This window comes from Podarcis filfolensis, assembly GCF_964270895.1.
Source record: "Podarcis filfolensis genome assembly, chromosome: 11".
NCBI classification, from domain to species: Eukaryota; Metazoa; Chordata; class Lepidosauria; order Squamata; family Lacertidae; genus Podarcis; species Podarcis filfolensis.
The window spans coordinates 54,442,352-54,586,530 of NC_139613.1; the positions used below are offsets into that span (position 1 = coordinate 54,442,352).

At 43.5% G+C, this 144,179-nt stretch overlaps 1 protein-coding gene across 8 annotated transcripts; it reads right to left on the reverse strand.

Moving 5' to 3' along the window:
- Positions 1-13,674: 13,674 nt before the first annotated feature.
- Positions 13,675-72,916, reverse strand: ERCC6L2 (ERCC excision repair 6 like 2). Of its 8 annotated transcripts, none has more exons than XM_083576489.1 (21): positions 72,844-72,916; positions 65,363-65,423; positions 64,739-65,163; positions 61,877-61,996; positions 60,578-60,771; positions 58,608-58,769; positions 58,015-58,222; positions 55,964-56,104; positions 50,136-50,249; positions 49,705-49,824; positions 45,631-45,702; positions 43,615-43,760; positions 41,596-41,691; positions 41,396-41,495; positions 37,656-37,808; positions 35,839-35,919; positions 32,768-33,938; positions 30,094-30,248; positions 17,369-17,556; positions 14,249-16,664; positions 13,675-13,948 (listed from the first exon to the last, which is right to left on the reverse strand). In XM_083576489.1, the coding sequence occupies exons 2-20, from the start codon at positions 65,379-65,381 to the stop codon at positions 15,746-15,748; spliced, it is 4,584 nt and encodes a 1,527-aa protein (XP_083432615.1). In that variant the 5' UTR covers positions 65,382-65,423; positions 72,844-72,916; the 3' UTR covers positions 13,675-13,948; positions 14,249-15,745. The 8 variants fall into 8 exon arrangements, with proteins under 8 accessions (XP_083432615.1, XP_083432614.1, XP_083432610.1 ...); XM_083576488.1 differs by having other exon boundaries at positions 72,672-72,913; XM_083576484.1 differs by having other exon boundaries at positions 13,675-14,127; positions 14,215-16,664; positions 72,672-72,913.
- Between the last annotated feature and the right edge of the window lie 71,263 nt (positions 72,917-144,179).

The following is a 144,179-nucleotide window of genomic DNA, read 5'->3' on the forward strand; positions in this document are numbered from 1 at the left end:
ACCTGGGGTGGGGTCCAACAGCCTTTTATGTTTGTTGGGGTAGCGGCTGGTCCTGATCCCCCAGTGACTCACCTCCCTGTCTCGCCCAAAGGCGAGCACTCCTCCTGCGAGTACTCAGGTCTTTCCTTCTCTCATACCTTAGTCTCTGGAGCTCAGGAGATGTTGGTGGGTTACTAGACCCAGGGGGCCGCCTCAGCCTCCCCTGACCAAGGAGCAGGTGTAAGTGATTGCCCAGTTGAAGGCAATGAGGTAATCCTCGCATCTGGAGCCAGGGCAGGCTCAGGCCCCTGACTCGGCCCAGCTGGTGCTTGTTGTAGGGGAATCTGTGCAGACTGGGACTCTTCAGGATCAGGCCCCAGACTTGGTTCAGATGATGCCTGAGGCAAAGGATCCGGTGCAGACTGAGACTCCTCTGGTTCCGAGTCCGAGCCCAATCCCAGACCGTCACAGCTCCCACACAAACCAGACATAAAGGTATTAATGGTGTAGCGCATCTCATCATGAAGAAGTGGGGGGGGACCCAGTTTGCTTCCTTCTTCTGTTGAGAAACATGTTTCAGTTGCTGTTCTGTCCATTTGGGACAGATTTGAAAGTTTTGGATTTCCCCCCATGGGATATATTTTATATGGATTCTTAACTAAGTAAATGACTTTTATGGGAGATGAAGAAGAATATGACTGAGTAATGTTATCAAGACTCTTTCTTGTGCAATGTTGTTGTTGTTGTTTGCGGCTGTGAGAGAGAAATAATCTGCATGACAGCTAACCTTTCTTTCTTTCTTTCTTTCTTTCTTTCTTTCTTTCTTTCGCGACATTAATAGCTCCAGATGCAATTTTATCTCTTTGGTTTTACCATAGGGCTGAAGACCCAGTGTGGGGAGCGGGGATGATTGAAAAGCAGAATTTTCCACACTTTTTGTAAGAAGGAGGCATTTTTCAAAGCCCTTCTCGTCATGTGGGTGGGCAAATGGATGGATAGATAGAGAGACGGAAAAGGGAGTTTCCTTCATGGGTTTCCAATAATTGGTATGTGGTTTACATTCCATTCATCTGAAGGGCTGGGATATTAATCAGAACCAGGCATGGGCTACTAAAACTACCTCTAGCATTCGAAAACATGCGCCAGTGTGTTTTTTCACATGTGTCTTTGCCTCGACACCCACAGTCCCTTGAGAGAGCTTGTGGTCATTTACTAGCCTAAGCTCAGCTGCAGGTACTATAATAGGAACAGCCTTGGAGATCTTTTTCCAGGGAGAGGTTTTGATGATTGCTAGCTTCAGAAGTGAATTCGTTTTATAGCCGGAGAGGCCATTCTCTCTCTCTCTCTGTCTTCCTGTCAATTGGCTTAACTCAGACGCAGGAGAAATGAAGGTGGGGGCAATGCAGCTTTTGAGGGGGGGGCGGAGAGCTCATCTGGACGGAGTCATGGAGGTCTGGCAGTTTTGTCTGGCACCTGGGAGCCGGACATTAAAGCGGCCAGGCAGTGAATAAAGCCCTGCTGCTGGCAGTGGGGTTTACTGTGTGGTTAGGAAGCGTACAAAGAATCCGTCTGGAAGTACCTCGTGGTCATACAAACTTACTTTTCAGCTCTCTCCCAGAGGAGGGCAAGGAATGTGGCATTTGACCACTCACACAGGGAACTGGCTAATGAGAAAAGGATGGGCAAGGACGGCTGGGATCGTGGCCTGCGATTTTTGGCTAGAGTCACTGCAGATTGCATACCAGAGATGCGAGTTCAAATCCGGGCACCACCATGGACTTACTAGGTGGTCTTTCGTTAGGTGCTCTTTCCACTGGCAAAAAAAATGAGGGGGCATAATTATAAATGCCCCTTGCTGCCATCACAGCCGCCCTGTGTGGAAGACACTTTAAGGCTATGTATACAATGCACATTTAAACACACACACCCCTCCGAATCCTGTGAACTGTAGTTCGGGAAGGGTTAACTACAGGATATATAAAAACATAACAAAACAGTAAACTTTTTTTTAAAAAACAAACCCTCCCTATACTGAGCTGCCTTCAGATGGCTCGGGGGTTTAATAACTCCATACCCTCCAACATTCCTCTGATGAAAATAGGGACACCCTAAGGAAAAGAGCTGGGACACGGGTGGCGCTGTGGGTTAAACCACAGAGCCTAGGACTTGCTGATCAGAAGGTTGGCAGTTTGAATCCCCGCGACGGGATGAGCTCCCGTTGCTCAGTCCCTGCTCCTGCCAACCTAGCAGTTCGAAAGCACATCAAAGTGCAAGTACCCCTCCGGCAGGAAGGTAAACGGCGTTTCCATACACTGCTCTGGTTTGCCAGAAGCGGCTTAGTCATGCTGGCCACATGACCCGGAAGCTGTACGCTAGCTCCCTCAGCCAATAAAGCGAGATGAGCGCTGCAACCCCAGAGTCGGTCACGACTGGACCTAATGGTCAGGGGTCCCTTCACCCTTTACCTTTAAGGAACAGTGGGACATTCCAGGATCAAATCAGAAACTGGAAAACCTGCAACACTTGGAGGTTCTGCTGGATTTTGTTAGGGGGTAGAAATGTGCTTTAAACATATGGTGTATAAGCAGCCTAACTCTCAACTAATGGGGGTCTGTCATGGGCAGTTCATTGAGAGTACCAGACAAATTTTCTCCACATGCCACAAGGAACTCAAGAGGAGTCTGCCCAGTGCTTGTAGAATTGCTGCACACAAATGGCTGACCCCACAGAGATAGCTGCCAGGTGATGTGAATTAAAGTGCCGTCCAGAAGATAGGATAGACAAGAAGGTCGCTCATCCCAGAATGAATTGTGGCCCCTTGAGCAGCCTGGACAAAACTTCAAAACCCTCCAAGGGTAAGTCTGAAAGGGCCCAGTTCTCCCACTCCTACCAACCAACCCATCCTGTTCCCAAAGTAATCCTGTATAAATGTAGTGCTGCTCTAGGCCTTCAGAGCTGAAGGGCAGCACACTCCGGCTCCTGCCATTGGCCAGGAGATTTTAAGAACATGGGAAGCTGCCTTACCCCAAGTCAGGTCCCTCTAGCTTTTCTGAGTACCAGGTTACATGTGGCCATCGTGGAGTCACGACACAGATAAAGCAAAGGTCTAATACTAACACTAGCTGACTTGGAGAAGAAGGAGATTGCAGATTGTGTTTAGTCTTGAAAGACCTACACTGGCTCCCAGTACGTTTCCGAGCACAATTCAAAGTGTTGGTGCTGACGTTTAAAGCCCTAAACGGCCTCGGCCCAGAATACCTGAAGGAGCGTCTCCACCCCCATCGTTCTGCCCAGACACTGAGGTTCAGCGCCGAGGGCCTTCTGGTGGTTCCCTCGCTGCAAGAAGCCAAGTTACAGGGAACCAGGCAGAGGGACTTCTCGGTAGTGGCACCCGCCCTGCGGAACGTCCTCCCACCAGATGTCAAAGAGAAAAATAACTACCAAACTTTTAGAAGACATCTAAAGGCAGCCCTGTTTAGGGAAGCTTTTAATGTTTAATAGATTATTGTGTTTTAGTGTTTTGTTGGAAGCCGCCCAGAGTGGCTGGGGAAACCCAGCCAGATGGGCAGGGTATAAATAATGAATTATTATTAATTATTATTATTATTATTGTTGTTGCAAGTGAGTGCCAAACTACATGTCACATTACCTGTGTGATTAAATAGCACTGTTAGGACAGGGCACCAGGGTGAGCCCACTGCATTCTGGGAAAATAAAAATGGCAACTGCCAGGCTCCAATGCCAGTTTAAAAATAAAGTAAAATAAGGATAGTAAAGTTAAAGTACCGTATTTTTCGCCCCATAGGATGCACTTTTTCCCCTCCAAAAATGAAGGGGAAAGGTGTGTGCGTCCTATGGGGCGAATGCAGGGTTTTGCTGAAGCCCGCGCTGGGCTCCCGCGGCTTGCGGAGAGTTGCCTGCATGCCGAAGGCTGGGCGCCTTGAGCTCAGCGCGCCCAGGCTTCGCACAGCTCTCCGCAAGGCGCTGGAGCCCGGCGCCAGGCTCCCATGGCTTGCGGAGAGTTGCCTGTTCTGTGGGGTGGGATCGGGGGAAGCTCGGGCTTCCCCCACCCCAGCCCCGCGCATGGGCGGGAAATAAATTTTTTTTCCTTTATTTCCCCCCCAAAAAACTAGGTGCACCTTATGGGACGGTGCGTCCTATAGGGCGAAAAATACGGTATATAAAACCATTGCCTGAGATTTATTTCCTTTCAGTAAGTGCACTTATGTTGGGAGGAACTGTAATTGGTATGTAGGTTGAAAGGTAAATGCCTGAGGAAAACTGCACACATACCATCCATTTAAAGCACATTTCCTCTCAAAAGAACATTGGGAATTATAGTTCCTCAGGGGTGCTGGGAACTGTAGCTATGTGCAGGGCAAACTACAGTTCCCAGAATTCTTTTGAGGGGCAAAATGTGTTTTAAATGTATGGTACTTGCACAACCAAAGTTACAGCCTGAGCAGTCATTTAATCATTTCCCCAAGCCTTACCCACATTTCCCTTTCTGACCATGATTTTATAGCTCCTTGTGCACATCAAGACCCTGTAATCTGGCTTTCAAACTAAAGCAGCCCCACCCTAATAAGCATTCAGGTTTGTATTCTCTTTTTCCATGGCCATATGTTGCTTTAAAGTTGTTATGTTTAAGCTTCGGGGAAGGGGACACCTGAGTTAAATAAGTTCGCTTATTCACTTTTGCTGATAGTTGCAATCCGCCCACAGAGCCCTTTCAAATCTTTTTTTTTTCCCCTCCCAGTGTTTTGGAAAGTGGATAAGGGGCTCATTCAGTGACGCACAAGGTTTGCTTGAGCCCAGAATGAAGCATGCATTTCATAAAACGAGAAAATAACCTCAGACCACACACACAGTGCAATTTCTGAACTCCGGCTCACTCCTCCTTTTCCTCCCCCCCACCGATCCTGCCACCCCCCCCCCTCTCCTGCAAAACAAGATGATGACTGACATTCTTAAATCCTTTAAGCATCCATCTACAACTAACGGCAAAAGGAGGTTTTCAGAGCTTAGGTGGCTGATTGTTAGCAATAAGCTGATGAAAAAATGGATTACTACAGTATATGCCTGCCATGCTGAAGGGGAAATCACAGAAATCCTTTCCCCCCAACCCTTCTGCTTTTATAGGCAGGTTTTGAAGGGAAAAGGCAGCTGATATCCTTGCAGTTTTAGACACTGCCTATTAAAGGGGAGGCTGGACACAGCAAGAGGCACAACTTTAAAGCTAGACTTCTTGCTGCTTGCAGAGACCATCTCTACATACAAGATGTGAAGGTTTGACAATGCTTTCCTTGAGCAATCAGTGCCTTTTTGTGCAGTAAAATGTGTTGCTTCTTTTGATTGGTGTAACAGGCCATTCTCTCAAGGTATTTCTACTGTTTGTGGGGTTTTACATTTTGCAGGCACTGCTATATTTTCTACCCGGAAAGCTGTGATACACACAGAGCATGGAGTCAGATACTAAATACAGTCATACCTCGGGTTACAGACGCTTCAGGTTGCGTTTTTTTGGGTTACGGATGCTCCAAAACCCAGAAGTACCTGAATGGCTTACTTCCAGGTTTCGGCAATCACACATAAGTGCTAAATCGTGCTTTGCGCATGCACAGAAGTGCCGAATGGCAACCCGCGCGTGCGCAGACGTGGCATTGCGGGTTACGAACGTGCCTCCCGGACAGATCACGTTCGCAACACGAGCGTCCACTGTATTAAATGGGTATACCTAGCAGTTGGAAAGCACGCCAAAAAGTGCAAGTAGATAAACAGGTACTGCTCCGGCGGGAAGGTAAACGGCGTTTCCGTGCACTACTCTGGTTTCGGTGTTCCATTGCGCCAGAAATGGCTTAGTCGTGCTGGCCACATGACCCAGAAAAACTGTCTGCGGACAAACGCCAGCTCCCTTGGCCTGTAAAGTGAAATGAGCACCATAACCCCAGAGTAGACCAGGGATGAGGAACCTGTGGGTCAAATTTAGCGCGGCACCAGTCCCAATTTGGTCCACTTTCCTCAAACCAGTTATTGAGCTTTTGTTTTTGTTTTCAGTTTCATCCAAAGTTGTTGACCTAAATCTTAAAAAAGATAGGTGGAGATGCAGCTAGGTCGATTGTATGACCAAGCTCGTCATGCAACAGAAACCAAGATTTGAAGCCATACTTTTTGCACACCACCCTGGAACCTTTAGATAAAATGTGACCCCTGGGCTCTCACTTGTGGGGTGCCTCAGGGTTCTGTCCTCTCGCCCATACTTTTTAACATCTATATGAAGCTGCTGGGAGAGATCATCAGGGGGTTTGGGCTGGGTGTTCATCAGTATGCAGATGATACCCAGCTCTACCTCTCTTTTAAATCAGAACCAGTGAAGGCGGTGAAGGTCCTGTGTGTCTGGAGGTGGTTGGAGGATGAAAGGTGGCTAACAGATTGAGGCTGAATCCTGACAAGACAGAAGTACTGTTTTTGGTGGATGGGGCAGGCAGGTGTGGAGGATTCCCTGGTCCTGAACAGGGTAACTGTGCCCCTGAAGGACCAGGTGCACAGCCTGGGAGTCATTTTGGACTCACAGCTGTCCATGGAGGCGCAGGTCAATTCTGTGTCCAGGGCAGTTGTCTACCAGCTCCATCTGGTACGCAGGTTGAGACCCTATCTGTCTCACGAGAGTGGTGCATGCTCTAGTTATCTCCCGCTTAGCCTACTGTAATGCGCTCTATGTGGGGCTACCTTTGAAGGTGACCCAGAAACTACAACTAATCCAGAATGCGGCACCTACACTGGTGACTGGGGGTGGCCACCAAAACCATGTAACACTGGTCCTGAAAAACTCCCAGTATGTTTCCAAGCGCAATTCATAGTGTATACCTGAAGGAGGGTCTCCACCCCCATCGTTCTGCCTGGACACTGAGGTCCAGCTCCGAGGACCTTCTGACGGTTCCCTCACTGCGAGAAGCGAGGTTACAGGGAACCAGGCAGAGGGCCTTCTCGGTAGTGGCGCCTGCCCTGTGGAACGCCCTCCCACCAGATGTCTAAGAAATAAACAACTATCTGACTTTTAGAAGGCAGCCCTGTTTAGGGAAGTTTTTAATGTTTGATGTTTCATCGTGTTTTTAATATTCTGTTGGGAGCCGCCCAGAGTGGCTGGAAAAACCCAGGCAGATTGGTGGGGTATGAATAAATTATTATTATTATTATTATTATTATTATTATTATTATTATTATCATCGTTAAGAAATGAAATGAAATTGTGAATATTGTTCAAGGAGAAGCAGTGGAATTGGTAAAGAATTGTCTTCTGCGCTTTATACTTTTACCCAGATATGCCAGTTTATCTCATTAAATGTTCACTTGACTAATCTTTTATAATGTGGATGTGTTTTTGCTTTCAAAAGAAGCTTATTTACATTTGTTTTATTTTTTTGCGGTAGTGATGGAATACTCCTCACCCCTCATAGGCACATGATAAACAGCAACCAACATTTGTGTGAAGTGTAGAAAAACAGAACGCTGCCCTAGTATAGCTTGTATCAACTCTCAAAAGCACTTATAAAAGGTAGGATCTTTACCATATGGGGCATGTGCAGAACACATGCTAGATTCTGTGAGAGGTTTTACCCACACTTATATTGGATAGATCATCATAACTTCCTTCTCGTTTCACCACTTGTGAGTTATGTGGCTATCTGAATACAAAAAGGTAGGGGGGAGTCTGCTATCAGACTACATAGTCATTTATTTAGTCCCTTTTTAAAAAACCACAGCTTTTACCCTTAGGGCAAGATACAATCAATATCTGTTGAGGAGAAAACAGAAGCAAGCAATCTTCCCTTCTGGTGGTCCCTGTTATCAGATGTAAGGGCAAACAGGTCGTCCCCACAGTAAATCTTCTCTACCTGAAAGCTGTAATTTATGTGTCTGGTGGTGTGGGTGGGGGCATATTAACATGTTACAGACCATCCTCTGCAACAGAGTAGATTGACTGAAGGAGCTTGGTAATAGCACAGTGGAAGGTTTTGCATGAAACTCTAAGTCAGGCATCCCCAAACTTGGCCCTCCAGATGTTTTGGGACTACAATTCCCATCATCCCTGATCACTGTTAGCTAGGGATGATGGGAGTTGTAGTCCAACAACATCTGGAGGGCCGCGTTTGGAGATGCCTGATCTAAGCCATAGAGGAGGTCATAGCCACGCTACTCCTCCCCCAGTGGCCCTACACAACCATGTGCTAAGCCATGGCTTGGCTTAGTGCATCATCCAAACCTGGGTTTGTGGATTATCTCACTCCGCACAAACTGCAAGCTGTAACCAAGCTTGTTCTTGGGTTTACAGCTCATGGTTTGTCTGGAGGTGAGAAACCATTAGCCCAGGTTTAGCTGGTGGGAACGTGGAAGCAGCAGGACCAGGGGAGAAGAAGGGCAGTCACAATCTCCTCTCTGGGAACTCCCCTGTTCAGGCATGGCCATGGTTTATATAGAGGAGCAGGAGGCAGAATTAGGTTCTCAAAAGTTCTACGCGGCTCAGTGAAAGAAACACACATAAAAAAAGATTCTCAAAGACCAAAAGAAGGTATGGAGGAAGGACAACAGTCAGTGTGAGTGGATTTTTTTATTAGTGTCCTGTATTTTGAGACTGAATCCAAACAATGGGGAGTTTTTTTTGGGGGGGGGGCTTCCATGCAGAAACCTTAATCCAATTTATTTTCTTTCTCATCCCTCTTTTATCAGGATGTGGGATACCACAGTGGCATTCAAACTTGCCAAATTTTATGTGTGGAGAGGGAGTTTGCTGGGGAGATGGGAGACCAGTCTTTTGGACATGAGCAAAATTATAGCAACTGCACATGCTATGCTCTTTCAGATACCTGATGAAAACTTTTATATTTCAGCAAGCTTACATATTTTAAGAGTGTTGATGATTTTATGTTTTCATTGTTTTTTTAAAAAATGTATACAGTGGTACCTCGGGTTAAGAACTTAATTCATTCTGGAGGTCCTTTCTTAACCTGAAACTGTTCTTAACCTGAGGTACCACTTTAGCTAATGGGGCCTCCCGCTACTGCTGTGCCGCCGCTGCACAATTTCTGTTCTCATCCTGTAACAAAGTTCTTAACCTGAGGTACTATTTCTGGGTTAGCGGAGTCTGTAACCTGAAGCGTCTGTAACTCGAGGTACCACTGTACTTGTTTAGGAGTTTTGTGGGTTTTAGTAGGGCTTTATCAATGATGGAGATGGAGTTGGGTCCCTGTGTCTACCTAACCCAAGAACATAAGAGCCTACTGGATCAGGCCAATGGCCCACCTAGCCAGGATCCTGCTCCCACAGCAGCCAACCAGAAGCCTGGGGATCCTGCAAACCGGACCCGGGTGCAAGAGCACTCTCCCCTCCTGAGGTTTGTAGCAACTGGCATTTTGAAGCATTACTGCCACACACCACGGAGGTATGGTATAGCCCATCATGTCTAGTAGTCATTTATAGTCTTAAAGGTAAAGGTAAAGGGACCCCTGACCATTAGGTCCAGTCATGGCCGACTCTGGGGTTGTGGCGCTCATCTTGCTTTATTGGCCGAGGGAGCGGGCGTACAGCTTCCGGGTCATGTGGCCAGCATGACTAAGCCGCTTCTGGCGAACCAGAGCAGCGCACGCAAAAGCCGTTTACCTTCCCGCCAGAGTGGTACCTATTTATCTACTTGCACTTTGACGTGCTTTCGAACTGCTAGGTTGGCAGGAGCAGGGACTGAGCAACGGGAGCTCACCCCGTCGCAGGGATTCGAACCGCCAACCTTCTGATCGGCAAGCCCTAGGCTCAGTGGTTTAACCCACAGCGCCACCCGCGTCCCTTATTCATAGTCTTACCCTCCATGAATTTGCCTAATCCCTTTTTAACCTCTTAGGGGTACCATATAAAAACTCCTGCTTGAGAAGCCACTTCCAAAGAGGAAATGACTTGAATCCCACAGGAATCTGGTTATGTGCAGCCAGGGCAAATGCATCTGCTCTGCCACTTTGTATATTGCAGAGAATTTGTTGCATGCCCTCCTTTTTGGCACGTGAACACACGGTGGGGGAGCACAAATATATATCTTAGCATTAAGCTAGAAGAGAAATAGTAGTTTTCTAAAAGGCATTTTAAACTTAAGGCAGAACACATGAGACCCCACAGCTAATTCTCCCCTGGCCTTCTCACTGGCCCAAGTAGGACCAATTCAGCCAGCTAGCCCTGGGGATTATCTAATGCTCATTTCCCCTAAATTGATTTTTGATTTTTGAATTTTATTGTTATTCATGTTTTTATACTGTATTTTATGCTGCTTTTATAATTAAGTGTTTTAAATTTGTTGTTAGCTGCTCTGAGCCCGGTTTTTGAACCGGGAAGGGCGGGGTATAAATAAAAATGTATTATTATTATTATTATTATTATTATTATTATTATTATTAACATATCCTGGCTGTACTTGCTTGTGTAATCAGGTAGGTTTTCAGCATATTGCTAGAAGCACAAAACTGTTGTGGCATGAGTATTTTTGAGGTTGTTTGGTGCAAACTACCTTGAACTTCGATATTTAGCAAACTAAAATGCATTATGTCTACTGCGAGGACAGAGTGAAGTTTATAGCATCTTCCCATGACCTAAAGGAGAATCTACTACAGATGAAATGTAAGTTTATTTTCAACTGGGCAGTCCTCCAGACCACAAAACCTACCACAGTTCAGAGATTGCTGTGTTCAGTTTTCGGGGCCCAGTGTTCAGAACAATTTCCCGTTGCATAAAACAGCTTATACAGGCAAGGACACCCACAAATCCTTTTATTAATGTAGTGTTAAATCTGAAATTTCAAAACTTTCAGGAGTCACACAAATCAAAATTGCTTTCCCACCCCCTCCAGAAACTACGCATCAGAAAAATCCCTCCCATAACCTGATCCATTAATCCTTAGGCTATGCAACATAGTTTGCAGCAAACAAGACACTATGCTGCTTTTAGTACTGTACAGGCAACTCCCCATTTATGCAGGAGTTACGTTCCGAGGCACCACATGTTTAAGTGAAATCGCATATATTTGAAATACCTTTGAAAAAGCCTGCAAACATCATATTCCTCCCCCACGCCTTTTTGTGATGTTTTTGGGCCACTTCCAGGTTTGGTCTGATGTGTGTATGTGTAGTTGCACAAAGATTGAACATCCATAAATGTGGGGTTGCCCGTATAGTAATTTTGTAATCAACAAAGGACCAGTTTCTTACTAAGTGATTGCACTGCACACAGCAATGCCGTTGGAACAAGACATTAGCAGGAGGACTTGAACATATACATTCGTACCTTGGAAGTCAAACGGAATCTGTTCCGGAAGTCCGTTCGACTTCCAAAACGTTCGAAAACCAAATTGCAGCTTTTGATTGGCTGCAGGAAGCTCCTGCAGCCAAACAGAAGCCGCGGAAGCCCTGTCGGACGTTCAGGTTCCAAAAGCACGTTCACAAACTGGAACAATCATGTCCGAGTTTGCAACGTTTTGGAGCCAAAACGTCCGAGTTCCAGGGCGTTTGGAATCCAAGGTATTTTCATACAATTGAACAAACTGAGGTTGTATCTTACCTGAAAGTCTATGGAAAGGACAGTCGAGGCTTTGCCAACCTAGTGCCTTCTATATGTTCTAGACCAGGGGTCAGCAAGGTTTATCTTGCCTGGGCCGGATCAGTTCTGCTGAGATCCGTGGACCGGATTGTGCATGCACATGACCTGCGATTTTTGGCATCTGCACATGCACAGACGCGATTTCCGGCGCTGCGGAAGTGAGTCCCTGCACCGCGCTGGTTTACCGCAGCATGCGAGTGGGCAGCTCAGTTCAGGGGCAGCTCGTGGGCTAGTCAAACGACCTCAGCGGGCCGCTTTTGGCCCATGGGCCTTAGGTTGCTGACCCCTGTTCTAGACTACAGTTCCTTTTGCCTGTAGCCAGCATAGCTTATATCTGAAGAAAATCAGGTTGGCATAGGATGTGACTGATCACCTGTTTGCAAGCTTTCACAAAAAGCTTTTTATACATCACCTTGTCTTCTGCAGACTATTCTGTGGCATGGCCTAGGCTATTCTCTTCTGCACTGTCTCCTGACTAGCTGATAGAGGCCGCAGGGAATTCTTACTCTTTTTAATGGGGAAGCTGGGTGGCCTGGAGTGCAACAGGGTCATAGTTCTTTGGCAATAAACCTAAGATTTTCATTGTCTTAAATAACTTACGTGGGATGTAATGATAATCTATCCACAGTGCAGGCCATTCATAAAACTGAAAAGTGCCTCTCAGTACAAGAAATTAGCTTTCCTCAACAAATGTTTGTTTTAGTAGAACTCTATAGAGATGTTTTTCATTGAAGGGATTGTCAACAAAGGGTATTAAAAAGTTTTAAAGAAACTTAATTATGAGGTGCTCTACTCCATCTAGTTAAAGCAAACACTACTCCATTATGCTTAATTATAAGCTTGCAAGCATTTTAGATTTTTATTTATTTATTGTATTTTCAATTATTTAATTCTAACTCGCCCTATTCACCGCTATTGAAAGGGTGAATACAAGCTTTAATAAGTAAATATAGTAACACAGAAGATTAAAATCTAAAAGGCTGAGAATAGTTTTGCAGGCAAAACACTGATAATGGAAGAAGCTTCCAAATTTCCAAGGTTCTTCTCTTGATTTTGGAAAAAAAAAATCCAAATCTAGCTATTTTTAAAAATTGTTTTTATTAAAGATTTTCTTGGGTTGCAAAAGTACATACAGTGTATCTGCTTTCAGTTCATAGAGTCCTTTTTACAGATCAGTTACATTCAATGCGAGACAGAAATGTTATAGACCATGGGTAGGCAACCTAAGGCCCGGGGGTGGCCCAATCACCTTCTCAATCAGCATGTTTTACATGAGTAGAAAGTGTCCTTTTATTTAAAATGAATCTCTGGGTTATTTGTGGGGCATAGGAATTCATTCATTATTATTTTTCAAAATACAGTCCGGCCCCCGACAAGGTCTGAGGGACTGGCCCCCAGCTGAAACTGACCCCTGTCTTACATAGTGCATGGGCAAGGTTACTGTTTCAGCACCACACGGGTAGGTTCTTTAAAGGTAAAGGTAAAGGGACCCCTGACCATTAGGTCCAGTCATGGCCGACTCTGGGGTTGCGCGCTCATCTCGCTTTATTGGCCAAGGGAGCCGGCGTACAGCTTTCCGGGACATGTGGCCAGCATGACTAAGCCGCTTCTGGCGAACCAGAGCAGCGCACAGAAACGCCATTTACCTTCCCGCCGGAGCGGTACCTATTTATCTATTTGCACTTTGCCATGCCTTCGAACCACTAGGTGGGCAGGAGCAGGGACCGAGCAACGGGAGCTCACCCCGTCGCGGGGATTCGAACCGCCAACCTTCTGATCAGCAAATCCTAGGCTCTGTGGTTTAACCCACAGCGCGACCTGTGTCCCTATGGGTAGGTTCTTTATTTATTTATTAGCTTTCGTTGGCAATGAGAGAGATTGGGGAGCCGAGGACTTGCTTATTTGCCTTAGTTTTTACTACCATCTTAATTTCATCAAAAGGGACAGTACAAATCAGTCCCCAAACGGAGCATATTCTACAAATCTACTTTGAAGGAAGTGAAGCACAGAAGTATCAATGATACATTGCTGATTTTATAAATGCTCACAGCTGCACACGTGAGGTATCGTATGTAAAAGGATTTTATTTTCAGACAAAATGCTTGCAATAAATTCATCCAAGCTGAAATTTCATCATTTTTCTGGCAAAACCACTTGGCAATTCAATTTAGTGATGCGGACTTAGCCAATTACTTATGCACTTAGCCAATTGTAATTAATTCAAGAAAGTGGCACGGTGAAGTGAAACAGCAAGCAAAGGCTGCTATGCAGTTTTCATTCATTTAAATGAGGCTTGTGCATAAGTTTCACAAGACACATTACAGCAGTGATGGTCAAACTTGGCCCTCTAGCTATTTTGGGACTACAATTCCCATTATCCCTGACCACTGGTCCTGTTAGCTAGGGATGATGGGAGTTGTAGTCCCAAAACAGCTGGAGGGCCAAGTTTGGCCATCACTGCATTACAGTGTCTGGCAACCAGTGTCCAGCAATGCTAAATGCAGTTAACGGATGTACCTACTGAGTATTCCAATTAGGATACCTGCAAAATAATACAAATATTGAAGAACCATTTGAACTCTCCAGTTAAGAAGGATAAGAAGCTAAAGAACTGTTTAAACTCTCCTGTTATGATGGCCAAGAAGCTGATTAATAATAGAGATTTGCGATTTAAGTTGATTGGAAACAAATCAAACACTATCAACCACACAGACATCACATGGGTGGAAACACATCCCATTGTGGCAAGCAGTGGCAGGTCGGATCACAAATCACCTTTATAAAATGTGCATTTATTTTAAAATTAGGATGAAAATATATGTACAGTAAGGATGTGTTTTTTTAAGTCCTCAGTTTAAAACACTAGCATTAAAAGTTTATATCCCCCAATAAAATCTGACAGGTTTCTGGTTACCATACTGCTTTTTTCATACACTGATACCTTCAAGTTTTAGTTTCCAGCAGGTGTGAAACGAGACAACAATACATGCCTGCAAGGCTTGCATTGCTAAAGTTACACACCTTGCTGTATAAACGATCCCAGTGGAACTGCCCTATCTTTCAGAATCGTTTCAGATATCACAAAGTAGCAGAGTACAGCTACCTCTTCTTGCTCAATACCCCCTCCAGGCTAACGTTGTGATCTCTGATGATACATACTACTTGATAGATTCGCAGGAGCCTCTTAACGCTATCAGCTCAGCAGCTGCCAAACTAGTTCATCATCAAACAAGCACTTTTCAAGATGTCACAACGTTTGGGACAGAGCAATCCTGATTAATCCCAAAGTGTTTGCAGCGATTAACTTCGCTTGTGGGTGTTTTTTAGATGTCTGAAAGTGTCCTAGTGTTAATCTGGTAGCTCAGCGGAGTACCTATCAGGTATCTGGTTAAATCCCACACTTTTGCCACTGCTTTGCTGACAGAAAACATGACAAAAATGTTGGAGTGTACAGAGGCCAACAAATTACAATGAAACATAAAAAGGATGTGGCCATTCACCCCATGATGTTGCAAGTCCTGTGCACAGAGGGATCTTTATATTTTCTCCTCCTTCCCAGGCCCATCCAATGTGTGTGTGGACACAAGTAACTTGACTAAATGGAAGGGATGATCTAGGTGGGAATATGGAAGCAGGCAGAGTTTTCATGTGTGCAGACAAGCAGGGAAAATAGGACTCTAATGGGACTCTAACGGGACTCTGATATGGGTGCTGCGCTGTCTTATGGGGAAGGCTTACGGCTTTGGAGCATTTTTTCCCAAGTTTAACTGTTTAAAACTGAATTAGGAGCCAGAAGCAAGAGCACTCACAAGTCAACAGCCAAACAGGAGGAAAATCTCCACAGGCGCTGTAAGAGCAACACGCTCTTATTCTCAATATTAATGCAATGTGTTTTGTATTTCTTCAGGATATTTTCCTTTCACGATTCCTTCAAAACACAGAGGTTTCCTTCTTTCGAGAGAGAAAAGAAAACAACCTTTCTTTTGAAGGAGTTGTGAAAGGAGGGGGAAGGAAACTGGCGGGAAGAGCACTTAAGAAGCTTGCAAATTCATTGGGCCAGTTCCAGGGGGGTAGGAATGATCTTTTTTGTTAACACCTGTGGATGTTTTCCTTTCATTTTCTTCGAAATTAGACATCACGTGCCAGACAAAGATTTGTCATCTGTGTCAGTTGCATATCTTTTCCATAAAAAATTGTCATTTTTCTTCCAAAGAGACTTCTCGTCATCCTCTTTCTTCTGGGATGAAGTGACTGTAGAAGCTCTTTCGCACAGTTTCTCTATGGCTGCCACGTCTGTGAGTTTTTCGAGGCTCTCATCATTCGGTTCATTCAGCATGTCCCAGAAGTCTTTTGGCCGAGTTCGTGCTTTTACTGCAGGACCGGTGAGAGTCTTCCTAGGTGCCTCTGTTGGTCTATTTTCATGGCTCTTGAAGAGGTCGTTTAAAATAGAGATGTCTCCTAGCATGTCTGCGAAAGAGCTTTTCTTGCACATTTGAGCATGTCTGCTTTCTGGTGGAGACAGAAAGGGTTCTCTTGGTGACTCCATCCCCTTCAAGTTTGGCTGTCCTTTTGCAGACAGCCCCTCAATTATTCCTGATTTACTGCTTAATGAGTCAGATGCCATAAAGTCCTTGAATGCCTGGCTGTTTCTGCTACTAACGCTATCTTGGGTAATGACAGTGGGCAATTGTTTATCTTCCACATTATGACACACAGCAGCCTGTATGAAGGGATGAAATTGAAACTGCTCTGCTTCTGCGTCATGTCTTTTTTGGCTGCAGAGATCTGTTGAAGACTCAGACTTTGATTTTCCACGTTTAGAAATTGCCTTTCTTTTTCTAAACGGGGTTCTGTGCACATCTCCTTCCTCACTTCCTTCTGAAACAGATACTGGAACATCAACTTTTAATAGGTCCTTTAACTCTGGATATTTAGCACTGTAAAATTCTTTCAGCATTTTCTGCCTTTCTTCTGATGTAGTTTCGATAATATGCTTGGCGAGTTCTTCCACTGAAGCCTTCTGAAAATGAGATGCCATTTCTTCAAACTGTTTCCTACAGCCATCAGTGAAAGAAAGCATAACTAATTATCCCAATAATGTAAAAAAACAAAACAAAAAAATGGATTGATATCTTACAGCATGAATCAGTAACACTAATTTCCAGGTGTCCAGAAAAAAGAGAATTCGGAATTATTGCCAAGCCATGGTTTACAAAACCTTAGTTTACAAAAAGCTGATATAACATGGTTTGCAAAAACATGAGGTAAGATTCACCCGATGAGTCCCAGCAGCAGAAGTCCTGTAGGACTTTTCCTCCTTTCCTCACCCCATTTATTGGCTAGCCAATAAAAGTTCTTCCAAAAATTGCAATTCCAACCATTAAAAGGAGGACACAATTCCAGCAACACTAAACTACTGTGGAAAAATTTCAGGATATATCAATATTATGTTTTAGACATGATGACTCTAATAGAAAACTAGAAGAATCAACATGCTCTAACTTCTCAGGAAAGCTGAGCAAACCTGACTGAAGGTATTTGCAATGCACCATCAGAACTGCTCGTTTTGCTGTCTTTCCACAATATTTCCTGTTGTTTATTCCCAAAAGGTTACACTTAAAATCACAAAGGTTTCAAAACAATACTGCTTTTATTTAAACATAACATTATTAATAATCCCCACTGAAAGCTAAAGTTTATATAAAGCAAACTGAGAAAAAACAGAAATGGAAGTCATTTTTGCAAATGGTATTCTTACCTGCGGATTCTTTGGGGTGTTTTTCCAACCAGAAAGGCAATGGCGCCAACTCGGTGAACCTCCTTCTTCTTTTGACAGACAGGATGTCTAATGTAAAGTACTGAAGGCTTGCTGGTTTCATTTACCGAATTATCCTTTTTGATGTTCTTCTTCCTTGAGAAAGCTTCCCACGGACTCTTCCTGCTTTTCTAAGCCAAATGTGAAATATAACATGTTAGTCGTTTTTACCTAACTTTTCTCCTATGCTCCTAGCTGAGGTTTGGTTTTGGTTTTGTTTTTTGTTTTTTGTTTTTTTACAGGGGACAGATGTGGCCTTTTTGAGTTGTTAATGTCAAGGTCCCTCAACAGCTGTTTGATATTTCTATTAGGAAATTGGACTGCTATGTTTTAATAAGTGATAACTTGTCCCTGGAGCCCAAACATGTCAAAAAATGCTCTGTGAAAAACCATCACTTTCAACTGTCTCTGTATTCAGTATACAGTTAGTTTGCTGACACCAAAAAAGGGTGCCTTCTAAAATGGGAGAGGGAGAGGGAAAGCTAGTCATTGAGAAACTGGTCATGTACACTTCATTATTATGGTCTCATTTATGCCCCACTTTTCCACAACAGGCTGCATTCAAGCAATGTACAAAAACTATTATTATTATTATTACTATTAGTAGCACATTTATTTAAATATTAATAAGTTGTACATTCATAAAAATACACTATGCACAATTAAAGTAAGAATAAGAATAAAAAGTTAATAAATGTTGGCTGGTAAAATATAATTCAGATTGCAGAGTAACATCATTTTAGGAGATGTTTCAAATGAGGCAGGACCGATTTCTTGCTATTTTTGCACCCAGGTTTCTCAAAACAACCTGCACAATGAAAATGGAAATAATGAAGACAACAACAGCAACAACAGTCATCTAAAATAAAATAAAGATAAGTATGTAAAATTTCAAATACAATAAAATTAACTGTAAGAAGTCCTAACACTGCAAACTAAGCAACATCATAGAATTAAAACAAAAACAAGCAGAATGGTAAGCATTGAAAGCCAGTCTGACAGGAGTAGTCCAGAGTCTGTTGAGGCTTTCCCTGGTGCTTGTTGTTGTTTAGTCGTTTAGTCGTGTCCGACTCTTCGTGACTCCCTGGACCAGAGCATGCCAGGCACTCCTGTCTTCCACTGCCTCCCACAGTTTGGTCAGACTCATGTTAGTAGCTCCAAGAACACTGTCCAACTATCTCATCCTCTGTGTCCCCTTCTCCTTGTGCCCTCCATCTTTCCCAGCATCAGGGTCTTTTCCAGGGAGTCTTCTCTTCTCATGAGGTGGCCAAGGTATTGGAGCCTCAGCTTCAGGATCTGTCCTTCCAGTGAGCACTCAGGGCTGATTTCCTTCAGAATGGAGAGGTTTGATCTTCTTGCAGTCCATGGGACTCTCAAGAGTCTCCTCCAGCACTATAATTCAAAAGCATCAATTCTTCGGCAATCAGCCTTCTTTATGGTCCAGCTCTCACTTCCATACATCACTACTGGGAAAACCATAGCTTTTACTATATGGACCTTTGTTGGCAAGGTGATGTCTCTGCTTTTTAAGATGCTGTCTAGGTTTGTCATCGCTTTTCTCCCAAGAAGCAGGCGTCTTTTAATTTCATGACTGCTGTCACCATCTGCAGTGATCATGGAGCCCAAGAAAGTGAAATCTCTCACTGCCTCCATTTCTTCCCCTTCCATTTGTCCCTGGTGCTTACATATTTCAATAGTAATATAACATAACTCACTGAATAGCAATTGCAGTTTCTGAGCAGCCTTCAAAGATCTCCCTGCATATCACACATTTCAAAATATTATTTATTAAGTTGTGTACCAACATCACCAACAGTTTCAACTTCTCCCTTTTCAGTTGATCCAGAAGGTCCACACAATAGGCTGCAACCCACAGTCTCCTTGATCAACAAACACATACCCCAAATTTCACTTAGCTACACCACCGCCTAAATTTTCTGCCGTGCCACCGAAAACTTCGCTCTTTGATTCCCTGGTTCTATTTTCACCCAGCCACCTGCCCTGGTATCCCTGTTAACCCATAGAAGGGTGCAGCCCCTACAGTGTCAATTCACAGGGGATACAGACATTTAGCAAAGAATGGAGCTTATGGTATGGCAGCTGTAGCCTCACAGATGGGCTGCTGTCTATAGCCTATGGCTGTGGTGAGCTATGCATTATCATGAGGGGTCCTGGTAATGCTTGTCTCACCAATGTAACTCTTCAAAGGAATACAGTGGTACCTCGGGTTAAGAACTTAATTCGTTCCAGAGGTCCATTCTTAACCTGAAACTGTTCTTAACCTGAGACACCACTTTAGTTAATGGGGCCTCCCACTGCCGCCACCACAACACGATTTCTGTTCTCATCCTGAAGCAAAGTTCTTAACCCGAGGTACTATTTCTGGGTTAGCAGAGTCTGTAACCTGAAGCGTCTGTAACCTGAGGTACCACTGTAATGGCACCAACTGCAGAGTGACCCAGCAAGGCGTAATCAGAAGATATATGCAATACAGTTCAGAACTTTTTACGTCTACCTTGGTTAGGAGTCTTTCTTTTTCACTAGAGATTTTCAGAGCCAAACCAATACAACTAGCTTTATGGGAAGGACATTTAGAGGAGGGGGTGGGAGGAGTTGTTTATATTGTTGTTGTTGTTGTTGTTGTTGTTGTTGTTGTTGTTGTTGTTGTTAGTGGTACCACCGGTTGCGGATGGGATCCGTTCCAGAGCTCTGGTCGGATCCCGAGGTTTTCGCAACCGGAGGGACCACTTCTGCACATGCACGCATGGCGGTAGAGCGCTTTTGCGCATGCGCGTGCGGCAAAACCCGGAAAAATACTTCTGGGTTTGCCGTGTTCGCATCCTGAAGGATACACAACCGGAGGTGTGTGTATCCAGAGGTACCACCGTATTATTACTTATTATTATTTATCTGGCTGGGTTTCCCCAGTCACTCTGGGAGGCTCCCAACAGAATATTAAAAATGTGATAAAACATCAAACATTAAAAACTTCCCTAAACAGGGAGTTGGCTGGAGCACCATCTATCCCGCAAGTTGGGCTTCCAAAAAATCTCCTCACCATAGTTACCACTTCCCTCACATACTTGCTTTCCCCCTAGGTTAGCAATCTCAGGCTGGATTTCAACCTGGGGACTCCAGTTCCCGATCCACATAGTTTTATATCAGCCACTCTAGAATCAAAGGTGTATTAACATTTAATAATGGTATTAATGGAAAACAAACCAGCATATCACCTTTCAAAGATTTTTAAACATCACAATGTTCATCTCATTCATTAAACAGTAGCAAATGCTTTGACCAACACATATGTTTAAAGGCAAAATGTTGTCTTTTTTTAAAGTCTATTTGGAAAATAGCCAAATTTTGTGTTTGTAATGGAACAAAATTACTGGTAAAACTAATACTGTTCACTGTAAATAAATACCCAGATGGCACCCATAGTTGGAAAAGGACAAAAACAATTCTAAATGTGTCTAAAATGGTTTTGTGTTCTTCCCCCTACCTCAAGAAACTTTTCACAAAATCAAATGTTAGAAAATTTCTGCCTGGAGGGTAACAAAAAAAAAAGATGCTGTAAATACAGTATCTTGCAAGTTAAAAGCAGAGCAAGCTTCAAGCAATCATGAATTGCCCTTGAAGTATCTTTACTCAACCTTCTAGATAAAATTCACCTGACTAAACAGACCCACCAGCAATGTCTGTTGATGCAGGATTTCTGGGTCAAAAAAAAAAAAATGTTTTTAAACTTTTAAAATGCAACACATCCACCCAAACTAACATCCAGAACATTTTCACAAGTGACAATCAAGTACAATGGTACCTCAGCTAACAAACCCAGAAGTAGTACCTCGGGTTAAGAACTTTACCTCAGGATGAGAACAGAAATCGCACGATGGCGGCATGGCAGCAGCGAGAGACCCCATTAGCAAAAGTGGTACCTCAGATTAAGAACGGTTTCAGGTTAAGAATGGACCTCTGGAACGAATTAAGTTCGTAACCAGAGGTACCACTGTATTGAGAATTGCCAAAATTTCAAGCTGGAATGTGTGCAGAGGAGGGCAACCAAGATGATCGAGTGTCTGGAAACCAAGCCTTATGAGGAACGGTTGAAGGAGCTGGGTATGATTAGCTTGGAAAATAGGAGACTGAAAGGAGATATGATAGCCATCTTAAAATATCTAAAAGATGAAGCAAGCTTGTTTGCTCCTGCTTCAGAGGCTAGGGCCTGAACCAATGGATTCAAATTACAAGAAAGAAGATTTTGATAGCTCAAGCGTACAGCATGAAACCCCTAATTTCAGGGTTGTAGATTTGAGCCCCACACTGGGTGAAAGATTCCCAGAATCCAGGGGTTTGGACTAGATGACCTTTGTGGTCCCTTCCAACTCTACAAGTTTATGACTAAACATCAGGAAGAACTTTCTGGCAGTAAGAACTGTTAAACAGTGGAACGGACTCCCTTGACAGGATGTGGACACTCCTTCCTTGGAGGTTTTTAAGCAGAGGTTGGATGGCCTTCTGTCATGGATGCTTTAGTTGAGATTTTTGCATTGCAGAGGGTTGGACTAGTTGAACCTTGGGGTCCTTTCCAACTCTACAAGCGCCAAACTCTCATATCAACTCAAACTATACTCAACTATGGACAGAGAGCCAGTGTGGTGTAGTGGTTCAGAGCGATGGACTCGTAATCTGGTGAACCAGGTTCGATTCCCTGCTCCTCCACATGCAGCTGCTGGGTGACTTTGGGCCAGTCACACTTCTCTGAAGTCTCTCAGCCCCACTCACCTCATAGAGTGTTTGTTGTGGGGGAGGAAGGGAAAAGGAGAATGTCAGCTGCTTTGAGACTCCTTAAAGGTAAAGGGACCCCTGACCATTATTAGGTCCAGTCGTGGCCGACTCTGGGGTTGTGGCGCTCATCTCGCTTTATTGGCTGAGGGAGCCGGCGTACAGCTTCCGGGTCATGTGGCCAGCATGACTAAGCCGCTTCTGGCGAACCAGAGCAGCGCACGGAAACGCCGTTTACCTTCCCGCCAGAGCGGTACCTATTTATCTACTTGCACTTTGACATGCTTTTGAACTGCTAGGTGGGCAGGAGCAGGGACTGAGCAACGGGAGCTCACCCCGTTGCGGGGATTCAAACCGCCGACCTTATGATCGGCTATTCCTAGGCTCTGTGGTTTAACCCACAGCGCCACTCACGTCTAAGACCCTTAGGGTAGTGATAAAGCGGGATATCAAATCCAAACTCTTTTCTTCTAAATGAAATTCTGATCCTCTGCATAGTACAGATTCAGGGCTGCACTTGTAACAAGGCAACAGGTCAATCAAAGGCAAATCTTCCTCTATTGTGTACCACATGGGTAGGCAAACTAAGGCCTTCTAAATCCAGCCTACGGAAGGGTCCAGGAATCACCATGTTTTTACATGAGTAGAATGTGTGCTTTTATTTAAAATGCATCTCTGGGTTATTTGTGGGGCATAGGAATTCGTTCATTATTATTTTTCAAAATATAGTCTGGCCCCGAACAAGTTCTGAGGGACAGTGGACCGGCCCCCTACTGAAAAAGTTTGCTGACTCCTGGTACCAGCTTCTGCTTCCCAGTAACCACCTTGCATTGAGCTAGTTACAGATAGGTAGCCGTGTTGGTCTGCCATAGTCAAAACCAAAAATTTTTTTTTCTTCCAGTAGCACCTTAAAGACCAACTAAGTTAGTTCTTGGTATGAGCTTTCGTGTGGTATCTGAAGAAGTGTGCATGCACACAAAAGCTCATACCAAGAACTAACTTAGTTGGTCTTTAAGGTGCTACTGGAAGAAAAAAATTTTTTTTGTTTTGCATTGAGCTAGATTATCAGAGACATGATAATCTGTTTGGTTGCCCATCTCAGACCCAAGAACAGAGTTGTACTTATTTATGCAACACTTGTCTGCACCACGGTCCCGACCATCTCTGAAGTTCAGAAAAGGCTTCATCTCCAAATTCTAATCCTTTTAGAAATAGTTCAAACGTTAAAAGCCAAAGCACGTATCATCAGATTAAACGCCAGCACAACAGCCCCTCTAGCAAACATGAGTGGCTTCACCATACCAACCATTTAAAAAAAACCACAGTATCACTTAAAAGACATTTAAAACTACTATTTGTTGTGCAGTGAAACTGGGATGTTCAATAATACGGAAACACGTTTGTGGGGATTTTGTGCTGTGTTTTATTTTTGTTTCTTGTTTGACTCACTGTCATGGGCCAAAAAGACCATTGGAAAACCTATGGGCTGTGCATCCTCTTTCAGCTTTTTTGACCGAACCTAAGATCTGCACAGATGCTCTGCGCTCAAATCTACTGCAGCTGAAAGAAATCCTTTTGTTTACATAACCTATGAAAAATACCTATGTAATACAAAATACAAGTGGCACAAAGGGTTCTTAATAACGCTACTTTTGTATTTACAGTACTCCACAGAGCCCTTAAACCTGCACTGGGCATAGAAAGGGCACGTCGTTGAACCCCGGGCTGACAGAATGCTTACTTCCCTCATTTACACCACACTGCAATAACATAAAGAGGGGTTTACCATTAATCCAGGTTTTACTACAAAGCATCCTGCTATTTCTCTGTCAAAACACTGTCAAGAGTGCCAAGTGTCTGTCATCCAATTCAGGGGATTAAGTCTTCTTTTATAGTGCGATACTTGTACCAATTTATAAAAATACAGATATAGTTTCTTAGGGCTGGTCATAGTCTGTATTTTGGACTGGATTCACTCCGCAAAGGTTGAGTATGACAGCTGGCAGGAAGCTGAGGGGAGCATACATCCTCCCCCTTTTCAGTCACCACATTTCAGTTGCCATAGTGATTAATCCTCCATTCAATGGCTGTCTTTGTATATTCCTTTTCAGTAAAACTTTAAGCAAACTTAAGTTGAAAACAAGCAATTGATTGGGGGGGGGGGGGGGGAGAGAGCCTCCGCATAAAACCAAGGTACAGTATTTTAAAAAGCAAATTAATTCTAATGCGGAATATTATTTCTTCAAACCTTTGAAATGTATCCTGTTTCTTTTCATATAATTATTTTTCCTCCTTTTTGCTACCAAGGATAGGGATGGGTGGGCATCACTTAAAGAGGATCTCTTACACGTAGTGTTCAAAGGAGCCAAACAAGGGCCATTCCAGAAACCAGTAATTTCGAATTCTTATTTAGGCTTTTTCACAGAAGCTGTTTTTGCCAATTAACACATAAATTAATTAAGGAATCAAATAAGGAACCCAGACATCCAATTCAAAATAGATTGGAAACAGTAGAAGAGGATGTTTTCCCTGACTCCAGAAGGCTCGAGTTGCTTTTATGTTGTTGGAGTTTTTTATTTTTCAAAAAAGGATGCAGGCAACCTTTAAAACAAAATAAATTAAAGGAAATAAACCTGGAACACCCAATATTCAGACCAGTCAGAATGCGATGGCTTTCCTCCCAACATAGCTGTAATGTAAGCAAAGTAGAAATAAAAGCTTAAGAAATATTTAGTGGACATTTTAGTTGGCACACTTCAATTAGAAAGGATATATCCAGTTTTATTTAACTCTACCCCATAAGGGTATTCTTCCATTTTGCTCCCATCTATTCAATTTTGAATGGAAACAGCTATTATTATTATTATTATTATTATTATTATTATTATTATTACTACCTTGAAATGTTTTCAAATTAGATTTACCTCCTCAAACAATGACGAAACATACATACATAACAATATACAGTAGTACCTCAGGTTACATACACTTCAGGTTACATACGCTTCAGGTTACAGACTCCGCTAACCCAGAAATAGTGCTTCAGGTTAAGAACTTTGCTTCAGGATGAGAACAGAAATCGTGCTCCAGTGGTGCGGCGGCAGCAGGAGGCCCCATTAGCTAAAGTGGTGCTTCAGGTTAAGAACGGACCTCCGAAACGAATTAAGTACTTAACCCGAGGTACCACTGTATTCGTATTTGCAGAAGGAGTAGTAGCAGCGCTGAAAGAAACTGAAGCAAGATAATCTGTAATTGATCTGATATCCACCAGAGAGGCACCAACTCTATAGACCTGAGGTGTTTTCAGCTCGGTTGGGATGGGGCTGAGGCGCCCACAATCTGAACGGGGCAGAGGGGGTGAAGCAAAGCCCCTCTGCCCAGCACCTTTCTCACAATGGGGCGGCCAGGACCGTCCGGAGTGTCCCAGGGGTGTTGCACCAGAAGGGTGGGGGCCCTGCAAGGCTGCTTGGAGTGGCGGCAAAAGGACAGTTCCCCTCTCTGGGCGGCTGATAAGGGACAGAGTGACGTTTATAGCATCTTCCTATGAACTAAAGGAGAATCTGCTACAGACGAAAATTAAGTTTATTTTCAACTGGGCAATCCTCCAGACCACAAAACCCACCACAGTTCAGAGATTGCTGTGTTCAGTTTTCGGGGCCCAGTGTTCAGAGCAATTTCCCGTTGCGTAAAACAGCTTATACAGGCAAGGACACCCACAAATCCTTTTATTAATGTAGTGTTAAATCTGAAATTTCAAAACTTTCAGGAGTCACCCAAATCAAAATTGCTTCACACACACACACACACACCCCCGGAAACTATGCATCAGAAAAATCCCTCCCATAACCTGGTCCATTAGTCCTTAGGCTATGCAACATGGTTTGCAGCAAACAAGACACTATGCTGCTTTTAGTACTGTACAGGCAACTCCCCATTTATGCAGGAGTTATGCTCCGAGGCACCACACGTTTAAGTGAAATTGCATATACTGTAGATTCCGGCGTATAAGACGACCCCGGAAAAGAGGTTAAAAAGTCGGGGGTCGTCTTATACGCCGGGTACGGGCGGCGGGCTCTGCGCTGGGAGAAAGCCAGGCGGTGGGCTTATAACACAAGCCAAGATTTTTTTAAAAAAAAAACATGAATTGTATGTAAAAGCAGATTGTATATAAAAGCAGACGGCTTAAGCTGTCCACCCACTTCATTCAGTGGAACTGAAAGAAGACTAACTTCCTCTTAGACTGTGCCCATTAAGAATAAGTGAATAGCCAGTAGAAAAAGATAAGAGACCAGAGCAGCCATGATTTCCTATTTCAGGAAACGTTCTTTGAGTTTAATACAGGGGCTGAGCTAGAGGAAAGAAGAGGAAAGCAGAGAGAAAGTGTAGTCTTTTTTTAAAAAAAAAATTATATGAATCATCAGCAATTAAACAGCGCACATGAAAATTAGCCGTACACTGAGGACATAGCAGTCAAAGACTGCAGAAAGATTAATGGCTTTGTCAAAGTATGTGGTAAAGGCAGTAAATGAAATCACTAGGCATTTCACCACCACCACCAACAGCCCTGAGGTTCCATTTCCTGTTCAAACTTTTCCCCAAGTAAGTATCTAATGCACATCAAGAATCTGGCATCTCCATCTCCACAGAAGGGGTGCTGCATGTGATGCCAATCCATGTCCTGGCAAGGTATGATTCTTAACAACCATTACGTTGTTGTCTCCTGCTTCTATCCCTGCATTTAACACTTTCTGGGACAAGTAAGGTTAACATATATTGCAGCCTCGCAATGTAAGTGGCTTGCAAAGGCACTGTTTGAGAAATGATGCACCGTAGTTTTAAAGGTTTTCTTGCACTGGTGTATTTATGCACTGGTGAAGTAAGTGGGCAGGATCATGAACAGAGATAGCAAAATAGGGGAGCAAGATCCGATGGTCCTAATGAGGACTGTGTGATCAGATAGGAGTGGGTCACAAAGGAAAAACTGGAGTCAGGGTCAGAGATTGCAGGGACAGCAAATCTTCAAAAAAGATTCTCATTTCTTCTCTTCTGTGAGCTTTTGCAAACCTGCAGGAGTCTTCAGGGATCTGTGTGTGACTATAGAGCTGATATATCTGTATACTTATACTACTTTGAGCATTAATATTTTTTATAATTTAGAAAAACTACTAACTAACCAACATACATTACTAACAGCAATGAAAGCATATCACGGGCTTATAAATCGTTTGGAGACTATTTTGTAGTGAACAGCTAACAAGTCAAATAAATAAATATCATACAGTATAATTAATCTTATACTGCACATATAAATCTTAAAAATCTTATACTGCGCGCGCGCACACACACACACACACATATATATATATATACACACACACACACACTGCATATATAAATCTCTGGGAGGATAGAGGTACAAAATAGTTGTTTAAAAAGCAGATCCACAGCACATACCTAAAGCGTTTCAGCAAACACTTTAAAGCATACGACTTCCCCCAAAGAATGCTGGGAACTGTAATTTCAACCTCACAGAACTACAATTCCAAACATCCTTAAACTACAGGCGCAATGTTTCACTGGGCAAAGCTGTGGGCTTCACATGAGTGATAGATGTGCTTAAAATGCATTGTGTGGATCTGCTCTTAGTATTGGCCCATGAGGAGGAAATAGATGAATTGCCTCACTGGATGTGTCACTATCAGTCCCACACGCCAGTCCTGTCAGCAAAAACTCTCTCCCTGCAAAATGAAACAGATGCAGCTCTCCCCAATGCTGAATCCCTAATCTGGGAAAGCTACAGATTTTCCAGTCATAGCCTTCCCTGAAGCTTTTGAAGATGCAGAAACCATTCCACAGGCAACCCTACACACAGCTCAAGCACACAAAGAATGTGTAAATGGGAAAAGTACGACTGCCAACTTCTTTCTAGATGTGTTTCCATGCCATTGACAGTAGCTGACAAAGAAATTAAGTAGGTCAGATTTTCCTCATCACTCTATCTCTCTGCTAGGAAACGCTTTCTTAATTTCTTCATAAAAGCTACTGCTAAAGGGGCAGATACTTTGGTTCTTTAATCTATATGATATGGCACTTGTGACAGTTAAGACTCTGAAACCAATTTGGGGAGAGTAACAATAGGTTGTATCTAACAAAGTTGTGCCACTAGCACAAGACCTTCCACCTACACAAACAGAATTCCTCTTCTTGACCAGTGCAGCACCACCCAATCTATTACTGGCTTTCTCCAAACCTTCTCCAGCAGATCTGAACAGGGTGCAAGAGGAGAGGAGGGATGGATGTCCCGTTGCGCAGGTGCAACTCTTTGCACCTAATGGGAAAACTCCATTGGGTACAACCTGATATTTGCATCAACACGTGAACTGCTCTGGGAACAAGAAAAGTTTTACAATGCAGTTTTTGTGAAAGATGGTAGCTGTCAGTTTGGCTGGGATTAAAAGCTTCTCTGACTTGAAAGCTGACCTCGGGGATGTCTCAGAAGAAAGGGTACCAAAGGAGAAGAGAATCTAGGGGGCAGGGGAAAGAGGGTTTGAGAGAAAGGACTTCAGGCTCCAGGTTAGGGAGTCAAGTAGCATATGACTGCCATGTCAGACACCGAGAGCTCTCCTGTGTCTGCAAAAGCAGCGCAGAAGGAAGATGCTTGTCCGGTGCAGTTTCTACCATCACTGTAATGTTGTGGCCTATAAATCCTAAACTGGAAATAGAAGCCAAGAGACAAAGGAGGATGTGTGCTTAAATATATACAGTGGTACCTCTGGATGCGAACAGGATCCGTTCCTGAGCCCCATTCGCATCCAGAAGCAAACGCAACCCGCGTCTGCGTGCCGTGATTCGCTGCTTCTGCACATGCGCATGACGTCATTTTGACCGTCTGCTCATGCGCGAGTGGTGAAACCCGGAAGTAACGCGCTCCGTTACTTCCGAGTCACCACAGCGCGCAACCTGAAAATACTTATCCCAAAGCTACCGTATTTTTCGCTCTATAAGATGCACCAGACCACAAGACGCACCTAGTTTTTGGAGGAGGAAAACAAGAAAAAAAATATTCTGAATCTCAGAAGCCAGAACAGCAAGAGGGATTGCTGCGCAGTGAAAGCTTCTGAAAGTTCTGGCTTCTGGGATAGCTGTGCAACCTGCATTCGCTCCATAAGATGCACACACATTTCCCCTTACTTTTTAGGAGAGAAAAAGTGAGTCTTATAGAGCAAAAAATACGGTACTTCAACCCGAGGTATGACTGTACATTATTGAAATTAAGCAACACATGCATAGGAGACAGGCTTCTAGGTCTGCATGTATTATCAAACAAAAATAGGGAAATGGTATGCTTTTTTGACAATATTGTTGTTGACATCCGTCTGCCTCAAGAGACAATGGCGTGTGCCTCTGGGGGTGAAGTCAAACCGCTGTATTAGGAGCACCAAAGTGGCCTCCTCAGGGCGCAAGCCTGGGCAGGGTGCATGGAGATACTGGCTGCCCAGATGACAAGACCTTGGGCCCTGCTGATGTGGTCCAAAGGAATGCAGAGCATGCGCTTTACAATATTAGTTTTTTAAAAAAAAAATTACTGCAAACAAAGGTACACAACATATCATCCTTGGGATGTCCGTTAAGCATTTCCCAGTGAAAATATATTTTATCTTTCGTAACGTATTATCCACCGAACTCCTAGCTCCCTTGATACAAAAATAGCAGCAAGAGCTTTGTTTGGACTCTGTTGGAGGTACCTTGTCCAAGGAACTAGGTCTTTGATCACTCACGGTTGCTAATATTGAAAAAGGCAGGTTTAAAAAGCAAGGGAAATACTGAGGTCGAAAACCAACAACAACAGAAAGAGAAAACATTCCACAAATCCTTCTCTTTACCTTGGCAGGGCGTACAGCTACATTTGCAGGGAGCTGCGAAAACTGCTGCAGTTCAAACACGTCTTGCACCGCCCACCGACTCATCTGATTTTCCGCCTTGCTTGAACCAACCACATTTTGATTTGAGTGAACATACGACACTTCTGCAACATCACCTATCAGTTGAAAAAGAAACACAAGAGTTCATTCATCTAAGGATACAACACGATTGGCAGGTAGGCATTCAATGAAACAAAAGGAAACTTTGCACCAGCAGGCATTGTTAGGGGAAGATTGAGCCCTGAATCTCCTGCCCTTTCCCTCTTTTCTTTAAGTCCTTTTTTAAAAAAAACCACAACACTATTTGTATACAAAAGAGTTTTCTTTCTGAACTTTGGTCTGTGTTTGCATCTACACTTAAGCAAATTTTAAGCTTCGTGAGCCTGTTCTTGAGCCTCTAAGGATCCTAGCAACTCTTAATTCACCCAAATGTGCCTGGTTAGCAGAACGCACACTTCAAACCTACAACCTTGAACTTTTAACCTTTTAAGGAAGATTACCCTCTCTTAAGGTGAAACCCAAACCCCCTTTTGTGCTGTGCTGTGCTTGGCAGGGGGCTGAATTGGGCAAAAGCTGTCCCTCCAGCGGTGGGTGCGAGCCACCCCGGGTGTCAGCACTGAGGGGGGTGACAAAATAATAAAAATAATGGGTGGCGCTGAGGATTAAACCACAGAGCCTAGGACTTGCTGATCGGAAGGTCGGCAGTTCGAATCCCCGTGACAGGGTGAGCTCCCGTTGCTCGGTCCCTGATCCTGCCAACCTAGCAGTTCGAAAGCACGTCAAAGTGCAAGTAGATAAATAGGTACCACTCTGGCAGGAAGGTAAACGGCGTTTCCGTGCCCTGCTCTGGTTTCTCCAGAAATGGCTTAGTCATGCTGGCCACATGACCCGGAAGCTATACGCCGGCTCCCTCGGCCAATAAAGCGAGATGAGCGCCGCAACCCCAGAGTCGGTCACGACTGGACCTAATGGTCAGGGGTCCCTTTACCTTTACTTTATTATTTATACCCTGCCCATCTGGCTGGGTTTCCCCAGCCACTCTGGGCGGCTTCCAACAGAATATTAAAATACAATAACCTATTAAACATTAAAAGGTTCCTTAAACAGGGCTGCCTTCAGATGTCTTCTAAAAGTCTGGTAGTTGTTTTTCTCTTTGACATCTGATGGGAGGGCGTTCCACAGGGCGGGCGCCACTACCGAGAAGCCCCTCTGCCTGGTTCCCTGTAGTTTTGCTTCTCGCAGCGAGGGAACCGCCAGAAGGCCCTCAGCGCTGGTCCTCAGTGTCTGGGCAGAACAATGGGAGTGGAGACGCTCCTTCAGGTATACAGGACCGAGGCCGTTTAGGGCTTTAAAGGTCAGCACCAACACTTTGAATTGTGCTCGGAAGCGTACTGGGAGCCAATGTAGGTCTTTCAAGACTGGTGTTATGTGGTCTCAGTTGGATGGCACTCACTGCGGGGCCTGCAGTGCACCTGAGCCACAAGTCTCTCGTGCCCAAACTGTCTGCCCATTGCCTCTCCCCCAGCTGTAGGGCAACTGAGTGGGAGGAGGCAGCCAGACTCCGGAGGCCCCCCGGCTTGCCCTGCGGGCGCGTCGCCCCAGACGCCCGAGCAGCTTCTTCTGCCGCTGCTGATGCCCACAGCAGCCAGTGGGAAGTTTCAAAATGGGGCACTCTGGAGGCAGGAAGAGATATAGGCAGGGCCAGTCCGAGATCCATTAGATCCCAAATCAGCCCCACTGCTGTCATGTGACGGCGTCAGCCCAAATCCAGGCCTGATTGCTCTTTGCCTGCCCTGCTGACAGATGCTTCCGAGCTGTGGATCTTTCACTCCGTTAATCCTCACTGGGCAGTAGCCCAGGGTTTGGACTGCACTCCTAAATAGGAACATGAAATCTCTGTTGAAAGCAGCAAAAATTCGGAAGCAATTTTTGAATATCTTGAGATGCTATCAACACAAATGGTTCTTATTGTCTATAAGTACATACAATACAAACAGTGTTTGGTTAAAGTAAACACTCCACTATTTAGAGTCCAAACAGAGAGCATGAGAGCAACAGTGAATCTACCATATTTACTCAAATCTAATGCTCACCTTTTTTTGGCCAAATTACGTTGCAAAAATTGAGGTGCATGTTAGATTCGATGGCACATTTACATTTTCCAGCAGATACTTTTTTGGGTTTCAAGCTTCTGAAAATGGAGGTGCACATTAGATTCGATGGCGCATTAGACTCCAGTAAATACAGTAGTATGACCAATAAAACAAAGGAAAGTTTTAACTTGAAATAAAGCTTAGTTCAGACTGTAATGCAGACTGGCAGTAAACCTGTCTCAAAAGCTCCCTTTATTCTAAGTGCTAATGGCAATTTCAAAGAAAGCTTTAATTGTTGATATAGGATTATGAGACAGTTAAGGCTTTGTCTTCGCCAATATTTGTTTTTGTTTTAGAAACAGGTCTTTACAATTATTTGACAAAATAATCCTCCAGGTTTGTAAAGAAATTCTTTCCAACCCTGTCCTGCTGTAAATACAGTCATTTGAGGAATTAGAGAAAACTCAAAGTGCCTTTGCTTTAAAGCATCATTCTCGGAACCCTATTGGTTATTCTGCAATGTATGATATATTTGTAATTACCAAGAAGTCTATCCAGGGATCCCACATTTTCCCCTTGGCTTTCAAATGTTTGCTCGCTGAAAGAAGTCTTGTGCTTATCGGAATGGTGTCGTTTTCTCAGAGTCAAAGAGGGACTCTTAGGATACACTGGCGATTTGGGTTTAATTTGAATTCTACACCTCTCACTATTTAGCCTTTCTCTTCGTATATTAATTGGGAAACCGTCTTCTGGTGATGAGAACTCATCTATGTGAGAATCAGCATCGCTTTCCCCAACATTGCTCTTGTGCAACGCAGTTCTTGTGGAGGAGACATCAAGCCCCCTGTTACAGAACCGTTTTTCTTTCAGAATGCCGGTGAATTTCTGCTTTCCTGATCCAGACATCTCAATATCATCAGACTCATCACTGATATCACTTGCGTCTTTCATTGATGTGATCTTTCGGATGTTTTCAAATGGTGTCATTTTGCTGTAAGGTGAAACACTCCTGCTGCTGTGCTCGGAAGTCAAATGCTTTTGCAGAGATGTATGCGTGGAGCCTTTTACTGTTCCTAAACATTCACAATTTGTTGCTGCACCTTTATTGCTTTTAACAGATTTCTGGTCAGTGGGAAATTGAGAAGGAAATATGATATCATCACTGTCACTTGAACTGCATTCTGTCTCCATAACGACCCCAACTTGATTTAAAATATGCATGTCTTTGTATTTATTTCCAGGGTCCTTTTCTTCTTCAGGCTGTAGTGAAACAGGATAATCACAGTCTGTAGTTTCTCTATGCAACTCTTGTTTCGCAGCTTTGATTGGTGACAATAAGTCTCTCTCAGGTCCTGCAGTACTGCAGTGGTCCTCAGTTTTCAGGGAACATTCATTTCGGGAGCTTTCTTTAGATATTTGCCACACTGATTTACCGCCAACACTTTCACCACTGGAGACAGCAATGCAACTATCCTCCTCAGTAATTTCAGTGCCCTTTTCTAGTAGTTTAGGAAACCCACACTGCAGCAAAGTAAGCTGTCCCTGCAGAACTTTGCTGTTTTTTGCATTGCAAGATCGGCTTTGTTCTGCTTTCACTTTGGAATTTCTCACAGGCTCCTCGTCACTGAAGTCACTGCCACAATCAAACTCTTCCCTTTTCGACAGTTTCCTGGGGCTGGCAGTGTCTTGATCTTCACAGCCACCCTCTGCGTGCTGAAATCATGCGAGAAACAGGAAAATATGAAACAAAACTGCAATTTAAAACGTGTCTTCAAACTATCAGTGCTTACTTTCAATCTTCAAATGACATGCCATAGTCATAATTATTAAAACAGAGGGTGGGAGGAGCCTCCTGAAAACCTCTTCTAGTGCACTGTGGGATCTACGTAGGAACTGGAACAGGGGCTCCCTCCCTCTTTCTACAGATTGCTGGATCAGAATTCCTGCCACGGAGAGAAGGAGCCCTTCTATTTGAAAAGGATGTTCATGGATCCAGCTCATAAAATACAATTATCAGACATTTAAAAACGTAGGAAAACTGCATTATATATATATATATATTTCTTTTTAAAAAACCACAACTAAAGTTTGTAAGTCCTTCTAGATTATCTGCTTATTGACTCTTATTATCTGCTTATTGACAAACCATTCCCTCTGGGTTGTTACCTACTATTTGGTTATGGAAAAGCAACTTTCCTCATTTTCTTACCATATCTTCCAATGTCTCGTTTTTGTGCAGCTTTTAAAGATGCATTATTATTTGACCCGACAGCAATCAAAGCTAAAAAGCTCAACTTATAGGCTGATGCTTACAGGGCAACTGGGAAATAAGTCCAAGTCCATTCAGTAGGGCTTACATTTCAATACACTTACAATTACAGGCTTAATTGAATTGTTTGTAAGAGGGCACACTGCAGAAGTAGCTAATCTTTAATGACAGAAACAAAAAACGTCTTGATAAAAAAAGACATTTTACTTATTCTTACAGGACTTGCTTGGATGTTTAATGGAGTCTCTGTTTTATTGTGTGACATTTTGATGATACCGCTTACAGTACATTTATGGTATAGTAGCTATGTGAGCTACATTGGACTTCTTTTAGAAAGGTTAAAAAAAATACACCTACACAAATAGCAAAACTAATTATAGATAAGCCAAGGTTCCCAATTATAAGAACACTAGAATTTAAAAGCAGAAAACAGGCCTTTCTAAAATGATGTAGAGCTATACCCATTTGTGCCCACCCCTCTTCTGATGGAAAGCTCTTTGATCCAGTGGAGGGAAGAAGCTGGTCCAGTCAAATGCGACTATGGGGTTGCGGCACTCATCTCGCTTTCAGGCCGAGGGAGCTGGCATTTGTCCACAAACAGTTTTCTGGGTCATGTGGCCAGCAAGACCTAACCGCTACTGGCGCATGGAGGACCATGACTAATGCCAGAGCGCATGGAAACGGGACACCGGGACAGAAACCAGAGCGCATGGAAACGCCGTTTACCTTCCCGCCATAGTGGTACCTATTTATCTACTTGCACTGGTGTGCTTTCGAACTGCTAGGTTGGCAGGAGCTGGGACAGAGCAACGAGAGCTCACTCCGTCATGGGGATGCGAACCGCCGACCTTCTGATCGGCAAGCCCAAGAGGCTCAGTGGTTTAGACCACAGCGCCACCCACCTGCTGGAAGGAAAAAAGCTTCCATCAGCCAAGGAGACACCATTAAACTCAACCTCTAATGGCCACATTTTCTTTCTTTCTTTCACAAGTGTATGTTTTAAAAATACCAATAATGTGTTGTTAAATTCCTTGTTCCTCTCCATTTATTATTTGGTACGATACGCTGTTCTGCCAAAAAAATCACTTGGCAGATTCAAAATGAAAAAAGCCACATAAGTTCATAAGCCAGAAAAGTAACTTTATACAATGTGCACAGAAATGTTTTGAAGTACAGAGAAGTTTCGGACACTTCTTTTCCTGCCGTCCTAGGTTTTTTCCCTCCAGTTTCCTCCGGGTCTACTCCAACTGACAGTTCAAGACTTTATCACAGTTAGCAGATCCAAAATCTTAAAGCAGTACATTTCATAACATGTGAAAACAGAAAGGCAAGTTGATAATTTACCGTTTCTGCTGCGTCTCCCTGGGGTTCCTCTTTTAACCATGTAGTAGCTGTCATGACACCAGCTTCCACTTGGCCCTCTCTCTAAAAAATGAAGCAATTTACTCATGGTTAAGTTTACATCATGTAGACTCACTGGTCTGATCAGTCACTTTTCTGCACATCGGTGCATGCCTGTTCTAGATACTAATAATGGAGACATTCTCTGAGGGCTGATCCTTGTGTAAACAAAATGGCAACACAGACACACACAGAGAGATATGACGGGGGATCAGCAGGCCTGGGGGAATTGCTTTATTTGCATTCAAGGACAGAGTTAGCAGACCTTAATTCCTGATATTTTCCTGGTTGGGTATTATTAAAATATATATATATATTTACAGTCGTACCTCGGAAGTCGAATGCCTTGCCTATTGAACATTTTGGCTCCCGAACGCCGCAAACCCAGAAGTGAGTGTTCTGGTTTGCGAACGTTCTTTGGAACCCCAAACGTCCGACGTGGTTTCCACAGCTTCCGATTGGCTGCAGGAGCTTCCTGCAGCCAATCGGAAGCCGTGCCTTGGTTTCCAAACATTTTGGAAGTCGAACGGACTTCCGGAACGGATTCTGTTTGACTTCCGAGGTACGATGTATGTGAATAACTAAAATATCCACGATGTGGCAACAAACGAGAAGGTTTTTCTCAGTAATGACGCTCTGCTCAGGGAATGCCGCCTCCTCTCACATTCGACTGGCACTATGATGGGTTTTCGGCACTAGGTGTTTTTTGTGTGTGTTTTTTTCAATCATTCACCTTGATTGGTGCTGATGGGCATCTCTGCCCTTGACGGACTTGCTTAAGTTGTTTCTTGTTTGCTCTTTGGAACTATACTGGCTTTAACTGTATTTTATTTTGAATTACTACGATGTACCCTGAACTGGGAGCATATTCAATGAAAAGCAGGTTAGGAGTTTCTCAAACAAATAAATATTAAAATATCAAGTTAATGTGGTGGTGAGGAAGCTCAAGCCTTCAGAACTCTTCCCAGCTTATACCTTTTCTCTGTCTGGGGATATTCTGTGCCCTTCTCAAATACTTTTGCCTGGCTGGAATGTTTCTTTGAACTGTGAACATGCTGGTTGCTTGCTTGCGTGTAAAGAGGGCCTTGGTCCAGTATACCTGAAGGAGCGTCTCCACCCCCATCGTTCTGCCCGGATGCTGAGGTTCCCTCAATGCGAGAAGCAAAGCTACAGGGAACCAGGCAGAGGGCCTTCTTGGTAGTGGCACCCACCCTGTGGAATGCCCTCCCATCAGATGTCAAAGCGACAAACAACTACCTAACATTTAGAAGACATCTGAAGGCAGCCCTGTTCAGGGAAGGTGTTAATGTGTGACATTCTAATGTATTTTTAATCTTTGTTGGAAGCCGCCCAGAGTGGCTGGGGAGACCCAGCCAGATGGGCGGGGTACAAATAATAAATTCTTATTCTTATTCTTATTATTCTGACTGGAAGGTAGCCTACTGTACAAAGGGTTACGCCAACTGCTTGGCCTACTTTTTTGCCTCTGGCCCTAGCCACCATTGGCATGTCCCCCCCAAATGGATGCCCATTAGGGAATGCTGCCCTTGAGACAAAAAAGTTTCCCCAGCCCCAAGTTAAGGAAAAGTTACACTAGCAACTAGACTGGATCTCTCTTCTGTGGTGAGAAAAGCAACATTACTAACTTTACTGTTGTGAAAATCCTCCCACATTTCAAAACATGTGTTTCTTCACAGGCCTGGTAAGATATAGAGAAAAGATGCACAAATATTCAAAAGGACCAAGGTAAAACACCACACCTCCAGAATCTCTTTTGTCAGACAGGATCCATGGTCCTGAAGCTTGAAAAGGTTATGAATACCAAAAAGTTCTCCTTGGTGTTGCTTTGATCCTTGCACAGCCTCAAAATACCGCTTGGCATTTTCACTTCCCACTACAGCACAATGCAGTTGCTAAAACAGAGCAGAACATAAAAAATAATAATAATACAGGAGCATGTTCCTGCAACATGTCAGAATTTCCTGGCATTTACAGTTTATGTGCAGATTTAGCCAGAGCAGGCAGAAATTCCTAAAAGAGTAAAATATTGTGTTTTATTTTCCCTGGCAGATGCCACCATTGTGGAGTAATATTAACCTGAATAATGTTATTGGAAAATAAAGAAAATGTGCTCTGAAGTTTCCTGCGTACCCTGTATAACATAGGAAACCAAATAACTGTGCTAATGTACTCCAGCAGATACACCGTTTTGCAACACACCCAGCTACATACTGCAAATAAAGAAACAAGCTAGGCAGCAGATTATCTCCAAGTGTAGGCCACAGCCCCACTGCCACCATCCTCAACAATCAAATGAGAATTTAGTTAACATGAGCTAGGGGAAAGCAATATATGATCCACAGGCTACATCTGCACCACCAAGGCTTTCATATTACATGAGAAACAGCCTACTTGTCCCTTCCTCATAGTCAACGGGCAAAATCCAATGTGGGACCACAACTGGTGAAAAAAGGTTTCCCACTACTCTCACTTTCCACCACCTTGCTGTAGAGCAATAAAATGCTCAGATCTGAGGCTGGTGGCACAGTATATAGCACAATAGGGGAAGACATTGGAGATAGGAGGAAAATAAAGACATCCTTTGCCGCTCATCCTTCCTGAAAAATCTACATGCCTGAAAAGCAATATGAAGCTCCTGTTCAAGGCTGCCTAGAGCCCAACACTGGAGAAATCCTTTTACAGATCTGCAATATTTTTTGCAGGCTTCGCTTGATACTTACTATGTTGTACCATGTTGTGGGGCTTGTTGTCCCCTAAATTGCCAAATGCTAGAAAAAATCTCCTGACCTCTCTGTTAAGCATAATCAGTTTAATTGACACAGAAATGGAAAATGCATGTGTATCAATGAGTTGATAATTAACTAACTGTCGTTTTCTGCTAGCTAACATGTGAGTGTTGTAACTTGAGATCAGATGACAAAAGTATTGAGTTGCAAATTCGCCATCTTGAAAGGATGGTGGCTGTTAGCCTTTCTCTGATATAGAAGAAAAGGAGAGGATAGTGGCTCTCTAAAAAGAGCTGCATAGCCTTAGGCAGGCTAGAATAGGGGAGAGAGGCACCGTTTTAATTCTTGGAGCTACCTTTTATTTCTAAGATGCTGAGCCTGTGCTGGATGGCACATGGATATTTTAGATGTATCTTTGATGCTTATGTTCTATTTTTGAAGAGTTCTGCACGTAAAAGTTTGAATCATATTTTTATGGGTCTGGACAATGATTTCTTCCAACAGGAGTCAGGTCTTACGCTTCTAGTTGCTTCAAACTGCACAATATTAATATCTGCAATACTCTCTTCCTAATCTAACAAAAAGGGGTAATCACTTGCTGGTCAAAATCCTGGCACTAGCACAATTTAAAGTATAATTCGTTTGCAAAACGGCATTGTGATTTATTTATTTTTAAAGGTTTTACACAGATACATGGAATGATACCATCTGAAAATACTATTGGGAAACTTCACATGAATTTACAAGGCAATGATTTCAATCAAGTTTCTCAAACATACATTAATGCTGCCTGTAAGCTAATTAACAAAATGTATAGCGGGCAGGATTTTTAAGAATGTTTAAAGTCTTGTCAAAGGTAGTTGGCCTAAAAACTTATCTGTTTTGACAGTGTTTTTCTGTAAAAGACCTGAACTTCAGGACCTCTACAATTATTTATTCTGAACTGATCACATTACCAGCAATATTACTTTCCTCCTCCCCAAACAAACAGTGAGACCAGCACTAGTAACATTCATTATTTCAAATTATTTCAAGAGGAATATTAGCTGCAACTTGTGTAGAGAACAATTCATTTCCACATAGAATGTTTAAATTAAGTCGTACTCAGAATAGATCCACTAAAATTCATGAATTTAAGCCCATAAATGTCAATGGATCTGCTGCTCTGAGTAGGACTTAGTTGGATATAACCCAGTATTGTTAAAACCATTAAATGTTGGTTCTTGGGTGATTCTTACTTTAATTTTAATATTTTAACAGCCAGGTGTCAAGAGAAGGAGTTCAACGTTGAAGGAGTTTAATGTACATAACCCATTACTGAAAACACACAATAATAAGGTTCCCTGCTGAGGAGATTGCAGCTGCTGCACTCCTCCTCTGATCCTCTCGCCATAAGCTAGGTCATGCTTTAGTGATGTGGTTCTCCAGGCAAACCATGAGCTGTAAAATCAAGGATAAACCTTGGCTACCACTTGTGATACATCTGGAGAGAGATCAATGAAGAGCCCAGGTTCAGAGAACACACTAAGTCAAACCGTGAGAAAATAAGTTTTAGAAGACCAGTGAACAATGTCAGAAAATTCTAATGTTTATCAGGGCACTTATTTATAAAGCACCACCAGTGTATATGGCGTTCTACAATGTGATAAATAATAATAATATTAACTTATTATTTATACCCCAACCATCTGTCTGGGTTTCCCCACCCCCTCTGGGCGGCTTCCAAGAGAATATTAAAATACAATAATCTATTAAACATTAAAAGCTTCCCGAAACAGGGCTGCCTTCCGATGTCTTCTAAAAGTCAGGTAGTTGTTTTTCTCTTTGACATCTGGTGGGAGGGCATTCCACAGGGCGGGTGCCACTACCGAGAAGGCCCTCTGCCTGGTTCCCTGTAACTTGGCTTCTCGCAGCGAGGGAACCGCCAGAAGGCCCTCGGCACTGGACCTCAGTGTCCGGGCAGAACGATGGGGGTGGAGACGCTCCTTCAGGTATACTGGACTGAGGCCGTTTAGGGCTTTAAAGGTCAGCACCAACACTTTGAATTGTGTTCGGAAATGTACTGGGAGCCAGTGTAGGTCTTTCAAGACCGGTGTTATGTGGTCTTGGCGGCCACTCCCTGTCACCAGTCCAGCTGCCGCATTCTGGATTAGTTTCCGGGTCACCTTCAAAGGTAGCCCCACATAGAGCGCATTGCAGTAGTCCAAGCAACTAAATTTGGACAGTCGAGAGACTACAAAGGAAGTGAAGCATGGAGCAAAGAAAAGAGAGAAGAGGAATGAGAAAAGAAAAGTATATAAAAAAGATTAATGTGACCCAAAGCAATTATATATGTACTTATGCTTCAAAAACAAAAAGCATGGGCACAAACGATGTAAATGAAAGTGAAACTTGATAATTCACTGTAAGAACTAGATGCTTCTTAAGAAATAAAGGGGAGTGTCAAAAGTGTTTAGGTGTTTTATTATTTATGCCTCTGCCGTAATAAATGTTGCCCTTTACTAGTAACTGATGAATTAAATGTGAACATTTATTGCAGGCATGCTGGTATATGTTCTTTCGTTATATTCTCTCTAGGAAGAGTTTGAATTATATATGAGAATTATTAAATTAGCTTAAAAGTCATAAAGCAAAGATAAAAATTGTGTTATATTAGGTCAACTTTAATTTTTACATAAACAACTGGTTAACAAGTGCATTGATCTGATATAAAAAAATAAGCAATGTGAACAAAAACACAGTGAAAACTTTACCTGTTTATAAACCTGCCGTAAGTACATCATCTCCTCCACTGTCCCCAAAGAGATTAGCCGAAATACTTTCACATCCCTGCATTGGCCAATCCTGTAAGCTCTGAAAAAACCAAAGTCCAGGGTCAAAAAGAAGAAGAAAAGAGAAAGAAAAAAGAGAAGCGACATTTCAAAATAACCAGTTTTTAGCAAGTGGCCTGTACCTGTCAATGGCTTGAAGATCATTCGCTGGATTCCATGTTGGGTCAAACAGTATGACAATATTTGCACCGACAAAATTGAGCCCCAGTCCACCAGCCCTTTATAACAACAGAAGAAAAAAGAGGTGAAGAAATGTTGGTTTTTTTAAATGAGCTCACCACTTGTACATAAAGTAGCATTATTTGTTATGAGCATTTTTCCTAGACAAACTGGCAGAAAGTTCTCAAGTTTCCAAAAGGCTATAAATAATGCCACTAACTATACTGCTTTCAGTAGAAACCACAAATAGCATTTCTCTCATCATAACGAACAAACTTACTGCAGTTTCACTGTTCCTGTGCAATAGAGCTACTGTCCCATCATCTTCCATAATCTCACAATACTAGCGATGGAAAGTGACATTCACATTTATTACACTACAAACAATGTACATTTTCCAACTATGTTGTTTTGTACAAGATACCTCAAGGTCATTTTCATTCTTCCCCAAAGCTATACAGGATGAAAGAAGGGGGTATAGAGGTTTACATTAACTACGTTGTTCCATTTACAGGAAAAGTCGCTTGCCACATTCAATTAAACTAATGTGCTGTACTTCAGTTTGAAGGGACAGGACACAATTTATGTTCAGTTGGGTTCAGAAACTCCAAGGAAATGAAGCTTACTAAACTTTTAAAACGTTATGCTTCTACTTTCCTTGCAACAATTCTTTTCCACCACTTGATAAACTAGACCGAAAACAGTCCAAAATAAGCCATTAAGAAGACACTCTTAAATAAATTGGCTAAACCTCAACCATACTGACAAGTTTCACAGACAAGATGTGATGACTTGCTTTCATTAAAATTCTCAGAGTTTTTGCATGGATCAGAGATAAGTTACCCTGCATGTATTTTCCAGGGAGTAAAATTATATGTGTCAATGTGGCATTTTTTTCTCCAACAGTTGCATATTGAACACATTTTCCTTACAAATAAAGCAGCTCAAATTCTGGGTAGGCTTCAAAGATGAAATCGGAAGCATTTTGTAGGAATTTTACATCACATCAATAACATCACATGGGTGTGCAGTCTCTCTTTGAACCCAATCCACCAAATTCCAGTGAGTAATCCTATTACATTTCAATTGGCAGGAAATAACTTCAAGTAACTAAAAATACCCTCCCCATACCTTAGGTCTTCTCTTTTAAGAAAAGTTATTGGAATTAAAAATAGAAAACAAAAGAAACATAGTTGAGAAAAATTACGGGTTTTTAATTGGGCTTATTTTTTCCTGACACAATATTATTACTATATTTGATTACTTAAAATACGTATATACCACCTATGAGGATAACATCTCAAAGCAGTTTGCAATAAAATTCATAAAAAATGCTACTGTCTGAAACTAGCCCTATAAGTGGGAGGCCTTGAAGACTATTATACTGTATTGGTATTAAATACAGCAAAACAGAATGGTCTCTTTTTGGGGGCTTCGTGAGTGACAAACAAAATGGCATCTTGTGAACAGGGATGTGATATTGTGAAGGACGAGTGAAAAATATAGACCGATTAACTCTAAGCATTAAATACAGCCGAGGCCATGACTGAATTTTTAATTGAATTTCTGAGTTTCTATTTGTGCATGTCACTACTAATTTCTTTCAAACGAAACTGAGGATGGTAGCTTTCAAAAACAACTGCATTCAAGATTATTCTGGTTCCAAAAGGGGAACAAAAAGGGGGAGGGCTTTTATTTATTTAATATTATCACTCGTCATTTTCGATCTCAAGCGATCCTCAGAAAGGGTAGACGAAGATGAAGACCGAAGAAATATGGAAATACGTAAGGGATATGACTCATTTCTACCCTAAGAGTCTTGATTGATGCAGTCTACTTCCCAGTCTTATAACAGCAGACAGTAATGTTATTGCTTCTTCCCAAGGAAGTGACAAAATGCAAGATCAATCAAGTGGGAGTGCAGTAAATTTGCTATAAATCTCTTAACTACCTAGACAAAAGCAGACACAGCGTTTTCTTACATTGTTGAAACGAGGCAAATGTTAACTTCTTCCATGCTGTTGAACTCTTTTACTATCTTGACCCTTTCCTCCGCTTTTGTATTTCCATCGAGTCTTCGGTAATCTAGCCCAGATGCCATGCAATATTGCTCCAGAACATCAAGCAACTGGTGGAAGAGATGGGGAGACCAGGCAATTAGTACTATTTAAAAAGAACCACAATAAAACAGGCAGATCAAGTGTCTTGAAGGTCTGTAACAGCTCAGAGTTTTCCTACCATCACTCTTTCTCCAAAGTCATAGAATCAAAAATATTTAATAAACTTGGAGAAACACTTAACATTTCCATTTTCCATTTACTGCAGTGGTATGTTTAAATAGTGTGTTGCTTTTCCAGTGGAAGCAACGAACTATTAATTTGATGTGGAGAACTCAGATAATGTTTACATTCATTTTTTAATTCAATCCAGGCAACCCTGCCTTATCTCATGTGCCATTTCCCCAAGTCCCATTAGTCAGTTGCAGGAATTCACACATAAGAGAAAGAGGCAAAACAGCTTGGCCTAGGCACTGACAAGAAAGTTTCGCAGGATAAACCACATCTCTGCTCAGAAGTAAGTCCCACTGAGTTCAATGGGACTTACACTCTGGAAGTGTGAACAGGATTGCATCCTCAGTTTATCCTCAGTTTATGCCTCACACCTTACATTTTTCCTACAAGGAAATCCTTCTGTGTGAGGAAAAGAATTAAAACTTCATAATATAATAACTGTACATGCATCTGTTTTGTTATGCGCACATGCAACTGAACAGCCATAGGTGTGATTGTTATGGGGTATGAGGAAATACTCCCAAGTTTTCCTTACACAAAAGTGTTTGGGGTGTGTGTGTGTCATGGTTTGACTTTCTCCAAACAAGAACAAGGTTTGGTCTTGGCTTACGAACCATGGTTTGTTTGAGTAAAACAAACCATGGCTCCTGGTTCAGTTATACAGTGGTACCTCAGGTTAAGTACTTAATTCATTCTGGAGGTCCGTTTTTAACCTGAAACTGTTCTTAACCTGAAGCACCACTTTAGCTAATGGGGCCTCCTGCTGCCGCCACACCGCCGGAGGCCGATTTCTGTTCTTATCCTGAAGCAAAGTTCTTAACCTGAAGCACTATTTCTGGGTTAGCGGAGTCTGTAACCTGAAGCGTATGTAACCCGAGGTACCACTGTACCATTAAGCTGAGGGTGATGGTTTGTTGCTCCCGCTGGATTGAAGGGAGGTGCAAAGCAGGGCCAACCAGCTGGTAAACTATGAACTGTGAATTACTGTGACATGCAGACTGGGCTATTATCATATTTAATACTTTAAGTGGATGATGATGCAGATATATTCAATGCTTTACGCTTTACTATACATAGTTACAGTCAGTTCCATGTTCTCTTATGTTGCCCCTATTAGCTCATACAAAGACTATTATCCCATTGCTTAGAAGAGCGCCCAGAAGTTCCAAGTCTGGAATTTACTCATTTTGCTTCTTGAAGACAGAAAACTAGAAATTACAGCATTATTCGCAATATTTTGCATGACAGCCTACAAAATACATCAGTCGTTTTTACCTACTAGGCCAGCATGGACTTTCTATCTTTCTATAAAAATACAAAATAGCCAATCGAGCAGTTCGAAAGCACGCCAAAGTGCAAGTAGATAAATAGGTACTGCTCTAGCGGGAAGGCAAACAGCGTTTCTGTACGCTGCTCTGGTTTCGCCAGAAGCGGCTTAGTCATGCTGGCCACATGACCCAGGAAAACTGTCTGCGGACAAATGTCAGCTCCCTCGGCCAGTAAAGCGAGATGAGCATCACAACCCCCGAGTCGTCCGCGACTGGACTTAACTGTCAGGGGTCCTTTACCTTTACTTTTTTACCATTTTATTCTATACCATTTGAACTGTACTAGTACTTATTGTTGTATTAAACAGAGTACGCTGGTTTTTAACCATATAACAAAGAAAGCTATAGTCAGTTTTGTTACAAATCAGATGAAGCTCACCTTGGTTGAGAAGGAAAAAAGGAGCACTTTATCTTTGTTTTTTCTGAAGTGATGTAAAAGTTTCTGAAGGACCTGTAAGTAAACCATAGAAAAGAGTTATTGAATAAACCTCAGGCAAAATATATTTTCACATATACAGTGGTACCTCGGGTTACAGACGCTTCAGGTTACAGACTCCGCTAACCCAGAAATAGTACCTCAGGTTAAGAACTTTGCTTCCATTAGCTAAAGTGGTGCTTCAGGTTAAGAACAGTTTCAGGTTAAGAATGGACCTCCAGAACGAATTAAGTTCTTAACCCGAGGTACCACTGTATCACAACTTTCCAAGGTTGAGGGTTTAAAAAACACAACAAAAAATCCAGAAGAAGAATAAAAAACAAGTCAACTGATTTGAAGTGACTTCATACAAACTAAAAAGATGAGCAGGTCAATGGAAACGGCAGGAATCCAGCGCAATTTATGCTGGGATATATTATCCTGGTGTAAACTTCCCCTGTTCCAAACTGTGTTCAGAAGTAGGCCTACCGCCAGCTGGGCCATCCCAAGCCTAGCAGAGGCAAAACCAGCCTTTAAAATTGTGTTTGCTTTACACCATGCTATTTGCCAATGTAACTTATGCTGGGTTGCATTTGACTGAGATGAACAGAGTTTGGAATAGGGGTAAATCTCTCCCTGTTATGGCTTGTCCCCTGCCACTACCCTGGAATGCCCTGTTTGTGGAACTTGCCCCAGGCGAGCTGCGGCTGCGCTAGAATGAAAGGCCTACACCAGTGTATCGCCAGCTGAGCCAGGATGAGGGACCCCAGCTAGCCTAACCCCAGGTGAGCCTGGTAGAACTCCTGCTCCGTGATTGCAGTCATGGGATTTTTGTCTATCACATGACGGTTTATGCTTTGACTCCACAGAGTGGGAAGTGACGGAGACAGGATGTTTGTGTTACTGTGTTACATGAAGTGGGACTATTGTCCTTTGTTCTTTCTCTTTGCTTTCTGATGCTAGAGAGAGAGGGAGCCATGTTGCAATGCTCCGTGTGTGTTTATATGTAAATAAAGTAGATTAGCCAAAATGCTGAGTTGCTGAGGTCTGTTACGCAACTGCAAAGACTCTGCGGATCCCTAAGTGTGCCGGTGTCTGTTGGCATTGGTTGCTGTGATGTTCGGGCTGAAGAAAGCTTTTGAAGCTCCCGAACAATTGACCAGGAGGGAGAGAACATGCCACTCGGGCAAGTATCTCTGCCAGAGTCCTACTCGAGTGTAGGACAGACCCCAGACCCAGCTAATTCTGCTGGAGACGCACCTATTCCAACCTAGTTTACACCAGTGAATCTTGTGTTTGGATTGCGCCGTAAGAAGATATCAAATGATCAGAGATACAGATGTGTGCACGCACTCATTTAAACATGTATAAAATAAACGTTTTACAAAATGTACAGATAACGCACGGCTTTGGTTAAAACAGCTATAAAAGAAAATTCATGAAACAGTGCAGGAGGTGTGATCTTAATGCAAACAAAATGCAAGGATGGCAAATCACATATTTGTATCATTGTAGCTGCCCAGCATGTGATAGCCTTAATCTACAAGGCCATGACCACACGATGACATTTTTCTAAAAACCCAGAGTATAATAGTCACCCTGAAGTGAGCCAACCCCCTTTTAAGCCTGCTGTACAACATCCAAGTTCAGAACTTCTTGGAACTTGGCTTCTCATAATAATCAGCCAGCTCTATGCCCTTCCCCGCTCCCAGTGTCCTCTGTTGGTCTGTTTACAGTAGGTTGTGGCTTCCCAGACTTTGCACAGACCTTGAGATGCCAATAATCTGCCCACACACAATGCTCTTCTGGTAGGGAAGCAAATAATCCAGAGCATTCTGTATAACAGTGATACTGTTATTCTCCAAAGGAGCATGTCCACATCTGGCAAACAGTAATTCCAGAGCACCGTGCAGAAGCAAGACACAAAAGGGGAAAGAGGAATTTTTCTGTCCAATGTCGGTAGCCTATTCCCAATGGGCAATAAATATTTAAACAATGCTATTGATTCAGTGATAAATACTTAACCTCTTAATTTGCACAGATTTTCCTGAAAGCAAAACATTCCAAATGACAAGAGGAGACTTATCTGATTAATTCTATAATGGCAGATAAAATCTTGAATACAAAGCAGCAATCGTACTGTTCATAACCCACACTGTAGGCCCAATCATCCAATTTCACGGTGAATTGAAGAGGCACGAATTGGAAATATTTGGAGAGCTTTGGTTTTCAATTCAATTAGAAATTGTCAAAACTGGATGGTTTTAATGGGTAAAAAAATAATTAAGTCCTGCCATTTCAGACTCCAATTTTATTTTCTTAGGTACAAGGAGGTCAAATTAAAGGGTAAAATGAGTTTACCTACAAAACAACCAGGGGAGAAAGTGAGGAGAACAAATATGCTCACATAATTAATTCCCAAATGGGTATCCTGAAAACAAATCCACTTTGCTTAAAGAAAATAAACCAATGTCATGTCATTTTGGAATTTAAGAGGACTCCACAGCATGGTAGGTATTTAAGTATTCCACAGGGCAGATCAGAAGAAAGGCAAGGAACAAATAGCTCAGACTGAATAGGAAAACTATATGAATCCAGAATTCCCAAAGCCTAAAGGATAAGCAGAATGACACAAATAGAGAACCAATGCGGTGTCGTGGTTAGAGTGTTGGACTAAGACCTGGGAGACCAGGGTTCAAATGCCTACTCAGGCATAAAGCCCACTAGGCCAGTCATTACCTCTCAACCTAGCCTACTTCTGAATACAGTGGTCCCTTGGTTTACAACCATAATCTGTTCCGGAGGTCCAGTTGTAAACCAAAACAGGTTGTAACCCAAGGCATGCTTTCGCCAATGGGGCCTCCAAAAAAAGAAAAGAAAGGGGGTTGTAATCAAAAAAATGGGACACACACTTCTGGGTTTGACGTGGTTGTAATCCAAAACCAAGGTACCACTGTACTGGTTGTTGGGCATCACCAATGGGAAGAGTATATTGCTCTCAGTTCCTGCTCTATGGCTTCCCATAGGCATCTGATTGGCCACTGTGAGACCAGCATGCTGGACAAGCGACTGGCCTGATCAGCAGGACACTTTAACAGTCTTATTTCAGGAAAAAACACTCACTAAGTGGTGCCCAATAATGGCATGTCAGATGCCTCCTGTGTTTTTTCACACAGAAGTTATCCTTGATGCTCTGTGGATGAACAAAAGCAGGGGCATGGCAGAGCTGAAATACTTTGGGAACTGCACAAGTTGATGCAATAAAAAGTAAAAATCCCAAACCCCACCTTCTTACTGCCATAGCTATTCAGCCAGCTCTTTCGCTCTTGCTCAATTTCTCAGCCGTAGTGGTTTATTGATATAGGTTATGCCTGCCTTTTTATATGTTAAAAACCCCAGAATTAAAACAGTTGAGCTTTTGAAGTAAAATATAATTTTAAAAGCTGTCTTTGCAATATTTTCATAACCTTTTCTTAGCTGCAGCTTGGCAGACTGTTTAAAATTAGAACGAATCTCCTGAGGGCAACAATATCTGATTAAAGCCTTTATTTTACTGGTGTCTTACTACTTTCATTTTTTAAAGTGCATCTGCAGTAGTAAAGTATAGATTATAAAAATGCTGAAGACTGTAAAACCAGGGACCTGATTACATGGAGAAGAAGGTTCATTCTTTTCCATGTGTGCTCTGGTCTATTTCTTTCCAGACATCTTACCTGCAATGAAGTTAGGGTGGAAATAGGCAAATTCAATATATACACAACCTGATCCACAAGAGATTCAACATGCACATTGATGGTACATTTGTTTGCACAGAAACTCAATTTCTTGTACTGGTAGCAATAATTTTGCATCAACGTATTTGTCATGAGTGGAATAACAATGAAATATGCAGAAAATTTCAAATTTCATGGAATTACATGGTAATGGAAATGTAAACAGTGGACCTTTATCTTAAAGAAGCCATGCATGCTAAATGAAAGCTAATACCAACTATTTTTTTGCCACATAATGTATACTTCAATCCCTTCATATATTTACCTTCATTTTCCCACTATACTTTGGATCAGAAATGGTTTCAAAGGCTGCATCTTTGCTAAGCTTCACAAAATCAGGAAATTTGGAAAACACTTGGCTGCACACCCTTGTGATGTAGGCTTCCTGAAAGGAAACACAAATTTGCAGAAGGAGGATAAAATTTGGCAAATCTATAATTAACATCCTGGGCATAAGAAGAAATCGAAAACACTTTTTCAACAGTTACAGGAGCAGGGGAAGAAACCAAGCAAGATGATCCGACAAACTTTAAGGGTTGAAAAATAGATTAAAAGCTATAGGAATTAGTACTGTGTTTGCTGAATATGAGCTGAATATGACTGAATGAACAATTAACAAAACATCAAAATGGGAAAAGCAATGAAATTTAGCCATTAAGTTTTTCCTCAAAATATTGTGGGTTCAAGGAGACTGACCTGCTGTTTGCTTGTGTGGTTCGTTTGTAACAGTGCAGCATGGTTAGCAATCTTACGAAGGACCGTCAGGTAACTGAAATACAGTGCCCGCATTGTTTCGCCATGAGCATTTGTCTGCAGAAATATATATAAAAAACAACCATCTTAGAAAGGGGAAGAGAAGCTCAAGGCAGCTCACTGGCAGGAAGCTTTGGCAGAATTTTCAAAAATGGTACTGTTCCCACCTGCACTTGGAAGTGGTACAAGCCACTCTCAACCACCTTGTGCATCTACTTTGCATGCAACTGACAGGAATTTTTGAATGCACGACATTGAAAAGAATGCAGACAGTGCAGAGCCTCCCATTTTACTGCTCAGTAATAATTTCTCTCGGACAGTACAAACTTATAGCACAGATCTCCCTCCTCCCACCTCTATACAAATGGTCTTGCCTGTTGCAAAAACTGGATGGTTGGTTGGTGTCCTTTAAAAAAAATTTTTAAGACCCCTATGGTGCTGGAGGAGACTCTTGAGAGTCCCATGGACTGCCAGAAGATCAAGCCTATCCATTCTTAAGGAAATCAGCCCTGAATGCTCACTGGAAGGACAGATCATGAAGCTGAGGCTCCACTACTTTGGCCACCTCATGAGAAGAGAAGACTCCCTGGAAAAGACCGTGATGCTGGGAAAGATGGAGGACACAAGGAGAAGGGGACAACAGAGATGGTTGGATAGTGTTCTTGAAGCTACTAGCATGAGTCTAACCAAACTGCAGGAGGCAGTGGGAGACAGGAGTGCCTGGCGTGCTCTGGTCCATGGGGTCACGAAGAGTCGGACACGACTAAATGACTAAACAACAACGTTTAAGCACTTTACGTTTCTGATCACCTGGTTTGGCTTTATAGACAGACATGGTAATATGGCATGTGTGCCTATTAATTGCAAAAGAGCGGAATGACCACAACTTGTTGGCCGTTCCTGTTGCCAATCATAACTGAGTAGCTCTGTCAGTGCGTGGAAGAGGGTGATACACAGGGTGGCACACATTTCTCTGACTCTCAGACTATAATCCTGGAATTCTAACGCTGCTGCTTATTGATGTCATCCAATCTCACCAGATCCAGATACCAAATAAAGATGCAAGGAAATAAAGCTGCAGGTGCAACTTCAAGCAGAATTTAGCCATTTTAACCTCAATTTCCCCTAAATTGGAAATGAGGCCAATTTAGGGTTCATGGCTGCCGCAGACCTGGGGAAGGTTCCCTCACCCCAGTGTTTCGTTTCCATGCTGGAGTCTTCTCTGAGGGATTGTATCCCATTTATCACAATTGTTAACACTCATTGCTTTCTTTAGAGGAAAGTTAGGTTATGATCTTACATAGATTTAAAGGTACTCCTGACCATTAGGTCCAGTCGTGGACGACTCAAGGATTGCGCACTCATCTCACTCTATAGGCCGAGGGAGCCGGCATTTGTCTGCAGACAGCTTCCGGGCCATGTGGCCAGCATGACTAAGCCGCTTCTGGAAAACCAGAGCAGCGCACGGAAACACCGTTTACCTTCCCGACGGAGCGGTACCTATTTATCTACTTGTACTTTGACGTGCTTTCAAACTGCTAAGTGGGCAGGAGCTGGGATCGAGCAACAGGAGTTCACCCCATCGCGGGGATTCGAACCGCGACCTTCTGATCGGCAATTCCTAGGCTCTGTGGTTTAGACCACAGCGCCACCCGCATACATAGACTTACTCCCAAGGGAATTAATGTCAAACTACGTATGCTTAGGATTCAGGGTGTTGTTTCTCATACATCTAAAACATATTTAACCTAAAACAACTCAGAAAGTATAAACCAACAGCTTCTTAGTGTACCAGCAATGACATCAGCACCTATATCAAATAACTACTTTCCCGGCCATGCCTGGCTGATTTTTAGGTGATGATTCACTGACCATTTACTCTGTGGTAGTTCCACTGAGGTAAACATGACAAAAAATTAAGACCGTGCATTTTATGAATCTCATGAGAATAGCAATAGTAAAGCTATTCTTTCATATACCATTTAGCAATATAACTTCTAAGAACATGTCACAAAACATTCACTATCCTCCCCACCTTCTCCTCTATTTTGCCGTATTTTAAAAAGTAACCGACTAGCCTGCTTTATTGATAACTTCAGATCAACTGGAATATTTTAAGGGTACAGATATATGAACAAATATCAGCCAGCAGATCAGTCCAACGTGATTTTGCACCATAAAGAAGTCACTCAGGGAACAAATTAATATTCAAGTAAAAAGGAACTCACTAGGTATTCTTTTCCAGAAGTGTTTTCATCAATTATTTTCTACATGTTGTCTGCTTACTACTATTTTACCAAGGCTGCTGAAAAAGTACAGCATACATAACAATGTTTTACAATGTTATTCTTCAACCCTTGTCTATTTGTGGGGCTTTATTTTATTTTATTTTTAAGTCAGCTGTTTTGGCTGAAGCCAGTCATGAGAGCACAAATGCAAAGAAACCATCCACCACAAAGGTTTATAATAGCACAAAGAGAATCGTGTAAAGGAAATGTTTATATTAGTGCAAAAAGACCACAGGCAGTGGGAGTAATCTTCAAAACCTACACAGCTTAGTCCCTTAACCCCACGTGAAACAAAGACTCAATGTGCCTGAAACACCAAGTCTCGGTTCGGCAACTGGAAACCTGCTCAGCAGACTCCCTCCCTCATTTTTATCAGCAGGTTTGCCATGACACCTAAATGGGCAACCGATGATTGTTGTTGTTGTTGTTTAGTCGTCTAGTCGTGTCCGAAACTTCGTGACCCCCTGGACCAGAGCACGTCAGGCACTTCTGTCTTCCACTGCCTCCTGCAGTTTAGTCAAACTCATGCTGGTAGCTTCGAGAACACTGTCCAACTATCTCGTTCTCTGTCGTCCCCTTCTCCTTGTGCCCTCCATCTTTCCCAACATCAGGGTCTTTTCCAGGGAGTCTTCTCTTCTCATGAGGTGGCCAAAGTATTGGAGTCTCAGCTTCAGGATCTGCCCCTCCAGTGAGCACTCAGAGCTGATTTCCTTAAGAATGGATAGGTTTGATCTTCTTGCAGTCCATGGGGCTCTCAAGAGTCTCCTCCAGCACCATAATTCAAAAGCATCAATTCTTCGGCGATCAGCCTTCTTTATGGTCCAGCTCTCACTTCCATACATCACTACTGGGAAAACCATAGCTTTAACTATACGGACCTTTGTTGGCAAGGTGATGTCTCTGCTTTTTAACATGTACTTTTAACATGTACTTTTTAACATGCTTTTTAACATGTACCAATGATTAGTACCTCCCTTCTAAACCAGAATTTGAAGCGATGGTTTCCAAACCCACTTCAAGCCGTGGGTCGAGGCACCAACCACATTCTGTCGAAAGTGGATGTCTGCAAGCTATGGACTAAGAAAGCCAGGAAGTTGAGAAGCAGTGGAAAGAGCTCCTGAGCCCACAAAACTATTCTCAGCTGGCAAACCATAATTTGGCATTATGTCTGATTTGAGCCTAAGCACATGCAACTGCTTTTGAACATCATGACCCCTAGTTCCCCTACCTCACGCCCCAAGTTGCTGCTTCCCAGACCGTTCCATTAATGCCTTATATGTGTAACTAATAATGGTGACATTCACTTGTAGCCAGCCAATCTACACTTGCATCTGAAGAAGCAAGGCTCCAGTGTAAACCTGTAAAACTTTATGTGGTATCAAAAATTAAGTCTGAAAGGGTGTTCCTGAATACTTTAAATGCCAAACCTAAGACCAGCGGTGGAGGAAGCCGCCCCTATGGGCGCCTAGGGTGGCGCGCCCAGGGGTGGAGTGAGCCGCCCATAGGGGTGGGGCAAACCACGGGGCCTCCAAGGAATCTGCCTGTCTCCTCCTACTCAGCCGCCCTACAGCTGGGGGGGAGGCAGCGGGCGGACCGTTTGGGCAGCGTGGAGCCTGCGCGTGCCCAAGCCACCGCGTGAGAGATACGTGGCTCGGGCACGCTGCAGGCCCCACGTGCCACCTGGCATTTTGTCACACACACCCGAGTGGTGACACCCAGTGAGGACTGCACCCACCGCACCCCCCTTCCTTCACCCCTGCCAAAGACTAACAAGTCTAACAACAACAACAACAACAACAACATGTTTTGGCTATTTAATGATGACTTTTTGAGTAACTCAACCTCAGTGCTTATGAAATCCAAATAGAAAGAAGAAAAGTGAGTGGTAAAAGAAAGTACAGTGGTACCTCGGGTTACATACGCTTCAGGTTACAGACTCTGCTAACCCAGAAATAGTATCTCGGGTTAAGAACTTTGCTTCAGGATGAGAACAGAAATTGTGTGGTGGCGGCGTGGCGGCAGCAGGAGGCCCCATTAGCTAAAGTGGTGATTCAGGTTAAGAACAGTTTCAGGTTAAGAACGGACCTCCGGAACGAATTAAGTACTTAACCCGAGGTACCACTGTACAGTCATACCTCGGGTTAAATATGCTTCAGGTTGAGCATTTTCAGGTTGCGTTCCGCGGCGACCCGGAAGTAACAGAATGGGTTACTTCCGGATGGGCACAAGATGTTGGACATAACATTATGTTTGCTGACTGGGAGCAGTTATGGACCACAGGTATGAAATTCACGGCATGTAATGCCTTAAGAGAGAATATTATGAAAATGATATACAGGTGGTACATGACACCAGTCAAGCTTGCAAAAATCTATCATTGGCCCGATAATAAATGTTGGAAATGTAAAGAAAATGAAGGTACATTCTTTCACCTTTGGTGGACGTGCCCAAGGATTAAGGCTTTCTGGGAGATGATTTATAACGAAATGAAAAAGGTATTTAAATACACCTTCCTGAAGAAACCAGAGGCCTTTCTCCTGGGCATGGTCGGCCAATTGGTGTTAAAGAAGGATAGAACTTTTTTATGTATGCTACAACAGCAACAAGAATACTCATTGGAAGACACAAGATTTACCCACCCTGGAAGAGTGGCAGATGAAGGTGATGGACTATATGGAACAGGCGGAAATGACTGGCAGAATCCGAGACCAGGGAGAAGAGTCGGTGGAAGAAATTTAAAGACTACTTATATAAATACTGCAAAATTAATGAATGTTAGAACGATGTCGGAATGAAGTTAAGTGGTTTTAGCGGTAATGTCATAAAGGAGTTTGTAAAAATGGTCTGTTATTAGGTGAGAATGCAAAGTTACAATACATTAAGGTAAAGGATTAAGATAAAAACAAGGAGGGAAAGGATTTGCTGAATTAACTAACTGAACTGGAATACAAAAAAGGGAGGTGTGAGGAGGTCAGGGAAACAAGCAAATGAAAGACAAGACATGAAAAGTTTGATATGTTTTTAACTGTTTTTTTAAATTTTTCTGTACTTTGTATTTTTTCTTCTTCTTTTTTTTTACTTTGTAACTCTTTTTGAAACTTTAATAAATATCTTTTAAAAAAAACCACAGAATGGGTTACTTCCGGGTTTCACCGCTCACGCACGCGCACTCAAAATGATGTCACGTGCATGCGCAAAAGCAGCAAATCACGACCCGTGCACGCGCAGACGCGTGTTCCATTCTGCTCGGGTTGCGAACGGGGCTCCGGAACGGATCCTGTTCACAACCAGAGGTACCACTGTACTGGGAATCCAAAAACCTAGATTGCCAGAGGGATGAGTAAGTGAGTTCTATGCCACATTGTATCCATCGTCTGTGCCCCACTTTCAGATCCATGAAAAGTCGGCATGGAAGCAGAGTGCGCCAGTTGCACATTGAGAGGGAACTTGGCAATACAATACAAACCTGTCCAAACATCTTACTTTGTAGCAGCAATATTTCCTTTTGCGGCCACTGTTGCAGCTGCACAGCTCCCCTGCTCGCAGCACCAACTGCACATCCTCTGTCTCCAGCACAGTCTTATACACAGCTCTCTGGAACTCGGTCAGAGAACAATAAACCATCTGGCAGGATAAAATGCAAAACGGGGGAAAGAAAACACCACAAATAAAAAATGTTAAGCTATTATGAACAATTGCAAGAAGATAATGATTGTGACAGGCACAGCCCAACTCAACGCGATGTTTCATTGTTGTTGCAATGTTGCAAACTTTAACACCATATAAAAGGGGGGGGGTGTCGTTGGCTAATATCTTAGATTTAAATGACACAATCTGTTACGAATATGAAAGTTAAATTGTGGCAATCCTTCTCAATCTGCAACCAGTATGTGCAGGAGGGGAAAGGACTCAAAATGCATCAGTGTAAGGCTACAAAGATTTCGAAGCTCTTAAAAGATCTATTTTGCCATTTCCTGGCACATACTATTGCAGAACACTAATGCAGACAAAGGGGATAAAGGGAAACAGCCAGCACTTTAGATATCCATTGACATTCTGAATTGCTGATGTAGGAGGGAGGGGCTCTGTACAGTGGTATGACAAACTTTATCCTTCCTCTCAAAGACCATGGGTGGCATCTCCATGACATCTTTTGGTCTCAACCAGCAGGATGCAGAAGTCCCAGGATCACTCCTGAATTTAGGCCACCCACAAAGCAGCAGCACCACGCTGTGCTATAATAATCCAAAAGTATCTTGAACATATACTCACATTATCAAGAGAATGAAATGAAATGAAAGCTGCAAGATTAAAGGCAACCGAGTGGCATTGCTGTTAATCTTCTCTTTAGAAAGCCCAGTTTAGACTGTATTATTACAGGCTTTGGCTAAAAGGTAGGTATAAATAAGGAAGGAAAAGCAGCAGACAAATGTGCATCTTTATTAAAAGTATGTGTGATTGTGTATTCTCTAAAATGTACTCTTATGCTCAACGTACAAGGCAAGACAAGTGAAATGCATGCACTCTTTCACGATGGTAATGCCAAGCCCAGGCAGTCTTTTTCCATTTAACAATTCAATTAGGTTTTTACATGCATATATCAGAAGAAAAGAAAGTATGAGAGCAAAAAGCCTCTCACTAGTCTTTTAAATGAATACATCTTCAGAACTCCGGACCATTAACAAATTTTTGCATGGGAACTGAAGACGTTAAGCTTGCAGACTGAGCTATGGGGGTTATTTGGGCTTGTAATTACAAATTCTGGACAAAATATGAAAGGTTAGATGTGAAAAATCATTTGTCTGCGGAAAGTCGTATATTGAGAAAAATTGCTAATGACAAAAACAATATTGCTTAACAGCAGTATTTGATCCTTTCCTTACACTGACTCACAATACTAAAATTACTAGAAAAAAACATTTTAGCAATCAAGGAGACAATTCAGTCCTTCTCTAGACCCATTCATGCTTATGTATTTGCAGAGCACCGCTAACAGCAAATGGATTTCCCATAACTGCACCTCACAGCCCCAGTCCAGTGCACAAACACCGCTGGGCATGTGCATTCCCACATGCAAAAGACAGGGTGGATCTCCCACCCACCCCAGATGTCTACAAGGTAAGGTAAAGGTAAAGGACCCCTGACAGTTAAGTCCAGTCGCGAACGACTCTGGGGTTGTGGCGCTCATCTTGCTTTACTGGCTGAGGGAGCCAACGTTTGTCCACAGTTTTTTCCAGTTCATGCGCCCAGCATGACCAAGCCGCTTCTGGCGAAACCAGAGAAGCACGGAAACGCTGTTTACCTTCCCACTGGAGTGGTACTTATTTATCTACTTGCACTTTGATGTGCTTTTGAACTGCTAGGTTGGCAGGAGCTGGGACCGAGCAACGGGAGCTCACCCCATCACGGGGATTCGAACCACCGACCTTCTGATCGCCAAGCCCAAGGCTCAGTGGTTTACACCACAGCGCCAAATTTCATTAAATCCACATTGAAAAGCTATAGACAAATTTATTGTAGCTGATCATTCTTACTCTGTCCTCCTTCTTGGGCAACTGATCGTTTATAAGAGCTTTTGTACGCCTTAAGAAGTAGCGAGATATTTTCTGAGCTAGCCTCTGCATTGCTTTTCGACCTGTTGCTAGTTCTCTTTTGGTTGCAGTGTGCCTCTGACCATGTTCTACTGGATCAGAAAATTCCTTCTTGAATCGTGCTTCGTTACCCAAAAGTCCCGGTACAGCCCTAAGAGACAGGAAAAAATCAGTAGACATATTGTCATTCTTGTTGTGACCTCTTTCTTCCATCTGCTGTGATTTCTTGTGTGTCACTCCAGCACTCACATATCCAGTAGGATTCTACAACCAAAGATCCAGATTCTCTGTCTGCTGTTGTGTTCCAGCTGCTGGCTATCTAAATTCCCATGCATACTTTTAAATACGTTCATTTTCTAAATACCCAAGGATGTACCCCTAAGATGGACTGAAATGTAATATTGGAAAACTGGTCGTGCCATAACTAAAACACTGTGCAAAAACACCATCTGTGCATGTAGATAAATAATAGAATGGCATCAACAGTGAATGAGTGTTCAACCTATACTTGCAAGCTTCACTTTTATTGTGCTTACCAGTCCATGACACACCAAAGTTCCTTCATGTTGTTCTGCAGAATCGTCCCAGTAAGTCCCAATCGAACCTTGCACTTTAACGCCTTCATGGTCTGGGTTATTTGTGATTTCGGATTCTTGATTCTATGCACTTCATCTACAATGACAGCCGACCACTCTAAGCTGGGAAAACAACCAGAAATTATGAGAGTCTCCCTAAATCCTCCAAATATATTATTTCATAAGCTCTTGCCAATGAGGTTTCCCATATTATGCAAAACAATGACACTCAAGACTGAACTTTCCATGGTTCTGGGAGAATGAGAGTACCGAGTATCAAAACAAAAAAAGGAGGGGGGATAAAAAATACAGCAAGTTTTTTTAAAAATGTAGCTGAAAAGTTAAAAAAAAAAAGTTTCAATGCACTCCCTCCCATCTATGCTCCATATTAATGTTTGTCATGGCTCAAGCCCCACATACCTCACTTTCCCTACAAACCCCCTTTTGGCTATTCCACTACCCTCAGAAATTTGGTGGTAATAAATTATATGGATGACGATGATGACCCCCCAAACCCAGCCCCTCATACAAGCTTGAAGAAGAAACAGATAAGGGGAAAATACAGACCATTCCACTCATGGGATTCAATCTCTCCCCTGAGCCTCCTTGGCCTGTGCACATAGCATGTTTGGTTTTCTCAGAGAGAAGCACCCATTGACATCCCCTCAAGCACAGATGTCAGTACTGACAGAACTGGACAAGGGCCTTTTAAGTCAACATTGTCCACGCCTCAGGGAACTGGTGCCAAGTGAAGTATAGTACTTGCAAGCTTGCAGAACAACTAATATGGTCTTAGGTCAGCCAGCAGGGCCCATTTGGAGATGCCCAGGTATCTGGCTTGATCAGAGAGACCTGGCTTGTCTTTCCCTGGGAATAGATAGATAGATATAGATAGATAGATAGATAGATAGATAGAGATGATAGATAGATAATTTATTTGCTTGCTTGCCACCCATCTGACTGGGTTGTGCCAACTGACTGTGACCAGACTTTCCTGCTTACTTGTACCTACAGAGAAATTCTTGACACTCCTTACAAACAGCAAGAGAAAAGAACTGATTTCTGTATTAGGGAGAAAGGATATATCTTTGAAGGGAGACAGGGAGAGAAACTGAATATAACTTTCAGCTGGGATTTTGTAATTATCCAAAGAAGTCCATAAGAGCCATAACTTAACAGCTACAGGCACAGCTAGATAACATTTGATCGCACCAATTCGGAATGACTTAGAACTGATGGTCGGGAGATTAAACCAAGTACAATACATTATTTGCCATCCAGCAAGAATTCATTTCAGAGTGATTCATACTTTAAGGGAGAGGTTAGGGTTGGTGCTCAGTCTACTGAATAAAGTTTTCAAAATTACATGAAGAAACAGGGCTAGCATTTAATAAAAGCGCTAAATGTTTCACATTTCAGAAATATCATGGTTCTATTACATTACTGAAGCTTGCCTAGAGTGAGAGTGGTGTTTTTGGCTACAGCCCTTTTCCCTACACCCTCCCACTGACTGGTGGTTGCCAAAATGTTCCCTGCCCAAGACTTCATCAAATGTCACTCGTTGCAATTAAAAAACTCTAGAGAAGTATTTCTCCACTCCAAGCAAAAATTTGACCATTTCCCCTTTGCGCATATATTTCTGCAATGCAGCTGAAGACATTTTCATTCTCCTATGCATGTTTAATTGAAAATTAAGCCCCACAGTTTGCAATGGAACCACTGACAACTTGTGTGCATAGGATTACAGCCACAATATATATGCTCAATGCATTTTCTCTTATTTCTCCCAAAGGTTTCAGGCATTTGGTGTCCTGGGATTGCAAGAGTACCTGTAGGATATAAAACAACAACAACAACAACAACAACAACAACAACAACAACAACCCCACACTCATTGTCTGCAGTAGAGGTAATTTTTAGAATTGTGTTACCTGTTAAGGTCATCCAAACAAAGGCGAAGGGTTTCATATGTTGTTAGTGCGACTTCACATTTCCCCTGCTTGATTCGACTCATTTCGTAGTCCTTTCTATTGCCATGCAGAACTATCACCTTGAAATAGCCCCAGGTATCCAATTCATCTTTCCAATTATACAGGACAGAAAGGGGAGCCACAATCAGGAAAGGCTGGAAAGAAGAATGTGATGTGGTTTCTGAACAGATACAAGGTGCTGAATACATACAAGCTGCGTCTGAGCACAAAACCCCCACACTGCTAATATTCCTATGCTATCCTATACTTTTCAGCTTGCCTGGGCATGGCACAGCACGAGAAACCCAGAAAAAAAGGTCCCTCAAGCTCATTAAGACCCAGCCAGAAGAGTTTCTTTCAATGTAGCCACCATCTTGTTTCTATGGCAAGTTTATGTAATTTGAATCCCTTGAGGCCTGAAGCAGCCCATACGGAGGCCTGCCAGTTGACGGAACACCCCTCTCCCCATTTTTGCTCAGGAATATGCAAGTTTTAAGCATGCCTACTTGGAGCAAACCTGGAAAATCCCCAAAACGAGGGGAAGAACAGATGGCAAGGGAATGCCGACAGTCAAAGAGTGTCAGTTGGCTCCTAGCCAAAATCTGGTGACAAGCAAACTTTGAGAGAGGACTCTTGGTGGTGATGGAGGTGGAATCCTCAAAAGCCACTGCTTTTAATTTATATCAACCTTGGAAAGTCACCCTCTCAAAGCAGGGGAGGAAGATCTGTCTGCGTCCTGTTACCAAGCACCTAGGGATTTTAACACAGCTGACTAAGAAAGAGGTAGGAACAAAAGGAAGGCCAGGAAGCAGAACCTAGAAGTGTCATGGCGAAGGCCAGCCCAACTAGGGGTGAGAAGTACAGAGGCAAGAAGGTGGAAGAATCCACCTGTATATTAATGGGGAAGTGAAACATATCCCCCTTCAGCTGCTTGTTAGGAACCAAGAGCCCACTTAAATTATCTGAAGCCTGTTGAGATTGCTTAGGCTCTATTGGGGTCACAAAAAATGTTTTCCAGGCAAGTGCAATTATTTTCCAAGCTACTGGAAGGGTCAGCAAATGGTCCTTCAATTATCACAGGAGTTGAAGAAGCCTATGGATCAGAGTTCTCCATGCCACCAACAACCACCACCATATTCTATAATATACTGCGGGGGTCACGCTGTGTAATTGTGGTCCATAGAACCTCACATACATAAAGCATATCTCCATTTAAAAATGGTTTGTACTGTTGTATCTTCAAGATGCCCCTAAGCTTACTTTCTTTGGAGCAGATGGCATGTCTTTTTTCATAGTTCTTCGCAAAAATTCAGGCATGTTATTTTCAATATCTGCACGTGTCCCCTTTTTGTGCAGCACTGCAGCCAGAAAGGAAATAACCTAGAAAGAAACGCAATTTGAAGTGTTTAGGAAAGGGAAAATAATAACCAAATCGCACTCCGAACAAAACTCTGACGCACAGCAGAAGACTACCTATCTCTGTTCACATATCCAAAGAACTGTGGGAACAAGTAGGAATTTGACGATGGTTCAACTGGTGAAACAGCCTTTTCCACAAATAAGCAGTTAAGATTCACAACAAATGGGAAAGACAGTTTGCTAAGACTTGTTTTCTCAGAACTCATATAGATACACTGCCTCAGGACTCCAGAGACAAGGAATCTCAACGGAACCTCAGCCAGCCCCACTGCTACAACTAAAAACAGTGGTACCTCAGGTTATTTATGCTTCAGGTTACATACGCTTCAGGTTATAGACTCAGCTAACCCAGAAATAGTGCTTCAGGTTAAGAACTTTGCTTCAGGATGAGAACAGAAATCGTGCTCCGGCAGCGCGGCGGCAGCAGGAGGCCCCGTTAGCTAAAGTGGTGCTTCAGGTTAAGAACAGTTTCAGGTTAAGAACGGACCTCCAGAACGAATTAAGTACTTAAACCGAGGTACCACTGTACAGCATCCCACAGCTAAGCAAGCGAAGGGACCCAAAACACTCTTCATCTGTCACAGAGTCTCCAGCTCTCAAGATGAGGAAACATGTGCCAACTAGCCCTTCCTAAAATGTGCGGGTTGCAGAAAGGAGAGTCCTCCTGACAACAAATGAAAGTAATTTGTGCTGGCAAGTGTAACAGGGAGTCCAACCTCTTCTGCCAGGAGAGTCTCACTCCTTTTATTGATACACAGGACTCATTCTTCCTGGCAGAATCAGAGCCAGGGCATCTGGAGCCACCAGAGGTCCAGTTCTAATGCAAGTCCCAAGATGGAATGGGCAGCATATAAATAAAGGGTAGCAAACAGTAGCCCTCCAGACGGTGGATTGCAGCACCTATCCCCCTTGACCCTTGGCCACACTGGCTGGGGTGGATGGGAGCTGGAACCCAAAAATAGATCAAGCATCACAGATTCCCCACCCTTGCTATAAAGAGATCCATGTAGGCACAGAAAATGACCCGTATAAGTCAATTTGCAGCACTTGCTTTGATTTCACTAATTTAGTTACATGCAATGATGGCCTTAGCTTGTTATAGAATTAAAAGTCAATATTACATTAATCACATTCACAAAGTAGTCCTGCTTAAACCAGAATTGTACTGTTCAGCTAGGTGACCAGGATGGGAAAAAAACAGGCAAGTTTAAAATATTCATCCATTAACCAACTTTATCATTTGTTCTTGTAAATGTAATATCCCATGCCAGCCTTGGTTTGGATTCAGCTTGGTTTTTTGTCTCATGAAGTTTTATTTTATTTGGGTAATGTGGATAAAATTCCATGAAAAATACTTTTAAAAAGAAAATAAAATATTCGTCCACATATCCACTTCCAGCTTACAATGAAATTCAAACTGTTGTGAAAAAGATGCTTCTAATTGGATTCCTGGTTCTCATCCTGAACCACTGCTATTATCAAGCATAATGACACACAAAATAGGTGGCAAGCCATGCATGGAAACTTTTTTTAAAAAAGAGAAAGTGATAAATTATGGAAAGAAGCTGTAGAATAAAACCAGTCTGGAGTTAATCCCTGGATGTCTCACACAGCAGAGTGCTATTTCATCCTTGGAGTGAAAGAATGAATTGCCATTCTGAGAAAATAATGTTGCAGGCTTCCTTCCCCACGCTGACAAGAAAGCATTTTTACAGTCTATCTTTCCTCACATACTGTCATTTTGCAATCAGTGGTATATACCAGCGTCTGGGAAAGAGTGTAATAAAATTCCCCAACAGGCAATATAAAAAAAGCAAGAGGAAATCAGCCTTGTTTTTAAAAGGAAGCATAGAGACTGTATACTCATGATCACTGTCTTAAGTTATTTCCCACTTTGTGACAATTCTGGAAAATTAAAGACCTCACTCCAGTCTCACCATCTGTTTGCCTTCCAGGTTTATCAAATATCATGGTCAGGACAGAAGAATGGACTCCCAACTTTCTCATTAATATCATTAGCGTAATTCTTTCTAGAGGGGTTTTTTAATCACCTGAAGCATCTAAAGGCCTCACAACTGAGGAGAGAAAAACTGGGGGGGGGGGGGAACGTGGCTGTGGCTTACTAAGTTTCGTTTCGTTAATTATCTAATTATGAAACCTAGGTATAAATATTATCAAAGCAGCTACAGACAAACACAATACTAAGAAGCAGAACAAATCAAGGGGCAGGAGAAATTTAGTTGTCCTCACAAGTTCACGCAATGGGTTTTTCGCCCCTGTCCTCCCCCTCTGGAGAGGAAAGGGTTCCACCTGACAAGCTGCAATACTTGGCACAGACTAAACACAATGTTGAATTTCACCAAAGGGGGGTGGATAGGCAAAGACACAGCTGAGATGCTAAGGGTCAGGTGTAAAGGGTTGGCCAGGTATGAAGGAGGGGGAGTTGACAAAGGGGTAAGAGGGCTTGATGAGCGGAGCAAACAGAGATGGCAGCCCCTAGCGAAAACTTGGAACCACTAAAAGCAGGAAACAACAATCATTCAAATGACTGGCAACTCAACAGAATTTGTGAGTTCCCAATATCATCACGAGCACAAATCATCATGAACACAAGAGATCCTCGCAAAATTCAGCCAATTCTTTACTCTGCTCCAGACATCAACACATTTTTGTCCTTAGAATAGCAGAGAGGAGGTAAGATACCTGTACTGTTTTTCCAAGGCCCATGTCATCTCCAAGAATGCACCCGTTACCACAAACAGCGTGTCCATATAAAAACAGGGCCCCTTTTCTTTGATAATCACGTAGGTATCGATTAATTGTATATGGGATCCGATCTCCATCCTTAGACAACTCATAGTCAACTGCAGATGAGGGAAATCTTCTGCCAGGGAAATGAGGCTTCTCCAAATCTTCATCATCAAATATTAAGTTCTTCGGGGCACATTTACTGGTTTTGATACTACAGAGTTTTGCTACTAGTATTTTCTTTCCTTGAGAGCCCCTAAAAGATACAACTGCAAAAGAATTCCCATTTTCATCTGTTTCCAAGGATGTTATTGTGGCTTCACAAAGCTTCTCATTTTCAGGAAAAGGAGCAAGACATTTATCTCCAACTTGCCATCTGCCTGTTAAAAATCACATACAACAAAAACAGTGTTTCAACCTGAATGAAATTCAGTGGAGTGTACTTAATTAAATTCTATTCATTTTTTTTTCTGAATAAACCCACATAAAGTTGGGATGCAAACTGTTTTAAATTAGTCCTGCAAAAATCAAGACGCATCCTAACACTGTTCTCTTCAAGGTAACAGAAAAATCACCCACCTGCCAAATCATCACACATTCTTAGTTATAGATAAGCACGGATCCCCAAATACCTATAAAACTGAAAGGGAGACAAGAAACAAGCATAAGCAAAAAATTAGTATTAACAAGATAAAAGGCAAGTATCATCAACCGACATTTCGAACATACGATTAACCTCCATAAAGGAACACCCGAAACAAATGCTATCATAACATTGTGTCCCAAATAATGGCATCTCCTGCTGGAAAAAAGAACCACATTGAGCTAACTGTACTTTTCACTTTAGGGGAGGGGGGAAAACTGTGTCCCTCAAGATGTTGCTGGGCTCCAGCTGCCATCAGCCCCAGCCAGTATGGCCAGCAGATCCACTCCACTTCCCAATGGGGAGGAGTCACAGCTGTCAACTTACAGATTTGAAAATAAGGGACCAGCAGCCTCGAAAATAAGGGATCAGCAGCCAAAATAAGGGATTTTGCTTAGCTTATGCACGTCAGGGCTGCCGTCGTCCTGGCACAAGGAGTTCCATCGGCCCTCCCCCGCCCAAGAGACAGGGAGGGAGGGAGAGGACTCTCGCCCGCGAGCCCGGCATGAGGTGGTTGCGGCGCTGCCGCGGCCGCTGAAGCGCTGCCCTTCTGCGTCCCTCCCCTCCTCTTCCTCCTCCCTCAGGCCGCCTCCTCATCCGCCGCCACCTCTGGCTACCCCTGGCAGAGCGGCAGAAGCCTCGCAAGAGAGGGGCTGCCTGCCCGCCCGCCGCCACCCGTCTCCTCACGACACGCCCCTGAGGGGGAAAAGGGAAAGACAGAGACACGGCAGCTCGTGCACGTGCTCTCTCTCGCGGCGGAGGACCCTGAGCCGCTGCTTCCCTCCCGAGCCAGGCGAGCATGAAACCCGGGAAATTTAAGGGACATCATCAATCCGGGACAGCAGTGGGACATGGCGCTGGGATAAGGGAGTTTCCCGCCAAATAAGGGACAGTTGACAGCTGTGGGAGGAGTTGCGGTGACCGCGTGGCCACCCACTCCCCACCGGGGGCGGGGGACTTTGTTCCCCGTTGCCCAGGGAATCCCGGCCACATCAGAGCCCGGCCGGCCAATCCGCTGGCCGGGGGGGTGTGGCCAGGTCTGTTTAAATCGGAGGAGCGAGCTGGAGGGCTTCTGCTTTGGCTCACTTCCTCAATCACCCGCCCTTCCTCCCTATTTTGAAGGATTTAGGCACTGGCCTTGCTACGGACTGCGGTTGGTCACCTGTTGAGGGGCCTGGTAGGATTTTTTCCACTTGGCAAATTGGCACAGGCCATTTGGTTTTCGCCTACCTCGTAGCAATCATCACAACTTTGTTAGGGTTGCGGTTAGGCATTGTTTGACCTTGTGGGGGGAGGGGAGCTGTGGCCATCACCTGCCCCTCCAAGCTTAAGGGTATTCCGTTAAAGGAATCCGGGGGTACTGATTTTGTTCGAAGCCCGGGTCAGAGGCTAGGGCCATGACACGACCCCGATGGGAACACCAGGGGGAGCTTGAGTTGGTCTGCATTGACAGGGCCCCTCCATCCGGTGGTTTACCCTTACCAGACTTCCTGCACATCGGGCAGGAGTCAGATATAGTCAGGTCCAATCAATCCCTAAGCCAATACTGCTCACATTCTGTAATTCGATAAAGTTGTGCCCAAATTTGCCCAATAACATAAACCTAATATCCGTGTCCTTGTGTCTGTTATTTCCCAACGAGGGGGTGGCTGCGGCGTCTTGACACGCAATCAACAGTTGTAGTCGAGCATCTTCTGCAGGGATTCGGGTTAGTCATCCAGGCTTTAGGAGATCTCAGGTGAGGCATCATATCAAGCTAAGAGACCAGCCCTTCTTCTCCTACATCCCTATGAGAGGGAGTAAGTGCTCTGCACTTAGGACAAAAAGTCTCCCCCTCAACTATAATTATAATTCTTTTTTTTTTTAAAGGTGACAAGCATAGCTGAAGTGGGGTTCTTCATGAAATACCAATCTGCAGGAAATCAGTATAAAATGCTGACAGTTTGATGCCCTGAAAAGGGACTTTGGGGACTTCCTGGAGGCGGTGCCTCCGACAATGGCGGATTCCCTCTAACTCAGAGGGAGACAGCTCCGTGGAAATCGGGTCCTACCGCTGCAGCGAAGTGGGGACCCTTTAAAAACCGCAGGCGGAAGAAGCCTGCGGACCTGGGACTCGGCGGGCACCGTTTGCGCCCCCCCCCCCGTTTGGCAAAGGAACCCTATAAAGGGCTCCGGAGGAGACGGGGGTTGGTGTGGTGCTGAGAGTCAATCGCTATCTCTGCGAAGCGATGCTGCACAGCTGTTGTCGGAGAGCGTTGTCCTTCTTCCTATGACAATTCGGATTCTAAACAACAACCCGTGAGTAGGACAATTGAAAATTTTGCATGAAAATACAGCCTGGAATTTGACCTGAAGCGGGAAGGTGTAAAAAGGAAGTCCACCTCCCGTCCTTTGTATAAAGATCAAAGCAAAGATTTTACAAGCTAAAAGCCGGGAAAACAGATAGCCTGAAGGTTCCTGCATTTTTAACCATCAAAACCCCCCTTGACAGCAGGAGGAAAGGGGGGAAAATTTGACTTTTTAAGCCTGCAGAGAGAAATTTAAGAAAATAAGTTTCCACTGTCCCTAACCTGGGGACGGAATGGCAGGAAAGAAGGAAAGAAACGGTCGGTGATATTTACAAATTGAAAATAGAAAAACTGATATACAGAATTGGAAAAGGGAAAAATAATTCCAAAGCCGCTTTCTGCCTGTTTGTTTTATATTGAAAGGAAATAAAGTATCTGGAAATCGAAAGGAATTTTTCCTTGTTGGATACAATTTAAAGATGGATGCCAAAAAGTAACTACACCCCCTAGAGGAAGCCAGCCAGTGTGCCTGTTTTTCAGTTATAAATAGCACATTGTATCAGGGAAAATTAGATCGTGGGACCAGCTCCCTGACCTTGACAGAAATGAATAGAGAGGAAGTCTTATCTGCTCTGAACAAAATATATGATGGGCTGCGACAGCTGGAGGAGAAAATGATTTTGATGAATCAAAAGAGGGACAATACAGCAGCTAAAGTCAGTAAAGAGGTGCCAATGGAAAATGCAGCTACAGAAACTGTACAACAATCTATGCAGGAGACAGATTCAATAGGGCAACTGCAAGGTCAGAGAAAGATGGAGATACAGAGGATGGATTTTGGAGGACACTGGCCAAACTTTGGATTTAAGAAAATTTTTATCTTTGGTGGGACTGTGAAACGAGTGGAAGAATTTTTTTTGAACAATTACGTCTTGGATTACAAACTAAACACTGGGGAGTGCAACACCGGGGAATTGGACAATTGGAGAAAAGGAAAGGAAGAATGTTACTGTACGGAATCACCCGGTGATTGGACCCCCAAGGAGAAAGAGAAGGAAAGGCGAAAGAACTCAACAGGGATCAAGGATGTATGTAGCTACATACAGGAACAAGAAAACTTACAGAAGGGGCTTGGAAATGATTTGAGGGCCTCTGATATCAGGACACCTGACTGATAAGGACATAATGATATATGGACTGACATTGCCGTGAACCAGGAAAAGGGGCGCTGGACTAATCTAGAATGAGAAATGTCTTGTGTAATTAATCTATAATTATGGAATTAGTATAATACTAATGAAATATTAAAAGATGTGGGAAAGGATGTAATCGGCTCTAGCAAAATTTAGTTTAAATTTTGAAAGTTTAATGATTTGAGGACAAGATAAAATTAATGAAATTAATGGAATTATCGTAAAAAAAAGTGGTTTGAGTAATAAGGTGAAATAAGAATTGGCAAAAACGGTTTGATTATAAATGAAAATATGAGGATATTATATGGGGATATATAATCAAGGGTAAGATAAGAGGTATGAATTTGCTGAACATATCGTTAATTGGAATACAAAGAGGGAGGTGGGAGGGAGTCAGGAAAATAAGTTAAAAAGGGAAAAATGGTGAGAAATTGAAAAGAGAGATTTTTGATTTTCTTGTTTTTTTTTCTTTTTTGTTTTTCTTCTCTATGTTTTTTCTATGTTTTTTGTGTTGAATTTATTGTTTAAGATTTTGTAAACTTTTTTTCTGTTTTGTTAAAATCCAATAAAATATTATTATAAAAAAAATAAATGAAAAGGGACTTTGGCCCAGGTAAGCGTGCAGTGAGCTGCAGCCTAAACATCTCTTGAGAAAGGGGCTAGTGTGTGACTAAACTGACTCAATTACAGTGGTACCTCGGGTTAAGTACTTAATTCCTTCTGGAGATCCGTTCTTAACCTGAAACTGTTCTTAACCTGAAGCACCACTTTAGCTAATGGGGCCTCCCACTGCCGCTGCACCGCTGGAGCACAATTTCTGTTCTCATCCTGAAGCAAAGTTCTTAACCTGAAGCACTATTTCTGGGTTAGCGGCGTCTGTAACCTGAAGCGTATGTATCCCGAGGTACCACTGTATCAGCAGAGCAGCAGGTGGCAGGAAAGAGAGCAGAAGCTGAAGACTATTATTTGTTTATTGGTATTTATAGGCCGCTCATTAACCACATCCTCTGGACAGTAAATGTAAGAACGTAAGAAGAGTCTGCTGGATCAAGCCAACAGCATCCTGTTCTCACAGTGGCCAACCAGATGCCTGTAAAAAACTCTCAGGCAGGACCCGAGCACAAGACCACTCTCGTCTCCTGTGGTTTCCAGCAACTGGCATTCAGCAGCATTAGCATAGTCATCATGGCTAGTAGCCACCAATAGCCTCCATGAGCTTATCTAATCCTCTTTTGATGCTATCCAATCTGGTGGCCATCACTGCATCTTGCGGGAGCAAGTTCCAAAGTTTATCTATGCGCTGTGTGAAGAAGTGCTTTCTTTTATGTGTTCTGAACCAATAGGACCATGGGCGCAGCCAGGGGGCAGGGGGAGGCAGCTGCCCCCCTCCATCAAGTAAACACTTAACTAAAAGTAGAAATAATCATAATATTTGAAACTGAAATGTTTGTTGAAGTCACTTGGATGACGTTGTGGCACATTCTAGCGATGCAACTGGCAACCCGACTGAGTGAGGGACTATGGTACACCATGTGGAAGGAGAAAAAACGCAGCAGTTGAAAGAGCTGGACATAGTAAAAGAGGCAGAAATCCTTTATCCTATCACAGAAAAGGTTCTGCTCATCTCTCTTGCTCAGCCATGCTCCCCTTGTACCCTAGAACAGTCATTCGGTACATTGCGGAGAGTATAAACCTGGCTAAGGGTGATGATGGCAGGGGAGCGTCTCCATGGGTAATGCTTACTGAGTGCGCACACAAAAACCACATTTGGGGGAAAGGAGGAATTGGAGAAGGAAATGTGGAGAAGCATTTCAGCAAATCCAAGGGAAAAAATGAAAAAGAAAATAAGACGAGAAAAGGCGTGTTCTTTGTAATTTTGCAAAATATACTTGTTAACTGTGGGAAAGGTACTCCCTGGTGTTAATTTTTATTTTATTTTTTGGCTTCTGAATCTGATAGACAGACCAGACAGAGGAGGATAACAGGTGGGTGTCCTATCCTAAGGTTACCCGATGTCCCCGTTTCCCAGGGACAGTCCCCGAACAAAATCCTATCATTCCTACTGAAGTTGAAAAGAGTCCCTGGATTCACTGAAAAAAATCTGGTAACCTTATCCAACCCCTCCCCCAACCATAAATCCTAGCTATGTCTATGAATACACTAAAAAAGATATACCAAGAGCTCAGGCCACAAGTTTCAATATAAGGAATAGTTCCTACTCGAGAGTTGAAAAGAAAAACGTGTATATTCTGCTAAGAATAGTCCTCAAAAAACCGAGGTATGGAACCAAATATCATGATATGTGTTAATACACTTTAGAATTTATATACTTTATTATATTTATGATCTATGGTATTGAAGAACCTGATTTATTTTGACATATTATTTGATATTACCAGCTGAAGAAGGCGTTTACTCCGAAACAGGGCCCTGTCCTGGTCACCACTACTGAGTCGTACATCTGATTCACACTCCGAATACTCCTTTTCGGCCCTATTTGATTCTTTATTCCTTATTCTGATTCTATATAATATGGACTCCTTTTGACTGCCATTGAGACTTGTACAAAATAATTGTTGTGTACTGGTATTTCATGTACCTCTATACTATATTACTGCATATTTGAAACTACATTATTCCTGTACTTAAACGTTTTACCTTAAAACTATCGTACTTACACATTGTGTTTAAATTTACTTAAAACTATCGTACTTACACGTTGTGTTTAAATTTACTATCAGCTTCAAATTGTTATTCTTAGCAGAATATACACGTTTTTCTTTTCAACTCTCAAGTAGGAACTATTCCTTATATTGAAACTTGTGGCCTGAGCTCTTGGTATATCTTTTTTAATGTCTATGAATACGACATGAAAGCAGGGCAAGGCCCTGCGCTTACAGCTCCCCTGACCATGCTGAAAATGCAACTGAAATGCAGCAACCTCTGGAGGGCCACAGATTTCCCAGCAGCCCTGACATCAGGTTAGAGCAGCCTCAGCCCAAGAACACACACAAAGGCAATGCAGGAGACCCTTCTTCTAAGCCAGCATTAAGATGCACAAGATAATATCACCAAGACAACTATCTGTAAACAAATAGTAAGCATCCTTACTATTGGCAAAAGAAGCTTCTTTCCCAAATCAGTTTTATCTTAAGCAACAGCAAACACAGTAAATAAAGAGTTCGCTTGTCAGTGGTTCAGTGCTCATTTCTTCTCTTTCCAAAATATATTTTATCTTGAACAATCGCAAACGCAGTAAATAAAGAGTCCTCTTGTGATATACCAGTGGTTCAGTGTTCAGACTTCATTCCGGTAAACCGGCGTTTCATTGCTAAATACCTTTAGTCACTGAGCTGTCAAAATCTACTGTAACAGAACTGCACCGAATTAACAAGGAAAATTTAATTTAAAAAATAGGCTGAGAAAGCATAGTTAAGGCATAACTTTGTAGTAAACGATATACAAGAGAAGATGGTATGTAAGCGGCTTAAATGTATAAAGGTGAGACAATAACTAGTCTATTTGCACGTACCTAGTTCCTACCCGCCCCAGTCCCACTAATACAAAAAATTCTCTGTAGAAACTTACCTGTCCCCATCTGCATGTTTCATTCGGGAGGAGTATAGAAAGAGGACGACGTCCTTCAGTTTGTTAAATCTCCTTAGGAAACATGGGCAGGGCTCACAAACCTAAACCTATTTGGGAAAGAAACGACTTTTGCCATTTTCAATGGACGTTTATTGTTTATTTACAGGTGACATTACCTGCAAACAATATCTCAGGTAATGGTTGGTATTATCTTGGTGTCGACTGCAGCAGTCAGCCCTGTTCATTGTTTTAGCATTAAGATATAGGCAGGAATAATTAGAATTAAAGGGCACTTCCGGGCTGGGGAGAAGGAAGTTCCCCCGCGCGAGGCAAAAGCCCCGAACTCACGTGCCGAGAAGCCGCCGCAGCTTCTGCCACTTCCGGGGTTTCGCAGCTGCCCTATTTCGAAGCGAGCAGCAAGGTCTCGCGAGATCCAGCCGTGGTCTCGCGGGGTCCGGGTCTCCACAGAGCTTCTCCTCTCAGGATTAAATCGCCCTAGACTTCACAGTGCAGAGTCGCCCGCCCGGCCTCAGAGTCTATTGCTGTTCTTCGAGAGCCATTCCCCTTTCTTGACTCACCCTCGCTTGTGGGCGCCGAAGGAGGAGGATTCCCACAGGACATGATGGTGGGGCTGAGCAGAAGAAGCCTGCCCAAGCCAAGGAGAGGAGCAGGCAGGAGTTCCTGCTCTTAGGAAACTCCCGACTCTAACCTTTTTCCTATCTCTAGTGGGAAAGCGAACGGCTTTTGATGCCGGCTCGCGCGGCCAATTCTCGCGATAACGAAGTTTGGTGCTACCCCTCACCCCCTTTTGCTGGGGCTGTGCTCGCTCGCAGTCTGCGCTTGCTCTTTTGGCGCGGCGGCTGGAGCTCAGACCGCAGGAATAAAGGGGTCAAAGCCAAGTTGCTGCAGCGTGTGAAGAATTTTTTTTAAAAAATAAAGCCGTTTTACTGAGCAGTTGTTGCGCCTAGAGCTGCCTTCTGGCAGCATCGTGATTCAGCACCGTCTAGGCAGGCAGAAATTCAACAGGTGCAGCCTATCAGTGCACCGCCATCCTGGGGGAAACGCTGCGCCTGCCGGTTTTCTGCCTGCTGTGCTGCCGTGAAATTGCCTTTCAACAGCAGTTCTGTGTTTTGTCTGCTCCCAAACCCACTGCTGAATTTGGACTCCTTAGAGTAGCTTTCTGAGCCTAATTTACAATGGGAAGCCCAACCCTTGGGAAAGCTGCTGCTTGGACTCCGGTTTACCATCATTCATATAATTATAATTACAATTATTTATACTCCAGCCACTCTAGGCGGCTTCCAGCAAAATATTAAAATACAATAATTCATCAAATATTAAAAGCTTCCCTTTTAATAGTGCTCTCGTGATGTTGTGCAGTCAAGCAAGATAATTCAAGTAGCCATAGGCAATTTTAATAGGAATAATTAATAATAATGCCCTTGTGTACAAAGAAAAGTATGGGTGTTCCATATTTGCTCTTTATGACTTCGCAACAGTAATCACACCAATCTGACGCTGGGTAATTGATTTACAGCCTCGAAATCAGACTACGGTTTCCCCTGTAGAGATTTCCAGTTCCAAACGTAGCAGATACTTGATCCATTTGTCTCTGGAGAAGACCACGGTCTTAACAGAAACTATGAAAGATGGTTTATAGCTGGTTAATCCTCAAAACATGAACCATCAGAGTAGTATTGCAGCACAAGGAAATCTCTACTCGGATTTCACGCTAGCTGTTTTGGAATTGAAGGAAGGTTGCTCAAAATCAAATGTAATCTAGTACCAACGAACTGGCATTAGCCAAAATATACAAACAATTGGAAATTTGACTACTTTCATTCTGAAGCAATGCCACAAGAAATACACTTTTACTTAAATGTGATCTGTGAACATAGGTCCATGTATGACATTAAATGCTGATAAAATAAACAATAGGGATTTGCCTACCCTTGAGAAATTATATATATTGCGCTACATGGGGTCTTAGAAAACCAGCTAGCTGCACTAATCAGGAAAATTCTTATTGTTGCTCTATCCTTGAGGACCAACGATATTCTGTATTTAATTTTTTTAAGTACTTTTGTTTATTTGAACTTAATATGCCACTAAATCCATGCTGGCACAAAAAAAGCACAGAGGGGTGTGTGCATAGATGCATAATGCTTGGGAGTTAGGAAGTGGTTGCAGAACACAATGCATACTGAGTACCTTAAGCTGGGGATCCCTTTGTATGGACAGGTGTGTTCTTGGTAGTTTGTTTTGCTGAAAATATAAGTAGACCAAAAAGAAACCTTGTGGGCAAAGGGGAGTGGCAGTTCTAGGGAACAACAGATCATAAGCCTCATGTTTGGAATTTTGTGCAGTTATGTTTGCACATAAATAAGTCCTACTGAATTCAGGGGTTAGGATTGCAACCTGAAATGTTTTTATTTAGACAGACCTAAAACGGACTTCAAAATATGCCCTACTTGGTTTTAACTCGTTGTCTTTGATTGATTGAATTAATGTTTTACTTGCATGTTTTAATGTTCTTTACTTGGTGCTCTATTGCTGTTTTAGTTGTATTTTATTACAGAATTTGTTTGATCTCAGTGAGCCACCTTGAAAAGGGGGAATACAAATTAAATATATAAATAAAACAGTTGCCCATACAGCACATGCTGTACATTTAACCATATGAAGGATGCATGAATTCATTTTTCTTGCAATACACAGGAAGCAGATCGTGTGTCCTCGGTTATCCGCCAGCTGCAAACATATTCACCATTTTCTTATCCTGTGTTTGATGCAACACAGCAGAGTTGCAGGGAATTTAAAAGGTATTCATTGCTGGTATCAGGATTGGTATTCTTCATATTTGAACTACCCCAGATATTGTAATATCGCAGACTACTTTGTCTGAGGCCAGTTGCATGTTACCAATATGCATAATGGTTCATTCTTCCTCACCTACCTTAAAACTGACTGTACAACACATCTAAAATAGAATGCACTTGATTAGAATAAGCAATATTAAAAATAAATGTGGATAGAAAACACATTTAGGTTCTCTAAACTTATTTCTCGTTCCATATTCCTGATCAAGATATAAAGAAATCTATCAGCCAGATCATGGGGAGACAGGGCCGGATCCGGCCCAACCGCCTTCTAAATCCGGCCCACGGACTGTCCAGGAATCAACGTGTTTTTACATGAATAGAATGTGTCCTTTTATTTAAAATCCATCTCTGGGTTATTTGTTGGGCCTGCCTAATGTTTTTACATGAGTAGAATGTGTGCTTTTATTTAAAATGCATCTCTGGGTTATTTGTGGGACATAGAAATTCATTCATATTACCCCCTTCAAAAAAATATAGTCCGGCCCCCCCCCAAGGTCTGAGGGACAGGGGACCGGCCCCCTGCTGAAAAATTTTGCTGACCCTTGAGCCAGATGAATTAGCACATTGACCTCTGGTTTTTAATACTCTTGCTTACTGTCTCATAATCTGTCCTGTCCTAAAATGTAGCACAATCTTCATCTGCCATTGTTTTGTCTAAATCAGAATACGGTACCTGTGGCTCTCCAAACGTTGTACTACAATTCCCAAGATGGAATTGTACTACAACTCCCATGATGGGAGTTCGAGTCTGACAACATTTGGAAGGCCACTGGTTAGCCACCTCTGGTCTAAATAATGTAACTGGTACTTAATCAAATAGACAGCATCTTAAAAAGTAGAGACATCACCTTGCCAACAAAGGTCCGTATAGTAAAAGCTCTGGTTTTCCCAGTAGTGATGTATGGAAGTGAGAGCTGGACCATAAAGAAGGCTGATCGCCGAAGAATTGATGCTTTTGAATTATGGTGCTGGAGGAGACTCTTGAGAGTCCCATGGACTGCAAGAAGATCAAACCTATCCATTCTTAAGGAAATCAGCCCTGAGTGCTCACTGGAAGGACAGATCCTGAAGCTGAGGCTCCAGTACTTTGGCCACCTCATGAGAAGAGAAGACTCCCTGGAAAAGACCCTAATGTTGGGAAAGATGGAGGGCACAAGGAGAAGGGGACGACAGACGACGAGATGGTTGGATAGTGTTCTCGAAGCTACAAACATGAGTTTGACCAAACTGCGGGAGGCAGTGGAAGACAGAAGTGCCTGGCGTGCTCTGGTCCATGGGCTCACGAAGAGTCGGGCACGACTAAACAACAACAACTTAATCAAAATACATCTACTGTTGGATGAAACCATAATTCTTTGCAAGAACATGCCTCAAAGTTGGGCTAGATAAACTTTTGTTCTGGGGGAGGAGTGTCATCTGTAATCACAGGGAAAGCAAGCAAAGAATACTTCAGCGTACTATTCAGCCTCAAGCCATCACAAACCTTTCAGCATTTTTGCTTTCTTGACTGCATGTTTACCAAGAAGTAACTCCCAGTGCATCCAGTGGGGCTTAGTCATAGGAAGATGTGCAGAGGATTGCACCCTAAGAATATGGTTCAAATTAACACAAATGGAAAAAATGCAGGTCCTGGTTTGGTTGGTTTTATTTGCCCCCTGGTAAACTCTGGATCAAGGGATGCGGGTGGCACTGTGGTCTAAACGACTGAGCCTTGGGCTTGCTGATCGGAAGGTCAGTGGTTGGAATCCCCATGACGGGGTGAGCTCCCGTTGCTCGGTCCCTGCTCCTGCCAACCTAGCAGTTCAAAAGCACGTCAAAGTGCAAGTAGATAAATAGGTACCACTCCGGCAGGGAGGTAAACGGCGTTTCCGTGCGCTGCTCTGGTTTCGCCAGAAGCGGCTTAGTCATGCTGGCCACATGACCCAGAAAAATTGTCTGCGGACAAACGCTGGCTCCCTCGGCCTGTAAAGAGAGATGAGCGCCGCAACCCCAGAGTCGTCTGTGACTAGACTTAACTGTCAGGGGTTCTTTTACCTTTTTTAAAACTCTGGATCAGGGACAATCTAGAAAATTCTCAGGACAAAAGGAGCTAGATATAAGGATATCACAGTAGCATTTTAAATGCTGACTAATGTTACTATGATTTATGTAGAAATATTTCAAAACAGGACAATATTGCAGCTTTAGACTGAGCAAATGTTCATTTCAGTCTACGGCATCTCCAGTAATTCTGCAGTGATCAACAATCCTTTTTGTATATCATTAGGGCAGTTTTTCTCAGAGGACACTTTAGTTCTAAAAATAAAAGTATTTTCCCAATGCTGAAGTATGTTGTCAGAAAGGTTATAGTGAGTTTTATAGTCAATTTATATACCTATAATATGCCACTTTATGTTTTCCCAACAAGCCAAAAATCTGCCTAGCCACTCAGAAATATTACCTTTTCCAAAATGTGTTGCAAATCGGAAGGTGTGTCTTTCAGCTTGCATAATCTTGAAAGTATTTTATTCTACAAATGCTATGTACTGTTGATTCATTTCCCCACTGTGTCTGTTTAATTAATGGGTGACCTGAAGAAACTCTGAAATCGCGTCCTTAAATAAATATTGTCCATAAATGGATCATGTCAGCAACACTCAACTTACACAGTTGCCTGGAATGGGCAACGTAACGGGCGCTTGTCAGTTCTATTGGATTTGTAGCTGATTTTTATGCGGAATGGCCCTGTTTTCTTTTTCTCAAAAAAGCATGTGATCACTTAGAAGGGGAAGTTAAACAAGCTCACTTCTATGGTGACTCTGGTCACATTGAATCAAAGTAATTAATTATCCTTCAGAGAATTTTTTTTTTTATTATGTGTTAGTTACTTCACTTAAAAGGGGGAAAAAGACAGAAAGAACATGGTTCCAAGAACACAACAGAACTTTCCCACCAGGCATAGTATTTGAAGGAAAAGCTTTATGGAGATTACAAATGTATTTTAGGTTGTATTCAACTAAGTCCTGCTCAGAGTAGACCCCTTCTAATGAACCTGGGTTTATCATGTCTATTAACTTCATTGAGTCTATTCTAAGTAGGAATAGTGTTCAGTACCACCCTTAACCTCAAAAAATATTTATTTATGGTGACAGAAAACAAGTACCGCAATAAATAATTAGTATCATGGGAGTAATTCCTATTTTCATCGACCGTTGCATCTTCTTTGACACAGAAGGCTTTGGTGCAACCTAAGAGCTCCTCCACACTCCTGTTTGTCTACAAACCTGCTTAAGATTGCAATTCTATGCGCACTTCCCTGGGAACAATCTGCACTTAATGCAGTGGGGATTACTTCTGAGTAACCACGTGCTTTATTTATTCGTTGTAATTGTTTCTAAAGCTCTTGCAAAACAAAATGTTGTATGATAAATAACACTAAAGACGAGCCCTGCCTGCAGGCTTACAATCTTTTAGCACTTTGAACTTAGGGCTTTTTTGTTGATTCTGCTACAACATGCTAAAATGTCTTTGCTTACGGAATTCTATTTTTGTCTTGTTTTGTAAAGTCGGCATGGGATGTTATTATATATGGGTTTTGCAACAATTGTATCTTAGTTTGTGTAGTATGTTTGCCAATCTTCTTTATTTTTCAGGTTTGAAAAGATTATATTAATTTGCAATTCGCTGAGGTTGCCATCCTGTAAACACTTATGTGGGAATATATTACATTGAACTCAGTGGAACTTACCTCTGAGTAAACATGCATAGGTTTGGACTCCATTCATCCCAGAAGTATTCCATTCTCTCCCCTCCTATCTAAACCCCTAAAGCACTCAAAGCCATTGTTTTATGTCAGTGTTTCCAGAGCCTCTGGACAAATAAGCACATCTTGGAGAACCTCTGTCACAAACCGCAGCTTTTGAAATTTCTGGGTGTTGGCTTTGCAGTTTAAAAATAATGTGTGGGATTTTCAAAGTGTATTATTTTCCTGTGCGTTCTTAACTCAGACCACACAGCCATTTTACAAACTACAATTTCTTCAGAGTGGCATTTAGCCAGTGTTCAAACTGTAAAAAGCCAGCGAGCCTCACTGAGAGCCTAAGGGAAAGTTGTATAACATGTAGGTAAATAAACAGAGGGATCAGAACCTTTCAGTGGCTTACGGGACCTTTATAGACTTGTCTCCAAATTGCCAACAACAGATGTTCTACAGAGGGAATCAGCTGGAGAAGACATGACTTCAGTCACCCCCACTAAGATTGTTGGCAACAGTGGCATCCAGTTGGTGGAGCATGATACCCTTATTTACGGGACCGCCTCTCCTGGTATGCCCCGCAGAGGACCTTAAGGTCCATGAATAATCATAGTTTAGAAGTCCCAGGCCCTAAGGAAGTCAGATTATCCTCTACCAGGGCCAGGGCCTTCTCAGTGATGGCTCCAATCTGGTGCAGTGCTCTGTCCCATGAGACCAGGGCCCTGCAGGATTTAACTTCCTTCCACAGGCCCTGTAAGACAGAGCTATTCCACCTGGCTTTCAATTAGAACTTAGCCTGATCTTTTATTGCCCTTCCTTCCCTCCTCCCCCTCCCCTTTTTATGAAGATTACCCGCTCTGGGATCCCACAGCTAATTCTCCCCTGGTCTCCTCGCTGGCCCAAATAGGACTAATTTAGCCAGCTAGCCCTGGTGATCATCTAATGTGTATTGGATGGATTTCCCCCTAAACTAATTTTCGAATTCTGAATTAATTGATGCAACAAAAAACAGCATAAAATACAGTATAAAACATGAATAACAACAAGGTGTTTTAAATTTGTTGTTGGCCACCCTGAACCGGGAAGTGTTTAACTTTGTGGATAGTAGGTTTCCCAGATGTCCTGTACTATTTTGCACACCAAATCAATGAATGGACACTCTTAGAATGACGGATCAATCGGCATCCTTTACTATAACTTGTTGTTATATTAAAGGTAAAGGTACCCCTGACCGTTAGGTCCAGTCACGGATGACTCTAGGGTTGCAGCGCTCATCTCGCTTTACTGGCCAAGGGAGCCAACATTTGTCCACAGACAGTTTTTCCAGGTCATGTGGCCAGCATGACTAAGCTGCTTCTGGTGAACCAGAGCAGCGCACAGAAACACAGTTTACCTTCCCACCGGAGCGGTACCTATTTATCTACTTGCACTTTGACGTGCTTTTGAACTGCTAGGTTGGCAGGAGCAGGGACCAAGCAACGGGAGCTCACTCCGTCACGGGGATTCGAACCGCCAACCTTCTGATCGGCAAGCCTTAGGCTCTGTGGTTTAGACCACAGCACCACCCATGTCCCTTAATATAACTTGTTGTTATATTAAACTAGTGGCTTTCGAAATATTTTTCAGAGAACCCAGGGGAGGGGTGTTCTCCAAGACATCGCTGTAGTCACACACTTCGCCAAAGGGCAGCGTGTTTAATGTGACTAATAATTTTTTGCAAAACACAGACAAGGGGCAGTGCTGGGTGTTTTCTAGAACTCGTAGAGAAGCTTTCAGCAGCCTCCGTATTTAGATCCCATCAGCCCTGCCCACCACAGCCATACATGGAGCCAATGGGAATTGCAGCTATGCTGGGCACTGCATGTCGCTGTCCAGCATCTAGAGGGCATGAGGTTGGCGAAGGGCATGCTTCCAGTACATTAGCCATAGCATGCTATGACCTAAGCTTACCTCCGCAAATATAGCCCGGGATCTGCTGCAAGACAGAAGCAGACAAGGCAGAAGGAAGGTTGATGTCATGGTCCGGTTCACGGGCAATCGAAGTCCTGGCTGGGGACCAGGGGCAAGATGGCGGGGTGTGAGCAGGAACGGGAGTCCAGAAGCCAGGAGTCAGAAAGCCGAGGGTCAAAGAACCGGGAGTCAAGAAGGCGAGGGTCCGAGGATCAAGAAGCAAGAAGCCAAATACACCAAGGCAGGGAACGTGTTGCTGTGGCAAAGAGCTGAAGGGAAAATGCTGACCTTATATCCCTTTCCAGCTCTTGCCACCAAGTGCTGTGAGTTACCAATCGGCCTCACCTGTGCGGCCGCGCCTTGCCTCTCCAGAACAAACTTAGGAAGGCCCCAGTCCTGCAAAGCCCTACTGGTCACAGGGCCTGGCTCCTGCACGCACTCCTGACAGTTGAAAAGGCACTGGATGAAACCACTGCAGAAAGGAGAACCTCATTCCACTACAGAGAAGCATCCTGGAAAAGGGGATTGTGCATATACATGTGCCTCCAAATGCCCTTCGAACTCCAACACACTGGGAGCCAGTGTGGTGTAGTGGCTAAGAGCGGTAGTCTCGTAATCTGGTGAACCGGGTTCGCTTCCCTGCTCCTCCACATGCAGCTGCTGGGTGACCTTGGGCTAGTCACACTTCTCTGAAGTCTCTCAGCCCCACTCACCTCACAGAGTGTTTGTTGTGGGAGAGGAAGGGAAAGGAGATTGTTAGCCGCTTTAAGACTCCTTAGGCAGTGGCGGATGAGCCCTCTCCTGCACCCAGGGCAGGGCAGCCCGTACAGACTGCGCATGTGCGGCATCCTGTACAGAGTGTGCATGCACGGCAGCCTGTACAGTTGCCGTGCAAGAGGCAGCCCGTACTGTTAAGTTGTGGGTGAACATATCAGACGACGCAGCGATTCTTCAAACAGCTCTTCTTTATTCAGAGGCCAGAACAGAACTGAACTGAAGGGCTCCGTCAGCCTGCTTATATAGAGCTCCAGTACAACGTTACTGTTGCAACTTGAGACTCCTTCAGGTAGTGATAAAGCGGGATATCAAATCCAAACTCCTCCTCCTCCTCCTCCTCCTCCTCCTCCTCCTCCTCCTCTTCTTCTTCTTCTTCTTCTTCTTCTTCTTCTTCTTCTTCTTCTTCTTAACTTATTCCTGTTCAGTATTAACCCTGCCCACCAATCTCACCCCCCATCAGCTCCTCTTCCCCTGCCCCCTGCCAGTGTTTTTCCTCCAACCAAGGTCCCAGAAGCACGTTTGGGAGAGCAAACTCGCATCTGGAACCCTGTTTGGTGACAGGAAGGTTGCAGAAAGAAAGCAGAAGAAAGGGATATGATGCAGCACCCTTCCTCCTACCCACCACATCCGCCTGTGTTTTGAATCAGGACTTGGCCATATAATTTGCCACTCCACATTTTATGGCCAGCTACTCGTTCAAGGCCCAAAGCTGTCAAGCCTGGTTTTGGCAGAAAGGAGACAGAGCTGGGTGACATCAGCCTGCATATGACAATCTACTGTACTCCAAACTTTTGGATGACCTTTATTGGTGGTTTCATGTACAGTTATTATTTTTTTTAAAAAAACTCATGGGCAATAGAATATATCCCTGCAGAACCACATCAGAACCCCCTTCTGGAATCACCAAATGTGGTAGGAATGGAACCATTACAAGACAGTGTCCCCTGCTCTCAGTGCATGCAATTGACCCAAAGGAATACCATGTGCAATGGCACTCAGAGCCACCAAAAGTTCAAGGAAAATGAACAAGGCCACACTTCCTCTATCTTTCTCCTAACAAAGAATGTTAACATGGGCAACCAAGGCATTCTCAGTCATGAATTAAAAGCCTCATTGCTTTTTGAATGATAAGCCTATATGACTGGGGTAGGGAACCTGAGACCCTCTAGGTTATCCCCACCCAATGTTGTGGGATGGTCAATGCTCATTGATGATGGGTGTTGTAGTGACATTTGAAGGACCACAGCTTCCCCACCACTGCAACCTGTGCTTGCTTAAGAAGAAAAGAAAACATAGTTGGGGGAGGATGAAGGACTATTATTCATTTGCTTCCATCTGAATGCTCTAAATTTTATTATTTTATTATTACCTCAGCCACTCTGGGTGGCTTCCGACAGAATATTTGAAAAGCAATAAAATACCAAACATTAAAAGCTTCCCTAAACTGGGCTGCCTTCAGATGTCTTCTAAAAGTCAGATCGTTGTTTATTTCCTTGACATCTGATGGGAGGGCGTTCCAGAGGGCGGGCGCCACCACTGAGAAGGCCCTCTGCCTGGTTCCCTGTAACCGCAATTCTTGCAGTGAGGGAACTGCCAGAAGGCCCTCGGCGCTGGACCTCAGTGTCCAGGCTGGACGATGGGGGTGGATACACTCCTTCAAGTCTACTGGGCCAAGGCTGTTTAGGTCAGCACCAACACTTTGAATTGTGCTCGAAAATGTACTGGGAGCCAATGTAGGTCTTTCAGGACTGGTGTGATGGTATCGGTGGCCACCCCCAGTCACCAGTTAGTTGTAGTTTCCAGGTCACCTTCAGAGGTAGCCCCACATACAGCACATTGCCGTAGTCCAAGCAGGAGAGGGTTGATGGTAAAAGTGTTTATACTATATTGTTGTATCTCTTTCCCAGTCCCAATCCAGATCTAATTCACCTTCTTCCATGCATCGTGGAGAGTTTTAAAAAAACCCTGTTAGAATTATTAGATTAATCTTGATCCTCGGTGACATAAGAGCAATTTAAAATTAACTTCCGACTACATTTATGTAAACTGTGTATCCTCCCTCGGACAGAATAATCCACTATGTTCACATATAAACAGAACCTCTAAATATGCAACAGATGTTCTCTTTTTAAAAATGGCTCTTGAATTCATTGACAGGCCTTTGGCTAAACAGATGAATTAATTTGTTCGGGGCAGATTTCATAAACCCTCTAATAATTCTTACCCATACACATCTTGACTTCATTTCTCGGGTCTACGGCATGTGTTTTAAATATTTTAACCTTTACTACTTTAATCAGGTAGCATTTATTTCAGGTTTCGATGATGATCGGTCATTGAAAGATATAGTTAACTAGGAAATAAAATCCAATTTGTCAGTTAAATAAGCTCCACAGATCTATATAAACATAAGAAATCAGTCGATTCTACTGAATGTTTTGAGAACGGTTCTACTGAAGCTTTAACGTCACCCTCACCAGGTGATGTAGCCGGGATTTCTCAGTTATCAGCATGTAGGGGCTGTTGCGCACAGAGTGCATTTCATGTTGCTGCTTTGCCAAAGCAAAAAGACAACACATTTGAATATGCATTTTTCAGAAGGGAGTCTCGGCATCTAAAGTGCAGGCTTACAGAAGGAAAATAGAACCTTCACAAGTCGGGCCTGCAATAAAATGTTGCAGCGTGAAGAGCTTCTCTTTAGGAGACTCCATTCTATTTCGTCTCCCCAGGGTGTGTATGTTTGTTTTTTGTTTGTTTTTAATCCTAACCGTCAGTAAGTGTTCCATGTCCACTAAGCATGCTCAGTCCTCACTGGGCTGGTTTTGGGGGTTCACTATGGGAATTACTTTATTCAAATTTGTTGCACATCTTCAAACCCTGTGATTTCTCCCAAGCCTGCTTATACCTCCCTCTTGTGTATGTTTGGTGCTGTTTTGACTAAATACGGCCTGACACTCTGAAACTCTTAGCATGCTAATTTCAAAAAGCCATCTCAGTCCATCACCCCATGGACTTTGGAAGACCTTCCCAAATGTACTCATTTGAAAATCTGAGTCATGGTTGAAACAGGCTCCCCCCACCCACTTAATAATAATAATAATAATAATAATAATAATAATAATTTATATCCCGCCTTCCCCAGCCGAAGCCAGGCTTAGAGGGCTAACAACAGTAAAATAATACAGCATTCTAAAATCAATTCATTATAAAATCAGTAAACCAGTTTATGGGCCTTCCCTACTGAATGCTGACGGCTTGTACAAAGGAGGTTGGGCGATCCAAAATAAGAGCATGGAGGAGTTGTGTTTTCATCCTGAGGAATCAACATCATCCCTGCCCATGTATTTTATTTCTCACCTACTTCCATGCTTGCAGCAGGTTTTCAAGTTCAGTCTATTCTTCTTGACAACCCCTAGCTAATGACCAGAGAAATGAACAAGCTTTCCGAAGTCTAGTTTTCAAGTGTCAAACCATGGTACCTTAAGTTGCCACCAAAGTTGCTTATTTGGTAGATGCAGTGTGGTGTAGTGGATAAGAGCGGTGGACTCGTAATCTGGTGAACCGGGTTCGCGTCTCTGCTCCTCCACATGCAGCTGCTGGGTGACCTTGGGCTAGTCACACTTCTCTGAAGTCACCTCACACAGTGTTTGTTGTGGGGGAGGAAGGGAAAGGAGATTGTGAGCCGCTTTGAGACTCCCCAGGCAGTGGCGGAGGAACCCTCTCTGGCACCCAGGGTGGGGCAGCCCGTACGAAGTGCGCATGTGCGGCATCCCATACAGACTGCGCATGTGCAGCATCCCATACGGAGTGCGCATGCACGGCAGCCTGTACGGTTACTGTGCAAGAGGCAGCCCGTATGGACGCCTGTATGGACTGCATGTGCCCTCAGCCGCTCTACAGCTGGGGGGAGGCAGGGGCCATCTTGTAACCCCCACCCCAGAGTGGGACCTGGGGCGGACAGCCCCCCACTTTGTATGCCCTTGTCCTTAGGGTAGTGATAAAGCGGGATATCAAATCCAAACTCTTCTTCTATCAGCCTCAAAAGCAAAATAGCCTCAACAAAAAAATAAGGCTATAAAAACACTGCATGCCATGCTCCCCCCCCCCCCCAGGGTGTACTCAAGGTCACGTAGTACTGGCACCTCTTTTCCTTTGTTAAAAAGTGTGGCACTTACTGAAAGAACTTCATGATGAGTAAAAGGTAAAGGGACCCCTGACCATTAGGTCCAGTCATGACCGACACTGGGGTTGTGGCGTTCATCTCGGTTTATTGGCCAAGGGAGCTGGCATACAGCTTCCGGGTCATGTGGCCAGTCTGACTAAGCCGCTTCTGGCAAACCAGAGCAGTGCACGGAAATGCCGTTTACCTTCCCGCTGGAGCGGTACCTATTTATCTACCTGCACTTGACATGCTTTTGAACTGCTAGGTTGGCAGGAGCAGGGACCGAGCAACAGGAGCTCAACCCGTTGCGGGGATTCGAACCACCGACCTTCTGATCGGCAAGTCCTAGGCTCTGTGGATTAACCCCCAGTGCCACCCGCGTCCCCTTCATGGTGAGTACCAGCACCTATTTTTCTAGAAAAAAGCACTGACTGTATGTACCAAAGACACTCTAGCACTAGTTCAATTAATTGTATGTCATGTGTGGAAAGAGTGTGCTAGCCACAGAATGCACCCTTAAAGATATGTTATGTTTTGCTAGCTCTGGCCTAGATGTAGCCTTACTATTACTGAGTGACATTTGGATGCAAATTTGATCGTCACACCTGATAACTCAGTGATCTTAACCATTTCCCAGATAACGTGATAACTTCATTTGGCTGAAATCAGAATTATTATTACTCAAAACGTAAGTTACATCATTCACTATGTGTTGGGAAACCTGAAGGGGAGAATGCATAGAGTTCACCAAAAGTTAGCTCTGAATTAAAGTTTACAGTTTATCTTTCACCAGGATGAAGAAAATTCATCGTGATCAGAGGTCTCTTAAAGGTCCTAAGCAAAATAAGCCAAGTTCCTTTTGGACTGTAATCTGTATCGTATATCACATTTGGCACACTGGCTTTGCTCTGCTAAAGGCCAGGAATGAATGTTCCCGAGAAGCAAGATCCTTTCATCTAACTCACTAGAGATCAATTCTTGCAGGTTAGGTCTTGATTTACAGCACACTGAAGGATCAAGGCGCATGACAATGTGCTGTCCACATTGCACCAGGAAAGCAAAAGGACTTAAAGCAAGCTTTGAATCTTTTGCCAATAGCACCAACATTATAAAAGCCCCTCTAAGGAAATTACAGTTAAAGATCATCTAAAGCAGAATGTAAACCTAAACACAGTGCTCTCTCGTGAAATTTGATTCAATAAATAGAGGTAAGGCTCAAATAAAAAGCATTTGCGGATTTAGTAGGGAAAGATAGGCAGCTGTGTGGCTATGGACCCTGGACATCGAGTGGTCCATGAAGGAAACATGAGTTAAGTTACAATTCTCTCCACACCCTCCCAAGCAAAAGCAGCATGGGACTGAGCCATGAAAATCACAAAGGGGATGCAAGCCTTTTCTTTAAGGAATCAGAAAGATACAGTTCTTTGCGTGGACAGGCGGAGACCCTCCAACCTCAAGCGACTCCCTAGTGGAATAATGACTCACGACAACGTGCTATGGGATTAAAACTGGCCACAACTTTATTAAAGATTCAGATGTAGGGAGACCTTGGCTCACGCACTGGGCGTTTATCCCTCCCAGTCCCCAGCCGGGGATCTGGGGAACATCAGGGTTATCCAAAATGTGTGGGGATTGGGCTGAGTCTGGAAAATGTATGTTTAAGCAGAGAGCTCGCCCCCCATTTCGCCGCAACACAGGGGAGCGCACTGACAACCTATCGGTGTATGGCCAATGACTCCCCTCAAAACAAACCCTTTAACGGGGAACGCCGGGATCGCTGCCGCGGGGGGGGGGGGGGTACGTAGGTCACCGCTGCATGTCCGTCCCCCCTATTTAGGGAAGATAGACTAAAGGATTCCGCCCAAGGCTTGAAACCGCTGAAATAAAAAAAAATTAAGGTCTTATATATATAATAAATGTTCATAAATGTACCAACCAAGCACGTACATGGATATGTGGACCACATGTCTGGAGCAGCACAGGAAGACCTCCCTGAAACCATTTTGACTCCCAAACTGACCAAATGTTTTCTCTGCAAGGAGGGAGGGTGTGAGGGAACCTTCCCATTGTCTCAGGAATTGGGTAATCACCATCTCAAAGGAATGGGCAAACTATCAGGAAGGGCAACCAGATAAGGCATTATCAGATAACCTGGCAGACAGGGGGGAAAATAACATTCAAATTTCTGTTGTAGACCACCTTTTCTGTGATGTAGGTATGATGCTTGTGGGGGGTGGTCTTGGGTTACACCCCTTCTGTGATGTATGTGTGATATACGGAGGGGTGGTCTTGAGCTCCAGGGCAGGGAATTTAAAATGTCTATACAGTGGTACCTCGAGTTAAGTACTTAATTTGTTCCAGAGGTCCGTTCTTAACCTGAAACTGTTCTTAACCTGAAGCACCACTTTAGCTAATGGGGCCTCCTGCTGCCGCCGCGCCGCCGGAGCACGATTTCTGTTCTCATCCTGAAGCAAAGTTCTTAACCCGAGGTACTATTTCTGGGTTAGCGGAGTCTGTAACCTGAAGCGTCTGTAACCTGAAGTGTTTGTAACCTGAGGTACCACTATATAAGGGCAGGTACACCTTACAGAATGAAGAGGAACACCAAGAAGATTGGAAGAAATTTAAGGATTATTTAATTAAATATTGTAATATAAGTAACTAGACGTTACCTGAAAGTACCAAATAGGTTTAGGATTAAAATAAGATTGAATTGTAAGTAATTTGGATTTAGAATATTAAGAAAAGAAAAGAAGATAAGTTAATTGACGGAATTAATTTTAATAGAAAAATGATATTGGAGAGCTGGTATAAGGTGATACAATGAAATTCAGATAGGAGGGATCTGAGGAAGTCAGTTAACAATGAAAGATAAATTGGGATTTACAAGTAATATGTCTTTAAATTTCCTTTTCCTTTTTCTTTTTTTAGTATTGTAATGTGTTTTCTTTTGTGTGTGTTTTCCCCTCTTTTCTATGTTATAATTGTGGAAAACTTAATAAAAAAATTTGGGGGGGGGAAATCAATCAATTTTGAGTCATGTGACTCAAATTGGGTCTAGTTGGACAGCCCACCCCCCACCCCCCATTAAGTGATGTGGACTAAATTTGCTCCTGGGTCTCCTCCAGGATTAGGTGCCAAAGTCCTGGGGGCCACTCAATATGCTTAGCACTTTGAACTGGGCCTAGGAACATGGGTGTAACCAAGATTTATTTTAGAGGGAGCAGGCTTTATTGGGGGAGCAGAACCAAGTTTTCTGTGATGCAATTGGTCAGTTAATTAAGTATTTTTTTATTGATTTACTTGATTTAGAGGGGGCACCTGCACCCCCCCGGCTATGCCCATGCCTGGGAACAAATGACTAACCATGCAGAAATGTGAAATATTCCAGTATTCTAACTACAATTTAGCAACAAGAATGATACGACATCCTGCGGGACTGCAAGGCTGCCTGCCATTGATGAATTCACCACCTCCACAGCATTCACATTTATCTCCATGTAGAGATAAAAATAGCAGTCTACCTCACACAGTGCTATAAAGCGTAATTCATCCACCCCCACCCCATCCCGAATTCTCTGAAAGCCGTTGGCAATAGGCACCCGAAGAGTGGGGTGGTGTGTTATAAGAATATTAGCATCCTATTTACAGCACTCTGTAATTTACAAAACCAAAATTAAGTGGAACGGAAGCCAACTTTTGGCTGGTTGCTTCTATTAAATTCAGGACTTTTATATGACTGGAAAGGATTCAACTATTTTCCCCCTACAGCGCTAGCAGCCAAGAGGAGCATACCAAATCAACCTGGTATTTATGGGTTTAAAGTAATCCTGACATCATTTTCTCAGTTTACAATTTAAGGGCTGGGGGGCGGGGGAGGGAAACCCTGAAAACGTTAATTAGCAAATTGCTCAGCCTAGGTGATAGAAATTATGTTTCTGCACTTAGCACACCTGGTATATGATTAATGGTCTCTTCACATGATACCTCTATTCCTGTACACAGCATCTGTGTTAGGCATTCTAAGACACTTGCTTAAGGAGACTATCAGAAGAGATCATAAAGAAAAAAGAGAAAATATATGAACAAGATGTGATGTGGAAACAGCAAGATAAGACTGGATAGAATTATGAACTTTGTTTGGACTGATTTGGACATTAACGCAGTGGCAAGAAGATGATCAGAATCCCCCTTCGGATCTTGAAATATGGGTTCCCTCAACAAAATTTAAAATTCGGCTTTGTAATTCGGAATTTATGTGATTTGATTTGATTTGATTGGCCGGTTAATAAAAATTATTTTTTTTAAAAAAAAAAAGAATTTGTAGAGGAATCACTTCTGTGTGTTACCTGCAAACAGATAACAGCAGCAAAGAATAAATATTAATATTATTCTTTCACATTTTGTAAAGTGTTTGGAGATGATATTATTAACTGACTGGAAAGCTTTGTTGTGGTGAAATATTGACCGTTATTTAAATAAATAAATAGCAGCTAGGATTTTTTCACTGTGTGTGTGTGTGTGTGTGTGTGTGTGTGTGTGTGTGACCACAAATTACAATTGTATAATAAATCACAACTCTGTTGGCTTTACCCAGACAATCTCAAGTGACCCCCAAGTGCGTAGTCCTCATTAAGAATAACCAAATGCTGAAGCATTTGGGTCAAGAACAAGGGTCTCAATGGGTCTTTCATTAATCATAGGAGTGAGATTTATTTATTGGGCAATGCCATTGTAGAAAGGCAGTGTAAACAAGTCACTTTTACGAAATATTTGGGTCTCGTGACCCCTTCCTTCTTTCAAAAACTGCAGATTGCTGGAGTACTATCCCCATATTCTGCTGTCCTGTGTTTCATTTCTCATTCGCCTCATGAAACAGGCATCTCATTCAAGAGATATTTATTGCTTTTTTGTAAAGCCATAAAGAAAAACAGCTAAAATATTTCTTTACTTACTCAAACAATTTATATACCGCTTAACTATTATCCTATCTAAGCGGTTTAAAAGGATACAATGGAAAAAGTAAAGGAAAAGAATCAGTTAAAACTAGCAAATCAAACTTCAATTAAAATGCCTACTGCTGTAAAAAGAAAGGTCTTCCATAGGAGACAGAAGTTCAATAGGGACCTCAGCTAGAAGGGAATTCCATATAGTTGGGCCCACAAAATTAGGCCCCTAATGGGGATACAAGCCATGGGGAACCATAAACAGTGAGTGGCTTCCCCCAAGATCTCAGTGATAGGGGGGAAAGTGAGGGATTAGGCAGGCCTTAACATATCCCTGACCCACAATGTTAAGGGCACTGTGAATTAATACAAGGTGTTTTTACACCCCTTTTGCAACAATTAGCACATTTAAAATAGTTATATCAAAAATAACATAACAGCACATAATTGCAAAAAGCCAATACAGAGCACATTTTACAACCATAATAATGTGTTGCATATGTCAGAGCTGTGTGCTTGATATGTTCATAACAGCTTGGATCCTGTGGAGTTCTATTTTCTGCTCCGTCCAATTTTGCCTATACCTGGCGAGTGGCCCTTAGAAGGTTGTCCAAAAATGCCCAAGCCCTGATGTAGCATTTGTTGTTGTTTAGTCATTTAGTCGTCTCCGACTCTTCGTGACCCCATGGACCAGAGCACGCCAGGCACTCCTGTCTTCCACTGCCTCCCACAGTTTTGTCAGACTCATATTGGTAGCTTCAAGAACACTGTCCAACCATCTCATCCTCTGTGGTTCCCTTCTCCTTGTGCCCTCAATCTTTCTCAACATCAGGGTCTTTTCCAGGGAGTCTTCTCTTCTCATGAGGTGGCCAAAATATTGGAGCCTCAGCTTCAGGATCTGTCCTTCCAGTGAGCACTCAGGGCTGATTTTCTTCAGAATGGATCGGTTTGATCTTCTTGCAGTCCACGGGACTCTCAAGAGTCTCCTCCAGCACCATAATTCAAAAGCATCAATTCTTCAGTGATCAGCCTTCTTTATGGTCCAGCTCTCACTTCCATACATCACAACTTTTCCAAACAGGGTTCCATGATCACTGCAGATGGTGACAACAGTCACGAAATTAAAAGACGCCTGCTTCTTGGGAGAAAAGCAATGACAAACCTAGACAGCATCTTAAAAAGCAGAGACATCAGCTTGCCAACAAATGTCCGTATAGTTAAAGCTATGGTTTTTCCAGTAGTGATGTGTGGAAGTGAGAGCTGGACCATAAAGAAGGCTGATCGCCAAAGAACTGATGCTTTTGAATTATGGTGCTGGTGTAGCATATAGGACTACAAATTGAGAAGAGATTTGATGGACTCCACCCCTCTTTACACGAACGGAGGAGCAACTTAAGATCCAGTTTGGCGTGGTGTGTGGATCCAAAGGTGTCCTTCTGCATGTGAAAGCTGGCTTCTATTGCATTATCTCTATTATCTCTGCAACGATTCTGCAAGGTTGTCCGGTCACCTGTATTGGTGTTCCTAAGAAGCCTCTTTGGGGTTTCAGGGCTGTGGGGAGTAGGGTGTTAACCCCTTTGCTACCAGCATTCTTACCAGATCCTTGGATCTGAAATCTTGCCGTCTGATGATCAATGAAGCATGCGCTATATTGTAAACTACAAAAAACTTATTTAGGCTGATGTTTTGAAGCCCAAGTGTGTTCTCTTCATCCAAACAATGGAGGCAGCCCTCTCTCTTCAACCGACTATGACTTTGAGGGACAAAAGAGGACCAAACAGGACTGACACACATATACCAAGTGTAGAAAGAAAGAAAGAAAGAAAGAAAGAAAGAAAGAAAGAAAGAAAGACCTACAGTAAGGTTCAGAGCCAATATTCACCAATTAAGATTAAAGAGGGCAATGGCAGGCGTTTGACATCACAGTCAGTGTCGTATCTATCCGAAAAGTCTGCTTCCCATGAAGTGCAGATGCCTAGCACACAACTGATGACAAAAATTGTTTTTCTCATCAAATGATGATGTTGCAAAGTGTTGACCCGAATTGGGACATGCCCCTTTGTTCTGCACTGGGACGGAAACATTGACAATGTATTTGCGGCTGAACGGAGGCTCATTATACAGTGACCTCGCACAGAGACCTTTTGTTTAGCAGCAGAGACAAAGTAAGCATGCCAGCCGGGAAGTATAACTGTCCGTTTCATCTGCCTCCGCATGAAAGGCTTTTAAGTCGCTCTTGGCCATGCTTAAACTACAGTAGCAGTTGCAATTGGGGAGGATTCTGTACATATGAATGAATCCCCTGCCCAAGAATCCATCCTCAGACACGCTATGTACAGTTTATTCCAGAGGTCATTGAATAGTAGCAAGCAACTTGTCATGAAATGTTTTGTTCCAAGTAATTCTCCGTCCTAATATTCCTCTTGAGACCACCTCCCTCAAATTTGTGTTCACTGAACAAAGAGAATGTATAGTGGGCATGTACCTAGTTTCTTTCCACGCTGTCAAAAACGTCTTATATTAATTTAACTTGTAAGTTAACTGGTACAGCAGCCAAGCCTTAAATGGCACTTTTCGGCATTCAATGCGATAAATTTAGTACAATAAATAGATGGGCTTTTACCAGTCATTAGCAAATGGTGCAAGAGTACAAACTGTTGCATTTAAACTGTAAAAAAAATACAGGTATATACAGTAAATAGCTTTGTTGATCTGACTGGGATTTTTCCACAGTTCAAATGTTTGCAATTAAACATGTTAAATTAATGCAGAACTGTGTTAGGTATTAGCCTGGAACACTGATTTCATATTCATAATTATCAGGATTTATTAAACCGGATAGAAATTGTACTGATTTAAAATTAACTTGTATCATTAATGAAAAGATCATTTATGTTCACTCTCTGAGTTAAGAGAGCCATCAACCTTAATACATTCATTCTCTGTGTATCTGAAGAAGTGTGCATGCACACGAAAGCTCATACCAAGAACTAACTTAGTTGGTCTTTAAGGTGCTACTGGAAGGAAAAAAATTTTTTTGTATCAACCTTAATGATATGCATATGAATTATTGAGAAAATGATTTAGTTATCAGTTTAATTCATATCATCAAATTCCATTTATCAATTACTGAGAAACTGATTTAGTAATCAGTTCAATTTATATCATCAATTTCCATTTATCTATCCATATCATCAGTTTGATTGATCCCCAGTTATGCTGCATTGTAATAATTTGACACGATCTTCTTGTCATTAATTCTTTTGGAGAGCCATGTTTTCAGTGCTTTTTTCTGGGGGGTTCGCATACCCCTAAACATTTTGTGAATCTTTGTACTTTTGTCCATTTACTGTATTTTTCCCAATCTGAACTATAAAATGGTGATTTTCTTGAGTCAAAATGAGAGTACCCCTAACCATTTTTTTAGAAGAAAAAGCATTGCATGTTTTATGGAAATTATTTTTACTCATGAAAGCTCTTTCTTGCAGAATGTTTGGGAAGAGAAGTTCTCCTTTCGTTGATATTTTTGCTTTATTATTTTTGTGGGGCGGGGCCAACAAGTTGTGTTCTCTCCCTCTGAGCAATATTAATTGACGCTGTTACCTCATAGCTTCCCTTCCACTGATTGATAGCAGATGTAATACGAAAACAATTCAGTGACGGCAGTTTTCTGTGTGCTGGCAGGCAATTGACGGTTGCAATTAACATGTATGAGAAATGTTATGTAAATCTGCCATTGTTCAAAAGGAGCAACTTCTGGAATGACTCTATCAGGCTCAGACCAGTACTGTGGTTCTTCTGTTATATGAGGCTGTACTTGACTTTGGCTCGTCTACACCATGTTTCCCCCCCCCCTCCCGCCCCCAATGCAGACTGCCCCATTTGGCACGCACCAATTTCCCTCCCTTGCCTGACCTGCCTTCGTGTCACTGGGCCTTGTGCCGGCAAGTGAAAAAACAAAACAAAAACGTTGAGCACAAGAATCGCGTTCACATAAACTTGCATTTAGAGTGACAGGAAAGTAAACCGATGCTGGATTCCTAATTTGTATTTGTTTAACAAAGCTAGATTGTTGACTATAAACTGTCTTCACTATGCCAGTGGTTTGTCTGCATATTTCTTAGGAAAACCAAAAAGAAAGAGAAAACGCCAGAAAACATGTGTTTGGTAGAAAGGGGCCACAGGAAGAACACAGCTTTAATCTTCATTCTTGGCTCGGAATCTCAAAGCTATCAATAAATGGACCGTTCTGAAGTGACTGGAAGTCTTTGGGTGGTATCCAAATAAGTTATACTCAGTGTTGACCCACTGAAAGTAGTGGAGCTAAGTTAGGCATGTCCGTTGATTTCAATGGGTCTACTCTGAGTATAGGTGGGTTCAATGCAACTCTTTGATTTGTCTCATAGCCTTGCTCCATCGGCTCAGGAATCTGACAACTGCAAAGGAAGCAGTGACAGCAATACTTCTTCTTTTCCCTTCACCAGGAGGCCCTAGGGCTCATTACAACGTATGAAAACCATAATGAAATTAAGAGCAATAAACAACAACATTCATGACCCCACAGAATACATTACAGGGAGAACACCAGAAATATTTTTTTCAGTTTTCAAGGACCAGAAGAAATAGGCATCTCTTCAGCAACCAACAAAAGCTGTAAAGAGAAGGTGCCAGGTGTGCTTATGAGGAGAGGGAGTTTTGCATTCTTGGGCCCTTTGCTGAGAAAGCCCTTTCATGAGCCACCATCACCCAAATCTCTGAAAGCAGCAAAACTACCAGGCAAAAACAGCCAAGGGATAGTGCAAAGCAGGTCTGGTGGGGGATATGGAATGGGAAGAGGACGTGTGGCTGGGGAGAGTTCCAAAGGTCAGTCAGAGAGCCTTGGAGGACATTTGGCCTTAGCGGCATAGCGTGGGTTGTCAGCACCCGGGGCAAGGCAAGTAATTTGCGCCCCCTAACCCCTAACCTGCCGCCGCTGCCAGCATCTTCTTGCTGCTGCCTGGGCTGGTCTGGTGTGGTTCTCTCCCGCGCTCAGCGCTGCGCTGGGCGGCCGCTGCACTGTCCCTCCCCCAGATAGTCCCTCGCTCTCTCTCCGCACCGCACGCCTGGCACCCACCCCCTCCACAGTGGGCGGCGACCCGGCGGCTCGGCTCGGCTCGGATTCGCACAGCCAGCACTGCAGTGAGAGAGAGTGAGTGAGCCAGGTAGGGGCAGAGAGCTGCGAGTGCGAGCGCGCGCCCCCCACAGATGTTGCGCCCGGTGCGGCCGGCCCCCCCTGCACCCCCCACGCTATGCCACTGTTTGGCCTCCCAGTTTGTGGTCTTTTGCTGATGTTCCTTGCCCCAAGGATCTAGTGACAGCTCTTGTGTGCCCTTTTGGTAGGGCTGCCATACTTTCCCAGACATTACTGGAAAAGAATACAGTGGACGCTCAGGTTGCGAACATGATCCGTGCGGGATGCACGTTCACAACCTGCAGCATCCGCAACCCTCAGCAGCGCGTCTGCGCACATGCGGGTTGCGATTTGGCGCATCTGTGCATGCGCAAAGCATGATTTAGCGCTTCTGCACATGCGCGACCGCCAAAACCCGGAAGTAACTCGTTCCGGTACTTCCGGGTTTCGACGGTCCGCAACCCAAGAAAACGCAACCTGAAGCGTCTGTAACCCGAGGTATGACTGTATCCGAAAGGCGGTTCTTTGTCCTGGATCTTAGACAAGTCAAGCTCAACAACTTTGGGGTTTTCCTAAAAAGAGATTGAAGCCAAACAAATGCATATGAACATAAATTGCACATAAGAATCATACCTAAAGATAACAAAAATGGCATGTACAATAAATAAGACATACGGCTTTCTCCTGGGTGAAAACTGCTCTTTAGTGCTCAATTTGGGCAAATGGCAATATAGGTTTTCCACAAATTGACATTTGTACCAATTTAAAGCTAAAGAATGGGTTTTCCCTGGAAAAGAGAGAGTGTCCTGGTTTTTACTTTTTGAAATACAGAATGCAACCCTGCTTTTGGAACCTAACTAATTACCTCCACAATCACCCCTGAGCTTCCTCTCCCACATCACGGAGCCCGCTTGGCTCCCTGGTTACTCGCTTAGGGCGAGGAAACAAGCTGGTAAACGTGTCAAGCACGAGTGGAGGAAAACTCCAGTTGAATGCAGCTGAACACGGGTGAGGGCACATCATCAAGCCCACCTAGTGGCAGTGAAGGCAGCAAAGAAGGCATACTTTGCTGCCTCCATTGAATCCTCATTGGGCCACCTGGCAGAGCTTTTCATGCAGGGCCTCTTACAGTCTGGCACAAAGGTGGTGGCAGAACCAATGGTAGCTCAATATTTGCAAAATGTTTTGAGGATCAAATCACTTGCATCCACCGGGAACAGCAAGAACCTTTGGACGTGACCAGAACACTGTCTAGTCCTGTTCTGTTGGATGAGTTTCAGTTAGGCTCGAGGATTCGGACAGCTGGCTGGGCCAGGGAGGTGATTAATGCTTCCTTGTGAGAGGCGGTGGTCCCTACAGTGGAAGAGGCAGTGATAAAACCACTGCTCGAGAAACCCTCCTTTGGAACTGGCAAAGACCGCCTCTCCCCAACCTGAACCCTGTAGTCATAATCTGATGCCCTTCTTTGTGTGCCTCCTCCACAAGATGTCCAGAGGGCAGCGACACAAGAAAGGGCCTTTTTTGTGGTGGCTCCCCACTTGTGGAATGCTCTCCCCAAGGAGGTTTCCCTGGCACCTTTCTAACATATCTTTAGGCACCAGACAAAAGCATTCCTCTCTTCTCAGGCCTTTGGCTAATGAAACAATCTATGGCCTTTTAAACTGTGGGGGCTATTGTTTCTGTTTGTTACTATGGTATGTATTTTTGTGTTTTTATGTTGTGATCCTTGGATGAAGAGCGGTACAGAAATTTAACAAATTTTAAAAAATTAATAAACACTATCAACAGAATGTGTCCCTCACTGTCTTTGGGACTGCAGTGTCCAAGTTATGGTGGCGCATATTAGGTTCTTCTGTCCATGCATAGGAAATGCCTGCATTTTGAGAGAGCATTTGGGTTTCCTGCGCAAGAGTTCTCACACACTCTCTCTGTTACAGTTGGAGGCCTGAGTCAGGAGTTCACTGGTTTGGAAGGTTACTGGTTTTTGTTCTAACGCTCTTTTTGATTGCCTCCAGGGGTGGGGGCAGGGAATCACATGGTCTTACAAGGTCTGCTCAACTCAAATAGATATAAGTAAACGGCTTTGCAAAACCTTCCTTAAGAAGGTTCTACAATTTAGGCTCTGTATTTTTCCTCATAGTAATAAGTTTGCAGGTAAACAGGCTCCCCCCCCTCCTTTCTATGCGGGGCTGCCCTTGAAGCTGTCCCAGAAACTCCAGCGGGTGCAGAATGCTGCAGCGAGGCGCCTCACGGGGTCTCTGCCATGGGAGCATATTCACCCAGTGCTTTTCCAGCTGCATTGGCTCCCGGTGGAGTACAGGGTCAGATTTAAGGTGCTGCTTTTGACCTTTAAAGCCCTTCACGGCCTAGGACCCTCGTACCTACGGGACCGCCTCTCCTGGTATGCCCCACGGAGAGCCTCAAGGTCCATAAATAGCAACACCCTAGTGGTCCCGGGCCCTAAGGAAGTTAGATTGGCTTCAACCAGAGTCAGGGCCTTTTCAACACTGGCCCCGGCCTGGTGGAACGCTCTGCCTCATGAGACCAGGGCCCTGCAGGATCTGATTTCTTTCCACAGGGCCTGTAAGACAGAGTTGTTCCGCCTGGCCTTTGGCTTGGAGCCAATTTGATTCCCTCCTCCTCTTTCTTTTTTCTTTTCCTTTCTCCTCCTGCGATGAGGCTACATTTTAATATTTTAATGTTTCAATATTTTAATGTTGTATTTTAATTTTGTTTTTAAGTTGTATTCATTCAACTTGTTTTTATTATTGCTTGTTAGCCGCTCTGAGCCCGGCCTTGGCTGGGGAGGGCAGGGTATAAATAAAAATTATTACTATTATTATTATTATTATTATTATTATTATTATTGAATCCTCACAGGCCATTTCTTCCTCCTGGACCTTGTGAAGGATACACTTGTGGACCTCCAGTTGTTGTTGGGACTCCAAATTGCAACAGCCCCAGTGGGGGCTAGTGGAAAGAGGTGATGGGAATTGGCGCCAGCATCATCTGGAGGGTCACAGTTTCTCAACCCCTGAATCACAGATAAGTGTTAATCCATGTTTCCTGAGCCCTTTCAAATGAAAGTTGCATTTAATGGAGATCACAAACCGCCTGGAAACGAATATAGGCATAAGTGAACATATCCCTCTTTTCCTTGATTGCCTTGGCAACATTTGCAATGCATTTTGTCTGAACCATTAGTTTCTAGCACTAATTCCTACTTAGAGCTATGATTTGCCGCAGACTTTCCTACATCAGCAACCGAAAGATCCCTCATGGTAAGCTGGGAACGGTCTTTAGGAAATGTCTTTAATTTTTCTTCCAAGCCACAGTTTTACAACCGTCATAAAGCACTGATAGGGTTAACGTTTCCAAAGTGTACTGCTGTTCTCTGGGATATTGCAGAATGAAAACCCCGCAGAACATAACAGCAATTTCATTCTTCAACCCCCTCCTCACTCCAAACTCAACATTTGTTTATGTATAGGGTTGATACCTCACCTTTTAACGTAAACACCCTCAAAATGGCTTACAGCCATTAGTAAAAGCAGGGAAAGCAGCCAGTTACACTCACACACACCCGAAAAAAACCTATGAAAAACCCCCAAAGCAACAACAAAACTTTGAGGCAGATAATCTTACTGTGCATTCTGCATGCTTATTCTTTCAACTTATTATTTCTTCCATATTTTAAATATTTTAGCCACCTTTCAGCATTTCAGAATGGCTTGCAGTGGTTGACTTTTTCCTTCCTATGTTTACGTAAAGGTAAAGGGACCCCTGACCATTAGGTCCAGTTGTGGACGACTCTGGGATTGCGGCGCTCATCTCACTTTATTGGCCGAGGGAGCCGGCGTACAGCTTCCGGGTCATGTGGCCAGCATGACTAAGCCGCTTCTGGCGAACCAGAGCAGCGCACGGAAACGCCGTTTACCTTCCCGCTGGAGTGGTACCTATTTGTCTACTTGCACTTTGACATACCCTGCAACATTTCTCCGAATTATGATGATGATGATATTTATATCCCACCCATCTGACTGGGTTAACCCAGCCACTTGGACGTCTATGTTAAACTACATGTCAAACACACAGAAGTTCATTTCCACACATACACAGGCTCAAGCGCCTCTCCATTTGTCCTGCAGAACCAAGGTTCCCAACCACACCACCCCGTGAAGGCCTTTTCTCCAGTATCCACCCATAGCAGCTGACCCAGTGGTGGCATCCAGCAAAGGGCTTCTGAAGCATACCAAGGGTTAATAGGTCTAACCTATTGGGTAGTAAAGCTATTAAAAAAACAAACCCATATGATCTCTGTACCAATCCCAGAGGGTAGAAGAACATTGTCTGAATGTCTGGCTGAAGGATGCTGTGAATTGTAGTTTACCCCCCACAAGGGTACCATTCAACATCCCAAAAAACCCAAAGTGCTGTACGAACAAGCACAAAACAATCCCTCTGCAGCACCACAAATCCAACTCAATGGTGTAACGATGGAAAATGTCCATCACTTCTCCTACTTGGGCAGTTATCTTTCCATAAGGGCCAACATTGATGCTGAAATCCAGGATCACCTGAGGTCTGTGAGGGTGGCTTTCTCCCGATTGAAGTGCAGAGTGTTTCGAGGACCGGGACATTTGCAGGGAAACCAAAATGATAGTTTACGAAGCGATTGTACTACCAACCTTACCGTATGCTTGTGAAAGATGGACCACTTATAAATGCCATCTCTAACTCCTAAAAAGATTCTGTCAACACTGTCTCCCAGTAAATTTACACATCACTTGGGGAGACAGGCAAACTAATGCCAGTGTACAGTGGTACCTTGGGTTACATATGCTTCAGGTTACATACGCTTCAGGTTACACACTCCGCTAACCCAGAAATAGTGCTTCAGGTTAAGAACTTTGTTTCAGGATAAGAACAGAAATCGGGCTCTGGTGGCGCAGCAGCAGCAGGAGGCCCCATTAGCTAAAGCAGTGCTTCAGGTTAAGAACAGTTTCAGGTTAAGAACGGACCTCCGGAACGAATTAAGTACTTAACCTGAGGTACCACTGTACTGGAAGAAGCAAAGATCACCAGTGTTGAAGCAATGATTCTTCAACATCAACATCGTTGGACTGGTCATGTTGTACGGATGCCTGATTATTCTCTTCCAAAGCAAGTACTCTATTGTGAACTTAAAAATGGAAAATGTAATGCTGGTGGTCCACAAAAGAGGTTTAAAAACTCTCTCAGGGCAAATCTTAAAAAAATGTAGTATAAACACCGACAACTGAGAAACACTGGCCTGCAAGCGCTCCAATTGGAGAACAGCCTTTACTGAAGGTGCCATGGGTTTTGAAGACACTTGAACTCAGGATGAAAGGGAGAAACATGCTAAGAGGAAGGCACACTTGGCAAACCCTCACCATGATCAACTCCTGCCCAGAAATCTGTGTCCCCACTGTGGAAGGACGTGCGGATCCAAAACTGGCCTCCACAGTCACTTACGAACTCACTGTTAAAACCGTGTTTTATGGAAGACAATCTTACTCGGCTACAAGTGATCGCCAAAGAAGAAGAATTGTAGTTTACCCCATGAAGGGTACCATTGCCAATACCCTTAACAATTCACAGTTATGTGGTGAAGATGATTTGAATATCTAGCAGATGGGCACCTACTTCAGCACTGCCAACTCTGCCCCCATTCCCCCTGGGCTTTGGCCAAGTGTTCTGTGGTGGTGGTGTTTTCTGTGCAGGCATACCTAAAAGCATGGAGCTGGGGGTGGTTAGCAATGGTGCCCCAAAAGCTACAAAGCCAAGAGGAACGGCCTGCTATGACCCAAAGCGTTTGCAGATGGGCGAAACGCCTTTGAGGTGCTATTGTGAGAAACATGCCCCGACAGTGGGAAAGGAAGTTTACAGAGTCTCAGGAATGGGAGTATACAGAAGAAACAATTAGCAAATAACTATTTTGGCCCTTGTGTTTCTTTGCTTACAAAGCAATGATTCCTGCTGCAAGCATCCGGGTGGTTTGGAAAGCCTTCAAGGCAAATGGCACTTTGCATTGACACACTGCTAGGCCACACACAGAGTACAACCACACAAACAACTTGCAAAAACACATCCTATGTGCGGCCCCATCTTTCAGCACGCATCTCAAAAACCTCTCCCACAGAGCCTTAAGGACCTTTGTTATGGGTTGTTTGTACAGCACGATTAGGGCAGAACAAGCAAAACAGAGAAGACAAAGGAGATATTCCTCAAAAAGCGAAGCGGCACAATGGCGTATCGAGACCAATCAAAACATGTTATATAATCCTTGTGTGTGCAAGTACCTGCTACACGAACAGGTGGTCTTCCAGGCATTTTGGAAATGGGAGATCTCAGGTGTCATATTGTGCTATTAACTCTCTATTCATCGCACAGCAAACCTTAATGCAAAGTAACAGAAATTAAACAAGTCTGAATAATCTGTTCATTCAATACAGCTTGCAGGGGAAGAGATGTGCTCAGTCCATTTTATAGACATGTGACTGCACTCCTTTGCTAGATGGGAAACCCAGTCGAATAGTATGTCACTTCTGTTGCAAATTTTGGATTGTATCCAGATAGAGGCTATGTACACATGAAATGCAGCAAGGTCATTGTTCCCGCTCCCTGGCACACACACTGTGTTTCAAGTCGCATTTCTACATTGCTGTTACACACCAGAGAGGGAACAGGGATGTCTTCACCCAGTGCAAATTACCTGATTTGTTTCCCCATGCCTGCAACCACACAGACTCCGTATCTGTGCATGTGTTGTCATCTGCACAACAGCGGACTGAAATGAACATCTCAGCTTAGATTTTCAAATCAGATGGTAACTGGTTTGAAAGAAAACACATCAAACAAACTACACTTCCCAGGGTTCTTTTGGTGAAGCCGCGACTGTTTAAAGTGGTATGATACTGCTTTTAATGCATAGTGCAGATGGGCCCTTAGACACTTTTCTAAAATATAACTATATATAAATATATAGTGAATCAAGTAGAGAAACAGAGGATGGGGCTGAAATAAGGCAGCATTCTGAACAGTGCATGTAGATATATATCTTGTAAATATAAATTTTCTATCTGTTGTAAAAGTAAATACTGTATATTTTATATATCGTTTGGAAACTATATATTAATTCCATGCAGGGTTGTTGTGAAGTAAATGCTAGTGATGTTTAACCCAAATACCATATTTTATAATCAGATTGACAAAACCAGTAAATTACCTGAAGTAGAAATAACTACAATGTTTGTTTGCTTTATTTATTCTGTCCTCAGGTAAGTTTACAAGACTTCCTGCTGGATGATATGTTCAGAAATATGATCACAGTATGATCGTTTCACTGCTGGAAACAAATGCACAGATGGAATTTATCGTGGGAATTTTAAAACACCTAATCATATTAGGACAGAACCTATGAGTTCCCAATAAATTGTCCATAGCTAGCATACCAGTTGTGATGAAATTACATTTTCAAAGCAACTCAAAACTGCAAGCAGTGTTTTTTGGGGGAAATGAAATCCCTTCCCCGCTCCAAACTTCTAGTACTGTTGGTTTTGCCATCTGGGGCACAAGGTGTATCACAATCTCCTATCAATGAGGAAGACATTACTGACAATAAGTGGTGCTTACTCCAATGGGATGCGGGTGGCGCTGTGGGTTAACCACAGCACCTAGGACTTGCTGATCAGAAGGTTGGCAGTTCGAATCCCCCCGACGGGGTGAGCTCCCGTTGCTCAGTCCCTACTCCTGCCAACCTAGCAGTTCGAAAGTACCCCCAAAAGTGCAAGTAGATAAATAGGTACCACTCCAGTGGGAAGGTAAACGGCGTTTCCGTGTGCTGCTCTGGTTCGCCAGAAGCGGCTTAGTCATGCTGGCCACATGACCCAGAAGCTGTACGACGGTTCCCTCGGCCAATAAAGCAAGATGAGTGCCGCAACCCCAGAGTCGGTCACGACTGGACCTAATGGTCAGGGGTCCCTTTACCTTAACCTTACTCCAATAACCTCCTCTTCCAAAGATGGCATATGGAAAACACGTCAACAGCACCTCAAGGGCCACAGTTCCCTTTCCCTGCTACACAGCCTTCTCAAACAAGCTTCCAAGTTTCCCCCAGAGACTGAATATTTGTGTAAAGGTGCTTTGTCCTTTTTCTTTGAAAAACCACTCCCAAGAAGACAAGATGGGAAAAGCTGAGAATAGTTCCAGTTGTAGAAATACAGTGGGGCTATTTCTGCTTTGGGGCCATTTCTGTTTTCCTAAATTTGTTAAGTTAAAACGAAGCAGGGCTTTGCGGGATTCTTTTAACTTTACCATTATGCTGCATGTGGCTCTGTGTCCAGTTCAAATAAGTGCCAAAGTGTACAAGATTGAAGTAACCAGGCGGTTAGTGCCCAGTAGAGGGAGTATGTGAAATATTGGAGGTCCTTATTTAAGGCGGTCAGGGCAATAGTAAGAGAAAGGAAGCACACAGGTCAGGAAAGTTCAGAAATGCAAACGGCAGCACAAAGGTAACAAAATTCTGAAAATATTTAATGATAATTCCTTATTGCTTCAATGCTCGGGTAATTCATGCATTTCCAAAATGGAAAAAAAAAATCTACTTTCGGGGAAATGGAACATTTTCAATGAAAAAGGTAAGATTTCAAGCACCTTTTCAACTCTGTAAGCTAACATGCTATTTTCTCTAGCTTGTCTGAAGAAGAAAATCTACCTAGAAATATTGGGAAGTCAGATACTCCACTTTCATCTTAGCCATAAGGCAGAGAAGTGAGTAAACCAGTAACAATGTATCGTGGAAGTTCTGCTCATGGAAAAATGTTCTGCTAAAAGTAGGTGAACTAAACCATGGTTTGACATAACACGTTGTCTTAACATAACATGGGTTTGGCTCTCCTGAACAAACCACGAACCTTGGTTACAAGCTCTGGAGAGAGTTCAACCCCAAACATGGCTTGGGATGGCTCACTAAACCAAACCATGGCTTAGCTCAGCACAGCGCAGCAGCAAAACAACCAGAAAGGAATAAATCAGCTGCAATCTCCTCTCTGGGAACCTGCAGAACCATGGTTTGGCTAAGCGTGATGCACCAACCAGGCCAAAAAGTGAATTAAAAAAAATTCAAAACCTAAAATTCCTGGTGCTCTAATCTGCCGCCTACCAAAGTTTTTAAGTTCAGAGAACATATCCCAAAGCTGAGGAACCATGGCTATTTCAGCATTGAAACATTCAGAGAGGAAATGTTTTATAATGTGCCACACTGTGTGATTGCAGAGCCATCATAATATATGTAATCAGTACCTTTCCCTACCCCAGATGAATATTTTAAGTTATAATTTTAAAGCTGCCAATTCTGGTATGAATAAAGCAGAGGGTATAATGCTAAAACAGAATTATCTCTTAAAAGATTAGACAACCAAGAAATATTGGCTATGTGAGCCCCTTCTTTAAGGCATACCCCCACCCTGAATGGTAATTACAATATCTTGTGTAACGCGAAACCAGTGCTTTAAAGCAGTCGAGTGTGGTGTAAATTACAGGCTCAGCTACACAAATACTTTGTACTGAAATGTTTATCAGGTCCCTTCAGTAGCTGCTTCCATTTATGAAGTATTGTTATTGGAACTTCCACAGGCCCCCCCCCCATCCCCACCGCCACCCCCGGCATCTGATAACACGACTTCAAAACAAGTCATGAAAATGTCGGGCAATTATGGGATCCTCTGTTTGAGAGCATGTGTGTGGTCTCTTTCCGGAGGCAAGTCAGTGCCCACACGTGAGGATGTTAAGGAGCTCCCATTTAGGTTATCAGTGTGAGATGTCTGTTTTGTGACATAAAACCCCAGGGGGCCCCCTTCTCTGGTCTTCCAAAAAGAGCCTAGATTTAACAATTAAGGCTCTAATCTGGCACAGAGATGATAACACACCAGCACTACAAAAATCGCAGACATTTGTGAAACTGTGGACCAGGTTGTGGTCTCAAAAGACCAAAGGTTTCATTACTAATATCATACCTTAATTGATTCCATTTGGTAAATCATTTGATGTTACCAAATGGAAGAAATGAATTAGGCGGCAATTAATACACACTTACATTCCGACTTACTTCGGAAAAAATCCGCCTAGGATTTCACTATTAAAATTAATTGCTCATGGGGGTCAGAGAACTGGATTATTCAAGACATCAAAAGAACAAACATCCCCCCAAATATTACAGGGGCTGCTGTCACCAGCAACATTCAGCATCCCTGCAAAGTTGAAAATAATGGTTAATTCCATATATAACATTCAAAGAGACTGTTAGATTCATCTAGAAAATAATTATTAGGCTCAATTTATGTGCTAGACTAGGCTTGTCCAACAGGTAGATCACGATCTACTGGTAGATCATGGGGTGTTCCTGGTAGATCTCTGGCCCCTCAGTGAACTACTACTCCCCCCCCAAAAAAAGAACTTTGGCTTTCCTAAAAAAGCTCAGCAACTTTTGCTTCCTAGCAAAAAAGTGGGCCATCAGATTAAGTTCCACTATAGGGGTTTCAGGACCCACAACTGTGTTTTATATAATCAACTTTTGATTATGTTGTTCTGTGCATATCACAATGCTCATTCAGTTCCATTCATTCATTTGCTCAGCCACCTTGGCTTCCCCCAAAACAGCTCAACAACTTTGATCCATCCAATGACAATGGGTAGATCACTGCCAGTTTTTTTGCACTGTGAGTAGATCACAGTCTATTGGGAGTTGGACGTCCCTGGAATAACATTAACATAGCTATGTGTTCATATTGAACCCTGCTTTTTACACAAGCACCTTGATTCACTGCAGAAGAGATGCCCTAAATATCTCTTGGCTAGAAGACCCAAGCATTACAAAATCTAAAATTCCTGAGTGCAGGGAAAATATCCTCAGACATATTGGCAACCTGTTGCATGGAATTGTCACCTTTATTATTTCTTTACTGAAATGAAGAAAGCTTGATGGGGGAAAACCAGGTGTAGAGGAAGGCCTTGTCTAGTGGGGTGGAGCCATGGTGCTATTTAATTTGTTTGTTTGTCTGTTTGTTTGTTTGTTTGTGTATTAAATTTGAATACCGCCCTTCATCTGAAGATCACAGGGTGGTTCACAAAAAAATAAAATGGAAACACAAAATACACAATAAAGCAAAAACAAAGCAATAACGCCCTCCCACAAACACATTTAAAAGACCATAGAATGTTAACCAGCCAAACGCCTGGTTGAAGAGAAGTGCCTAAAGATATGCAGTGAAGGTGCCAGGTGAGCCTTCTTGGGAACAGCATTCCACAAAGCGTGTTCTCCTTCAGGGAGAGCACGTGTTGCGGTGGGGTCTACTGAGCCACGCTCTTTGTTGCTGGGTAAGTTCTCCAAGATGGCCAGGGGGCATTGATTGGATTGCCGAGTTGCTGGGGGGAAAGTTATGTTGCAATTTTGGTGGGAGGGGTAAAAGGTTTAAATACTCTGCACGCAGCCTTGTACTTTCTCTTTTGCTGCGTGCAACGGATCACCCGCCCACCCGCCCTAGAGTAAGGGGTTGTTGCGTTGACCTTGCTATGCCTGTCATGGGGTCGTCTGCCTTTGAGCAGGGGCCTGGTAGGAATTTTTCCACCTGGCAAATTGGCTGGCTGGGTGGTTTTTGCCTACTGCGTAGCAAATCGTCACAACTTGTAAGGTTGTGGTTAGGCATTGGTTATAAATCTGGTGGAGGAGGGGTTAGGATAGGCTGGGCCTGCCCCTCCATGGTTGCTGCGGAAAGGGAATTCCGTTAAAGGAATCCTGGGGCTTGCCATCTTTTCGTCCAATCCCTGGAATGGGACTAGGGCCGGCAAGCCTTCGGGGAGCAGGCGGGTGAGAGTTGAGGGTCTGTGTCTCAGCTCCAATTCTTCCCCGACTTGCTTTCCCCCGCACTGTCTTTCGGTGGTGCCCGGAAGTCAGTTCTGTCCCCAGGCGGGGGGACAGATAGTCTTAACCAATGCCTAAACAACCACTCACAGTTTGTATTTTAATAAAGTTGTGGCCAAAATCATGCCAAAAATCTTAAACAAAAAATTACGTGTCTGTTGTGAGTTATTTTGGGGGGTGGATTGGGGACCTCGACACGCAAACAGGAAGCCACTGCAAAAAAGGCCCATTCCCATGTTGCGGCCCTTCGGACCTCTCAGGGCCATCTTAAGCATATCCAGCGCTGTGGTGCACCCCGTTTCCCATAGTTGTTGACCTTTTTTAAGGGGGGAACCTCTTTTTTAGGAAAGGTTCCCTCAAGCTGTCAACCTTTTTTTAGGGAGCTAACACATTATCTCTAACAAGCCCTTAGAACAAAATAAAATGAAAAGGCAGAAGAAAATCTAATGAAGTCCTCAATCCCAAAGCAAGGCTCATTCAAGATTCAGCAGTTCTTCTAATTCATCCTCATGATTCAAATCACCACATATCAAAAAGTTAAAGCAATCACCAGTTTGTCGTTCTTTAAATAAATTGATAAAGACACAGAGAATGAAGTTCCCGGCCAATTTGTGTTTAAGTACAAAGCTGACGTTTTCAAATATTGGGAAGTAGGGTGGGTGTAAAGCAGTGACATCCTGAGCCTAAAAAGGACCCAAAACTTGGGTCACAAAGGCTGCAGCCCTAACTGCACTTACCTGAGAGTAAGCCCTGCTGAATCTAATAGGACCTTAAAACCCGCCCCTGTCTTTAAAGGACTTTTTGTTGGTGTGTGTTTGTTTTTAACCACTAACTGCATGGAGAGCACGCTCTCGAGTCCATCCTCACCTCCGAACTGAGTCCTAATGGTAGTGCACACACCCCCTCAGCTTTCGCCTCCCACCGCCCCAAATCTGAATGAATCCCTCCTCCACCTTTTTCCTCGATGACGGAAGGGACGGGCGCAACGTTCTCGGTGCCCCTCCCCCTCCTGCCCACCCCCCTGCGCTGTGCAGCTCGATGCTTGCTTGCCGCGCAGGCTTCCTCAGCAGTCCCGCTACTGCTGCGGGGCGGGCAGGACGGAGAAGGGCGCCACGTATCTTTGCACGCTGCCGCTGCTGCCTCCTCTCCCAGGCAGGAAGCAAGAGAGGAAGGAAGAGCCACCGCCGCCCAGCATGCCCTCGCAGCTGTTCCCGGTCAGTCCTGGACTCCCGCTGCTGGGGGTCCCTGATGGGCGGACGCCGTGGCACAGGGTGCCACTAACCCTAATGGGTAAGACGGCCCTGGGACCTCTTGTGGGGGAGGTATCAGTGGCAGATTTGGGGCTCTCAGATTTCAGCAGCGGCCGCTGTGACGTTAACATATGAGAATGCTGGAGGTGAAATAGTTAAACAGGTTACCCAATCAGGACCCAGGGGGTGGAGTCAGAGGGACTATAAAACCAGCTCTGGAAGGGGCAAAGGGGGGAGTTTGTTGGGAGTTGGGTGGTTGGTTGGAGTGGGAGTGAATTGGGATAGAGTTTGTGGGTAGATTGAGTTAGTGTAGCGAAATAAGCTGAGTCAGGAACAGTTAGGAGCTAGGAAGACAAATAAATATCTGAGAGGTGGTTTAGTGAGTGAGAGCAGGTAGCGGAAGTTATAGGTTTGGATAGGCAACCCATGATTGTAATTGACCGATACCGTTTATGAAACCACACGCTTGTTAAACTGCATTAAATAAGCAGAAGTTTATGTTCCAATTTAACCCTGACTGGACTCAGTATTGTACCAGGTAGGGCCTGGGTGGTGGCAGCGAGAAATAAAGTGGTGGCACAGGGATCAATAGACGGTGAAACGTCCAGGGACCCTGTGTGATCGCCACAGTCGCTCTCCGTTCTACAGCATTGTTTTGGCACCCCCTGCAGCACGGCACCCAGTGCTACCCTAAAACTTCATGGAGAATAAGGCTATCAATGACTACTAGCCCTAATGGCTATACTCTGCCTCCACAGTCAGAGGCTGCAATGTTTCTGAATACCTAAGTCCTGTATCCTTTTTTTTACAGCGGCCATCCAGACACCTATGAGAAGCTTGCAAGCATGTCGTCTTGTGCTGGCCTGTTTCAATGAGGCTTGCCCAGAAGAATGTCATGTGGAATGTGCCCAGTGTAGACCATTGCGAAATCCAGTAATGTCTTCTTGAGCCACTGATGCACTTTCTATCTAGAATTAATTATCCTTAATCTGCTCAAATATTCTCTTGCACGCTTATAATTCTCAGACTTGGCTGTGTACATTTTGAACTCCTCCGGTTTCAGCTGCTAGCAGCCCCAGGAGTAGATGAAATATGTGTCAAGACATAAAACATCATTCAGTGTTCCTGTTTGTATACGTTTCAAAATTGCAAGTGAAAAAAAGCATGCCAGACGTGCTGTTCTAGCCAAAAGAAACCACGTAAGGCTGGATTCCAATGGCTCACACTTTGTACTTACAGTCTGTGTCAATGAAATATTGTATTGGCAGGAATATCTTATCCCAAATTAGATCTTAATGACAGGTAGGGTCCTCTGCTTCTTCCTCAACATCATAGCTTTTATTTTTCTTCTTATTTTGTTTTTTTAAAAAAAGGATGAAGGGAATAAGACCATCCGAACTATAGACACCAAAGAGAGATCTGCAAGGAAAGTCTTCAAAATATATGGAACTATAACAGAGACATCACCTTGCCAACAAAGGTCCGTATAGTTAAAGCTATGGTTTTCCCAGTAGTGATGTATGGAAGTGAGAGCTGGACCATAAAGAAGGCTGATCGCCAAAGAAATGATGCTTTTGAATTCTGGTGCTGGAGGAGACTCTTGAGAGTCCCATGGACTGCAAGAAGATCAAACTTATCCATTCTTAAGGAAATCAGCCCTGAGTGCTCACTGGAAGGACAGATCCTGAAGCTGAGGCTCCAAGACTTTGGCCACCTCATGAGAAGAGAAGACTCCCTGGAAAAGACCCTGATGTTGGGAAAGATGGAGGGCACAAGGAGAAGGGGACGACAGAGGACGAGATGGTTGGACAGTGTCTCGAAGCAACCAATATGAGTTTGACCACACTGCAGGAGGCAGTGGAAGACAGGAGTGCCTGGCGTGCTCTGGTCCATGAGGTAACGAAGAGTCGGACTAAACGACTAAACAACAATAACAATATAGCTTACCTTCCACAGAGTTTTCTTCTTAGCGTATTAGCAGAACCTCTTAATTTGTAATAAACTTGCTTACATTGTATTCTTTTATCATTGGGGAAGGGCTGTAGGTCAGTGTTAGAACATCTGACTTGCATATACAAGGTCCAGCCTCAGTCTCTGGCATTTCCCGGTGTGGCTGGGAAATACTCCTGCCTTAAACCCTGTAGAACAGCTGTCAGTCAGTGCAGACAGTACTGAGAGAAAAGAACCAATGTTATCACTTGGTATACATCAGTTTCCTATGATAATGAAAGAGTCTCTTGGTTTCTTAATGTTGATGTAAAACGCTAAAAATCTGCTGGCTTTGTCAAAAGTTAGATACTTCCTCCTCCTCCCATTCTGGTGATTGAGATCCTGCCCCCTGCATAAATATAAATTGTACTACCACCATTTAATTTCGAAACAAAATCTAAATGTTGTCCCATAGCTATGTGTTCATATTGAGCCATGCTTTTTACACACAAGTACCTTCATTCACTGCAGAATAGGTGCCCTAAATATGTCTTGGCTAGAAGATACGAGTATAACAAAATCTAAAATTCCTGAGTGGGGAGGAAATATCCCCAGACATGTTCTAAATATCTTTATGAGAGTGTTTGTCACAAATCCAGTATGATGCCTTCATTTTATCATTTGGAACAAGCATAGGATTTCATCCTCCTAGCCTGGAATCTCTCTCAAGCACTAACTTCACGTACAAAATTAAAACTTGAAAAAATGTATTAAGCTATATTAGGTTTCTTATTGCTGTTTGTTTTAGCAAAATCCACACTCAGTTTACCTCGGCTTGCTTGTTTCAGCTCATAAATCTGTACCGCTGTAGGTGCCAAATCAAATACTGCTTTGGGAATGAGAAAGTTATTACTATATCTCTTATCCAAGGGCTTCTGGCCACAGCGGCACAAATGTTCTAATCCTCTCTAGATCTGCCTGTGGTGTCTTAGTAGGTTGAAAAATAAAAAGAAGATGGCATTTGATTGTGTTGTTTTATTTTGTGAGAAATAGCTATGAGCGCCCATTGTGGAAGAAAGAAGCACACACATTGTATTCAGTTGCCCTGATCTAAACTGCATTCAGGAATCCCATTGAGTTGAATGGGGCAGTTTTGTGCACTTGATGGAACTATATTCCCACTTCTGAAGTGAGAGAAGCAGCCCTCACAGATGTCAGGGAGAGTTCCATATACAGATTAGAACTTCTCTCTCTCTCTCTCTCTCTCTCTCTCTCTCTCACACACACACACACACACACACATACAGAATTAATTGCTGGACTAGGCTGCCAGTTCTAAGCATTATTAGACTGATATGGTAGCTGGAACATACAGCAGGGATGGGAACCTGCAACTCTCCTACCAGCCCCTGATGGCCAATGTTCAGGAATGGTGGGAGTTGTAGTAACAATTTTTGCAGACTAGCAGCATTTTGGGTTGTGTATTGGCTTGGGAAGTACAACCTGAGGAGGGATGTGGGTGGCGCTGTGGTCTAAACCACTGAGCCTCTTGGGCTTGCCAATCAGAAGGTTGGCGGTTCGAATCCGCACAACAGGGTGAGCTCCTGTTGCTCTGTCCCAGTTCCTGCCTACCTAGCAGTTCGAAAGCACACCAGTGCAAGTAGATAAATAGGTACCGCTGTGGCGGGAAGGTAAACAGTGTTTCCGTGCGCTCTGGTTTCCATCACGGTGTTCCGTTGCACCAGAAGCAGTTTAGTCATGCTGGCCACATGACCCAGAAAGCTGTCTGTGGACAAATGCTGGCTCCCTTGGCCTGAAAGCGAGATGAGCGCCGCAACCCCATAGTCACCTTTGACTGGACTTAACCGTCCAGGGGTCATTTACCTTTTACCTTTACAACCTGAGTAAGTTTGCTTACTTAACAATTTTCTCCCTCATCCCTATCTCCAATCCAAACTGTTATTCCTTATCTTTCAAAGTGGTTTGTCCCTTGATCCTTGGGGAGTGTGTGGGAGCTGATTCATCCCAAGGCACTTAGATTACCGGTAACTTCACTACACCGAAAATAAATGAAAATGGTTATGAAGCCATTACATATTCTGTTATGGCACATCACACACCATGCTCACAAGTGGCTTTGGTTTTTGGGTTGTTTTTTTCAAGAAACTTGTCAAAATGCACTGAGAAAGGACCAGCCTCTTGGATGATTCACAGCCCTGAAAAGAAAGCTGAACTGTGTTGATTTTCCCAATTGCCCTACATCCTCATGGCTGCTTAAAAATTATAGCAAAAGAAACATTTCTGGAGTGTATTCTCTGATCTTTGAACTTATGCTCAGCCGCCTAAGTGTTGTTTGATTTACAAGGAAATGATAGATGCTGGGTTGTTTGTGTCTGAAATGCTTTTCAGCAAAGTCAAGCTTTGACTGGTTCAGCAAGGCGCAGTGGAGCCGCCGCAAATACTTTGAACTTCACCCCTAGATTCGGCAGAGGAGCCTCTTTCTAGGTTCCTTTGCCTTTTCGTTCCCTTCCCTCTCCCTGCACAGTTCTTGGCACAACTTGGACCTGGAAGCTTGACAGCGGTGTGCAGTTGCCCACACAGACACACAACCAGTACCTATCCAGTCACTTCTTAATGGGAATGGCCTGCTAACATCTGGTACTGTTGTAATATTGTGCTTGCATATGTTGGAAGGTGTGTTCCCATTGTTTGTAAAACACCCAATGTATTCAGCGTTGCTTTTTCCAAAAAGAAGTGTTGCATAAACAAAAACGCCACACTTCCTGTTACATTCAGAACACTATTATAGTCAGATTGCTCTAACACTCTAGCTTTCAACATTTTCATACACAGGACTCACTACAGCCACAGACTGCAACATGGTTTTCTTCCCACTCTAATCCTCCTCCCTTTCTTTTCTGCTTCCTTACACACATTCTCCGGTCTCTCTTTTTATTTTTATTTTTAAACTTAAGTAAAAAATGCTGCGGTGCCACTGTTGCAACACACTCATAGGTTGGGATGGACCCCAGTTGTGGTTAGGGACTGAAGGAGGCATCATTTGCTGTTCTGGCCTGTATTCATCGTCTGCAGTACTGTTTCTGTTACACTGCAGTTCGTCTGCTGCCAAAAAGCTACGTTATTCATCTCACTGCCCGTTGTGGGGAAATGACATAACTTACATCATTAATCACATAAATTGTCACTGTACACTGTCATTACGTTACTCCATCCCATTCATTTCAGTGCAAATGAAATGCAACGCAAATGGAGTTGTGGGGACGCAATCAATTATGCTTTTTTTTTTTCCAGACGAAAAGCAGCAGCAACCACAAATATATTTTTTTCTGGCTTGATTTCCACTTCAGACATGGGATGAATAAGCGAACATTGGCAATTTCTGCTCCCATTTCCGATGTCTCTTCCTACAGCGCAGATTGTGTCCGTTGGCCCTGTGGGAGGTATGGGTGAATGTGTCACTTTTGGTTTCTCTCAGTTACTTGTCTCTCCAATCCCAAATTCAGTTCTCCACATTTCCACATCAACCCCCTTTTTTGTTTTCAGTTCTCGAGAAAATTTAGCACCACCCCAGTGCAAACATCCCTACAACATACATATCACTGCGTGAAATCTCACACAACGCACACATTTTCTCAAAGAATGTTCCCCAAATATAGTCTTCTTCTTTTTTGGCGATCACTCATAGCCGAGTAAGATTGTCTTCCATAAACACAGTTTTAACACAGTGAGTGTGGAGGCCAATTCTGAATCCACACGTCCTTCCACAATGGGGACATTGGTTTCTGGGTGGGAGTTGATCACGGTGTGGATTTGCCAAGTGTGCCTTCCTCTTAGCACATCTCTCCCTTGCGTCCTGAGTTCAAGTGTCTTCAAAGCCCATGACACCTTTGGAGCACTCGCAGGCAAGTGTTTCCCAATTGTTGGTGTTTATACTACATTTTTAAAATTTGCCTTGAGACAGTCTTTAAACCTCCTTTGTTGACCACCAGCCTTATGCTTTCCATTTTTAAGTTCGGAATAGAGTAGTTGCTTTGGAAGACGATCATCAGGCATCCACACAACATGACCAGTCCAACGAAGTTGATGTTGAAGAATCATTGCTTCAACACTGGCGTATCAATGGCTGGCAAATGCTTCTGACAAAAGATATCCCCACTTCTCTCTGACACGGGGGGGGGGGGCGGGGAATCTTTCTTCTGGCACAGGGCTGGAATGACATATGCAAATGCCACCTTTACCAAAGACCTGAGCCAGCTGCACAGATAGAGTTTTGTCCCAACGTTGGCCTCTATTAAAAAGGAAATTGAGGGGTGGGAGGCTAACTTGGCTCAGCCAGGTCACAACACTGAAGATAATGATTCTCCCCAAGTTGATTTCCCTTTTACAAACTCTCCCACTTAGCAAACCTGACCCTCAATTCAAGAAGGCCCATAGTGGAAAGGGTAAAATGTAACCCCAAGGCCTGCAGCCGGGGCTGTTTGGACTTTCCAATCTACATCTTTATTTCACTGCCTGTCAACTTTGTTACTAATTACTGTAGGCAAGGATAGAATACCTCTCTGCCTTGCCTGCAATCTCCTCCTTGCTATTTCTTCTTCTCTCAACATCTTTATAAACCTAACAACAAAGCGTTCCCCCTCCCGCTTTAGAATGACTCCCCTTTTCTAAGGAAATTTGTTCAGATTTGATTGATTGATTGATTGATCCTCAGATTAAAACTCATTCAGTAATAGTGCAATGGAAGTAAGCTCCCTAAAGTTCAGTGGAGCTTACTCCCAAGTAAGTCTACAAAGGATTGCAGTCTTGCAGCACAGTCCTATACCTTTCCACTCAGAACCCCAGTTGATTTCAGAGAGGAAGTGAATATAAGATTGCTGCCCTAATTCACAGGTAAGTTTTATTTAATCAAGTGACAGCTGTCTAACACCCATATTGTTCATTCCTGGTCACATTAGATTGAAAAATGGATCAAACTAATGATGATGTTGGACGGTACTCCTTGAACATCCCTGAGTAACTAAACAGTCACAAATGCTGTACCTAACTCTACATTTGAATTTTGGAGGATCAAAAGAAGAGGGCAGTTTTCAGAAGAGCACTTCGTGAACTACTAAAATGCTGTAGAAATCACCATTGCATCAACACATCTGATGTGCATGAAAGTACATAAAATGCAGATTTTAAGTTATAGTGACACAGTTTTTACAGCGTCAACATTTGTGTGGCTGAAGATTATCCACTTTAAAACTGTCCAAGATAAAGCTCCCACAAGCATTGTATATATTTTCTGATAAACACCCACTATATTTATGTTGGGGAACGTAGAATAGGTCTGCTACAACCTTCTGTGACCTAAACAACTACAAGCAAATTCAACAGCTAGCTGGCTGTAAGAAATTTGCCATCATATGTTTCTCAGAAATGCCATTTGTTTGACAGCTTTCGGAGTGATAAATTGCAGTTAACAAAAACAAAACAGAAAGCTCAGCATTTCAGAGCAGATAATTGCAAGAAAAACACTTCTTTTTGTTCTTACAGACTTTTCTTTTTAACTGAAGGCAGGACTTGCATGTTAGGAAGCAAACATGGATGCCGCCATTCCTCTGCTTCCCTTGTAGGGCGATCATCATGTGACCTGCTTTACAAAGTTCTGCTCTGAAGGTCTCAGGGCTGCCCAGGCCAGGTCTGGCTTAAAGATAAAGGTAAAGGGACACCTGACCATTAGGTCCAGTCGTGGCTGACTCTGGGGTTGCGGCACTCATCTCGCTTTATTGGCCGAGGGAGCCGGCGTACAGTTTCCAGGTCATGTGGCCAGCATGACTAAGCTGCTTCTGGCGAACCGGAGCAGCGCACGGAAACGCCATTTACCTTCCCGCTGGAGCGGTACCTATTTATCTTTTTTTTTTATAAAATATTTATTAGCATTTTCAAGAAACACACAACAAACAAAAAACCAAAAAATAAACAAAACAAAAAACACAAAAATACATAATATTCAAAACTAAACACAAAAAAAATAGAAAAAACACATAAAGTTTCTGTTACTTATAATTCTTAACCTTATTTCTCAGACCTCCTCACACCTCCCCTTCTTGTATTCCAATTTAAATTGTCAATTCAGCAAGTCCTTAACTTATTTCTTTACCTTAGCTTAAACATTTATTCTAACATACTATTATTTTATTTTACTTCTTTTTTTCCATTTCCTCAATTTATTTTTAACAACCTTATTTTCAATTAATTTAAAAAGAAAAAACCAATTTTACCTTATTAATATTATACATCAATACTTATACCTCATTATTTATTCTTAGACCTTTTTCCTAAAGTCGACCAAAATTTCCCTTCCACGATTTACCCAATTTCCTTACCACTAACAAAATATAAAAAGCAAATTATCCTTATGTACCCTTTGGATTCCCAACCTCCACCCACCCTTTTCCCGGTTCCAGTCCCCAACCAATATCCGTCAGTCTTTATGTTATTTATTTAGCCTGGAGATCTCACGTCCGAGGCCCTTATATCTCTCTCAGTTCCTTTCTGCCGGTCTCTTTGATAGTCTTTGATATTAAGCCCCAAGTCTCGGAGGGGCTCCGGCCCAACAGAATCCATGTTGCTTCCAGCCGGTCCTCCATCCTTAAAAGCAAAGCCTATGGGGTGCTCCAACTCTTGTTTCAAATTTCTTTCGTATCCAGATGTCCCCAAAGCTCCAGCTTTCCCCTTCAACAAATTTGTAATCCTCAGGTCTTCAGATCTCCTCCAAAGAGGGTCTTTCCATTTTCCAGACTCCCATTCAGACCAGGCTTTCCACATCCAATTTTTATTGTCCTTTTTTGTCATCATGTCAGGCCTCATATTGTAACTCTCCTTTAACTCCTGCAAATCTCCTGCTCCTCCTTCATTTTCTTCAAAAGCCACATATTGCTCCATCGTATCTACACTTTCAGTTTCATTTATTTGTTCAGTAGAATAGGCTTCCTGTTTCAAGTCCTTATCAGACTCAAAAATGTTGTTTACTGTCCAGTGTAGTAGTGATGCCTCTGTAGACAAAGCATTGTATTCATCTTGCAAGTTTCCCAAGAGAACGAGTGCTCTGTCCAATTCTGCTTGAAATTTACGTACTCCAGCCATTTTTATGATGTAGTGTCCCTATTACCCCTCTAGGGGGATTTTAGTTCCTTAGTATTCCTTTCAGCTCAAAACCAAAAGTCCAGTTATTTTGTAACAGTCCTCCTTGTTTTCAACAAATTATACCAAATAAACCAGCAAAAACAGCAGAAACAATGTTCTCTTTTTCCAGCTGACAACTAGCTAACTAGCAGCTCACTTGACAGCTGTCAAAATCTTCAATACAACAGGCTTTCTCATAGGACGTTCCCGGGTCTGGGGGGGGGTGTGAAATTTCAGCTCCCAAAATTCTTTTTATCCTCCAGTAAATCTTCTTATCGTGTCAAAACCGTGAAGTCAAGATCTTTCATTAAAAAACAAGAGACAAATTCTCTCGACCTTAGCTGCCCAGTCCTTTGCTTTAAATTGTTTACAAGAGGGGGGGGTGGACTTCCTTTTTAGCCCCTTCCCGCTCGTTCCAAATCCAAAATTAAAAAATTTTTTAAGGTTCCAATCTCCGTATTACTCACGGGTTTATGTTTTAGAGTCCAATCGGTCTTGGAAGAAGTTGGCGCTCTCTGTCAATGGCTTGCGGCTTCACTCCGTAGGCGAGGGAGTACTCTCAGCACCACCACCCTGCCTCCGTTCCGAAGCCTTTAAAAAGGCTCCGTCACGGATTGGGGGGGCGCAAATGGTGCCCGCCGAGTCTCTGTGTTCACAGGCATCCGCGCCTGTGATTTTAAGGGTCCCCGCTTCGCCGCAGCGGCCAGACCCAGACGCTACGGAGCCGATTCCCTCCGGAGCTCGGAGGGAATCCGCCATTAAACAATGGCGCCAACCCGGAAGTCCGGTACCTATTTATCTACTTGCACTTTGACGTGCTTTCGAACTGCTAGGTTGGCAGGAGGCTTAAAGATAAGGAACCATAAAAAGGGAGGCCAGGAACCTTGAAGTTTCCCACCAGCAGTTAGCACACCTAACTGAGCAGACACATAAATCACCTGGTGTCTTCTTCACAATGATGTCATCATAAAATTGTAGAGTTGGAAGGGTCCCTGAGGGTCAGCTAGTCCAGCCCCCTCCAATATTGCATTTCTATGCAAATTACAGTGTTTCCCACCCTAAATTTGTGCCTGTATATATATAAAATTAGCATATGCAGTTTTTATGCAGATTGGTACCCTCATTTGTCCTGTGTTGATTGTGTGATGGGAATTTTATAAAATGAAAGAGCTGTGTTTTGTTTTTAAGAATGCTTATTGAGCAAATAGTTGGAGATATTTTGTCAATGAGCCAAGCCTCCCATCACAACAGGAGGAGGAGAGACGTTACTGAAGCTAGAGAGAAATCCCTTTGAAGCTGGTCCACAGCAATCAGCTTGACCCTGGAAATAAGTAAAACATAATCACTGAGGGATTGCTGTTCTCGCCGGGGCATTTTGGACTCATTTATACGCACAAGGAAACAGCAAGCAGGAAAGGACTGGTCTCCTGGGAATTTAAGCGGGGAAGCCAATTTTGGAACGCATGTGTGCAATGGAAGCACACATGGCCTGTCTACTGGGGAGCTGCCCATGCCCTTCCTTGCAAAACTGCCTTGCAAAGTAGGCGAGTCATGTCCCAAAGTATCCAGTAACTGCTGCCACCTCCCGGCTTAGCCCCATGGCCTCCAGACAAAGGGGGGTTCTGGAACTCTCTGGCAAACATTTAAACAGGCACCCCAAGATTGACCCTGCAGTGAGCCAGCCCTGGCACTTTTCAGCCAATGAGAGCACAGGTCATATTTGCCAGGTAGTGTGTAAACACCTGGGGGACAATGGCTGCCACCTTCTATGATCTGGGAAGTAGCTATCTAGTGATAAGCATCCCAAGGCTTTTCTTTTAAGCATTCCTGCCAACCTGCCAGCCATAATTTAATATCTTTTTGCCATGCAGCAATTAATCAAGAACTTTTGGGTATTAGAAAGGCCATGCCTTATACACTAGGCGTAATGGAAATGTGGATTTTGAATGGTAAACGTTCACACACAAGGTGATGAGAAATGAAGAGATGTCAAAACCAGACCCAGTCCAGAGGGAAATGTAACTGAGTCCATCCCCATGTAATCTAACATCCTGCTGTGGAATGTTGACATAAAATAATAACTTCTGGAATCTGAAATGGTCCCACCTTATGATGTTGCCCAGACACAGGAAGTTGGAAATTGGGCAATAATTGATGAAGCCATTTGTTTTAACTGCAGGCTTCCTCAGATGTCCAAAAGTTTGATGGACCACAAACTCATAACAATGTGTGTGGTTCCAAAGTCTTGTGTTTGGATTATTATTTTTCCTTCAATTTCGCCACCCCCCCCCCCAAGTTTACAGAGTACCACAAAACATGAACTGACTCTATAAAAAGTGAGATTGACTGAGCTATAATCCCCACAGGACCTTACATCGAATCCATTGTCACAAAACCTTCATCACAAAAAAACTCTAAATGTCAATGAAACATTCCTGGCTGCAAAATGTCTATATGGGAAGAAATAATTGGTTTAACTTCAATATTTTGTTGAAAATAGAATAAAATGTTGCTGAAAGTAATTATCAGTCTTTTGACTCAAAAGAAAAGGGTGAACCTAAATGGTTTGCAGTATTTTGTGCCAATCTGTTTTACATGCTTCTTATTAGCTCTATTGGTTAGAGCATGGGCCTGATAACATCAAAGTCACAGGTTCAATACCCATACAGGCCACCTGCAATACTCCTGCATTGCAGGGGCTGGACTAGATGACCCTTGGGGCCTTCCAATTCCACAAGTCTATGATCTAGGGCAAATTTGGGAGGCTTCGGGCCCTCTAGATGTTGCTGGGCTGCAATTCCCATCAACAGCCCCAATCAGCATAGCCAATAGTCAGGGATGATGGATGTTGTACTTCAGTGACATCTGAAGGGCCAATTGTTTCTCGAGCCCTGATCTAGGGAGTACATACTCACTGTATACTCACTGTAGTGTGCAAATGTTTTTGCACTGACAAGTATTGTATCTAAAACATGGGTAGGGAAACTAAGACCCAGGGGCCGGATCCGGCCCAATCACCTTCTAAATCCGGCCCACAGACGGTCCGGGAATCAGCCTGTTTTTTTACATGTGTAGAATGTGTCCTTTTATTTAAAATGCATCTCTGGGTTATTTGTGGGGCATAGGAATTCGTTCATTCCCCCCCCCCATGTAGTAGGCGGAGACCTCCAGGTATCCCACCTGAGGGAAGGCAAAGCCAAGCCTATGCTGATGGAGCCGCTCCAGATCTAGGGGCTGCACGCGTCCACGCAAAGGGCGCCCCCCGTTTTAAGCGGGGAGCGGTCATTCCCCCCCCATGTAGTCCGGCCCACCACAAGGTCTGAGGGACAGTGGATCAGCCACCTGCTGAAAAAGTTTGCTGACCTCTGATCTAAACACACAGGATAAATGAGAGACGATGCAAAATGAGAGACTATGCAAACTTTCTCTGGATGTGAATCTTAAATTAGTACTGTATTTTTAGAAGCAGCTACCAAACTGGGAGCAACAGGGTGGGTCAATAACACATAGATACACACATTCCCACATACAATAAGGTAAAGGTAAAGGACCCCGGGACGGTTAAGTCCAGTCAACGGTGATTATGAGGTTGCGGGGCTCATCTCTCTTTCAGGCCAAGGGAACCGGCATTTGTCCACAGACAGCTTTCTGGGTCATGTGGCCAGCAGGACTAAACCACTTCTGGTGCAACAGGACACCATGAAGGAAACCAGAGCGCACAGAAACGCCATTTACCTTCCCACAGCAGCAGTACCTATTTATCTACTTGCACTGGTGTGCTTTTGAACTGCTAGGTTGGCAGGAGCTGGGAGAGAACAATGGGAGCTCACCCTGCTGCAGGGATTTGATTCGACCTTCCGATCGGCAAGCCCAAGAGGCTCAGTGGTTTAGACCCACAAAGAATAAGCATGATAGAAACAAAGTTTATGATTTCCTGATAGAAAGTTCAAAGCAGATCAAGGACAATGGGGGGAAATATTGTGAAAATACCTTTCCTTAGCTACACAATACCATTCAAATAAAAAGAAAGGTTTGCGGTACAACCTCCTGGAAATTTGAATGTGATGATTCAGAGATAATTGCAGTTATGAACTTTTACCCACAAATCTGACATCACCCTTAAACACAGAGTCCTTGAGACCAATAGAAATGTTCCCAAATGCTCCCCCCGCAATGCCCCCTTTCCGTATCTTCTGACCATAGACACCTCCTGAAATGTTGCCCTCCATATCATGACGGCAGTGTGGGCTATGCAATATGCCTAGTTCTAAAGATTCTAGTTATACCTTATTGCTGAGTATTCCTCACTTGTAAGCTGAAAGGTAGCCGAGGACCTGGATGGGCCAGGAGAGAAAGAAAGCAGCTTTTTAATTAATAAAAACCACATGATGTGCCTTTAAGTGGCTCAGAAAGTGAAATAGCAAACCAGAAGCTTAAAAAAAAAAATCACACACATTTTTCCTTCACCCTGTTTAGCAAAATGGCCTTTGATGACATATTGTGTTCTCGTTCACAGAAGTTGCTTTTACAACATTTAATGGAAGTGCCTCTTTGAAGAAGAAGAAACCAAGTTTCCCAAGTTTATATAATAAGTGTCTTAAATAGTTACAGTATGAAAGCATAATATATATAGACTACATAGTCTTATTTGTGATTTTCCCAATGCATAACAATAGAAGATGTCTTGCTTATGTTGTCCTGCTACAGTCACACCCAGATATTTTCTGAAACTCACCCCAACCACCCAGGTATTCATGTTCTGCTCTCGTGTTATATATGCTGCGTCTTCCTTTTGGTGTGTGCTTCTGATTATTTAACCCCTCTCTCAGGTGATCAGAAAACTGTCTGTCTGGGTAACATTATGCTGATGTTGCCTTTCTTGTTGTTTTATTACAGCAGCGCTCTTGCCTTCAGCAATGTTCTGTGTGTTCTCTATCTGCTCTGACTTGCACTCGGGGAACAGCTACAAGCACCGCTCTTTGCCAACGTTTAGAAACAACAACAGAAAGAGGCAGGGCCCCTAAATGGGCTTATAAATTGTGTGGGTAGAGAGTTGCCAATACTTAAGTGCAAAGCTCCTGTTTCAAACACACCTAAAGGACTAATTCTAGCTGCTGGGCATCCCAGGAATCTTCTTGTTGTTGTTTTGTCATTTAGTCGTGTCCGACTCTTCGTGACCCCATGGACCAGAGCACGCCAGGCACTCCTGTCTTCCACTGCCTCCCGCAGTTTGGTCAGACTCATGTTGGTAGCTTCAAGAACACTGTCCAACCATCTCGTCCTCTGTCGTCCCCTTCTCCTTATGCCCTCCATCTTTCCCAGCATCAGGGTCTTTTCCAGGGAGTCTTCTCTTCTCATGAGGTGGCCAAAGTATTGGAGCCTCAGCTTTAGGATCTGTCCTTCCGGTGAGCACTCAGGGCTGATTTCCTTAAGAATGGATCGGTTTGATCTTCTTGCAGTCCATGGGACTCTCAAGAGTCTCCTCCAGCACCATAATTCAAAAGCATCAATTCTTTGGCAATCAGCCTTCTTTATGGTCCAGCTCTCACTTCCATACATCACTACTGGGGAGGCTTGCCAGTTCCTGCTCCAGGTGGATCACGTTTAGTCAAAACTCTCCACTATGACCTGTCCATCTTGGGTGGCCCTGCAGGGCATAGCTCATAGCTTCTCTGAGTTATTCAAGCCCCTTCGCCACGGCAAGGCAGTGATCCATGAAGGAGCCCAGGAATCTTAACGGCGACCAATCCCATTCAAGGGAAGGGTCATGAGAGAGCTCAGTGGCATCTGCTTGGCATGCAAAGGATTCCCAAGCTCAACCCCTGGCACACCCAGCGAGGGCAGGGGGAAATGCCAACCTTAAACCTCTGGAAGCCGCTGCTAGCTAGTGCAGAAAATTCTGGGCTAAATGGTCAGATATGTCAGTTTGTGTACAGACTGCATGACAGACTGCAGATAATTCCCAATGAGAGTAACTTTGTCCTTGTGGACAATGTTTATGGTGTTGTACTGAAAATTAGATTTGGGGTCACCCCTTCAGACGTTAAAAACAAACCATGTACTACACAGATTTAAAATGTATGTCGTATCCAATCTCTGTTGCAACTTCAGTGTCTGTTGAAAACTTTTGTCTTTCCAAAAGCTTTCCAAGTGGAGATTTTTATCCTGTTGGATTTTAAATTGTTTTTATATATGCCTTATTGCATTGTGAAATTGCTTTCAGATGCTTCCTAGGAAGCAATAAATTATAATTAAAGAGGGAGGGAGAGGGAATGAGCCTCAATGATACTCAGCCTGATAGGCTACCTTCTCCCTCTCCCGCAACTGCTCTCATGCGCTGTGATTGGTAAGATTCAGTCTGGTTTGATTAGCAGCAAACATTAGTCTGCAGATTTCTCCAGGGAAGCAAACTATGGTTTATACTTGCCTGCAAAGCTGGATTGCAAACCAAAGTTTGATCCTAGTTTGCAGTCAAGTGCAAACCATGGCTTGCCCACTCAGATAAAATGGAAGTGTGATTTGCCACTAAACCAGGATCAGATATTATATTATCTGACTTACTGCTTTTTGTTAAGAGTTTTATCCCATCATTCATATTTGGCTTCCCTCAAATATTCCTGGGAATTGTAGTTTGTTAAGGGTGTTGAGAGCTGTTAGGAGTCCTCTCCCCGAACCATAATTCTCAGAGTGGTTTAAGAGTCAATGCCTCTTCCTAGGGAAATCTGGGAATTGTAGCTTTGCAAGGGGAATAGGAGTTTCCTGACAACTCCCAGCGCCCTTAACAAACTACGGTTCTCAGGATTATTTGGAGAAAGGTATGCCTGTTTAAAGCGGTTTGTTGCGGCTTTAAATGCATAGTGCATATGGGGCCTCAGACTACTGAAATTTCTACGCCCTTGTCAGTTAAGCATCCTTTGATGTCAATGGAATCATCATTTAACATACAGATGGAAGGTAACAAATCTGGGGTTAGCTGCTTTTCTTTCTTTCTTTTCCAAGGTAAACAAAGCCCTATTTATTTTTACGTACACAAAAGCATGTGCAGCAAGAGAGGCTCATCAGGCCAAAGCTTCCAATAAACGCAGCTAACCCTGGAATCCATTGATCTATTGGATCTTCAATTCCATGCACCAGCCTCTTAAATATTTGTAGATAGTCCCTCCCTAAATAAAAGAGGACAATGTTCATCTAGGGCAGGGTTAAAGGATACACTAAATATGCTAAAACGTTGTGTTCAAATGAAACTGGAAACTCTTTTACAATGGCATTATCCAACAAGCTGAATGAAGAGCTTGACTTCCAAGCTCCCTGCATGGCTCTGTTATCATATGGCAGAGAAGCGGAGGCCTTGTTCCCGGGCCAGGCATACATCTCATCCTGTCCCTCATTGCTAATCAATTATCCCTGTCTTTCTGAGGTGGCTTTGCAAAGACCCACCTGTTCCTACCTCTCAGCTACCCAGACCATTCAACATTTGGAAAGCAGATGGGACTCTGCCAAACGCAGCCTATTTATCATCACAGACGTCGCTTCGGAGTGTATGTTCTCAGTTGCAAGGGAAATGGAAGAACTCTGTTCCCAGTTCTGTGACCTTGGAACATGGCTCAGTCTCACCCCAGCCCATTAATTTCATCCTGTATACCTCTGCTCAGCTGTGAAACAGGCCAAACCCATCCACTCTTAAAAAAGCAAACCTATCTGTATCAGCCGACTGACAGAAGGCAATAGGCATGCTGTAATAATACTTAAAAACCAGAAATGGAGAGGAACAGTGGCTAAAGTTGCTAAGGTTAACACACCCAAACCTTCCTGTGATAAAGGACCACAGAAAGTTCATCACTGTCCCTGTCTTCCTCTTGCCCCAATAACCTATAACCATAACGCCCACCAACACTATTGCGCCTTCCAACTAGTGGCAGCTGGTGGCAACTGGATGTTGGTGGGGCTGCCTGGCAGCCAAAGAGGTCATGAATGTGTGTCCAAAGAGGTTATAGAAGTGTGGACAAGTTGTCCTGGTTTTCACCTCATCCTCTTCCCTTGAGAAGCATTGCAGTTTTCTTCTTCTTCTTCTCTGGCGATCACTCACAGCCAAGTAAGATTGTCTTCCATGAACACGAACTTAACAGTGAGTCCATAAGTGACTGTGGAGGCCAATTCTGGATCCACATGTCCTTCCACAGTGGGGATATTGGTTCCTGGGCGGGAGTTGATTACGGTGTGGATTTGCCAAGCATGCCTTCCTCTTAGCTTGTTTCTCCCTTTCGTCCTGAATTCAAGCATCTTCAAAGTCCACAACACCTTTGGTAAAGGCTGTTCTCCAACTGGAGCGCTCTCAGGGCAGTGTTTCCCAGTTTTCAGTTTTTATACTCCATTTTTTTTTAGATTTCCCTTGAGAGAGTCTTTAAACCTCTTTTGTTGACCACCAGCATTACGCTTTCCATTTTTAAGTTCAGAATAGAGTACTTGCTTTGGAAGACAATAATCAGGCATCCGTACATGACCAGTCCAACGAAGTTGATGTTGAAGAATCATTGCTTTGACGCTGGTGATCTTTCCTTCTTCCAGTACATGGCATTAGTTCACCTGTCTTCCCAAGTGATGTGTACAATTTTTCAGAGACACCATTGATGGAATCTTTTGAGGAGCTGGAGGTGACGTTTATAAGTGGTCCATGTTTCACAAGCATACATTAAGGTTGGTAGTACAATAACTTTGTAAACAACCCTTTTGGTTTCCCTGCAAATGTCACGGTCCTCAAACACTCTGCACTTCAATCGGGAGAAAACTGCACTCGCAGAACTCAGGCGATGCTGGATTTCGGCATCAGTGTTGACCCTTGTGAAAAGATAACTGCCCAGGTAAGAGAAGTGATCAACACTTTCCAACGTTACATCATTTAGTTGGATTTGTGGCGCTGCAAGAGGGGTTGTTTTGTGCTTGTTGGTGCAGCACTTTGGTCTTTTTGGATGCTGAGTGATAGGCCAAGCTTTCGTAGGCTTCCGCGAATATATTTTGTTGCACAACAGTTGTACAAACAGTTAACACGTAACTAAATTTAAAAATACTTTGGTTCAGAAAGGATCCCTGCTGTCACAATTACTTCTTTGCTAGGAGAAAAGTTGTGTGGCCTTTAACGTTTCTTCTGATTTCCTTCCTCTCAGACCCCCTTGGAGTCCCACTTTGTGTCCAGGAGAGGAGACAAGAAGATCACAAGGATGGGTTTTGACTGGGCACAAATATTAAGGGCGAAGTAGATGTTATGCATCACAAACTCTCAATAGTTTATTATTATTGTTTTAAGAAAATCAGCTTTGATTTGATCAAGAGTGGGTGTTCTGTTCTGTAGTGTTCTGGTGAAGGAATTGGTGTAAGGGACACAGAGAGCAGCCATTTCTGTTTCACCTCAGGTGGCCAAATCAGTCAGGCCATACCTGACATTCATGCTTGCGAGTTTCCCATAAGCATCTGGGTGGCCACTGCGAGAACAGAATGCTGGACTAGACGGGCCATTGGCTTGACCCAGCAGAGTTCTTCTTATGTTCTTCACCTTCCTTGTGCATGCTTACAGATGGTCTGTATGTTAATATACTGTACCTGCATTTATACATTTAATGACTATCAGATGTTTTTCCTGTTGTAACTGCCCAAAAAGCACTGTTTCTGTAATCATAAATGTTAAAAAAGAGAGAGAACAGTGGTTTAGTGTTACCTAATAATTCACTGATTTCAGCCTTCCTTCCTTGCCCTGTAATGTCAAATGTCTGCAACTAAATTCATGTCGTCAATTATATCTCTCTTCCCACGCAGCTGAGCCAGTTTTAACAAGGGTGCAGTAAAAAGTATGATCTGGTCCCTTCACCATATATATAATGCAATGCTTCTGGGTGCTCCTTCACCACCATTTCTCAACCTTAGCTAGCTCCTGTAACCGCTAATTATACACTCTTTAGGATCTAAAGCTCTCCATAACAACAATATGTGGAAGCCACAGTGAGCAGATGCAATGTCTGTTTTCATGAAAGAGCGGCAGGTCCTCAGGCTAAAGCCTTCTTCCTGGAGGTTAAGGAATAATCATCTGACCTATCCTAACCATGGAAACTGTAGTTTACCACCACACACAGCGCTACAATTCCCAGCACCCTTCTCAAACTACAGTTCCCAGGATTCTTTTGGAGGAAGCCCATGTGATGCTTTAAACCAGGGGTCAGCAAACTTTTTCAGCAGGGGGCCGGTCCACCGTCCCTCAGACCTTGTGGGGGGCCGGACTATATTTTGAGGGGGGGGGAATGAACGAATTCCTATGCTGCACAAATAACCCAGAGATGCATTTTAAATAAAAGCACACATTCTACTCATGTAAAAACACCAGGCAGGCCCCACAAATACCCCAGAGATGCATTTTAAAAAAAAGGAGACAATCTACTCATGTAGAAACACACTGATTCCCGGACCGTCCGCGGGCCGGATTGAGAAGGTGATTGGGCTGGATCCAGCCCCCGGGCCTTAGTTTGCCTACCCATGCTATAAATGTATGGTGAGGATAAGTCATCGCTTGTAAACTTGTGTTACCTGCTGCTGTGCATAACATGGGAATATGCCCAAGGGTCAAGGGTAGAACAACACATTATCTCAGCAAGTGTTCCTAAACCTGCATATGCTGAGATATACAGTGGTACCTCTGGTTGCGAATGGGATCCGTTCCGGAGCCCCATTCGCAACATGAGCAGAACGCAACGTGTGCGGGTCGCGATTCACCGCTTCTGCGCATGCGCATGACGTCATTTTGAGTGTCTGCACATGCGCGAGCAGTGAAACCCGGAAGTAACCCTTTCCGGTACTTCCAGGTCGCCGCGGGACGCAACCTGAAAAGACGTAGCCTGAACCAAATGTAACAAGAGGTATGCCTGTAAGTGCTAAAGAGAGAGGCAGAGGGGTAGTCCAGGGGAGGCTGAGCCCCATGTCCTTTGCCCTAGGCCCTATACATCTTGCCTGCTTTCTTCCCCTGGCAATCCTGCTCTGCCCTTCTCCTCAAACTGTGCCTGGGGCTACGGCCCCCCCCAAGCCCGCCCCCAGTGCCACCCCTCTGATGCGTACCATGTGGAGGAGAAACATTTAAAGAAGGCCTGGTAGCCCTGCAGTCTTTTTGGTACTGGGAGACGGATGCTGCACACATTTGATTTTCAATCCATCATCACAGACTCTCCAAGTGCCCCATACCCTCCAACGTTTCTCCGATGACAATAGGGACACCCCCTTCCATATCAATAATTTCACTATTTATACCCTACACATCTTACTGGGTTGCCCCAACCACTCTGGGCAGCTTCCAACATATATATAAAAACATAATAAAATATTTTAAAAAACCCTTCCCTATACAGGATTGCCTTCAGACGGCTAGGGGGTCAGATAATGCCATACCCTCCAACTTTTTTCCGATGAAAATAGGGACATCCTAAGAAAAAGTGGGACATTCCAAGATCAAATCAGAAACTGGGACAGTTTCTGTAAATCAGGGATGTCCCTGGAAAATAGGGACAAATGGAGGGTCTGGTGTCCTTATTTTCCAGGGACAGTCCCGGATTTACAAAATTCATTTCTGATTTGATTCTGGAATGCCCTGCTTTCCCTTAGGCTGTGCCTACAGTCATACCTCGGGTTGAATATGCTTCATGTTGAACATGTTTGAGTTGCGCTCTGCGGCAACCTGGAAGTCACGGAGTGCGTTACTTCCGGGTTTCGCCGCTAGCGCATGTGCAGACGCTCAACAGGACATCACGTGCATGCTCAGAAGTGGCGAAAAGTGGCACACGCGTGCTCAGACGTTCCGTCGCTAGTTACGTTTGTTTCTAGATACGAACGGGGCTCCGGAACGGATCCCGTTCGTATCCAAAGGTACCACTGTATTTTCATCTGATAAATATTGGAGGGTGTGGAGTTGTCCAACCCTCAAGCCATCTGAAGGCAGCCCTGTGTAGGGAAGTTTTTTTTTAATGTTTAATGTTTTATTATGTTTTTATATATGTTGGGAGCTGCTCAGAGTAGCTGGGGCAACCCAGTCATACGGACGGGATATAAATAGTAAAAGTATTATTATGGAATAGGATGTGCCTATTTTCATCGGAGAAATGTTGGAGAGTATGAAATCACATCCTGCTGGCCACCTTTGGCTAATACACTTTTCATCCGGATAGCACATGCAAAGCTAGATTATATGCATCTGTTGTTGCAGCCCCACAACTACTGGAACCCATGGTAAACGCCACTCAGCAATCCATAATGCGGTTATGTATTTGCATCCTCAGTGGCTAAACCAAATGCGGAATGCAGGGCATAGTCACGTGATGCCAGGAATGTTTCTTGTTATGAATGTTGTGCAACCAGCACATCAGTCCATCTATCAGAAGGAGAGAGAGAAAGAGACTGACAATGAAGAATAAAATAAAAACCAAAAATAACCCAAGCCGGGCCTTGAGCTGCTCTGTGCTTTGTACTAAGCTAATGCAATTAAATGAACTTTAAACAGACCAACTGTGTGCAAACAGCTACATTCTTCTATACTTTAATGCTTTGGGGATTTATTTGGGGTGGGAGAAGAAGGAAAAAAATGGGGGACCCCGTGAGCTCTCTCTGAATGCAATTAAGTGCTAATAACACTGAATGACATCATGCAGTATGACTTCTTCAATTAGAAAACCAAATCACTGCTCCCTTAATCATTCCCACTTGTTAATCTCTCCCCTAGAAAATTAGGAGACTCTCCCCCCCACACACTTTTCGCCTCTGGAATGGAAGTATTTTAAACTCTCACATCTTTAAATTAAAACAAAAACAAAACAGCATTTCATTCAAATTGGGCCTGCATTCAGCAGGAGGGGGGTTATGCATTGTTCTTTATGAGAGAACATCATGTTGCCTAGGCCTAAAATCAACAATATATTGCACTATTGCAGTTAATTCCTATGATTCAAAGAGAGGCCATGTGTGTGTAAGGGAGACTCAGCACCCAACCAGGGTCTTGCTTATTGTTTTGCTACTGTAGTCCCCATTGCAGGAAAGCTAGACTGAGCGGCACAAATAACCATAAAGGCACCTCCACAGAGGACTCAGTACAGCAAGCAGGCAGGGCCGGCCCACCTATGAGGCAAGGTGAGGCGACTGCCTTGGGCGGCAGGACCCATAGGGGCAGAAAATCCTGACGGAGAAATTTATTCTCCTCCTTGGTCCTGATGTAGGTCTTCACTCACCCCTTCTTCCCTGGCGGGGGGGGGGGGGACACACCTTTCTGTGGTTTGCTTCAGGTGCCAAAATGTCTTGGGCCAGCCCTGCGAGCATGGCTAACGTTTTTGTTTGCCATTGGCCACATTGCCCTCTAGGGATTCCTCCATGGGTTATACGCCAGTGACAAAAAAACTGGGTGTGGTGAAAAGCTGGGTGTTGCTGAACCGCACTGTAAGAGTTGTCAGAAGACCCCAATTCCCCTCAAGGTAAAGGTAAAGGGACCCCTGGCTCTCCAACCATACCTAGCAAGAATGCCTCTGGGGTTTTTTGGGAAAGTGTATCTAAAAATCTTTTTAAACTCATTATATATATTTTCCCAGAAAGCTTTAACTTTTTCACATAACCACCTCTCTGGAAATTGTACCTCTCTAAGGGGAATAGGGGACGCGGGCGGCACTGTGAGTTAAACCACTGAGCCTAGGACTTGCCGATCAGAAGGTCGGCGGTTCGAATCCCCGCGACAGGGTAAGCCCCTGTTGCTCGGTCCCTCCTCCTGCCAACCTAGCAGTTCAAAAGCACGTCAAAGTGCAAGTAGATAAATAGGTACCGCTCTGGCGGGAAGGTAAACAGCGTTTCCGTGCGCTGCTCTGGTTCACCAGAAGCGGCTTAGTCATGCTGGCCACATGACCCGGAAGCTGTACGCCGGCTGCCTCGGCCAATAAAGCGAGATGAGCGCCGCAACCCCAGAGTCGGTCAAGACTGGACCTAATTGTTAGGGGTCCCTTTACCGTTATGATGACAACATCCCCAATCTAGGCCTCTTCACTGAAATGTCCCTTTTTCTCCTGGCCAACACAAGTGCTGGCCACTCTTAGATCACTCTTCTAACCCCATCCCCACTTTTTTGCCCTTATGTGAGCATTTTGCTCTTTTTAAAAAAATTCTTTCCTATTGTGAAATCCATGCAGAGAAGCAGCTCAGCTTAAAAAGAGGGTCAAACACCAGCACAGCCTTATTGATGGGGCAGAGCTACTTCCTGTATCTGTCGTCATGTGCAGATGTTATGCATTATAATATTCTTGATCGTGATTTTCAGCAAAGGATAGAAACACTTTGCCTGATCATGCCGAACGGTGCTAATGACAAATTCACTTAGCTGCTAATTCCAGAAGGGGACCAGTGCGTGATACACGGGCAAGGAATCTGAAGTCCTAAAACACGCTGGCGTTTAAAATATAGGAGGTGAATTGTAATAGGTTATATCGCAGCCATGGTCCACGGCTAAAGGCAGTCTAAATGCAAAGGAAGTTTTATTATATACAGTCCTGTAAGAACCTGGACAGGCTATAAATAAGAAGTAGGTGAACTGGTTTTGATGAAATGGGAACGTGACCTGAACTTGAGTTCTGATCACATTTTACATCTCCACATAGTTTTCACCAGAGAGAGGTTATTCCCAGGTTATTTCCAACCTAGTCAAAACAATATTTCCTGTACTGCCTTGTAAGGAAACCTGTTTAATGAATAACAACATTTTATTCTACCTCAAACTATTTAATGACAAGAAGTAAATGGGTTTTGCAGCTTTCATTAAAGTTACTTGATCTGAGGGCCAGAACACTGAACACGGAACTGCATCTGTATGGGAATGCATGGCAGTATGGAGAAAACCTAAGTTTCACCCGGGGCTTTGGCTGCACTTTTTGTCCCCTGGCCGTTCAAATCACTCAAAGGGCTTCTGCCTCTCCATGTGGTCATTGCGGTTCATATTACTGTATTTTTCGCTCCATAAGACACACTTTTTTCCTCCTAAAAAGTAAGGGGAAATGTCTGTGCATCTTATGGAGCGAATGCATGGTCCCTGGAGCCGAATTGCCCAGGGGCGAAAAGCAGATCATGCATTTTTATTTTTATTTTAGAAAGAGGGAAGTGGGTGTTGAAACAAAGCCGCTGATCGGCAAGCGATTGGGAGGGAGATAAGGCTTCTGGTAAAGGAGGCTGCCAGGGGAGGGGGGGAGGTAAAGACAGCGAACTTGCAAGGAGAGGAGACAGGAATACTTAAACAAGCAATGAGGAGATCAATTAAAAGAAAAGGAGGAGCAAAAAACTGCTCCAGTTAAGGAAAAGACACTAAGGCAAACAAGAGGGAAGGGGGTGTTGAAAGGAAACAGCTGATTGGCAAGCGATTGGGAGGGAGATAAGGGAGGCTAGCGATAAAGGAGGCTGCCTAGGAGGGAGGAGGTAAAAGTCCATGCATCCTCAGGATTTTTGCATTGGGTCACCCCAAATTCACCATCAGATCACATAGCATGTCCATGGCTACAGCCTGCACCAAAAAAAATCACGCATCCACTGTTTCGTGGGGCCGCAATAGCGCAAAAACATGGTTACAAAGCACAGATCCACATGGCTCCTAGGATTTTTGCATTGAGCTATACCAAACTCACCGTCAAATCACATATCATGTCTGTGGCCACAGCATGAACCACAAAAAACATACACCCACTGTTTAGTTCAGAATATTTTTTTTCTTGTTTTCCTCCTCTAAAAACTAGGTGTGTCTTATTGTCAGGTGCATCTTATGGAGCGGAAAACACGGTAATTTATCTCCAGATGTGTGTGCACAATCACAGACAGGAATATGTTGGTTCTGAAGGCCCCACTCTTAGCAGCAAGACTTCTGGTGTGTCAGGGAAGAAGCTCCTATAGATGTGTGTGAAATATTTTGCTTATGCTTACAGTTATTGATATTTTTAAAAAATGTTAGAAGCTATTTGCATGCCAGGAAATGGCAACTAAGAGGTGCTACCCTGATCAGATGCTGACAGGCTGAAATTAGCTTGAACTTTAAGGGTCATGTGGCCTTGGCAAAGGAAGGAAGGAAGGAAGGAATCGTAGGAAGGATGTTTCACAGTGCAAGTGGGAAAGAGCAGGAGGGGGTGATGAGGGCTGTGTCAGCCCCAGTTCACTGGAGATTCCAGTAGATTAGAAATTTTCCAATAGAAAGTCATTGAAATTCATACAGTGACCTTAGGAAACTTTTTGGGGGGTGGGGGGAGTCAAGGGCTGCAGTTTCTCAGGAGTAATCTGTAGTGGGCACATACTGACTGTGAGCAGGGTCAAAATTGAATCACAGTGCTATTTCCCACTACAGTGGTACCTCGGGTTAAGTACTTAATTCGTTCCAGAGGTCCGTTCTTAACCTGAAACTGTTCTTAACCTGAATCACCACTTTAGCTAATGGAGCCTCCCACTGCTGCTGCGCCACCGGAACACGAATTCTGTTCTCATCCTGAAGCAAAGTTCTTAACCTGAAGCACTATTTCTGGGTTAGCGGAGTCTGTAACCTGAAGTGTATGTAACCCAAGGTACCACTGTACTGCTGGTAAGCTCTGCTATGTGAGGAGGGGCGCAGTTCTATTGAGCAAATGTAAGAACAATTACGTTATGCAAGGCCATTGGAGCCAGCCCATAACTGCTGGGTCAGGCCAAAGCATCCATTTAGTTCAGCATCCCAATGACTGCCAGTCAGATGCCTCCAGGAAGCACAGAAATGCAGTAGCAAGGCAATAGCCCTCCCTTTGTTGTGTGTTGTCCAGAGGTTCACTGCTACTCAGCGTGGAAGTTCCATTGGTCTATCATGGTTGGTAAACACTGATCCATGAATTTGTCTAATCCCCTTTCAAAGTCTTCCAAGAGAGTAGACACTACCAGACTTGTGGCAGGTAGTCCAAAGGTTTAACAGTTTAACAGCCTGCCCCCTACAGTTGTGTTCCGCCTCCCCTAGCACACGATCTGTGTTGAGCCAGACTGAAAGAGGTCAGATGGCAGGGCCAGAGGGCACAGCCATGGAAGACCCAAAGTGGGCTATAGTCGATCAGTTTTTGCTACATGATAGTGTCCCTGAAGACAAAGAAAGCCAATGCATTTCTATCACATTAAATTGGTGTGGGATAAGTGTCAAGGTATCCCTGTTGAACATTTTTGAAGGTTAGTGCCTTGAATTAAGATATCAAACTTTCTGATCCATTGTCTCCCCACAGAATCAATCCATGCTGCAAAACTTTGTTGTAAGTCCCATTTGTATCTCTAAATGTTGTCCTGAAAGGATGGGGAATCACATTGGAACCTCTTTAGAATGGTGGCTAAAGGACTCTTAAGTAATTACATCATGTTGCATTATAGATGGTCAAACATAAAAAAACAACCATTTTATAATGGAAACTGTTTTAACCATTATTTATCATTTATTGTGCATATTCTTTGTACATAATGAGGATACAGTGACATTAATTTATGTTTTTCGACTGGGGCAAAATCCCTTTGCACACATTTCTTCTTATTAAAGTGGTTAAGGATTCTATTAGGACTTTGTATGTGAGCCTACAAGGCATGTCAATAATACTAAATCAATATCATTTATTTGAACGGTAAAGCTACAGAAACCAATGTAGCAAATGGGTCTTTTAAAAAGAACTTCAGAGCAGAAGTAGACATTAGTGGTTCATTTGAACAGGAGTAAGCAAATAAGTGCAATTACTCTGAAGGATTTTAAAAGAGCAGTCGGGGGGGAGAAGTATTAGTAAGGTGAAAGAATTGGCATGAGTTGCGCAATCCTAAATGCTGTAAAATTTGGCGGATTTTTAACTGCTTAATTTAATCAGCGCGTGAGGCTGCAATCTTTACCTTCTAAGGATTAGACCCTGTTGAGCTAAGAAATTTACTTCTGAGTAAAGTAAGTTTTGTTCGCCTTTGAATATACAGAAACGTGTGTGCACACTCCTATATGCTGTTTTTACCATGACATTCACATAATGATGAATGGGTATTTGAGTATTTGATTATGATTAAGATCACGCTCGGCTTTTAAGCAAATGTTAACAAAGCTACTAAAAAAAAAAAAAGTCCCGTCAAGTCCTAGCCAATCGCGGAAACTTGTATTTGCAAGGACTGTGGGTGGGCAATACTGAACTGTTTATGTATGCTGGCCAGGAGACAACACTGGGAATTCCAACTGCTGGGAACCAGATGAGAAGGTACTGCATATTGCAATCAGACCACGGAGGAGGAACTGGGTAGAAAGCAATACAGACAAGAGGTGGTGATCAGAGCTGTGCATTACGGAAGCTTCAGAAACCTGCAGAAAGAGAGGAAGAGAGCGAGAGAGATCGCCATGGACTTGCCCTTGTCATTGTTTGAGTGGCCATTTCTAATAAGCTTCATTTGTTATAAGTTGCAAGGGATTCTTCAGGGAGTAAAAGAGAGTTCAGCAGCCAAGGAAGGATAAACTAGAGCAGTGGTGGTGGGCAACCTTTTTAAAGCCAAGGCCCACACTCCCCTGAGGGAAAGTGTTTGGAAGCCACATGCAAACACTGGGCTGGGATAGAGCCAATGGCTGGCTGCAGCAAAGGCAAAAGTGGTGGAATTTTCTCTGTATTTAAATCAACCTCTCTCTCTCTCTCTTTCTCTCTCTCAATCTCTCTCTCAGTTTAAGGGACGGGTTAAACCACAGAGCCTAGGGCTTGCCGATCAGAAGGTCGCGGTTCGAATCCCCGCAATGGGGTGAACTCCCGTTGCTCGATCCCTGCTCCTGCCAACCTAGCAGTTCAAAAGCACAAAGTACAAGTAGATAAATAGGTACCCCTCTGGCGGGAAGGTAAACGTGTTTCCGTGCGCTGCTCTGGTTTGCCAGAAGCGGCTTTGTCATGCTGGCCACATGACCCAGAAGCTGTACGCCAGCTCCTTCGGCCAGTAAAGCGAGATGAGCGCCGCAACCCTAGAGTCATCCATGACTAGACCTAACGGTCAGGGGTCCCTTTACCTTTACCTGGGCTTAAGAACAGTCCTGTTTAAGAATGATTCAGTTTACGAACTCTGCAAAATCGGAAATAGTGTCCCGGTTTGAGAACTTTACCTTGGTCTAAGAACAGAATCCAAACGATGGAAGGGCACCAGCGGCAGGAGGTCTCATTAGGGAAAGCCCGCCTTGGTTTAAGAATGGTTTCAGTTTAAGAACAGACTTCCAGAACGGATTAAGTTCGTAAACCGAGGTACCACTGTATATATCTTTCTATCTAATCACACACACACGCACACACACACGCACGCATTCCATTCATTCATCACCCATTCATTCTCTCTCTCACACACACACACCCACAACCCACCCACCCATGCACACATACATAACACGCGCATGCACTCAAGATTGCAAACAACCTTCCTGCCCTTTCATCTCATCTTAGGCCTCCCATGCACACTTGTTCACAAGTAAGTTCCAGGGAAGCATTTCACAACACCACCATGGAGGCTTTACGCTTTCAGGGATGCACCTAGATATGTGGGGTAGTACACAGTTCCCACTTGAGACGACATTGCCATAGGGGCAGGAGATAAGGCCTTGTTCCAGCTCTCCTCCTACTCCTTCCTCCTTCAGAAGGATGGCTTTCTAACTGAAGAAGGTCCCCCATAGATGCTGTAAGGCAGGGCGGTCCAACTTTTCATGCTGAGTGGGCCGCAAGAGTATTTTGACATGGAACCTGTGAGCTGCACACTGCTTTGCCACATGGGAGAGGGAAGCGAAGCGAGGCCAACATTTTCACACACATACACACACACCAGCCCTCATGCTGCCTTCCCAAAGCCGACTAAGCGAGGTGCCTGGCTTTGGGAAGAAGGTGCAAGACTCTGGCAGCCTCCTAGAGCCCTCCCACCTTCTTCCCAAACCTGGGAAAGCACTAACTAGGCTTTGGGAAGGAGGCTTTGGGAAGATAGTGTGAGGGCTGTGAGGGAGGGGTGTCAAATGTTGCCAAGGGCCACCCAAAAATGCCTCGAGGGCCGCACACAGCCTCCAGGTCATGTGTTGGACCATCCTACTGTAAGGCCACAGTCGAATTGTGACTCCTTATGATAAGCAACCAAGCCAAGAGGTGCTTGGCCAAAACAAACATATGATGCAAAAAAAAAAAAGAAAGAGTATCTATTTAAACAAACACAAATCTAAGGCATCCTGTGGTCCTCCAGATGTTGCCGAACCACAGCTCCTATCATCCTTGACCGTTGGCCATGGTGGCTGGGGTTGATGGGCACTGCAGTCCAACAACATCTGGAAGAAATACAGGTTCATTATCCCTGGTCTAAGTTAGGTACATCACCAGTAGTGATGTTATGGAAGTGAGAGCTGGACCATAAAGAAGGTTGATTGCCGAAGAATTGATGCTTTTGAATTATGGTGCTGGAGGAGACTCTTGAGAGTCCCATGGACTGCAAGAAGATCAAACCTATCCATTCTTAAGGAAATCAGCCCTGAGTGCTCACTGGAAGGACAGATCCTGAAGCTGAGGCTCCAATACTTTGGCCACCTCATGAGAAGAGAAGACTCCCTGGAAAAGACCCTGATGTTGGGAAAGATGGAGGGCACAAGGAGAAGGGGACGACAGAGGACAAGATGGTTGGATAGTGTTCTCGAAGCTACCAGCATGAGTTTGACCAAACTGCTGGAGGCAGTGGAGGACAGGAGTGCCTGGCATGCTCTGGTCCATGGGGTCACGAAGTGTCGGACACGACTAAACGACTAAACAACAACAAGTTAGGTAATAATGTGTCTGTGGTGACTTAATGGCTCACTGACGTACAGACGTTTAGCAGGTGACCTTGGCCTGGTTCTAACACAAGAACCGCTTCCATTAACACATGGGAACAGTATTTCTTCCCAGCGGTTGCCTTTTACACCTCATAGAGGGTTACTGTTGGGGGTCCCGTGCATTTTTAGGGAGTGCAGGGGGCTATGACTGGAATGAGGAGGTGAAAAGCTCCCACATGCAACCAGGGCACCGTGTGCGGCACTATGGATCCCACTGGGTGCATATCATCTGATTACCCCTCACAGAGTTACAGTTCCCAGCACACTTATCAAACTACAGTTCCCAAATTCACCCATCTGGTTGGGGTCCAACAACACCTGGAAGCCTGCAGGCTCCCCATTCCTGAAGGCATTTATAGCCTCAAATATATCATACTCACCACTTGTCTTTAAATGAGGCTGCTTGAGGAGAAGTGTTTTTCTTAAAAAAATAAATAATCACAATATAAATCTAAGTAAAATTTCCATTTTTCTAAAGCACACTTTTCTTTCATATAGTCTTTGACTCCATTGGTATATTATGCTGTTGAATAGTTCAAGTTTCACAGGGAAATGAAAATACTTGACTTAGGAGTTAACTGGCAGCAAAATAATAATAATTCAGGGCTCATTTGTTAGGTCAATCTATAGGTGTGTGGGTGTGGGTGTGTATGGGGGAGGAGAGAGAGAGAGAGATTTAAAACAGTTTGTAAACTGTAAAGAAGAAGTCAGTTGTGGATTTCACTTTACTAGGATCTCTCCCCATCCCTCTAAGGTACCAAAGGATTCAGAAATCTCATTTTGTTTCACTGAAGCAATCAATCAAATCCCATAACTGATTAAGGAAAGGTGAATTAAAAATAGGATAAAAATGGCTCTGTAGGTCACAGAAGCTGAAGCTGAAAAGGCATTGTTTATGCTCCTTATAAAAGTCTGATTTACAATATACTAAAGGTTTCTGCATCAGCGTTGGAGATAAAAGCTGTTTGAAAGTTCAGGGGCATAAAATGCTATCTAAATCCAGAAAAGAGGTGGTTTAACAGATTGTGTTCATCCCAGGATAAACTAATACAGAGAACCAACAGAATACGTATTTTCTACCAGTCCTCCAAGGGAAGAGGATAAGAAGCAAGCATGCTTCATGAAGATTTTATGAGCCAGCAAGTTTATGATGGAGCCATGCAACTTAAGACTAAACTTATATTTACAATGGGTGCATTCCAGTGAAACTTCTCATACACATGGTTGTTGTTTTTTGGTGGGGGGGGGGGGGTTGCTGTCTTTCTGATTCAGCAGCCACCCCACTGAGCCACAAGCCTACTTTTTAAATGCAGGAAAGTTCAAAAACCAGTCTGCTGAATCAGAATGTCAACAGCTCCTAAGCCAGGGACTTGGAGGACAGCCGTTTGTCTTCCATTGACATCTTCATTCGGCTTTCAAGGTTTAGCACTCAGTTCAGAATGTGCTGCAACGTCTTAAAACGTACAAACAAATGATAAAATAATAACCAGAGAGAGAGATCACTCTCACTCTCTGAACTCACTGAAAGTAGGTATGGGCTTATTGACAGCTCTTTTTTTTAGAACAAGCCAAGGCAATGGGCAATATAAAATGCAAGCCAAGCCAAGCGACTGAAACTGCAATCCTACACTTACCTGGAAAAAGAAACTTCCATTAAACATAACAGGGCTTACTTCTGTATGAAAATGCAGGATTCCACTTCAAATGTGACTTGGTGCCTCCGAGATGTTTCAGACTCTGTAAAATGGTTATAAAACTTTGATGCATAGATACAAGTCAAAACATACTATAAGTAAAGGTAAAGGGACCCCTGATCATTAGGTCCAGTCGTGACTGACTCTGGGGTTGCGGCGCTCATCTCGCTTTACTGGCCGAGGGAACCGGCGTACAGCTTCCGGGTCATGTGGCCAGCAGGACTAAGCCGCTTCTGGTGAACCAGAGCAGCACACAGAAACACTGTTTACCTTCCTGCCTGAGCGGTACCTATTTATCTACTTGCACTTTGGCGTGCTTTCGAACTGCTAGGTTGGCAGGAGCAGGGACCGAGCAACGGGAGCTCACCCCGTCACGGGGATTCGATCCACCAACCTTCTGATTGGCAAGTCCTAGGCTCTGTGGTTTAACCCACAGCGCCACCCGCGTCCCTAAAACATACTATACTTTTTAAAAAATCCTTGAAACAGCCAAGGACATTCCTAGTGCTTTCATGTAGTGTTAAAACTAAAAACCATCTACACTAATGCCTAAAACACATAATTGAAAAGCTTACAACACATAGGAAAGATCTGTTGGGCATGGCACAAGGGGAGTTGGGTTGCTGTGATTATTTATGATATATGCAATTTATTGCATTATCTTGATATTAATTTTCCATTTGTTTATTAAATTTATTCAATTTCTCTCCCACTCTTCCTCCCACCCAGACTCCTTTAGCCAGACTCTAGAGAACGGGCAACATTTTCATTTTCATTTTTTTTAAGGAACGGCTTTGTGAATTGTCAAATAGTTTGACATGCTCCTACCTTCATAAAATTGATGTAAATGCTGTTAAATATTAGGGAGAATGAAATATCCTATTTTATGACTTCAGCCATAAAATATCACAAGATGCAGCTAGCTTCGACAGGCTTCTCCTCTGCTTTGATACCCTGCTTTAAAAAGAGAAACTGGAATCATTTTGACATCTGCTTTACTTTTGTTTTGTAGAAAACAAATTTAAAACAAATGATTGAATAGAGCAATTATAAATCAGGTTTTTAAAAATCCTCCTACTCGGAATATGAAAGTAATATTGGGGGTGGGGGAGAGACAGAGACAGCATTCATAGTTGTTTTCCTGGAAAAGAATGTTCCTGAATGATTATTTCATGATACACTTAATCTAAGACCACCTAGAGGATATAAACAAATTCCGGCTACACAGCCCATATTCTGTGGAAGCCAAGTAGACTACTTGATACCAGTGACGTAACGTGGGTTGCCAGTGCCCGGGGCCGCATGGAGGTGAGAGGGAGGGAAACCGACAGAGTACACATGCGGATTCAATGCGTCACCCAGGAGATCACAGCCGCAAATATAAGAAAATAAGAGTAGTTCTGTTGTCTGGAGAGGTCACTTCCTGGTTTGCAAGGTGAAGCCATTTTCAATGGAGCCCAGTGACGGAAGCGCACAACCGTTACTGAGGCTGCAACAGGTGTTGAAATTTTGCACCCAGAGCAACCTGTAATCACTGCCACCGCTCCCTCCCCACCTGCCCACCCTGCTATACCACTGTTGCATACCAAAGGACAGGACTATATAGTACAGTGGTACCTCGGGTTAAGAACTTAATTCGTTCTGGAGGTCTGTTCTTAACCTGAAACTGTTCTTAAACTGAGGTACCACTTTAGCTAATGGGGCCTCCTGCTGCTGCCGTTCCACCGTAGCACGATTTCTGTTCTCATCCTGAAGCAAAGTTCTTAACCCAAGGTACTATTTCTGGGTTAGCGGAATCTGTAACCTGAAGCGTCTGTAACTTGAAGTGTCTGTAACCCGAGGTACCACTGTAAGTATATCTACAAATATACATATGGGTATATCTACAAATATATATATAAACACTCAGCAAATTACAGAATACCACCACTAGGACACCAACTCGAAGGAAGAAGGTCTGGAGATACCAGGGCCTTATAGTCCTGCAACTCTGCCCATAGAAGAGCTGAATATGGATGCCATTGCCCGTGCCAGTATGGCCAATGGGTAGGAATGACCCAGCAGTGGGTTGCCTCCAAAATAGCACTACCTCAGGCATAGGCAAACTCGGCCCTCCAGATGTTTTGGGACTACAACTCCCATCATCCCTAGCTCACAGGACCAGTGGTCAGGGATGATGGGAATTGCAGTCTCAAAACATCAGGAGGGCTGAATTTGCCTATGCCTGCACTACCTGAATGTTCCATCAGCACAATGATTTCTGCTTGCATAACGAAACGTTCTCCCCCTCTCCTACCTCTCTGGCCCCCTAAATTTGTTTTAGGGGGTTCCCCAAAAACTTGGGTCTCACAAGATTTGAGGAGGCAGTATCACAAGATCTTGGGGTCTCATAAGATTTGCAGGATACTATAAAAGGCCCTTTCTACCTGGTCCAGGCCACCTCATGAGAAGAAAAGACTCCCTGGGAAAGACCCTGATTTGGGGAAAGATTGAGGGCACAAGGAGAAGGGGACGACAGAGGACGAGATGGTGGGACAGTGTTCTCGAAGCTACAAACATGAGTTTGACCAAACTGCGGGAGGCAGTGGAAGGCAGGAGAGCCTGGCGTGCTCTGGTCCATGGGGTCACGAAGAGTCGGAGACGACTAAACGACTAAACAACAACAACAAACCTGGTCCATTGACAGTCACTGGCTTGCTTAAGGGCCAAGAAGGAATTTTCCATGCCATTCTGGATTGGCTTAGAAATGTCACGCATTTCACCTTCCTGGAGGTATCACTAGTAAGGAATGCGAACAGTTAAGTTTTTCCAATTTCTTTGTCACGACTAAGGTGTGGGTAAAATCTGGAAACAATTTCCAGCTGAATTTAGGCAGGTGCCTCATGTCATGATGTTGATGTTTCTACAGAAGACATTTTTTTGTTTAGGAAGGGTTTCCCTGAGATGTGTTGTTTATCAAGTTTAGATCTGAAGAAGTTGTTTTATTGATTTTAGAACTTTTTTGCTTTTGTTTTACTGTTTTATATTTAACACTGTTTCAATTACTTTATGCTGTGAAGTGGTCTATAAATTTGTATGATGATAACAGTCGCAATAGTAATAATTATAGTAGTAGTAATAATAATAATATTATTAATAATAATAGACAAGGGGAGATTAGGGCCATCAAGGGGAAGGCCCCCTCCTCAACGTGAAT

Excerpts from the sequence above, each read along its gene's own strand:
- ERCC6L2 (XM_083576489.1), bottom strand. Across the intron at positions 58,223-58,607 it reads CTTTGGTGTGTCATGGACTG|GGCTGTACCGGGACTTTTGG; the intron begins GTAAGCACAATA and ends CCTGTCTCTTAG. Across the intron at positions 33,939-35,838 it reads AGGGAGACGCAGCAGAAACG|CACGCAGAGGGTGGCTGTGA; the intron begins GTAAATTATCAA and ends GCATGATTTCAG.